Source organism: Squalius cephalus (assembly GCF_949319135.1).
Source record: "Squalius cephalus genome assembly, chromosome: 1".
Classification (NCBI taxonomy): Eukaryota; Metazoa; Chordata; class Actinopteri; order Cypriniformes; family Leuciscidae; genus Squalius; species Squalius cephalus.
Genome location: NC_137122.1, coordinates 19021693 through 19165871, shown reverse-complemented (window position 1 = coordinate 19165871; position 144179 = coordinate 19021693). Strand labels below are relative to the sequence as shown.

Here is a 144179-nt window from a genome sequence, read left to right as displayed (position 1 = left end):
TTGGTCCAAAAACAACTAGAATTCACAAACATCTCCATTTAGAGCTATACAGGCATCTAGTGGTAAACCCATGCAATATCATGTTTTATTTAATTTTATGATTAATAAATTGATGAATTTTTTTTTTATTTTATTTTTTTTCTGAAAGCCTAGTCTCTATTTTACCCGAAAATACTGCATAGAATTTTTTTTTTTTTTAAACCAAAAAAAAAAAAAAAAAACATTATTTTCAATGGCAAAAAATTGACTATAAATATTGCATAAATATTAATAAGTTCAATCAAATTGTCTCAAAATTCTAAATTAAAAAGAATAAATATTATAGAACAAAAATAAATTGCATTGGTTTTTACTGGGATGGAGGAAGTTTCATTTTTAGGTGTCCGGTCATTTATGACCGGGAAGGCCCCCAGTGTGACTGCTAAACGAAGACCATCAGAGGGTTAAAGGTATTAGACAAAGAGAACCGAAGTAAATTAGAAGTGGCAGATGAGCTAGAAGTGGCAGATGATTTAGAAGTGGCAGATGACTTTGAAGTGGCAGGTGACATGGAAGAGACCAAAGAAAGGGAGTCACCAAAATTAAGTCCACTGACACCTGCAGCGCAACGCGCAGGGCCAAAACCAATAGATCGTTGGCTTCGTATGAGTGAATTCCAAGATAAAACTATAATTCATTCAATCCATGAAAACAAACCTATAATTCCTGCAAAAACCACGGAGTGGATAAACTGTTATAATAGGCCCATGGCTACGCCGATGTGCAGTAAGCTGCTGAATTGTCCATGGATAGGGAAAATGATCTGGCCAAGTAATAAAGACAGATCAACAATTGATCACAAAAAGCAATGTGCTCACAGATTGAACAAAAATAAAAAAGTTTGGTATTGTATCATAAAAGCTGAATCCCCATGGAATCAGACCCTTATGGAAAAATATGAAAAAGACACTATTACTATATGGCACAAATGGATAAGAAAGAATTATAATTTCACACAAGGAACAGGTAGTGAAACAGATAGGACTACATGGACCATAAAAGCCACATTAGAAGGAAAGAAAAGGGCAAATGGAAATTATAAACATCCATATACCCTAGAATATTTTCCGAATTCAGGGATTCCAGAGAAACTTATAACTACCTCTGGACTAGCAAAATATCTAACAACAAAGGTAGTGGATCAACAGTACAGGAGTGCATTGTTGTTATACATGATGCAGGGAGGAGAAGCGTTAAAGCATTATACCATCACTAAAAGACCTAATGGTTACATAAGATACCACGGAAGACATCAAGATATAAAAGATGTACATACTGGAAGAAAAGAAGGTAACCTTATATGGCCGGTACACATGAAATATCTAGGTTCACACAAAATCTTAAACTCCTATAAATCCCAAAATATAGGACAATGGGAAACTGGCTATTATTTAAAAGTATCTGATCCAGATAGTTACTCGTGGGGAACTCAGAGTAAAATATATATCAGGCCCACTCGAGGAAACTTCAACAAAAGATGGAATGTTACGGATTGGTATGGGGAACCGTGCACAAGACGAGGCAATTTCGATATTGTAAAATCTTCAAAAGGAAAAAGGATAGCATATAACCTTAAATGTGTTAAAGAATTCGATTTAGGAACAGAAGTATTGATGGTAGGTGAAAGAATGGATAATAAAAAGATCGAATTTTGGAGTGACCGCATAGAGAATAAGTACTTGTGCACTGGAGAGCTATTTAATAATTGGCAGCATGCAACTTTTAGTGCCCCCATAATGCAATCTTACGCAGCTAAGAACACAAAGGGAAACATTGATAGGAATTATATGTCATGCAATTATGAGGCCATGGAAGGCGCCCTCTGGGCAGGAGAGAACTTAAAGATTACCCCACTGATTCTAAAGCAAATGGTAGGAGAAACGCAAATCAGGAAGATATGTGCTATTATACCTTATATTAAATATATAAGTGAGTGGAAAGACTTATTACACCCAGTCGATGATTTAACAGAATCGGAGAGCCTTGGAGCTCACTGGGCTCACCGTTTAGATTACTGGTCAAAAACCAGAAGCCCTTCAGATGTAACTTTGATTAAATTAATTGGAAGAATAGTGAAAACAGCATTCGAAGATATAGGCGAGAAAATTAAAGCAGTGGCCACAAATGTATGGAGTATAATGACAGACGCATGGGAGATAGTAAAAACTATTCTGTATTGTGTGGGAGTCACGATAGCAATCATGGTGATAATAGGTATTCTAATTAAATTAGTGAAAATATGCTTACATTGTAGGAAGCTAAAACAGTTAGCTGTCCAAGCCAAATATAGAAAGATTCGACTGTCAGCTGATCTTTCAGAGTCCGAGAATGAGAGTGAAGGAGAAGCCCCCACGGCTAATTAAAAAGATCGTAAAAAGTTAGTGGCTCGTAAAATCACTTCATTCGCCTGAAAACCAGCATATTGAACGGAGTTTACCAGCTAAAGAGTTTGGAGAAACCTGAAGAATGGCTTTGACAAAACCAAATTGGGGAAATAACTCAACTGCAACCTGTTCCGAATTGCCGGTAAATAAATTTCAAATTATAATCTACAATGTAATTTTGATCCTTTATTGGATATTTATGCTAATGGGTTTACAAGGGTTATGGCAAATTCCAATTGCAATATGTAACATAGCCTCATTTAATTTGGAGAAAAGGCTAAACCTGGCAAGACAAGTTGTGAAAAGCCCTAAGATAAAATCCATTTTTGGACTTAGAGGCATAATCGGATTGGCAACACTTAATATAATACTTTTTTCATGTGATTTATTGAAGTATTATCTTGAGATCCAATCTGTAAAGTACATAGTACTCTCTTCTACACTATTGGTGATTTTGTATCTTATAATACTTGCCACAAGAAGAGTAGAAATTGAAGGTACAAAAATGACTGTCTATGAAATAACTGTAATTGCAACTGCATTTATGATAATGATGATTGCAGAGTACTATGATGATTATGTGATGTGTGGTATAGCAATATTGATAGTTAGTAATGATTGGTTTTATGTAACAAAACTGATAAAAGCTGGGAAAGAATGTTGTTTAAATATTGAGCTGACAAACCCTTTTGTAACTTACCAATAGGATGCACCAGCTTCTGGATGGCAGAGGAAAATATACTTAGACTGCATCTCAAATGATATTTGTGGACCAAGAAATGTAGTTAAAAAACAGACGAACTGTGTTATATGTGGAAAGCTTCCAGGAGGTTTAAGAATAAGATGTTTTCTGATGAATCAGCGACAAGACCTCTGTTCAAATTGTACGGTAATACAAAATGTAAAGATGGATGAAATTGTACAAGTGACTGTAACTCAACGAGGAAGGAGAATGGACCGTAGTGGTCCTTGGGTGTCAAAGATTTATATAGAATGGTGCATGGCAATGAAGTTTAAATGCTGTAAGGCCAGTGAAATCCTAACCGTACAGGCTTGCTGTAGAAATAATTATACGGCTACCAAATATCACCTGGAACCACAGGTGTATCTAAAGAAAAAGAAAAATGGAAGTTTAAAAGAAATAATAGGAATTGTTTATAGGCATTGGGTTCTGGATAATTCAAGCCAACCCGGAAGTGCTAGACAAAAATTCAATTATAGCTGTGTTTATGTCCCCGCAGAGAGTCCTCATATTAAAGGCCCCTGGAGTCTGGACAATGGTACCGTTGACTCTGGATGTGGCCGAAAGAGGACTCATCTTCGCAGTCAACCAAGTGAACTTGGACAAGCTGCTGAAAGTCTGGCGGAACAAACACGAGTTTCAGTGGAAGTCAGCACTCAAACCGTGGTACAGGCAGAAGGTTATCCAGAGTCTGAGAACCTGGTGTCATCAAGCTGGGATGAGCCAGGATCAAGCCCACTCAAGTGATGATATGTAAAAATGATGGGATTAGTCATAGACTGTACGAGATAGAATTTGACGGCATTACCCCAAGCATCTACTGTACTGACTTTGTAAGCAGAATGGATAGATTTGGTGTAAGAGATTTTGTAGATAAACTGAAACCAAGAAAACCCAGAGTTAGATTGAACAAATTTAGAAGAATTAAAGAAGCTCATTTAATGCCGAGAGGGGGTGTGAAGTCAAGTCACGAGGCTCCACCTGAGAGCGGCATTTCATTCACTTCATCCATACCTCAAACTCGCTGACAACGCAGAAAGGGCCATAATAAAAAGCCTGTACCCAATAATGCTGCAGATGCAATTCTTGGTCGTTTTGAACACATGACTGTTCAATGATAATTGTTTTGTATGAAAAGTTTTTCTGTCCATCGCTGCTATTCTCAAAGTCACATGAGAGAGCAGTGACATGGGTCTTTGTCCACACATACAGAGAAGCTATTGTATCTCCTGGGGGATTTCCGTTGACTGGACAATCACGCAACTACTGATAAGAGTGTTAAGACATTTGCTGGGATCAGCATTTGTACATGTGATTTGCCTTACAGTAAATATGACGAAAGGTATTCGAATCTGGATTATAAAAGAAAGAAACTGGAGACGGATAAGCGGCTCATCCTTGCAATCTCCAGTTCAGGAAGCCAGCAGTGCCTGAATGCAAGAAGCTGTAAAAGCTTAGCTAATATTACTCTGTTAGTCTAAGTACTCTATTAGATTCTGTAACAAGTATTCTTTTCATTTTGATTCTTTTAATAAATATTGTTAAACATTTATTCTAAATCATCTGACTGGAACTTGGAATTTTTGAGTACGCTTCACCTTTTCTTTCCTGGATCAGGACGATCTCCACCCGGGGGGAAAACTAAGGAGGGTGAGCATGAATTCTGATATGTGAATAATCAGTATGCACTGTTTGATTGATTGATACGCCTGGCTAAAGAAACAACTTATAACAGGGTTATTGTTGTATAGCAAACACGGTTGAAGAGTACCTAAAAAGGTAGATTTATACTACGAAGGGGAGATTTATTATATTTATAATTCTTATTATCTTTATAATAAAATACGAATTTGTAGAGACTGTTCACCTAACTCTTAAAAGTACGACTAAAGGATAGGCTCTTTAGATACCGCGGGATTATTTATATGTCCTGATAGGATGTAAAATAATTTGGAACGGTATGTCATCGTATAAACTTTTACAAGCAGAATATTCAATTAGGAAAAGTAAATTACATAGACAATTCAGATCATAATTTATTCATACCGCAATGCATGATGGGAGCCATTAATGAGTTGTGATTGGTGGCAGCCACTGCAACATGCTTTATTATTGTCACCATTGTTGAGATTCACAAGTTGATTATTGATGTCTGTGTTTTAAATGAATTTATCTGAATGTCTATTGATCAGAAAAATGTTTATTAAATATTTTGAATTATAAGTAAAGTATTGATAATCATAGGCTGAAGAATCACTAAACTGCTGCTAAGTTAAACCAAACTATCTCAATAAGTTTCCTTTTTCAGATCACAGCATGATTATGTCAAAACATAACCAACACTATAACATAACATTTTACTTTGTTCATGTAACTGTTATAAATCAATAACAGCGGACAAACAACAGTAAATATTAAAGTAAACATATAATGGTCTAGAGCCCAACTAAAGCAAACACCCATCACCTTAATGGTAACTTACAATTTGTGATTTTCTTCTTCAGTGATTCTGCTTGTTAACATCAGGTGTCTTCAATAATGCTCAATCATCACTAAATTAATCACTTAATTATCTCCTCAGCCCTAAATGCCGCTTCATCTGAAAGCAGGTGATGGTGATTTACTACTAATCAAGGAACCGGCTTTACTGACGAGATGCGCATAACAATATCGCGATTTAAATCGCCCAGCCCTAGTGTCCATAATATGAGCACACAGTGAGTGCACAGTGCGGTTACACTTTTAGCTCACTGTGAACTCACATTGTGGTCATATGGAGAGATCACTGTGAGATAAACGTGTTGGGTGGGTAGGCTACTGTGATTGGTGGCTCGTTTGACCAGTTAAGTTTTTATCCACTCATAAATAAAAAGGAACGACTGATTTTGAAAATGTAGTAGAGTAAAAAGTAAGGTATTTGACTTTGAAATGTAGTGGAGTTAAAGTAAAAGTCTTCCCAAATTTAAATACTTCAGTAAAGTACAGATACGCAAAAAAGCTACTTAAGTAGGCCTACAGTAACGAATTACATTTACTTTAGGGCTGGGCGATTTAAATCGCGATATTGTTATGTGCATCTCATCAGTAAAGCCGGTTCCTTGATTAGTAGTAAATCGCCATCACCTGCTTTCAGATGGAGCGGCATTTACTACAAAGAGCCGTAGTTAACTGACAAGCTGAGCCATATCGCATTAATATCGCGGACGTATCGCCAGCGATATTTAATGCGATATGGCTCAGCTTGTCAGTTAACTACGCTGCCCTACAAAGGCAAAAGACCTTAAGTCGCTAGAGTGTGGAACTGAGAAAAATGACTTTAAAGATTTTTAGTTGTCCCGCCAAATTAATTATAGGTAGGACACTGGAAATCTGGCAAATATATGTTTTAGTAATGGAAATTATATACATAAAAAAATCTTGAGCTCAAACTTGACTTTTGACCACTATTTTACAGTTACTGTACTCTGCCTTTGTATTGTCAGCAAAAAGTGAGAAGTCATGCCAAGGCAAAAGGCAGTAACTTCCACATTATCAATATTTAGTTGCTGATCACCATTAACAAAATCATTATAGTACACACCTGTATAAAATCTAGTGATCATGGCATTTATTTTGTATGATTTACAATTATTTATAGCCATCTACTTATTGCTATCCTGTGCTTTGGTTGCATTCTGATGGCATTATTAATACATTTGACATGACAAAATACCTCCTATTAGTCCAGCGTTGACTCGACCGCGTTTAGGGCGGGGCTGAAGGCGAAGTTTTGGCACTCTGTCATCTAGTTTGCCGAGCTTAAATTCTTGGTTGTATTCATCTGATACGGCAATGTGTAACGTTTTTCTGTCAACTCTGCATAATCCTTCGCGATCGATATCGCACGTTTGTCGATGGAGCAGACCATACTAAATGTTCTGACCGCTCTGAGGACATCAGAAGTTAGAGCGACTGATGGCAGCTGTACAAAGTACACAGGCTACACCGTAAATTTAATTTTAATGGACATTAAAACAAAGGCAGATAACCGTACAGTCTGGTAGGTAGCATTATTTGATTGAACACCGGCACAGTAACTTCATATTGACGCGCGGCTAAACAAAGGCAGAACACCGTAACTCGTAATTTGAGCGTTCCAAAACAAAGCCAAAGAGCGGTAACTGATGTTACGGTGTTCTGCCTTGGTTTCTCATGGGCTTTTGGAAGTTACTGTTAAGACAAATCATTATTTTCTCGAGAAAAAAACGGAATTGATTCAAGATACTTATCCACATGATAAAGAAGGTCTTGAATGTGCCAAAAATATAAATAACTCATTTTCGACCAAATACGAAGTTACGGTCTTTTGCCTTTGCACGGCAGTACGGCTCTTTGTACACAGCAAAAACTCCAGTGTTAAATTAACACTCCTGGGAGTGTATGAGTCCACACTCAAGAGTGTTTAAGTTAATGAGATAATTAAGTGATTAATTTAGTGATGATTGAACATTATTGAAGACACCTGATGTTAACAAGCAGAATCACTGAAGGAGAAAATCTCAAATTGTAAGTTACCGTTATGACGATCAATGGTTGCTTTAGTTGGACTCTTGACCCATATATTATTAACTTTAGATTTTGTTTGTCTGAGGTATTTGAGTTATAACTGCCAGTTGAACGAAGAAAAAAAAGTGATCTGATGGTGTTGGTTATATTATGACAATCATCATTTGAACTTGATCACTGAACTCATTAAAATCCTTCTTTTCTGACTTTAATTTATGTTGTTGATTACAGCATAACTGTGAATCTGCATTAATGCCCAGAATTTTTTATATAATATAAAGGATTTCTTAAAAGTTGTTTAAAAAAAAAAAACATTCTTTTAGGCACACACAGATGTCAAGATTCAGTCTATGCATCTCAACAATGGTGACGAGCAGAATATTCAATTAGGAAAAGTAAATTACATAGACAATTCAGATCATAATTTATTCACACCGCAATGCATGATGGGAGCCATTAATGAGTTGTGATTGGTGGCAGCCACTGCAACATGCTTTATTATTGTCACCATAGTTGAGATTCACAGGCTGAATATTGATGTCTGTGTTTTAAATGAATTTATCTGACTGTCTTTTGATCAGAACAATGTTTATTACATTTTTGAATTATAAGTAAAGTACTGATAATCATAGGCTGAAGAATAACAAAACTGCTGCTAACAAGTTAAACCAAACTCTCTCAATAAGTTTCCTTTTTCAGATCACAGCATGATTATGTCAAAACATAACCAACACTTTCAGATCACATTTTACTTTGCTCATTTAACTGTTATAAATCAATAACAGCAGACAAACAACAGTAAATATTAAAGTAAACATATAATTGTCTAGAGCCCAACTAAAGCAAACACCCATCACCTTAATGGTAACTTACAATTTGTGATTTTCTCCTTCAGTGATTCTGCTTGTTAACATCAGGTGTCTCCAGTAATGCTCAATCATCACTAAATTAATCACTTAATTATCTCCTCAGCCCTAAATGCCGCTCCATCTGAAAGCAGGTGATGGCGATTTACTACTAATCAAGGAACCGGCTTTAATGACGAGATGCGCATAACAATATCGCGATTTAAATCGCCCAGCCCTAATTTACTTCGTTACTGTCCACCACTGCCCATGTCCTGGCTAGAGCTGCATTGAAACGGGTTTGTGGTCCAGGGTTTGGGTCAGGGAATGGCGTCATGAAGTACTGCCTGCAGGCATAGCCCCTGTCACCAAGCAGGATCCCGTCGTAAGCACCTGGAAAAATGCAGTTTTGTTAGGCTCAGAATAAATGTATGTAATACAGTGAGCTTGATATTAAATTTTCCCTTACCACGTTCAAATAATGTGCATAAATGTGACTCTCTGAAAATCCTGGAGTCATGCACAGAACCAGGCCATTTTGCTTCCACATTTGTGATGTAGGACATGGAGTCACACACCATCTAAGATATTTTTTAATCGGTCAACTGCATACTTTTTGATTACATTACTATTATTTGATATTACTAATCTGGAATACCTGCACATTTACACTGTGAAATCCCTTTCGGTTCACAAAATCCCCTTCATTGGGGCCTGGTGGTAGCCTGGTTCTAACAGACTCTCGTACATTTCATTTGTATAGAGAGTCTGGCCTCTCTCCATTGAGAAACATTTACTTCCTTGTAGGCGGGTTCTCTGTTAAAGTTCAAAACTATTGGATCGGCCCAGAGTCACTCATGATCTGCCATAGCCAATCGCTAACGTGTGGTTGTGACGTATGTCATGCGCCGAAACCGGCCGGAAACAAACAACAATTCCGAATGATCAGAGGATTATGTTTAGAATAAGATGTCTGTCAACGAGAGATGCTGGTTTTGTTCATCGAATTTAAGAGTTCAAGGAACAATTGTAAATTCTAAATGTATATTTGACACTAAGGCAGAGTTGTATAGTCCAGGGATCAGAAGTCCTGCCATAGTTTATTCCACCCATAAACTCAGTCAGCTGATTTCACTAATTAGTTCTGTCTCCTGTCTGAATTAGCAAATCCAGGTGATTGGAACAAAATACTGAGAAGGACTTTTACTTCCTGAACCTGGACTTTACACCTCTGGAGAGAACAGAAAAAGAGACGAGCAGAAACACAAGAACTACAACTGACTTCAGACACAGCCTCAGATGAAATCCACTGAAGAGAAAAGAAAACATTAAATCTGTGAAGATCTCAGCAGAGGAGGATTAAACAACTCCACAAACAGCATTACCAGCTTTACTTATTACTAACCAGACTGACTTTATTTCTGTTAGAACTGCTTATTGAGATGTGTTAAATTTGAAGTCACCATAACAGTAATTAGCGTTTCCATTAGTTGGGCTTCTTAACTCTTATTATGTTTTTTGTCTTTTATGGCTGACATTTACAACAGCAAAGAAAGCTAAATTTAATCAGGGCAGGTGATGATGGTTATCTGTTGATGTCATATTTTTAATCATAATGCTATTGCCTGAAACACTTATGTAATTTGTATAATGAAATTGACTTGTTCAATTAGTATCATAAACCCTGTGTTACTGCAGCATGAGATTAAGCCGTATTATACCTATCAGTTAAAATATTTTAACAAACATGAGAACAAAATTTTTTTCTGCAGTGTGACACAAACACTTAATCAGCGTATGTGTCTCAACAATGGTGACAATCAAAAATATTCAGATAAACTTATCAACTCTGAACATTACAAAAAAGCTACTAAATGTCACTACAATATATATATATATATATATATATATATATATATATATATATATATATATATATATATATATAGGGCTGGGCGATATATCGCACGATATTGTTAGGCGCATCTCGTCAGTAAAGCCGGTTCCCTTGATTAGTAGTAAATCGCCATCACCTGCTTTCAGATGGAGCGGTGTTAAATTAACACTCCTGGGGCTGGGAGTGTATATGAGTCCACATGTGACTGTAGTTGGTGTGTATTTGCCAGAGTTACTTCCTGTGTTTTTACAACTGAGTGTTTGGATGAAAACTGAAACGTATTGTTAACTTGTGTTTATGGAGTCCAGTGACGTTTAATAAAGAGTTTGTTTGAACATTTGGATGTTTTAGACATCATGAATCTACATAGACAAGCTCTTATTGAGAATTAACTGAGTTTTAGATGTTGATGTTTCATTAAATGTTTTATTTGAAGTCACCAGAATCGTGATTAATGGCTCTTTTATTTGAGCTCTTGACCCTTTACTCTTCTTTTAGTTTTTCTCTGGCTGCTTTAACTGTATTTTAATCAGTATCATAAACACAAGCTCTCCTCCACCCAGTGCTATTCTGTCCAGAGTGACATTTTAACACACATTGTGTGTTAAAAAATACACAAAATACCATCAACACATACTGTGTGTTGTTTTTTAACACATCTCTTTTTAGAGTGTGGATTTCTTGTTCTGCAGTGAGGACCATCTCTGAACACTTTGCATGTTTCACATCGAACCCGAGTTTTCCCAGAACACGAGTGTGTGTGTATGTATGTGTGTGTGTGTGTGTGCGAGAGCGCGCGATGAGATGGTCCTCACTGCAGAACACGAAATCCAGGAGGTTCCCACCTTACCTAAACCAACCCATCTCCACCCCTTAGATGTGGATCCAACCATAGATATCATATAAAGGCTAGATGTCTCGTCCGCGCTGCTTACATATGAATAATTATACAAATGGACTTCCATATGAAAGAATTATAGCCTTGTTAATGAAGTTTGTAAGAAACCAAACCATTTGTAAATCCGTCAAGATTTCAGCGAGATAAGAGGATTTGTGTGTGTGCTGATCACTCACCTTAATTCACAGAGCCCTGTGGTAAGATGGCCGCCGGTGATGCCGGAAGTGACTGCGGCTTAAGACATCTAGCCTTTATATGATATCTATGGATCCAACCCTGTCCCATGGATCTTGTGGACTGCATTGAGGTGCTACTGGGTGTTCTTGCTTGCAAGTTGAACGCAACTGTTACACAGTCTTTCACACCGGTTAAGTGTGATCCACTTTTCCCACAAATAAAAAGAACATTCCTAGTTTGGAGAAGTTGAAGTTTTGGAGTGTTACAAAAAAGAAACCAAATTTTCAAGTTTTTTTGGTTATGTTTTTTTATTTGGATATAAATTTTGTTTTTCCATATCAATGTTCAGAAGTTGCTCAGGCACAGTGCTCAGGCTGTAAATAAAAGAGATTTGCACTTTGTTACACAATGGTGTCTTGATTGTTTTCTGTGAATACAGACCCAGTGTCCACAAATGTGGACATAATTTTTTTCAGAAAGTGCTTCATGTTCAAAGATAATATCTGGTTATTATATGTATTGGTCCCTCCTAACCCCAAAAAGCTAGAAGAAATCTAAAATGCACACCAAACCAAAGCTCTGGTCTTTCTGGGTTCCACCAATCAAAACTCAATCATGACTCCCATCATAAATAATGAATTGTCTTAGTAATTTCCCATTTTCCTACTATTTTATTTCTGCTGTTTTTATGTGACTTTTTAGCAGAGTTGTATAGTCCAGGGGTCAGAAAGTAGAAGTCCTGCCATATGTTTATTCCACCCATGAACTCTGTCAGCTGATTTCTATCTCCTGGCTGAAAAACTGCTAATTAGCAAATCCAGGTGATTGGAACAAAAATCTGAGCAGGACTTTTACTTTCTGAACCTGGACTTTACACCTCTGGAGAGAACAGAAAAAGAGACGAGCAGAAACACAAGAACTACAACTGACTTCAGACACAGTCTTAGATGAAATCCACTGAAGAGAAAAGAAGACATTAAATCTGTGAAGATCTCAGCAGAGGAGGATTAAACAACTCCACAAACAGCATTACCAGCTTCACTTATTACTAACCAGACTGACTTTATTTCTGTTAGAACTCCTTATTGAGACGTGTTTAATTTGAAGTCACCATAACAGTGATTAGCATTTCCATTAGTTGGGCTCTTAACTCTTATTATGTTGCTTGTCTTTTATGGTTGCTGTGACAGTGTGTTTGTTAAACACATTAGCAGCAGCAAAGAAAGCTCAGTTTAATCAGGGCAGGTGATGTTGGTTACCTGTTGATGGCTTTTTAATCATGATGTTATTGCCTGAATCACTGATATAATTTGTGTAATACAATTGTTTTGCTCAATTAATATATCAATATCATAAGCCCTGTGTTACTGCAGCATGAGATCAAGCAGTATTATACCTATCAGTTAAAATATTTTAACAAACATGAGAACAAAAAATTTACCTTCAGTGTGACACACAATCAGCGTATGAATCTCAACAATGGTGACAATCAAAAATATTCAGATAAACTGATCAACTCTGAACATTACAAAAAAGCTACTAAATGTCACTTTGTGAAGTGAAAATATTAATGGAACACAATTGTTAGATTTGAAAAGCATCAGTGGAGCACGACACTTCATGATGATTATAAAACCATCAACAGGTAACCAACATCACCTGCCCTGATTAAACTGAGCTTTCTTTGCTGCTGCAAATGTGTTTAACAAACACACTGTCACAGCCACCAGAAAACACAAAAGATAAAATCAGAGTTTAGAGCCCAACTAATGGAAACCAGAGGTGGGAGACTCGAGTCATATGACTTGACTCGAGTCAGACTCGAGTCGCAATTTTCTGGACTTGAGACTTACTTGACTAGATCTCTGAAAAGACTCGACTTGACTTTAGACTTGCTCCTTGTGACTTTTGACTTGACTCGGACTTGTGCCTATTTACTTGAAATGACTTGTGGATTTTTTTTTTTTTTTTCAATTATTGTGATTTTTTTTTTTTTTAATTACGGAAACTCGTTTTCCCTCCTCTGCGGCTGTCAGTCACTCTCCATTCAGTATTCAAACAGCGCGCGCGCCTCTTCCGGTTGGATGCACGGTAAAACTCTCTCCAATATGATATATTCACATTATAATGCATGATCTGTATATAAAAGGCTGTGGATTTGCATAAAATGACTATTTTGTTGGAGTTTGTTGCTGTTTTTAAATGACTCACTACCGTGTGCTTGTTAGATCACACCATAGACTGTAAAAAAGATGGACGACGCCCCTTCGCTCTCTTCCATTGATGAGAACTGAAGCCGCCAGAGTCCTGATATGGCGCTGACATATTGGAACTTGAGTCTGTGCAGTAGCGATCTCGGGACCAGACCTGCGCAGTCGTGAGCAGGAAGTAAAGCCGCGAGATCAACGCTCCACCCTCACTCTCGCAGAATGCACCCAGGGAGAGTGGATTCTGCACACATTTTTAAAAATTGATTGCATTACGACAAGAGGCTTGTTAAAATAAAGTAAATACAATCTCCTCAGTCCTCCGAAGATCCCGAAAAAAATGTCCGTTGGTGCTTCAGTGACTACTTCGCTCGGAGAACCTGTCAATCACAGCTGTCAATCATGACGTTACACCACCGCATCACGTAACTAACTAAAAACCAACTTATTTTTGAAACAGACACTTGAACTTACATCAGCGTGATAAAAACAACAGCAAATGAAAGAAAGCACCTTTGGAAAAAAGATATTTGAAGTGTAATTTAATTGTTTAGTTGGTCTCACGTCCCGTTGAATAACACGGGGAGGCGGGGCTTATGACCTATACTAGGACCAGTCACCGGGGGGCGATCGAGACGTTTTGGCTTCACTTTTCAGGGCTTGTGCGGCACGCTTGGATCACACACATAAGGGCTATGAATCGGCATCAAACGCACAATAACTGGAATTTAAAACTGTGAAACAAATGATCAATAAACTGTTGGACAGATATACACTAGGATTTGTGCGCTCGACATTTCTTCGCTTTGTGCCGTGAACTTTTAAATGCGCACTTGTGCAGTGCAGCGCTGCACACTGTGACTCCATGTTGCTTTGAGCACATCATTCTGCGCCCGCGATGCGCATACGTGCATTGTGCGTTCTGTTTTGAAGCGTTTCATATTATCATGGTTTTCCGCACTGAAAGATTAAAAGCCTATATTTTTTTATACCTAGCCTGCTCAATACATTTAAAATAAGCATAATTTAATTGTATATTATTTCTGTGTAGTGTAGGCTATATAAATAATACACTTCTGAATTCTTGACATTAATATATAAATATAAAATTGTGAAATGTATGATTGCCTGATTGAATTTTATAAGAGTACTAATAGTAATTTGTTTTTATTAACATGTTTTGTTTTTATAAAATTACTGTGCAGATTTTTTCAAGAATTACTTTTTGCTGCTGATTTATACACTCATTAAGTTTAATAAAAATACATAATACATTTATGTAATATTTAAAGGTGTTAACTGTAATCTTACACTGCAAAATAATAACTTAAAAAGGATTAAATTCATCACAATTATATAAGTATCTGGAAATTTGCCGCGGGGCGAGGGCTTCGATAACCTCTCTCTTTTTTGACCACATGTGTTTGCATCCCTGGACACTTATAGGTATTATTACTATATGTTGAGATGGGGGCATGTGACAATGTTCACTCCATGTTTACACAGATACATCAGGGTATTCATAGATAGAAATGATCCAGTTTAACAGCTGTAGTTCTTACAATAATATGAAATTCCCAGATATATGTTCTTAGTTCTTTTAAAAAAAAAAAAAAGAACAGGTTGGTCTTCAGGTTGGCCTAATTGACCCTTCGCTAAGCCCCGCCCTCCTTAGTTACTGTTGCTACGCCTGTCAAGCTTTTGCGCCTGGCACGTCTATTACTGTATGTATGCACTGGTTTCAGACATTCCCAAGGAGATAATTAGTCATTTTTAGCAGACAGGTGAAAATTTGAGAGAACAAGACTGCAGTATGCATTCGAGGGCTATATCCACGACATAATATGCAAACGATTAGAGAAAAATTTCATCAAAATTGAAGCTAAAGTCTATAACGTTAGGACTCTCAGCGCAAGCAGCAGCCGCCTCATACGCTGACCATTCAAATGGGAAACACACAAATTGAGGAACAGTTTGTGCATGCACAGCAGGGTAAGTGAAATGTGAAAATATTCTAATATTTATAAATCAAACAGCTTATCCATATGTATCGTGGAATAAACACAAGACATTAGCCTGACCACTTTGCAATGATAACATTCTCCCGCTTATATTTTTAGCGCTAGGCTAACGTTACTGCTCACACGTCGGACTAACTTACTGTTATGAGCTGATTAAGTTTGCATACCAAATTTTTCCTTGGAGATCTCCGGCAAGCCCCCTGATGTTCCCTCCTTTTACTAACTACCTTTTACTTTTACTAGAACTAACACCGGGAGAGTCGAGATCGGATTGGGGTAACGTTACTAGTTTGGCCGTTTTTTTTGGTCAGTGAGCCTCCGTCTTGCCTTTAATCACACTGCTTGATCCACGAGCTGGACAATAACTTTATTCTAGAGCTGCTATAAAGCCAAAACACTTTACTTTTAATTTCCTATTATCAATGTAAAGCTGCTTTGGAACAATCTACATTGTTAAAAGCGCTATATAAATGAAGATGACGCCCGGCATTTCTCCCCTTGGGTTTTAGGTTTTGGGAAGGGAACAAAATCCACCACCCCGTCCAAAATTTTAGGATACCGGGTATCAGATTCGCACAATCCATACGCACAACGCGGCATGTTTCCCTCTCGCTCGAAAGCTTGCCAGACCTCCCGCGCCTAGTTACGGTTGCTAAGCCTCGATTGGCCTGTGGCGGTTTTCGGGCGTGGCTTAGCAAAGGGTCAATTGGATTCAATTGAAATTTTGAATGTTTTTGTTTAGTTTACACTTTCATAGGGGACATCACAGCAAAATAACTATATGTAGGGCTAGCACAAGATGGGAAAAGTTTGATTAATTCTTGTTTACTTGTGTTCATTTAATTTATTTTTATTTTAGAGCATTTAAAGTGCTTCTTAACGACAGAATGCAGAATGACTTGACTTGACTTTGACTTGCAATGTTAAGACTTGGACTTGACTTGAGACTTGCATTTAGTGACTTACTCCCACCTCTGATGGAAACACTAATCACTGTTATGGTAACTTCAATTTAAACACGTCTCAATAAGGAATTCTAACAGAAATAAAGTCAGTCTGGTTAGTAATAAGTGAAGCTGGTAATGCTGTTTGTGGAGTTGTTTAATCCTCCTCTGCTGAGATCTTCAGAGATTTACTTTACACCTCTGCTCTTTTCTCTTCAGTGGATTTCATCTAAGACTGTGTCTGAAGTCAGTTGTAGTTCTTGTGTTTCTGCTCGTCTCTTTTTCTGTTCTCTCCAGAGGTGTAAAGTCCAGGTTCAGAAAGTAAAAGTCCTGCTAAGAATTTTGTTCCAATCACCTGGATTTGCTAATTCAGACAGGAGAGAGAACTAATTAGTGAAATCAGCTGACTGAGTTCATGGGTGGAATAAACTATGGCAGGACTTCTACTTTCTGACCCCTGGACTATACAACTCTGCTTTTTAGTCGCTTGTTTTCAAATGTGCAGATTTGATCTGTTTACATGAATATGCTGTTAATCACCATTGCTGAGATTCATACGCTGGTTCTTGATTTCTGTGTGAGCCTAAATGAAAGCTTGTTCAGAGTGGGGTTTTGTTCCTTTTGATTATTATTTATTTATTTATTTATTTATTTATTTTTATGTATTTTAAGGTAATCATCATTGCCACAGGGTTTGGGTTGTTATTAGAATCTGGTAACATTAATTAATACACAAACAATTAAGAACAGGATTTTTTATTTATTTTTTTACTTTAGGTAAATGCAGCAAAAAAAAAGGTCATGCTTCATAGTTATTTCATGATAACTAATGTATTAACTAATGTTAACAAATGAGACATTATTGTAAAGTGTTACCAAAATATATATATATGCATTTATGGAAATGTAAACTAAAAGATTAATGTAATATTATTCTTATATATTAATCTCAATTTAAATTTCACTTTCGATAAGTTCCGCTTGCTAAAAAAATTTTAAACCAAAAGTATGATTTGAAAGTATCACTCTAAAAAGAGATGTGTCAAAATGATATCTACACAGTCACATGTGTTGTTTTTTGACACATCTCTTTTTGCAGTATATTCACACATTCTCGTAAGTGTTACATCCTGTTATTTCTCTGCATCATTTACTGGAAATCATGTCCTTTCTGGCTTAGCCAGTTAACCTCTTGTTGATTTCTATATCGTCATGTTCACAGTACAGTCTTGGCATCATACAGAAACAAACCACAAACAAATATACACAATATTTGTTATATTTAGGCTTTATTTTATAGCTAAAGGTGTCGCAATTGCCTGGGGCCCCGCATTTTAACCCTCTGGGGTCTAAGGTGTTTTTTGGGCCCTTGGGATGTTTGTGCTTCTTTCAGTTATTTATAAACATGATAATGGCAAAGGTGTAAATTCACTCTATATAGCACAAACAGGGCTACCATAATATGTGAGCAACATGAATGTAGATGTTTGTATTTTTAAGAGAATAATGTTTATGCGTGGTTATTGAAAAAAATACAAATGAAAGTTGCTGAAATAAGACCACAAAACTCATACTAAATATGTGTCCACAAGACTTTTGACTAATGGATGTTGTCGCTTCGAGTTCTGGCTTCAAAATTATGTGAAAATAGTCTTGCTTTATTGTTCACCTAAAACAATACATTGATTTAAATTGTGTAAGACAGGTTTTGCTTGGAAAGCCAATATGCGAGGGGGGCGTGAACGAGGAGTGGTTTACACCTGAGAATACAATGTCCCACCATTATGCGTAATGTCTTGCATAATGAGCCATTCATTCAGCTGTGACACTGACTGAGCCACAATGAATGCAAGGACAAAATATATATTTAGAAGAAGACTTATATTGATGACCATTTAAGATTTTGAAATCGCTACAATAGCTTACATCTATCTTGTAAATATGTTTTGCTATTTTATTAAAAAGGTTACAATTACAATAATTACAATTTCAACAATATTTCAAGTGTACTCTTTCTTTGTAAAAAAATGATTATAGGCCTACATTTTATCATATGTATTCATTAGTTTGAATATAGCCAACATTGGAACAGCTAACATCTTAGTTGATGACTTTATTTTTGACAAAAATAGTATTATATATATATACTAGGGCTGGGGGAATTAATTAATCCGCGTTAATTTTTTTGCGGTTAATTTGAAATGTTTAACGCGTTAAAACCCCCCCGCAATTAACGCAGCACTTCCCCCCTCCCCTATGGCGAATGATTTCCTGTTGCGGCGATCAGGTTTCATTCTCGCGCAGCTTTGATTAAGCGGGTCTTTTCCGCTCTGTGTGTGCGGCCCACTATCCGTTCCGTGTGTGTGTGTGTCGGCGCGCTCTGTCGTTATATATATATATATATATATATATATATATATAACATATGAGCAGAAATTGCTAAACAAAAGCTTATTTGATGTGGCAGTATATTCTACAGTAAAAACTGTACCCAAATCTAGTCAACAAAATGTTGTCTTTCATATTTCGCCTAACTGTAACGTTGATTTTATGAAATATTAGGGCATATAAATGTTAATTTGCAGTTTAATACGTTGCTTATACAAATAGCCTACATTTTATTTTAACATATTTCAGTTGATTTTTACTCATCTTAGTATAGCAATACAGTTTGCTAAAACATCATCATTCATTCACACACTGAAACGCGATTCAAATTTAAACTGTCTTTTTGCGAGCTGTGGTAAACAGCGCGCATCTCTGCCGTTCATTCATTCACAGAAACGCGATTCACTTGAGAAGGAAAAAAACTTACTACAGTATTCCTCAGCTCAGCGGCATCCGTTGCTCCTCGAAATACCCGCACTTCTGAGGTACATTTTCCATTATTATTATTACGATAGTATTATTCCTCACAGCGCTGCGAGACGGTTTAAACAAGTACAATGATCTGATTAAACTTGTGTTTTCTCGAGCTGATATGGGGGCGTTCACAGGTTTGCGTGGATTGCCTCAGTCATTTGCGTTTTGAATAGCGCGCTCTCCGTGGGCGGGGTCACATTAAAAATAATTAGATGAGATGAGAACGACTGACATCTCGCTCTTTTCTTACAGATTACATAAACAGAGAATATTTGTTTTTTATATAAATTACTTCATTTAAAAGAAGAGAATTCAAGCTTCATGCCTGTGTGTCTGTATGTCTGTTTGACTGAGTATTCGCTGAGTTATTTTTCATTTTCGGACGTGTTTCAGAATGGACTACACTGACAGAGAGAAAGCAGAACTCACATCATGTTTATTTTTCTTTATTTGGCAAAAAGCACAACACTTTGTTTTTATTGTGAGTATACACAAAAATAATACACACTTAACAGAATCGATTGATGTATGAAACTTGTTTGTAATATCAAAGTCAACAGAGCAAAATGAATCTCTTTTGAACTGATAAAAAAAAAGAGAGCTGGTATTGCCGGCGATACCGCCGACCCCAGGGGGTTAATGGGGCCCCAAAGGGCTGATCATTTAAACAATCAGAAATGTTAATATAAAGACGCAGTAACATCTCTGCATCCCCCTTATACATATATGGGGAGAACAAGTATTTGATACACTGCCGATTTTGCAGTTTTTCCCACTTACAAAGCATGTAGTGGTCTGTAATTTTTATCATAGGTACCCCACTAAGCAAAATGATGTCCGAAAGACGTCTTTTCAACGTCTTTGTCACAAAAATCGGACGTTGAAAAGACGTCCACTGAGGGTCTAGAATGAAAGTTGATATGACGTCTTTTTTCGACGTGTTCTCCACGTCCGATATAGACGTTCATCAAACCTTCGTACAAGGTTAAACACTAGTTCATATGTGGGCATTGTGGACATATTTCAACATCATTTATTTTCTTATTTAGACATTATTACTTTGACTATTGCTGTCAGATGATCTTAGTGAGAATAAACAGAGGTTTAGATGTTGATATTTGTTTAATTTGAAGTGTCACCATTGTGGTGATCAATGTTTGCTTTAGTTGGGCTCTTGGTCCCCTTTCTTTATACTTTAATTTTCCTTTGACTGCTGTAACAGTGTGTTTGTGTAACACAATTGTTGTGGCAGAGGATGCCTATAAAAAGTTTGAGTGTTATCAGCTCAATGTTGATGATGACATAATCATCACATAATGGGCATCTAATATTGTTTTAAAGTTTTGTGTTTATATTTGGGATTAATAACCACCATCCTTGTGGAACTGCAATATTGGTGCCAAAAGCATTAAAATTATCACTTATTTGAAGGTGGATAAAAATCATGTGCACATGATGTTTTGAGCAAATGTATCAAATAGTCACACACAGACATCAAGATTTTGGATATGAATCACAACAACGGTGACAAAAAAAAAAAAAAAAGCTTCATCCTGCAATGCATGATGGGTAGCTTTCATAGTACAAAACTCATTCTTGATTCTCAAGCTTTTTTGTTTTGATTGTCACCGTTGTTGTGATTCATATCCAAAATCTTGATGTCTGTGTGTGACTATATGATACTCTTGCTCAAAACATGTGCACATGATTTTTATCCACCAAAAAAGTTATAATTTTAATGCTTTTGGCACCAATATTGCAGTTCCACAAGGATGGTGGTTATTAATCCCAAATATAAATACAAAACTTTAAACAAAATTAGATGCCCATTTTGTGATGATTATGTCACCATCAACATTGAGCTGATAACACTCAAACTTTTTCTAGGCTTTCTCTGCCACAACAATTGTGTTACACAAACACACTGTTACAGCAGTCAAAGGAAAATTAAAGTATAAAGAAAGGGGACCAAGAGCCCAACTAAAGCAAACATTGATCACCACAATGGTGACACTTCAAATGAAATAAATATCAACATCTAAACCTCTGTTTATTCTCACTAAGATCATCTGACAGCAATAGTCAAAGTAATAATGTCTAAATAAGACAATAAAGGATGTTGAAATATGTCCACAATGCCCACATATGAACTAGTGTTTAACCTTGTACGAAGGTTCGATGAACGTCTATATCAGACGTGCAGAACACGTCGAAAAAAGACGTCATATCAACTTTCATTCTAGACCCTCAGTGGACGTCTTTTCAACGTCCGATTTTTGTGACAAAGACGTTGAAAAGACGTCTTTCGGACATAATTTTGCTTAGTGGGACACTTCAACTGTGAGTGACGGAATCTAAAACAAAAATCCAAAAAAAATTTAAATAAATTATTTGCATTTTATTGCATGACATAAGTATTTGATCACCTAACCAGTAAGAATTCCGGCTCTCACAGACCTGTTAGTTTTTCTTTAAGAAGCCCTCCTGTTCTCCACTCATTACCTGTATTAACTGCACCTGTTTGAACTCATTACCTGTATAAAAGACACCTGTCCACACACTCAATCAAACAGACTCCAACCTCTCCACAATGGCCAAGACCAGAGAGCTGTGTAAGGACATCAGGGATAAAACTGTAGACCTGCACAAGGCTGGGATGGGCTACAGGACAATAGGCAAGCAGCTTGGTGAGAAGGCAACAACTGTTGGCGCAATTATTAGAAAATGGAAGAAGTTCAAGATGACGGTCAATCTCCCTCGGGCACCATACAAGATCTCACCTCGTGGGGCATCAATGATCATGAGGAAGGTGAGGGATCAGCCCAGAACTACACGGCAGGACCTGGTCAATGACCTGAAGAGGGAAACGTATGATATCTGTAATTGCAAACAAAGGTTTCTGTACCAAATATTAAGTTCTGCTTTTATTATGTATCAAATACTTATGTCATGCAATAAAATGCAAATTAATTACTTAAAAATCATACCATGTGATTTTCTGGATTTTTGTTTTAGATTCCGTCACTCACAGTTGAAGAGTATGATAAAAATTACAGACTTCTACATGCTTTGTAAGTGGGAACACCTGCAAAATCTGCAGTGTATCAAATACTTGTTCTCCCCACTGTATATATATATATATATATATATACACACACACACTGTGAACCCAGATTTTGTTTCTAATTACTTATTATTTTATGTTTACTAAAAACCTGCTATCATTACTAAACAACATTAGTTGTTTGTACTATTTAACTGAAAGATTCATTGCACTAATCAGGTTTAGCAGAGATAACTTGGTATGTTTAGTTTCATAAGGAAGGGGAGAGCCAAATCAAAAACCTGCCTGGTCACGTGAAAAGACCCGCGTCTAACATGCTTCCAAGGGGCTTTACACCTGGCGGGACGAGTATTGAGAATTGTATTGAGTATTGAGAAGCAGACAGTATTGAGAATTAACAGAGGTTTAGATGTTGATGAATTATTGTTTAATTTGTAGTCACCATAATGGTGATAAGTGTTGGCTTTAGTTGGGCTCTTGCCCTTGACAAATGAATAATAGTTTTTTTCTGGCTGCTTTATCTGTGTGTTTAAAAGACACAATTGTTACAGCAAAAAAGCCAAGAAAGCTAAAGTGAAATGAGATCAGGTGATGATGATTACCTGTTGATGGATTTATAATCATCATGAAACAGACTGATTCACTAAAGTATTTTAATCTAACAATTATGTTGGCACATTAATATTTTTTTCACAACACAAACCCTGTGTTACTGCAGCATGAGATTTCCCACCTCTGCTCGTAGTTGTTATTCTGCAGAAGTGTTACATCCTGTTATTTCTCTGCATCGTTTACTGGAATTCATGTCCTTTCTGATTTAGCCAGTAAACTTCTTGTTGATTTCTATATCGTCATGTTCACAGTACAGTCTTGGCATCATACAGAAACAAACCGCAAACAAATATATAAAATATTTGTTATATTTAGGCTTTATTTTATAACCATTAAAACCAACTGCAATTTAAACGATTACTTTTAGATTTAAATTTAGAGGTTTAGATTCAGATTTAGATAAAAGGTGTGACAAAAAATTGATGTAGAAATAACTTTTCCCTCTGTAACTACTAGTAAATTTTACAAACAATTACAAAGAAACACATTGAATTTTAAGGGTTTAAAACTCAAACTTATTTACAAATTTGAAAAAAAGATATTTTACTATGTTTTACAGTAAATTCCCCGGTGTTAAATTAACACAGCTGTGTGTTCATATGGGAACCACAGGCAGAGTGTTAAAAGTAATACTGAAGCAGTGTTAGAGTTAATTAGATAATTAAGTCATTAACTGAGTGATGATTGTTCTATTATTGAAGACACCCGATATAACCGAAGGAAAGAGAATCACAAGAACTAAAACTGATTTCAGCCACAGCTTTGGATGAAATCTGAACTGTACTGATAGCAGCAGCAACGAGCACTCAGCAGCTTGATTTAAAAAACAATACATATCAGCGCTAGAATGCCTCTTGTTTAACAAACAAACAAAATGAATGCCCTGCTAGATAACTAGAGATGTTTTATTTATTTGTATTAGGTACATCCATGACACGAAGTGTTTCAAAAAGTGGTGGGGACAATATCATCTCTGGTAAAAAGTAGAGTGGACGCCTAAGGGTACGTTTACATGACAACGATATGCTTAAAACGGAGAAGTTTTTCCTTTGAGTTTTCCACGTACAGATGACAACATTGTCAAAACGATTCCCATTCACATGATCCGCGAAAATGACTAAAACCGTTGTATTCTGATGCCAGGCCACTAGATGGGAATGAAACACTATAGACTGAACACATGATATGCATGTGTATGACGCCATCATCTTCAGAGATTTGTGTCTTTGTTGTTTACACAGAGACCTATAAAGAGCATCTTGCAGGTTAGAAGACCCAACAAGTCAATGTATACAAAAATAATGTAGGAACTAGATTTTCTTTTAAAAAAAATTATAAATGCGCTACAGTGGCTTCTGGAGTCGTTTTTGTGAGAAAATTTTACTTCCGCATCTGAAAATGGGCGTGACGGGCGAGAGTCGTGACGTAGCACGAGGGAGAGCGGTCGATTCAAACAACAGGGAAAAGTGGATCGCAATGACATTTCGGACGCTGAGGAAATTGTTGACGGACCACAGCCATACAATTATGAGCCTGCTAGGCTGCCAAGAGAGCAGGGACAGGCCAGGATTAATGTTAGACAGAACATATTGGAACTTACAATAACAGAAACTAATCAGGCGTTTGTCATGCTCATTAATATCCGCCCAGACTAACCTTACGTGATATAACTTAGCTGTTTCTCATCGAGAGACAGAGAGATATTTATTCCTGATACATTTTTTGTTCCATAGGTGCTTGTGTGGGAAATGCGAGGCAATATTTACAGCTGAGGAAAGTCAGTGTTGCAGGGAAGTGGATGCATACTGGGCCTTAGTGGAAAATGCCAAACTTCCATGGTTGTAGTTAGTGTTACTACAGTAAAGACATGGTGAATGTTGCTGATCTGTGGACACTGGATAGTTCATTCATTGCATGTTCATGTTTATTCCTGGTTTCCACGTCAGCGCTGTTTGATCCATTAATAACGGAGAAATGTGAATATTTCTCACTAGATCTCGCAGCGATGTTAATGTGGTGAATTCAAATGCTTTATTTACTGGATCTCGCAGTTACAGTGTTGCTTGATCAGGCTCGCGCTGCACTGGTCCAAACTGATATTTAACGGTCCACACAAACACAATAACGAGTAGCTCAGTTTCGTTCCGCTTACATTGCGTTTGCCAGTTGATGTTGTGCTCGCGCCTACATCCGGCGGGAGAACCCGAAGATGCGTGCACTGAAGGAACCGCACCGCACCAGCTCTGAGTCTCACCTGGTTCTTACTTAGGTATCCCATGTTGAACTCCATCATATCGCCGGGACAATAATCCTCTGATCTGAAGTGAACGCTACACACGACCGCGTTTTCCGAAGCCGACGCGGAAGAGAAATCCCGTCTCTTCACCTGCACAAACCCAGGCACGAAAGATAGCACCGTCCTTTTTCTTGTTAGGAAACCGGTGGACTCGATGTCCTGACAGGCTGGAGTTTTTGCAAGCTCCACAAACACATAAATTTACCATGACGATGATAAATTGAAATACAAAAACTAGTGAAAACACACTGACTCACGACCGCTCTTACTGAATACCAACCTACTCTGCACTGAGCTGCGGCAGAGCACAGCACACATCTCCCTCGTGTGACGTAAAATGACGCGATGTTGAAAAAAAGCGGTTTGTACGAGCAGTCAAAGAACCGCTCACTTTATCTACTAAATTGGTGTCCTTATGTCGTTTTAAAACATTTTAAATCCTGCATTATCTTTTTATATGGTATTTTCATACACGGTTATATATTCATTTAGATTTTTTTTTTTACCTGCAAGATGCTCTTTAACAAAAACTTGCACTTTGAAACCTGTTTTCAAAACCTTGCTTTTTCAGGCACCCAAAACGCATAAAAAGTTTTACGTTTTTAGTTGAAAATGGTGTTGTGTAAATAGCCCCTAAGTCTCAAACCCATATTGCTCTGTGACGTGTCAACTGTCACTTTGGCCAGGTGTTATTTATAGCATATGATTGGACAGAAGATGTGATGAGAAGCTGAAGTCCACAGTGATGTCATAAAAATCCCTGATCCATTTTAGCGGAAGAGGGGGACTACGTTTAGAATGCTTATATCTCCTAAATGGAAATGTTGTCATTGTTTTGGAACACACCAACTTATTCATAACCTTAAGGCTTACTTATTCATACTAAAAGCTAAAAAATTTAGTGTGATTTCAGGATGCCTTAATTTCTATCAGACGTCTACACACAGCAAAATCCTGTGTTGAATTAACACTGTTAACACTGTCCCAGATAGAAACATTGTTTCGGCCCACATCTGGCACTTGTGGAATGCTGATCTGGCCCACATGCAGCGTGGAATGACGGCACTTGGGCGGACCGCTCCTGTTTGCCAGATCTGGGCCACAAGCAGGCAATAACAATGCCACATGTCAGCCAAGAGCAAAGAAATAAACCAGAACTGGACCTTATCTGAGCTACAAAGTCAGTGTATATTAAACATGGAGTCATCTCAGCCTTAATAAGCCTGTTAACAAGCAGATTCACTGAAGGAAAGAAGAGAACAGAAAAAGAGACAAACAGAAACACAAGAACTACAACTGACTTCAGACACAGTTTTAGATGAAATCAACTGAAGAGAAAAGAAGACATTAAATCTGTGAAGATCTCAGCAGAGGAGGATTAAACAACTCCACAAACAGCATTACCAGCTTCACTTATTATTAACCAGACTGACTTTATTTCACATTATCATCTGTCTCTTGACTTTTTCTTGCCATAACAAACGTGTTTTATAAACTCACAGTTACAGCAGCCAGAGAGAAACTTATAGAAAAAAGTCAAGAGCCCAACTAAAGCAAACACTGATCTACATCATGGTGACTACAAACTTTATTATATTCAATACTACATCAACAACTAAATATCTGTTAATTCTCAAAAATAACTTTTGTACATGTATGAAAGAAATAATGGTAAACTGGTTTGTAAATTGTTTTCACACTCAGTGTTGCTGGAAGTCAGTTGTAGTTCTTGTGTTTCTCTTTTTTCTGTTCTTGTTTCTCTGTCAGTGATTCTGCCTATCAGGTGTTCATCAGTGTCTCAATTCACTCACTTCTTTTCATTCACTCTGTCAAGTGGACTATATTAGTGAACTAATGTAGGGAATAGTGAATGAGGGTATAGGGTGTGATTGGGAAAACAGCCTCTGAGTGTCGATTTTAAGCACTGTTAATTCACAGTATATTCCTGTAGGCTATTTTTGTTTTCAGTGTTTTTGTTTGCTGTACAGGGTATTTCTATAAGGGGAGTGTGTGTGTGTGTGTGTGTGTGTGTGTGTGTGTGTGTGTGTGTGTGTGTGTGTGTGTGTGTGTGTGTGTGTGTGTGTGTGTGTGTGTGTGTGTGTGTGTGTGTGTGTGTGTGTAGATGTTACTGCGTCTTTATATTAACATTTCTGATTGTTTAAATGATCAGCCCTTTGGGGCCCCATTAAAATGCGGGGCCCCAGGAAATTGCCTGCCCTATTACGACGCCTTTAGTCTAAATAAAACAAAAACCAAAGTTTTTGTATCAGAACAACTTTTATGAAAACCTTTGGATTACATTGAAAATGCTAAATATATGCTGTACAAGGACAGTAGTGCTATAATCAATAATATCATTAGTGGAAACACTAATCACTGTTATGGTGACTTCAAATGAACCACATTAGAGTTAAACCTCTGTTAATTCTCAATAAAACTTTTGTAGACGTCTGACAGAAATAAAGTCAGTCTGGTTAGTAATAAGTGAAGCTGGTAATGCTGTTTGTGGAGTTGTTTAATCCTCCTCTGCTGAGATCTTCACAGATTTAATGTCTTCTTTTCTCTTCAGTGGATTTCATCTGAGGCTGTGGCTGAAATTGTGGCATTGCCATGCAGAGGTGTAAAGTCCAGGTTCAGAAAGTAAAAGTCCTCCTCAGTATTTTGTTCCAATCACCTGGATTTGCTAATTCAGACAGGAGAGAGAACTAATTAGTGAAATCAGATGACTGAGTTTATGGGTGGAATAAACATATGGCAGGACTTCTACTCTTTGACCCCTGGATTTCCCACCTCTGATCAATAGAGTAAACCACTTAGGCTCTAAATGAATTCAGTGATGCAGGTCTAATGATGATTATGTCCTAACACAACACCATCAGATCACTTTTTCTCTTTATTCATCTGGCTGTTATAACTTAATTACAGCAATCAAACAAAATCTAAAGTTAATAATTTAAGGGTCAAGAGCCAAACTAAAACAAACACTGATCAACACAATGGTGACTAAATTTGTGATTTTCTCCTTCAGTGATTCTGCTTGTTAATATCAGATGTCTTCAATAATGCTCAATCATCAGTCAATTAATCACTTAATTATCTCAATAACTTCTACACTGCTTCAGTGTTACTTAAAACACTCTGAGTGTGGACTTATATAAAACAGTGCGCCTGACTCACTGATCTCATGCAGTTTATTTCCATATAGAAAGTGTGTTATACTATTAATACAAATTACAGCAATCAGTTATGAATGATTTGAGTAATGGGTGATGCACCGAGGTCCGAACCAAAGTTCATGTTTTGATACATTGTATACATTCAGTTAGTTTTGGTTTGGTTTCACATTGCAATTATGCGAGCACACTAAAAAACTTTACATGACATACTTGCGTCCTGTCGTCATCATCTATATGGGCTGCATCTTAACATTGATTGGTTTGTAAATGGACATACGTCTGACGTCAGCGTGTTGTCAATTCGGCGGGTAACTTTGACAAGAATGAATGAACAGACGCATATCGTTACCACTATACTTTATTATTATGGCATTACTCCCTGCAGCACCAACTATACTCGAGGCTAGTCCAAATCAACATCCTTGTTGTACAAACATTTTACTGTCGCCGGCAGGACGCAGGACAAATGTGTGTGTGTCTGTGTCTGTGTGCGCACGTATCAGCTGGAAGAAACACCGTGGGCAGGACTGACAGATTTGCACATAAAAATTCTTATTCAGTTGTTTAGGCTACGCGGGAACCACCGGGACTCCCTTTAAATTTCTACTAGTCTTCTCCATTTCAACTCCATTACAACTTCCATTACAACACACCCATTACCATATAGTGACATCTAGTGGTTATCTCAGGGAACAACATAATCTAATATCATTACATCTCACAGACTGCTGCCATCAGGCCCTCCTTATTGACCATCCATCAGTTCCCTTACCAGAAGAGGCACCCAGTACTCCATCATGCTTGCTCCTCATTAAGGTTATGTGGAGGAAAAGGAGAGGGGAAGAGGACTCTGAGTTCCTAAGTCCAGTGGTCCCAGTGCTCCCTAGCCTGGTTTTACCAAGTCCAATGGTCCAACGGCCCGTTCTCACAAGTCCAGTTGTCTAGTTGTTCCAATTCCGGTCCAAGTCCAGTGGTACCATATCCAATGGACCCACGTTCAGTGGTCCAATGGACCCATGTCTGGTTGTCCAAAGTCCAGTGGCCTGGTTTTCCCAAGTCCTGTGGTCCCATGCTAAGTTGTCCCAGTGTTTCCAAGTCCAGTGGTCCAATGTTTGGATGTTCCGAGTCTAATGGTCCCAAGTCTGTTAGTCCCTGTGCTCTCTAGCCTTGCAGTCTCACCTTATTTTGATCAATGTATCATTTAACAAGATTTAACTACGAATGTAACTATAATGACAGAATAAACAAACAACAAAATGAAAGCAGCAGCCCCTCATGGACGACTGTGGCATATAAATATAATAAAACACAACGTAAATATTGTCATCACTCCTCCTTTCACCCTTCTGGTGTCGTCACACAAGTGTCGTTCATTAACATCGCTTCACCGGCCTCACTCCTAAAATAAATATATCTTGATTTATGAAAGTTTAGATATTTGTACTGGAATAAAAAAATCACTTTTTCCAGTGTATATTAAGTATAAAGTGTCTGTAGTTTATAGCTTATGATGAATGTGTGTGTGATTGTCCAGAACAAGACTGGAGCTCTGATGACAGACAGCGGGAACATCAGCTCATGTCACACCTGCTGTCAATCATCCAGCAGAGGAATGACATCATCAGCAGCCTGGATCTGGACAGACAGAGGTCAGAGGTCACCTGACCCCAGCAGTGTGAGGTCACATGATGATTATGTGATCAAGGTATTCAGGATTATAAGAAACTTCCTGGTAATTAAAGCTAAACTCTGCAGGATGATGGTCCTCCAGGAGCTGAGTTTCAGATGTGTGCTGTAGCAAAGCAACATTCAGACATTCTATGCAAAGCATTCAGACTCTATATCAAAACTGATATCGCTTTAGGATAATACTTTTGCTTTTTACATGCTCTTATTTTCCACTGGATTAATTGGAATGCTTATTTTTTTAATAAGTTAGCTCTTTGTGCTAACTAATTAAAGTTTGAATGTCAGATTTATAACTGGTGCATTTGTTTAACACTCATTGTAATGGCTTTTCTAATAAGAGTGTGCAAGTTTAGAATGCGTATAACCATGCAGACAGATGTAGATGCGAACAAATGTCTTTCTTTATTGTGCTCCATTAAACATTGTCTTAAAACTTATCATGGCTTTTCCTTGATCACAAACACGTACACACAAAGTCCATACCTTGTAGACACAGCATACGAGTCTCATCCATCTTGTGCTTGTGCTTCCCATTTAACAACTCACACACACTTGTTGCTCATGTGTAATTATACTGAGTCACACACACTTGTTGCTCATGTGTAATTATACTGAGTCACACACACTTGTTGCTCATGTGTAATTATACTGAGTCACACACACTTGTTGCTCATGTGTAATTATACTGAGTCACAGCGCCACTCAGTGAACAACAACAACTTTAAAATACAACAAATGGCTTATTCAGTTAATGTAGGTTCCCACGGTTCATGGAATTTATGGAATAAATGATGATTATGAAACCATCAACAGGTAACCATCATCTCCTGATCTTGTTTCACTTTAGCTTTCTTTGCTGCTGCAAATGTGTTTGACAAACACACTGTCAGAGCAGCCAAAACAGACAAAAGATATACTGAGAGTTAAGAGCCCAACTAATGGAAATACTAATCACCGTTATGCAGTGGCGGATCTAGAAAATTTTACATGGGGGGGCAAAGGGGTGGCAAGAGGTCTTGGCAGGGTGGCAGGGGTAGACGGTACATGGGAATCCCTATATATGAATTGCTTTAACAAAACAAACACAAAAACACTTTTTAACTACAGTAGTTATTGTTTAATCATGCCCTTACACACTACAACGGTTTTTAATTCACAACAGGAATAATTCACAAGCTGGTTTCATTGCTGTGATATCTGAGAGGAATTGGATTTAGGACTGCTTAGCTAATCAAATGATCGATCTCCTAACTGGCACTGTATTGTGAGTTGTAACGTAATGTCGGTGTAACGTAGATGGGCGGCGATGGAGCCACTGGAACACAACAGGGTCACGGCCGAGACGTCATCGGCACCCATCAGTAAAATTATGGATTAAGGGGTGGTTCTAAGGGCATTGGATATTCGGTGCTTCAGCCCAAACTAAAATTGGGTATTTTTATTTAAAGGAATTAATTAATCATAAAAGTGATTTAAGTGAAAAATAAAGAAAAAGAAAGTCTTGTTGTATTAGTGAAATAATTGTAACTATTTGCAACTTATTTATTATTTTTAATTAAACATGCATTCTCTCTAAATGAATCAAGGAAATTATAGCATATTTTCAATTCAAAACGGCAAAATTTAATAATAAAAAAAGAAAGAAAAAAAAGTTGAGTAATTTTCGTCACCGGATAGTGTCGGTAGTTGAACTTTTCCATTGTAAAACAGTCAAATATAAAAAAAAATGATCTACTTACATTTTACCAGGCATTCGTTAACTTCTTTAACGTTAATCATTTTGATATTGATGAGCTGGACTGCTGAACTTTTAGTCTTCCTAACAACAAACAGAGCGTTGCGTAATGTAGTGCATCAGAGCAGCATCCATAATAATATCAAGTGAAGCTCTTATTTGCATCTTAAGTTTATTGCCAATAATAATGACAGGTTTGGAGTCAAAAGCGAACGTGAACTCATGAGCTCACGCAAAACACATCTTCAGCACAGAGACTCATTTAAACGCCTCTGTTTGGCCGATGTGATCAACAGACATGTCTCTGATTGGCTACAACAATGCTCAACGCTGCAAAAGCACGTCAAAAGTACCTTTATGCAAAGGGAAAAATATAGCCTAAATAAAAATGTAATATGCACTGTTCATGATTAGGTAATCGCGGCCGCTGTAATCTTATTCACATTTGTTTTTCTGATTAATTGTTTTGCTCTATGAGAAAGACAATTTAACAAAATATTCGGGGCTTTAATAAAAACATTCTGTTTCTCTCTCTGGCTCTCCAGCCCTAGCGCCGCCCATCAATATTCTATATTTTTTTTATTAAGCTGTTCTTGTCTTTACTTAATATTTACTGTTGTTTGTTTGCTGTTATTGATTTATAACAGTTAAATGAACAAAGTAAAATGTTTTCTTATAGTGTTGGTTATGTTTTGACATAATCATGCTGTGATCTGAAAAAGAAAGCTTATTGAGATAGTTTGGATTAAACTGTTAGCTGCAGTTTAGTGATTCTTTAGCCTATGATTATCAATACTTTATTTATAATTAAAAATATTTAATAAACATTGTTCTGATCAAAAGGCATTCAAATACATTCATTTAAAACACAGACATCAATAATCAGCCTGTGAATCTCAACAATGGTGACAATAATAAAGCATGTTGCAGTGGCTGCCACCAATCACAACTCATTAATGGCTCCCATCATGCATTGCGGTATGAATAAATTATGATCTGAATTGTCAATTTACTTTTCCTAATTGAATATTCTGCTCCTCACCATTGTTGAGATGCATAGACTGAATCTTGACATCTGTGTGTGCCTAAAAGAATTTTTTTTTTTAACAACTTTTAAGAAATCCTTTATATTATATCAAAAATTCTGGGCATTTATGCAGATTCACTAACCAACAACATAAATCGAAGTCAGAAAGAAGGATTTTAATGAGTTCAGTGATCAAGTTCAAATGATGATTGTCATAATATAACCAACACCATCAGATCACTTTTTTCTTTGTTCAACTGGTGATTATAATTCAGAAACAACAGACAAACAAAATCTAAAGTTAATAATATATGGGTCTAGAGCCCAACTAAAGCAACCATTGATCGTCATAACGGTAACTTACAATTTGTGATTTTCTCCTTCAGTGATTCTGCTTGTTAACATCAGGTGACTTCAATAATGTTCAATCATCACTAAATTAATCACTTAATTATCTCATTAACTTAAACACTCTTGAGTGTGGACTCATATACACTCCCAGGAGTGTTAATTTAACACTGGAGTTTTTGCTGTGTACAAAGAGCCGTAGTTAACTGACAAGCTGAGCCATATCGCATTAATTATCACTGGCGATACGTCCGCAATATTAATGCGATATGGCTCAGCTTGTCAATTAACTACGGTTCTTTGTAGTAAATGCCGCTCCATCTGAAAGCAGGTGATGGTGATTTACTACTATTCAAGGAACCGGCTTTACTGACGAGATGCGCATAACAATATCGCGATTTAAATCGCCCAGTCCTAGTCAAGACCAAAGAGCCCAACTACAGCAAACACTGACCTCTACAATGGTGACCAAACCAAACTCATCAAACAAACTTCAACATGTAAACCTCTTAAACATAATTTCTAAACATTGAAACTTCCCGCTATAACTGTCTAAGAATGTTAGGGGGGATAATGTTCTATCAATGTCATCACTAAACATGTTTGAAATGTTTATAGAGAGTGTTATCCTACCTTTTAGCAGAACATTCTGGTGACAAAAATAAAATTAGCTACAGAAAATATTAAAAATTAAAAATAGAAAAACATAACATAATGCTCTCAAAACATTCATAGAACAATAACATTTCTAGCTGGGATGAGCTCATATTGTGGTCATAGTTTGAGCACACAGTGAGAGCGCTGTGAGGTTACACTTTTAGAACACTGTGAACTCACATTGCTGGCGTTGTGACCACATGGTGACATCACTGTGAGATCATAGTGTTGACTGGGGAGTCATATATACATTTCAGGAGTGTTAAATTTGACTCAAAGTTAAATGTACACTGGCTTTTTTGCTGTGTGATAAGATTTGTCATAAGAGAAAAAAAAAACAAAAAAAAAACACATTTTTAAAGCACAGTTGAAAGCTGGGCATAAGAGCCTTAATAAAGGAACAGAAATCTGACCAAAAACAAACTGAATGAGGACAACTCCAAAAGAAAGGATAAAATGCTTCATCATGTAGATCACAACATGTACAAGATGAATCAATATAACAATTAAATCTGTTCACGAGATACTAATTAAAAAGGAAATATTTATAAATGAGTTTAAGCGACATTTCTTTGATTTTGTTTGATTAAATATTTTTGAGGAAGATTCCAGATTTATTCCACATCAGACTATCAACACAACCATTTCAAAATGATATGATAGCAGGTCTGGAGACAATATCCCTTTGAAACAAAGCCTGTACACGACGATTATTATTTTTAATATAGGAAAGAAAGAAACAGATATGGCCTACTTCAGTATTAGCAGGATCCATCGAGTTTGGAGAGAGCGGAGGACAGGTATTTTTAAGAAGAATTTTTAGACCAGAGGGAACAGCATCCAGAACCACAGCAAAATATTTAAGAGTAACTGGAATATATATTTAGAAAGAAATTGAGAATAGATCGACATAAGTCCTTCATGGTTACATATATATACAGTTGTCTAACAAAAACTATATCATTACAAAATCAATTCATAAGAAATAAAAGACTTAGATTCATACATAATGTGCTTATTATTCCAGATAACGCACCCGTTTGGAGAGAAGTTTTGTTTATAGATTAAATTCCAATAACATCTGTTTGTGAAAAGTAGTGGGCAGTGGCTCAGTGGCTCAGTGGTTCATGTAGGTTGTCTACAAACCGGTGGTTCAATCCCCGGTTCCACTTGACCAAGTGTTGAGGTGTCCATGAGCAAGACACCTAACCCCAGCTGCTCCCAACAAGCTGGATGGTGCCTTGCGTGGCTGACACCGCCGTCGGTGTATGAATGGGTGAATGTGAGGCTATATGTTAAGTGCTTTGGTGGCTATAGGTCTGTGAAAGCGCTATATAAATGCAGTCCATTTACCATTTTAGGGCCAAATATATGAAATGATCAACAGTGTCGAAGGCATTATATGGCACTCTAAGAAAAGAATGGAACTCTCATCTTGGTATAAATGTGGGTAATCAACAAGGCCTATCCAACCGAATATTATTTGAATACCCTGAAGAAGGCTGTTTGTGCCGCTACGCGTGGGTTGTTTTTTCCCCCATGTCTTTTAAATTTTCTAACATGAAATAGCCAGTCAAATAAAGGCTTTTTATTAATTTCTAAAAGAAGAGTGCCTTGGATTTTCTTCTACCATATTATTTGAAATGTGTCTACGCATAAAACCTGACTGTGTATCATCATCAATAATAAAATAAAAAGTTTTCTTAAAGGGGTGGTAAAACAGCTTTCCTGAAATACACAATGGGCTCTGATTGGTCAGCTTGGCCCAGTGTGTTGTGATTCGCTAAGCGCCTAGCTTATGCTGTCCGGAAACCCTGTCCACACCCGTTACCATAACAGTAGTTGCATGAGCTCCGGTGTATAAACACAGGTGTCAGTATTCAATGTTATGCTTCTGCACAGCTGCAGATTCAGGAACCTAGATCTAGGACCCTAGTTTTTAGTGACAGTGCCACCTATCGAACTGGATGATATAGTGGTGGCTGCAGTTTCAGGACCCATGTCAAAAAAAAAAAAGAAAAAAAATGTTTGGGACCTTAAAAGGTTACTTCAGGATTTAGCATTAAGCTTTGTATTAGTAGAAAACCTGTAGTATTTTCGAATTACCATGCTTTCCCCCCTCATATCCCCCTGAGACAAGAGATTTATGTATTTTTTGTCTGGAAAAAATCCTCCGATGACGCAAATATCGTCATTTTGCGTCATCGGAGGATTTTCTGGACAGAGGCTAAAGACTACAGCCAGTAGATGGCGTTGTTCCGCATGTTTTCAGCCCGCCCATACAGGGTGGGATCTCACTCACAGAATGTACACAGTGTCAGCCGTCTTTCTTTGGAAGCTAAGCTAGCAGGCTCTTGTTCTGTGGAGAAAGCTGAATAGTAGGAGAAAGCTGAGTAAGTAACCATCCTCCTTTCCCCGGACTTGTCCGGCGGGCGAGATCGTTCAAAATGTACGGGATTCAGCTTTTGCTTTCTGCGGTCGCCATTCATTGTTTAACGTTACATGCACACCTTTCAATCTAACTGAATTCATTCCGATTGGTGAATTTGAATGTAGTGTTTACATGAACGCTAAACAAGTGATCGGTTGATGTGCGTTTTACCATTGTTAAGAAAAATTCCCGCTCCTCCGTGAGAGATGCGAGACCCGGCGCGTCTCAGAAATCATTGCACCGGCCTCGCGCTGTTCTCCCGCGGCCGTCAGCCTCGTCCTGCTCGCCACAGTAAGCATGAATGAATGGCGACTGTAGAACGCAAAAGCCGAATCCCGGACATTTTGGACGATCTCTAATCCCTCGCAAACTCATCACGTAGGCTAGCTATTGTTGTTGCTAGCCTACGCACTCTTACCGGTAGGCGTGGCCTCCTAAGGCAGCGAAGCAAGTGCATTCTGGGAGTTGTTGTCTTTCATCCACATAAGCCAAAAATACATTTTCTGGCTTTTCTCAGGCTAGAAAGCTCCAAATTCAAAAATTTCTTCACATTTCTTCTACTTAAATGACCTATTTTAAATACACATTCATCTTCCCAGAGGTGAAGTATCCCTTTAATTATTTTAACAAATAAGATTATGGAATAGAAAAGCTCCTGCATCAGGTGGATTAGTTTAACAAGTAGCTTCTACATGACACTTGCATTGTTTTCTACGGTATATTACTGTTTTAATGGAAATGGTATGATACTGTCAGAATTTGGCCTTTTTTTTACAGCAAGAGTTAACAGTGTGTCCATGTCATATTTAGCTTGTAACTCTTCTCTCTGAGCCTGAATTTCTATTTATCTCTCTCTCAGTATTTCCTCCATTCTCCTTTTTAATGGACATCTCTGCCTCCTCAAACATGCTGTTAGTGAAGTATCGACCCTGATTAGTTTTCTTGACTTCTTCTATCATGTTCAATAGTTGAGTTACTTGAGTTTTGTCTGTTTTTTCTGTTTTTCTGTTATTGAACACCAGGAATCTGTTTCCACAATCTCTGATCAGTTTCTTCAGTTCTGCAGACTTACTTCTCTTCACATAATCTTGTATGGACTCATTCTTCAGATCGTCTCCTCTAGTGAACAGAACAATGCTGAACTGAGCAGATTTATGACCAAAGATCTTCTTTATCATATCTACAGTTTCTGTTTCTTTCTTGGTGAATTTTCCCACACTCAACACAATGACAAACACATGAGGTCCAGGTGATGACAGTGAAACACATTTCATTATTTCCTCCATCACTTGATCATGTGCCAGTGTCGTGTCAAAGAGTCCTGGAGTATCAACAACAGCTACTGATCGACCATCAACTTCACCAACTCTCTTTTCACACACAGTCGTCACTGAATCTGTGCTTAATTCACTCACAAACTCATTTCTTCCCAGAATAGTGTTTCCTGTTGCACTCTTTCCACTTCCTGAACTCCCGATCAGCACAATCCTCAGACACTCCTGATCATCTGCTTCACATTCAGCACCTGAAAATAATGCATATATACATGTATTAAAGGGTTACTTCAGGATTTAGCATTAAGCTTTGTATTAGTAGAAAACCTGTAGTATTTTCGAATTACCATGCTTTCCCCCCTCATATCCCCCTGAGAGGAGAGATTTATGTATTTTTTGTCTGGAAAAAATCCTCCGATGACGCAAAAATCGTCATTTTGCGTCATCGGAGGATTTTCTGTCCAGAGGCTAAAGACTACAGCCAGTAGATGGCGTTGTTCCGCATGTTTACAACCCACCCATACAGGGTGGGATCTCACACAGAATGTACACAGTATCAGCCGTCTTTCTTTGGAAGCTAAGCTAGCATGCTCTTGTTCTGTGGAGAAAGCTGAATAATAGGAGAAAGCTGAGTAAGTAGGGGTTACCATCTTCCTTTTCCCGGACTTGTCCGGCGGGCGAGACTGTTAAAAATGTCCGGGATTCAGCTTTTGCGTTCTGCGGTCGCCATTCATTGTTTACATGCACACCTCTCGTTTCAATCTAACTGAATTAATTCCGATCGGTGAATCTGACTGTAGTGTTTACATGAACGCTAAACAAGTGATCGGTTGATGTGCGTTTTACCCTTGCTAAGAAAATTTCCGCTCCTCCGTGAGAGATGCGAGACCCGGCGCGTCTCAGTAATGAGGCACCGGCCTCGCGCCGTTCTCCCGCGGCCGTCAGCCTCGTCCTGCTCGCCACAGTAAACATGATGAATGGCGACTGTAGAACGCAAAAGCCGAATCCCGGACATTTTGGGTCTCTAAATCCCTGGCAAACTCATCACTTACTTAGGCTAGCCTTGTTGTTTTCAACTGTGCTCTCTAACCGGTAGGCGTGGCCTCCTAAGGCAGCGAAGCAAGTGCATTCTGGGAGTTGTTGTCTTTCATCCACATAAGCCAAAAATACATTTTCTGGCTTTTCTCAGTCTAGAAAGCTCCAAATTCAAAAATTTCTCCACATTTCTTCTACTTAAATGACCTATTTTAAATACACATTCATCTTCCCAGAGGTGAAGTATCCCTTTAATATCATGTGATTAGTGATAAACTTCACTGCAGGTGTTAAAATTGGAACCAAAAACTTAAAAAGCATGAACTTAAAGACTTTATTCATCACTCAATCAATCAATAAGACACTGAGTGTTTATGTAATTTATTCCAAGCAAACATAACATTTTCAATATTAAAGTATCATGTTCCCAGCTAACAGATTTGTGTTACAAGAACACTCTCAAAATATTCAGTCTTCTTAAAATGCACTAACCTTCTAACTGAATCTTCTGCTTTAACTCTTTATTTTCATTCTCCAGTCTCTTCAGTTCTTCTTTATATTTCTCCTCAGTTTCACGTCTGGCTCTGTTCTCTCGAGCTTTCACAAACATCTGTGCTGAATATGGTTCAGTCTTCATTTTCTTAATATATTTCAGTAGTTCTGAGATATGGCTTGAGTTTTCAGGTTCCTTTAGCTCCATCACTCTGTACTGATCACCACTGATTAACTGCTGAGATTCTGTGCTGGATTTAACAGACTCTTTCACTGGTCTAGCAGGGTCAGGCTTGGATGTGAAAAGTACCATAATATGCTCTCTGGAACACAATATCTTCTGGACCTTCTCTATTTCTGCTTTGTCTTCATTATTGAGTGGAGCATCAGGAACAATGATAAGGAAAACATGAACTCCAGGATCACACAGAGACACACCAAAGACAGTCTGACGCATCACTTTCTCCTCTGAGAGCTGATCGAGAGCTGGAAGCTCCACCAGATTGATCTCATGGCCATAAAGTTTAACTTTACTAGTCTCACGTACTTCACTGTTCGCTTTCTGACATGAAGATTTCCCTCGTAAAACTTTTGACATAGTGACCTTAACTGTTGTATCTCTTCCACACAGCACCAGATTCAGCTGATTTTTTCCAGATAAAGTCTCCATACCTGAAAACATATCAAGAAAGTAAAATTTTGGTAATGTACACAGGGCTGGAAATTAATGTGGGCTTTAACATGCCACCAATATAAATAAAAATGCCCCCAAATTCATGTTAAAGTGGCAAAAAATGCCCCAGAGTAATTAAACCTGTCATTTTAAGACAAAAAGGTCAAAAATTGCAACGGAAGCAAACTCAACTGATTTTGTATGACATGTTTTAATATAACTTCGATTGTGTTTGTCTGAAAGAAGAATGTCATATACAGCTAGGATGGCTTCAGGGCAGGCCCCTGGCCCCTGCTGAAATCTGATTGGCCCCTGATTGGACCCCGTTCCTAGGGGTGGGGGAAAAAATCGATTCTTAGATGCATCGCGATGCGGACGTGTACGATTCTGAATCGATTCACAAATGTCAAAAATCGATATTCTAAAAAAAATATGTATTTTTTCCTAATATTGACGAAACGCAAAAGGCGGAACTCTAAAGCGGACGTGCAGTGCGCGGACAGTCTGTGGTGTGCACAACAGAGACGCGCACATAACAGAGACGCATGATGGCTGAGCGCCAAATTCTAACGGCACCCTCTTCGTTAAAAGCTAACGTATGGAAAACTGGCAATTTCGTTGTTACCTATCTAGTATTTTTTGTATGAGAGCTGCTTTCTGTATTGTTTAGTTTTCACATCATGCTGTAAACCGATCTGTTATACGTACATTATACTGCCCTGCAATATGTGCAATGCCAGTCACAAAAAGTTATTTTGACTGTGCTCTCTGCAGATGTTCATTCACTTTTTTTGAATAAGCTGTTTTTGATTGTGGTATACAGCAAACATTTCAAGTCATAACTCTTTATTATTTAGTTGTGAATAAAAGTGGCTTTGTATGTTACTAATTATTCAGAATATGCGTAATTCCACAAGCATTATGTTTGTATGAGAGCTGCTGGTACATCATTCTATAATTTTGAACGAAAACTGTTTGTGAATTTGCTACAGCAAAATGTTGTTTTTTTTTTTGTCTGAAGGATTATATTGCTCAGTGGAAATAACAAGAGGATGTTGGTTAGAATTTTGAGAAAAAGGTCTGAGGCACTCAGGAGGATGAAGATTAAAAAGCCTTTATTAATCCATGGCTAGTATAAAAATAAAAACATGCCTACGCGTTTCAGCCAACAAGGCTTTCGTCAGGGCTTGAAGTGTTTTGACAAACAGCTCACTTCCTTATTAAGGCCAGTAATCAAGTAATAAATAACAGCTGCTTGGGTTGAGCAGGTAAGAAGTCACATGATTGGATGACTAGTGTCACAATAATTACTTACAATCATTAGTCCTGTTAAATTTTAACTACAGAGAAAAAGCATATATTTCTACTAAGAAAAAATACATTGAGAAGAAGAAAAAAAAAAAAAAAAAAACTTAAATGATTAAACTAGTAAATCTGACTACAAAGAAAATACATTTCTACAAAAAAAAAAACTAAAAAAAAAGAAAAGAAAAAACTTACTACTAAAGATATATAGCCACTCATCTTAAAAGAAGTGTTAAATTACAAAAAAGGAACAAAATCTAGTTCTCCATTTAGACCAGGGAAACATGTAGCTTTCAAAGTGTAAATCCAAAATGATTCTCTTTGCAAGAGTTTCTTTAGCCTATCACCTCCTCTAATAGAATTTTCAATATGCTCTATGATTTTAAGGGAGTTACAACTTCCATGGTTTGCATCTTTATAATGTACTGCCATAGGATATTGAGGATTTCCAGATCTTATTGCGTATTTATGCTCAGCAAGTCTTACCTTTAATTTACGCTTAGTTCTCCCGATGTAAAAGCAACCACATGGGCATACTAGTCTGTAAACCACATATGAAGTATTGCAATTAATGAACGAATTTATATAAAACTTACGTCCAGAGGAGATGTCAATGAAAAAATTAGCATTAGTCATATTATTGCAATGATTACAGTGTCCACACTTATAGTTACCTTTTCTGTTAAAGAGCCATGTTTTTTGTTGTATGGGGGAAAGATGACTTTGAACCAGTTTATCATTTAAGGTTGGTGCTCTTCTAAAGCTGATGGTTGGAGCATCTGGAAGGGCTTCCCTATGAACACTATCACTTTTCAATAAATCCCAATTTCTTTCAATAATTCGTTTAATTTTGTTCGCATAAATGATTTGTTGACACAACTTGACTTGGTCAAGTCATCTTATTGCATTGACTCAGTTAAGTTTAGCCAACATTAGGAGTTAAGTTCACTCAACTTATATGTATTTGTTGAAATAACTTGCAGTAAATTGGGCCAACGTACTGTATCAATTAATAAGCATTTAGATTTTTTTGTTAAGTCAACTTAAAAACATATTGGTTGAACTTAATTTTGCATGTTTTCACAACCATTAACCAAGTCTAATTGACATAAAATAGTAATTTTTCATCAACATCACAACTTAACTTTTTGAGTTTACTAGACTTCATTGCTTGCTTTGACAAGAAGTTCTAGATATCTACCTGCAACCAGATTTTTAAATGAAATCAACACAGCTGCAAAATTGAAACTCTCAGCATTTATTTTTTAAACAGATGCACTGCACCCAAAAACTATTAGCTTGCAAAGATATGAAAACATCACAAGAAAAACCCTCACATATATTCAGCTCACACAAGCATGTGCAAACTTCTTTATGCACAGACCCATCTTAGAGAATAGTACAAATAACTCTCCTTGTCACTATCAGATATTTTCATTGCAGGAAAAGGTGTACATGAAGAATTCACTATAAGCTGTTTAACAACTTCAAATAAAATAGTGTCTTCAATTCCCAATCAAACGTCAAACATGACAAGGAAAGAGAAGCAGGACAAGGGAACAAGAAAACAGTCTGTTTGAAATTCTTTTTAGAATAACAATGTTAAAATATACAGCTCACAGAAACACGTGCAAACTTCTCTATGCCCATTTTAGTACAAATAACTCTCCTTGTCATTATCAGATATTTTCCTTACAGGAACAAGTGTACATGAAGAATTCACAATAAAAGCTGTGTTGAAAAAATTCACATTAAACTGTCTAAAAACAGTGTCTTCAATTGTAATTCGTAGAAACATGACAAGGAAAGAGAAGCAGGACAAGGTAACAAGAAAACAGTCTGTTTGAAAAAAAAAAAAAAACACAGACCCATTTTAGAGCCAAAATAGTACAAATAACTCTCCTTGTCATTATCAGATACTTTCCTTACAGGAACAAGAGTACAAGAAGAATTCACTATAAAGCTGTGTTTAACAACTTAAAATAAAATAGTGTCTTCAATTCCCAATCAAACATCAAACATGACAAGGAAAGAGAAGCAGGACAAGGTAACAAGAAAACAGTCTGTTTGAAAAACAATTCAAGAATACCAATGTTACACTTAAAACAATGAAATCTAAAATAACAATGGTCTTAATCTTTAAAACAGTGTAACAGTTTAAGTGCTAATAGTAGCAAGAAGGAGAAAATAGTTTCTTATCTCAGCAACTTGCTCTTCAAAGAGTGAACTCTTGCGGTGCATGAGTCTGATCCAACTCCAATGAACAGGCGCTGTATCACTTCAAAAGTGAATTTTAATTCCTTTGGGTAGTCAAGGTTTAATGCATACACCAGGCCCATCAGGTTCAGAAAAGCATTAGGTATGTCACTCAGGTGACGCATCACCACTTCTTCCTCAATCACCAGGGCAACGTCATTGTAGAATTCTGGGAGAGGCTCCATCACATTTTCCACAACCACTAGGATTCCGATCACCACACCCTTGATCACATCCTCTTCACGGTCACTGGGCTTTGTAGAATGAAAACAAAATTAAGGTACTATTACTTAAAACCAATTTCACAAACAATTTAAAGTCCCCACACCCCTGCAAATTAAGAGATCTAATGTTCAATTTTCCCTTGTTTAGCCTTAAAGGAGAACTCCGGTCAATTTTAACATTGAGCTCATTTTATTGTACATTTGGAGTGCTGTCAATACAGAGAACAACTACAAAAATCGGTGTTGCCTACACCGAGTTATTCTATTTTTAAAATTTGCACCCTGTTGACTTCAATGGGGCAAGTACCAAAGTAGTCGATTGCCGAGTTCACGCGCGTGATCATAGGTAACTAAACCTATGCGCGTGAACTCGGCAATCGACTACTTTGGACTTCAACCGAAAAACAGGATGTAAACAGGTATTTGCGCTGGCTTAAATAACATCATTTTTATACATATCTTTCACATCTACTGCAGTCAGATCCACTCGTGTTCACTCAGAAGGAATCACTCACATTTTCTGTGCACTTGTAATGACACATCAAGGATGTTAAGAGCCTAAAAGCAGGTTTAGTACTTGCCCCATTGAAGTCAACAGGGTGCAAATTTTAAAAATAGAATAACTCGGTGTAGGCAACACCGATTTTTGTCGTTGTTCTATGTATTGACAGCACTCCAAATGTACAAAAAAATGAGCTCAATGTTAAAATTGACCGGAGTTCTCCTTTAAAGGTTTCAGCTTACCTCGCATATCTTCATGAATTTAGAAGGAGTCTCTCGCATGTACCACGGCAGGCCAAGCAATGCTGCAGTCCTCATTCTTTGGTTTGTTGTCTGTAAAATATAGAATGGTTAAAGTACCTGCTTTATTGGTTCAATCATTTGTTTTTCTTTTCATTTATCCTTTCACCCCCTCCCTGTCTTGAAAAATAAAAACATTAATTTCAAATATGTATACTTGTATACTTTTGTTGTAAATAAATTACCAGTGATGTGGTACAACAACTGTTGTTTGTTACCTTTTTGTTCAGCACCAAAATAAGATTTAATAGTGGATGTAACCAGCTCATGTCACTTAACCAGGAGTGTCTAAGGCTGCTTTCACACTGGGCTCGTTTGTTGCGGTCTTATGGACTCCGAGCGCGATTGTTCCCGGCGACCCCCGCAGCGTTGCTCTGGTTTCACACTCAACTGGATTCTATCGAACCCTGGTGCGTTATTACGTCATCACAAACGTGCATGACGCATGATAGAAAACAGAACGTGGGTCAATATATAGTTTTTTTTTTATTAATTCAGTGCTATTATGCGCAGCTGAGTGAACAACACAGGTTTACTGTGTGTGTGATGCATAAGGTGGTTTTCCGCTGCTTGCAAACAAACTCTTTTGAGGAGACAGTGGATTTCCAAATTTGTTGTCCTGATTCCACACGCTATGCACGAACACACTGAAGGCTAACTCTCGCTCGTATCCAAGGTAAATCATCAACACTATCATCCCTTACATGTATTATATGCAACTAAATACATCATAATAAGCTTTAAACGCATGCGCAGGTCACATTACTTCCTGAACAAGTGTGCACCCGAGTCCGTGTTGCTTTCCTCCAGGTAGTCTTGGCTTCGGTACCCCAGTGCACACCCGAGTCCACATAACAAAATCATAATGTGAACGCTGTCATGTGGACTCTGGTGTGCACTGGGGTACCGAAGCCAAGACTACCTGGAGGAAGTGGTCTTTGTTCGGTTGCACTCGAACCGTGCCGCGGTTCGGGTGAATGTGAAAGCAACACGGACTCGGGTGCGCACTTGTTCAGGAAGTAATGTGACCTGCGCATGCGTTTAAAGCTTATTATGATGTATTTAGTTGCATATAATACATGTAAGGGATGATAGTGTTGATGATTTACCTTGGATACGAGCGAGAGTTAGCCTTCAGTGTGTTCGTGCATAGCGTGTGGAATCAGGACAACAAATTTGGAAATCCACTGTCTCCTCAAAAGAGTTTGTTTGCAAGCAGCGGAAAACCACCTTATGCATCACACACACAGTAAACCTGTGTTGTTCACTCAGCTGCGCATAATAGCACTGAATTAATAAAAAAAAAAATATATATATATTGACCCACGTTCTGTTTTCTATCATGCGTCATGCACGTTTGTGATGACGTAATAACGCACCAGGGTTTGATAGAATCCAGTTGAGTGTGAAACCAGACCAACGCTGCGGGGGTCGCCGGGAACAATCGCGCTCGGGCTCGGACCGCAGCAAACAAGCCCAGTGTGAAAGCAGCCTAATTCTGCTCCTGGAGGGTTAGATGGTTGGTTTAACTCCAACCTGATTCAACACACCTGCCTGGAGGTTTGTAGTGATCCTGCTAAACAACTTGATTAGCTGGTTCAGGTGTGTTTAATTTGGGTTGAAGCTAAACTCTGCAGGATGTTAACTCCCCAGGAGCAGGATTGGACACCCCTGCCTTAAATTCATTGGGGTTGTAACAACACTTTAAATTATTTTAAAGGTTAGGTTACCAAAGATGATTAAAGTAATTTACTCACCAACATGCCAGTCCAAACGCATGCAAACATATTCATAACAATGAAAATGAACAATGGCTAGGCTGTTAAGATCTATAAAGGACAACTTATGTTGCCTATTTTAAAAGTTTTAAAAGTTTGTGTAATGAACTGATCATATCATTTTTGATGTTACTACAGCATACAACAACAAAATCAAACCTCATTAGTTCTTCTGTCATGCCATTTGATCAAAAGACTGGCAAGAACCAATGAGGCTTGATATTTATGTAGTAGCTAATACAATAAAACATCATTGTAAACAAAGACTGACATTTTTATGTTTTCATCATACAAAGACATTGTATGATTTCAGAAGACTTTGAATATGACATAGAAATTATATATGTTACTTTTTAGATGCTTACTCTGAAGTCATTGTATGAAAAGATGTCACTATCAATTATGATGTGAGTAGTGAGTAAGTGAGTAAATGATCACAGAATTGTCATTTTGTGGAGAGAAAGACTGCTTTAAAATAAATTGACTCACATTCTTATCAAGGCTCTCCAGTATTGAAGTCATTTCTGGAATGTCCTCATAACGCTTTGATCGGAATAACTGTATCAGCTTTGAGAGATGACCATCTAGGCCTTCCAAAAAGGACTTGCTCAGATCCTTTGACACAAGCCTGGTGAATTCTTTGCTGATCTATAAAAACATAAATACATTTACAAATTGAACAAAGATCTCAGGGACAGTCTTAAAACATTAACAAGAAAAAAAAAAAAATCACTCAACATAATCTTAGGATATTAAGTTTGCCCATATCTTTCTAATAGAACATCACAACTTTCACAGCCCAAGATTTTCTGATTAATTCAAAGCACACAGAAACAAATAAACACAATTTACCTGTCTCTCAGTGAAAATTGCTGGCCATCGGATTTTCATTTGTGACACTGGTGGCTCCTCATCAACGACTTCTTGTCTTCTCAAAGAATACGTGCTGCTCATAGCAGCATCAACAAATGTAATGTCTGGAGTCCTCTTCATCATCTCCACAGCCATTTGCTCTCTTTCCTTTTCTAGACTTTCCCGGTCTTTGCCCTGAGGTAGATCTGGTAGAAAATTAGTTTCACAGCGTCTTGGTTTCTTGACTTTGTTTCGCTTTCCTCTTGTCTCCCCAAGACCTCTCCTTTCAGAATTCACTTTCAGTTCCTGACAACCAGCATCTCTCAGCTTTTGTCTGTAGTTGCCCATTTTAAACTTCAAACTAATTTTCCACCCATACCACCCAGATGTGGAGCTTGGCTCTTTGAGACAGGGGTGTTTTTCAATTAAGGCAGCCGCTACACTCTCAATCTCTTCATTCCCAGGATAGGCTTTGTATGAGTATATATTTTCTGCGAGTTTCTCAAGAATTTCAATCTTAATGTCTCTGGGAATTGACAGAAGTGTTCCATCCTTTCGAAATGCCTCATTACCTTGTCTTAGCCTCAGCTCCACATCATAAGTAAAAACAGGGATGGGAAAGGTGGTTGGCCATGGCTGAGAACGGGCGGCAGATAACTCTGAATGGATGCTGGGTGAAGAAGTTGATGGAGATGACGATTCACCTAAAATTGTAGTGTCTAAACTGGAGTCTGACAATGTATCTGGAAAGGTGAAAAGGACCTTCAGTGTCACCTTGTCTTTGGGCAGATCAGCTACGCAGGTAAGGTTACAGAAATCATGGAAGTCTTCATCTTCATATTGAAGGTCAAAAGAATCTTTCAGCTGGAGCTTGCTTTTGAGTTCAAGCTTGAGGCCATCAACAGAATCTGGAACAGGATCAAGTCTAACTTTTTGAATGTTCTGTGGGGAGATGATCACGCGGAACAGCATTTTGAAATAGGAATAGAAAATTCCAGGGTTTCTCTCCAACTGGGTAAAAAGTAAAAAGATGTTATTAATTTGATTGATGATTACATATTTTAATGTGAACACCTAAAAAAATCAAATGTACCTTAGTGAAGCAAGAAGGTTTTTGGTGTGATATTTAACTTGCCAGCTCTGACATAAGGATAAAGTGGATGGTATCCATTAAGCTCCTGGTGTTCCACAACCTGCAGTTCAGAAGTGCAGTAACTCGTTAGCTCATAACTTCGCAAATGCTCTATGTACCAGGCTTTGAAGGGTTTGAGGATGAATGACACTTTGTTGTTCACAATTATCATTTTAACAATCTCGCCAAAGTCGGGCAGTCCACTGGTGTGCCCTACAGACAAAAACATTCCCTCCGAGTACTTGGTACCATAGATGCATGCATGGGTTGAAAGAAGTACAGTGTTTATGTTTCCATATTTATGCTCAATGGCCTGCCTCACTGAACGTTCAAGTGTGTCAGGTGAAACGACAGCAACGCGTCCTACTTCTAGATCAGGTTTGAAAACACTTGGCAAATCCAAGAAGTAAGCCAAAGCAAGCTGATGCTTTTTGGCCTGAGTGAGCAAGACATTCTTGAAGTTTTTACTATCATGTACAACTCTCTTAAAGAATTTGTGCTTCGCCTCAAAGCGAATAGTCCAAAAATCTGTCAGAGGCCCAAATCGACGAATCATCTCAGGATAGTGTTCCAAGAAGTGATGTTTGGGGAGAATATGGAAATCTGGGAAACACTCTTTGAGCAAGCACCTGTGTTCTGAGATTTTGGACTCCAAGTAGCACAATGTCTCATCAGAAAATTGTCCAGTAGCTAGGAGCTCAACAATATCTTTCAGATCTAGTAAGATTTGCCAAGTTTTGTCTCCTTCTGGTACTCTGTGACCCATCATCAATGGCAGTAGCCTTAACAGAGTCCAGTTTTCATGGCAGTTTCCACCAATTGAATGTTTTGACACAAAAGTCTTTGAAATTTGTTGTGGTTTGTTTGTTTTGTCAGTAAACTTGAAAGGAAAAGATTTGATGACAGCATTAAGGTCATCTAATGTGAAGTACCTTTTGGAAATAAAGGACTTTATGCAAAGACTTAACTCTGTTGGTACTATACCTTCAAACAGGTCGTGCATAAAATCGGGAGGAAACCCTTGAACTGTCTGAAAATAATTCAGTTTCTCAAGAACACAGTTTCTCTTTACTCCATTCAGGGAAACCAGTGAATTCATCTTCAATTCATCAAGGGTGTGTTTGTGAGTTTCAATCGTCCTGAGTGGAAACACCCCCTCTCTGACTTCATGCAAGTCAATATCCTTGCGACTAGCTAGGCAAAATCTGCAGAATTTATCTACATTAAAATTTTCTTGGAAGCCAGCTAGCGAGTGGGCCCCCAAGTTGTCCGCTGACACATACAACACAGAACCCTTGACACTTGTTCCCAATTTTTGAACATACAATCCTTCCTCTTCAAGGACTTGAATGTCCTTAATGAGTGGTTGAAAAATGGCATCATAGCCATAAATCTTTACATCACTGCTATTACACAGACAAGCCAGATAAATTGATTGTACCGAAGACCTATACTGTGCTGGCAAGTTTGATATTAACCAATACACTGCACAGACCTTATGCTTTTTTTTGGATGTGCCCAGTGGGTTACATACCTCATAGTCATCTATATACATCCCAAGTGCAATGTTTAGACTCTCTGAGGAGAGCAAAGGATTCCCTTTGCAGCACAGTCCATCTCTGTATGTTTTAATCTGACCGGACTGGTCAGCAGTTTCCTGCAGGATTTTATCCAAAATGTCATCACGGTTCAACAACTCAGTCAAAACTTCCAAAATTGGAATATAAACAAACTTTCTTTGGGAGGACGATTCTAACAAATATTCAATTGGCTCAATTACTTTGAAGTTGTCCTTGTAATAAGTGGTTCTTTTGTATTCGGTTGCAAAAGGGCCACTCTTTGAAATGGAAGTTAGGGGATTTGTTTTTTCAACTATCTCAGCTAAGGCAGCAGTCAATTCATTGGTTAATAAACAATTGTGCTTAACCAATACACTTTCAATTATTCTTGGAGTGAACTCTTGCACAATTGAATAAACACTGCAAAGCTCATTTACAATTTCCTGTGTGGTGGCCTTTGAGACGTGTAAAGTTGTTTGCATGCGAAGTAACAGTGATGCTACTTTGTGTTTTATCAAATCCTGTAGGTCTTCAACATCTATGTCACTATCTACTGTTGAGCAATCCGGGCTGAATGAATGGGTTTCGGAGTCTGCACTTTCAGGGTTTGAATCATCAGGAATGCAAGTTTGATACAAGTCTGTTCGAAAATCTTGAAAAGTGCTGTGGCGATGATTCCTACTTTTGTGAGCACGGAAAGTGCTGCACACACTGCTCTGGAAACTACAGTTTTGAAAGGGGCACGTCACTGACTCTTTCTTTTTAATGTGTGTTGTAAGATGAGCAAAATACTGTGAAATACTGCAAGCCTCTGAAAAATTACACAGATCACAGTTCACATTTGATGTTGCTTTAAGCAATTTTGAGGAGGCTTGAAGACATTGACTATGTTCGCAGGTTAAATGCTTCTTCAGAGACAGTTCACTCCTAAATGTGCATACACAATCTTTATAGATGCATGGGAGTGGACAGTGACTTGCCTGATGACAGTGTTTAAGCTTGTAGTGTGTGATTAGGGCACGCTGGTTGGGCGAGGAAAATCTGCAAATCTTGCAACACCACCTCATTGATTTCTGCTTCCACTCTGCTTGCACTATACTGATCCTGCAAATAAAAAAATAAAAAAGTAAAACTCCATCCAAGTACACATATACATGTTACATACAGAAATATTCAATGAACATAGGGCTGCACATCTATTCAAATATCTAATTGTGATTACGGATGCCACGATAACGTAATTGTTCAAACAAGAACGCAGCACAATAGGAACTACCAGTGACCAGTGACGTAAGTGTACTCTGAAATAAAAAGTCTCTCACCTGTCAGCCGTTATACTGCGCTAGTAGCGCACACTCTTTAATTGCACCCTGTGTATTACTTCACTACATAAGAAACTATGAGCATGCAACGTCGATACATTGTAAATTAGAAAGTCACAAAATAAAAAGTAAAATACCACGTTACTACTAGTACGCCGTGTTAGCTGAGAAGGATTTGCATGCAAGTATGATGTTCATTCTATTAATCAGGAGCAGTTTCCATGTTGTATTAACAGTTTTTGTAAGTATAGTGTATTTACCATGGTAAGTGTTGTTTCCATAACCCAAAAATGCCAATTTATGTTCACTTTGTCTTATTTTGTATATAGCCTGATATTAACTTTGTATTTTAAAAGACTGTGGTAAATCCAACATTGTATTAACAAAACTAGTTTGGGACTGCTATTAAATAGCTTAACCTTGTTAAGTGTTTATTTATCAGTATTAGTCATATTCTTACAATTTATGTTTATGTTAAGTAAAGGGGGACAGTACTTGTTTGAGTCTACAATTTTTGTGTAAACAAATGTATTATAATAGGCATAAAAAATTACCATGGGAAAATGTGGGTGCCATGGGCAAACGAGTTGAGAACCACTGTGATAAAGCTAGGCTATCCAAAGCATCATTCAATAATTTGTAATTTAATAATCACCCATTACAATTTTAAGGGAATAATCGACAATTAGGCTATGATTTTTGTCACAATCGTGCAGCCCTAAAACATCTTACTTCCCAAATACAATTATGAGGAAAAAAAATTAAAACTTCTTATTTCTATTTCTGGTGATACATTTAATGTTACACTAATGATGTTGCTGGCAAAATAAAATTGAGCAGTGCTGTAAATATAGCTTTTATTAGGCTATGTGAAAATGTTTTATATAAATACCGTAATCCTGAAATTCATGATTCTTCAGGGCTTCACAGATAACACAATTGGCATAAAAGTTTAATCATGTGATTATGAACTACAAAAAGTTGACATTATATTAATACAAAATCATGGCAAGTTACCAAGGCCTATAACGTTAGGCCTACAGAAGACGCACCATTTGCACGTGCTCAAAAACATTATGCTATGTCATTTGAAAAAAAATAACAACTGGGCATTAAACAGAAGTAAATCAAGCATTTTTATTCGTAATGGTAAACACAAATATGGACTGGCGGCGGAGCTTCAGATATTAACGTTACTGGTCATTCTGTGTTTCTAACGATAATGAGATCCGATCAAGAACACGCTAAAAAGTAACTTATATGTACACTTTTTTATCTATTTACCAACATTAACTTATACTAGTCAAAGACGACTTCTCTTTCTGCTCACGTCTCGACAGCAGCTCGGTGTCTAACACATTGTATATCTAGCAAAAATGTGCGTGCTAGCTCCTGATTAACGTTACTAATCAAGTTGTCTTAGTTTGTCAAATGTGATAGCCTGAAATCAATACGCGGTCGGTGAGCGCAAACGAAACAAGCCTAATTTTTACATGAAAGAAAGAACAAATCAGGGTATACTTACTATAAAAATCCATCTGTAGTCATTCAAATAAGAGCTCCTTCGTCTTTTTCCTTGCATCAGCAACTCGTGTCGTGATCTCGTCTTCTCGTGTAGAAAATGGCGATGGCGCGTCTGGCTCAAATTCGTTAAAATAGTACGTCATCATGACGTAGAATTTCTGGCACATGCGCAGAAAATTGAAAATTGAAAGAACCTATGTTTTGTTGTTATATGAACACGTTATTTTAAGTTTTCCATTTCCCTTCAAGTTGAGGTTGTTATAACTCATCCTATTGTGTAGTGAGACACTGCAAGTTGACAGGACATGATTTTACTTGTCCACCTGACTAAAACTCAGAATCACTTTTTACAGTTGCAGCTGTATTGTGTCACAAAGTATAGTTTGTCTGATCTTTGTTGATTTTTCTCTTTCGAAACTAGCAGTTGTTCTCTTGAGAGGCATTTTGCCTTGTTGTACGCTCTGAGTATAGTACTTTTTTGATATCCTCTTGTTTTAAATCTCTGACACATATCTTGAGCATTTTTTTCAAATTCTTCTTCTGTATCACAGATACGTTTAAGTCTTTGAAATTGGCCAAAAGGGATATTATTTTTTAGCCATGATGGATGGAAGCTATCTGCTCTAAGAATTGTATTGCGATCGGTTGTTTTTCGAAAAATAGAAGTATGTAAATCTCCATTAGCTTCTTTAGTGATTTTAAGATCTAAGAAGTTAATTTCAGATGAAGAAAAGTCAAGGCTCAATTTCAAACTTCTGTTAGTGTTGTTCAGATATGAATGGAATTGAAGCAGTTCGGTTTCTGAACCAGACCAGAACAGAATAATGTCATCGATATATCTACCCCACCATATCATCTTATCAACAAAAATATTACGATCAGAATATACAAATTTTTCTTCCCAAGTTCCCATAAAGAGATTTGAACAGTTAGGTGAAAAACACGCTCACATTGCTGTACCCTTTTTTTGTTTAAAGAATTGATTTTGAAACAAAAAGACATTATTAAATAAAGTCCATTTTGCCAACTTAAGGATGAAGGAAGAAGGGGGCATTTGTTCTGAATGTCTCTTTTCCAAGTAATGGGATAGCGCATCTAGTCCTTCTGTATGATCAATGTTCGTATACAGTGCTTCCACGTCCATGGTAACCAGAAGTGCGGATCCAATGTTCTGTATATCCTTAATTTTGTTCAGTACATGCGTGGTGTCTTGAATGAAGGAAGGCAGTTCTGATACAAATGGTTTAATAAAGAAGTCTACAAATTGAGAGGCTGGTTCGGTGATTGATTCATTTCCACTAATTATTGGTCTACCTGGTGGATTCTCCAAATTCTTATGTATTTTTGGGAGCATGTAGAATGAAGGAATTCTTGGATGGTCATTCAACAGAAAATCATGTTCTTTTTGTGAAATCCATTGTTCATTTTTAGCATGTAGGAGTATTTCCATAAGTTCAATCTTCATTTGCTCTATTGGATTAAACTGGAGGTGTTCATAATACTCTCTATTATCCAACTGTTTATTGGCTTCTGTGACATATTGATCTCGGCCAAACAAGAGGATATCAAAAAAGTACTATACTCAGAGCGTACAACAAGGCAAAATGCCTCTCAAGAGAACAACTGCTAGTTTCGAAAGAGAAAAATCAACAAAGATCAGACAAACTATACTTTGTGACACAATACAGTAATCATGCGAACAAAATTAAACGAATTATTGAAAGAAATTGGGATTTATTGAAAAGTGATAGTGTTCATAGGGAAGCCCTTCCAGATGCTCCAACCATCAGCTTTAGAAGAGCACCAACCTTAAATGATAAACTGGTTCAAAGTCATCTTTCCCCCATACAACAAAAAACATGGCTCTTTAACAGAAAAGGTAACTATAAGTGTGGACACTGTAATCATTGCAATAATATGACTAATGCTAATTTTTTCATTGACATCTCCTCTGGACGTAAGTTTTATATAAATTCGTTCATTAATTGCAATACTTCATATGTGGTTTACAGACTAGTATGCCCATGTGGTTGCTTTTACATCGGGAGAACTAAGCGTAAATTAAAGGTAAGACTTGCTGAGCATAAATACGCAATAAGATCTGGAAATCCTCAATATCCTATGGCAGTACATTATAAAGATGCAAACCATGGAAGTTGTAACTCCCTTAAAATCATAGGCATAGAGCATATTGAAAATTCTATTAGAGGAGGTGATAGGCTAAAGAAACTCTTGCAAAGAGAATCATTTTGGATTTACACTTTGAAAGCTACATGTTTCCCTGGTCTAAATGGAGAACTAGATTTTGTTCCTTTTTTGTCATTTAACACTTCTTTTAAGATGAGTGGCTATATATCTTTAGTAGTAAGTTTTTTTTTTTTTTTTTTTTTTTTTTTGTAGAAATGTATTTTCTTTGGAGTCAGATTTACTAGTTTAATCATTTAAGTTTTTTTTTTTTTTTTTTTCTTCTCAATGTATTTTTTCTTAGTAGAAATATATGCTTTTTCTCTGTAGTTAAAATTTAACAGGACTAATGATTGTAAGTAATTATTGTGACACTAGTCATCCAATCATGTGACTTCTTACCTGCTCAACCCAAGCAGCTGTTATTTATTACTTGATTACTGGCCTTAATAAGGAAGTGAGCTGTTTGTCAAAACACTTCAAGCCCTGACGAAAGCCTTTTTGGCTGAAACGCGTAGGCATGTTTTTATTTTTATACTAGCCATGGATTAATAAAGGCTTTTTAATCTTCATCCTCCTGAGTGCCTCAGACCTTTTTCTCAAAATATACGTGGATCCCTTGACTGAAGAGCACCGGAGGTATATATATATATATATATATATATATATATATATATATATATATATATATATATATATATATATATATATATATATATTTAAACCCAAGAAGCACTCTCAGCATTCTCCTGTCTTTTGTATCAAGATGTTGGTTAGAAGTCTATTATTAAATGCTAGAGATTCAGAATATGCTGAAGTTTGTATTAATTTACTACAAGTAGCTTAGTACAGGCACACATTTATTTTCCTGTTGGTTCTTTGCAATGTTGGGACATATGCTGGCAAATATAACCTTACAGTTGACTTGCCAAATCACTTCCATTTGTTTTATTAATAAAATTAATATAGGAAGTATTGGAAGTAAGTTTGTTATGGGTCATCATAAATACTTTAAAAGTACCAAGTAGTAAAAAAAAATAATAAAAAAAATCATTAATAATCGATAATCGTTACCCTCTGAATCATAATCGGATCGAATCGTGAGGTGCCTAGATTAGAGATTCTCACCCATCAATCGTCGACGAGAAGAGCAACCGGAGAATTCTTCACAACGATCACAGATGCAATTCCACCCCCAAACAATTAACAATAATTTACTGTTTATAAGCAATGACATGATTATGAAACTTAAAAGGTGGAATTCAGAAAGAAGTGCATTGTGTCCTTTATGCACAGTACAAATAAATAAAAAATAAAAATCATTAAGAACTTTACTGGCTCATATTTTTTTATTAGAGCGTTTGAAAAGAAATGACTGTCGAAATGTATTTGCACCGTGCTGAATAAATTATTTTGTGTGCTTGAATGTACCCATTTGGCCCCTGAATGTAACATGTGGCCCCTTAATGGCCCCTGTTACAGAAAAATCCTAGAACCGCCACTGCTTCAGGGTGAGTAAATCATGGGCTAATTTTCATTTTTGGGTGAACGATCCCTTTAATGAACTTAAAGAACATAAGTTCTTTTGAAATAATGCAGTGCTTTGAGAGTGCGAACACTATGGGGTTAAGCTTCAAATATTTTATAACTGTAATTTAAGACATATGAAAGTATATTTTTAATGAACTGTAAAGAAATACCTTAAATGTACTTAAAGTGGTTCCAATTTAGCACAATTTAATATATTAAAAAATATTTGTAAATAGCTTAAAATTGATCTTAAGCATATCTTGAAATACACTTAATATACACAAAGTTGTTTCAAAAAAATACTTTTAATAAGCACTTAGTATAATACAGTTTAAATATATTAAGTATGTTCTAAAAAGCACAATTTAAATAGATTTCCTTTTCACCTGGTATTTCATCTCTTAACACAATATTTAGATTTTAAATCCACAGGCCTTGTGTTCGCACTCTTAAAACACTGCATTATTTATTCAAATAAGTTAATGAACAGAAATGAACGGACTCACCAGGTTGTGTGAATAATCCGCTCGATTCGGCCATCTTCACTTAAATGTCAATTTAGTACAGTGTAGCACTTCAGACATTAAGAAACAAGCTGTTACAGCGACCTTTGCCTTACTGTGCGTGTGTTTTAAATCAAACAGACAACTCCCTAACATACACTCTCAAAAAAAAAAAAACAAGAAAGAAAGAGAGAGAGAGAGAGAGAGAGAGAGAGAGAGAGTTTTAAATACACCTTTATTATAACAATTTAATCATAAATTATTCACTTCATCCAACGTTTTTTTTTTTTTTTCTTCTTCTTTCCTACATGTATATTTAAAAAGTCAACACCAATTCATTTCTCTCACATAAAGTACACAATACCTCATTAACACACCAGATTTCTACAAACTTTGGTAAACAGTCCACCAACTTATAGTAAGCAAACTCTACTTTTAGTCTAGCTGCCACAAGACCCAAAAACATAGGAACCACACTTATGGCATCCTGCCCTAGAAGTTTGTTTTTCCTTGATTTCCAGATTACTAATTTTGCAGTGCCTGATAAAAAACTTATTAAAACCAAAGTTATTTTCCTTTGAACAGAATACCTAGGACCATAAACAAACAATTTGAAAGAAAAGCCCTCACCCAAACATAAAAACCAATTGCTTAAAAGGGAAAAAAGATCCCCTAAACGTGAGCACTGCACAAATAAATTGAACACTGATTCTGCCTCTAAACAAAAAGGACAACCCACCCCAACGCTAGGATTAAGATGTGCCACATGTCTGTTCGCAGCTACTGCTCCATGTACAATTCTCCACTGGAGATCACCTGTCCGCTTATTAATGGGACATTTGTACAGAGCACGCCAGCAGCCTTTAGGGGAAGAGTCAAGTCCAAGAAAATCCAACCATTTTGTAGAAGGAACGCCAGTCAACAGTCTGGCATTTGACACTTTTAAACAAGTCAAGTACAAGGCCTTCTTCCCAGTTAACTCAAAACAATCCAAAACGGGGGTTTTAAATGTCAACAAAAAGTTATCATCCCCTTCCCAATTCTCCACGGCAGCACTAACTGTGAGTGAAGGAAATACATAGTCATGCCCTTCTGTCCATTCTTGGATCATCGTTGTGTTCTCCAGAAAGTCTCTATACTCCTCTCCTAATGCCCCACGTACTTCTGCAACGAACTGCTGTATCACTCTTGCGGATTTCACTTCAGTCCTTTGGCTTATAGCTTCCACACTGCTACTCAATATATGGCCCAACTTCACATATCCAGCAGCCAGCAACCGTGAGCGTAAGCATGTACCCAGCCAGCACAGCCATGTGGGGCCCAAATGGGTTTGACCTGGGCTATCTAACTGGGACCCAGCCAGTTTTGTCCTCGGTTTCCATGTTGGCCCCACATGGGTTTGCCCAGATGAAATGAACACTGCTTAGTATGCACAGTACAGGCTGTTTAATGTAACACTTAATCAGTGTTGGAGGTAATGAGATAATTAAGTGATTGAATAATGATTGTGCATTAATGATGAACACCTGCTGTTAACAAGCATAATCACTGAAGGAAAGAGAAACACAAGAACTACTTCCAGCCACAGCCTTGGATGAAATCAACTGAAGATAAAATACATTACATCTCTCAAGATCTGATTAAACAACTCCACAAACAGCATTACCAGCTTCACTTATTACTAACCAGACTGACTTTATTTCTGTCAGACGTCTACAGAAAAGAATTAAGAAGAGGTTTAGATGTTGATTACTTATTTGAAAGTAATAGTTTGATTTGATGTTACCATTGTGGCGATCCGTGTGTGCTTTAGTCAGGCTCTTGACTTTTTAACATTAGTTGTTCTCTGGCAGCTGTGTCTGCTTGTTATGGCGAGAACAGCAAGAGAAAATATAATCAGATGCTGTAAGCTGATTGATGATATGAATATGATCGTCATAATGTACTCACCATGCAGCATGCAGCGATGAACATCGGAAATGAAAACATGTTAGAATCATGTCATGACTTCACGCCACTAACCAATGAGAAGAGATGTTGGCGGGAAGAGACGTGCAGCCCCGCCCTAGGTGCGGCCCCGCCGCGATCGACGTCATCACTTGCCACTGGTGCACCCCCCCAAATCTGCAGGCTGTAGCCAGGTGCTTCTCCATCATTTTGCTTAGTGGGTACAGCAGCCCCGCCCCAGGTGCACCCCCGCCCAAATCTGCAGGCTGCAGCCAGGTGCTTCTCCATCAGTTTGCTTAGTGGGTACAGTCATCAGATGATTGAAGATGCTGAGAGATTCAGACAAGAGGAAGAAGAGAGAAAACTACAAGAGAAACAAACACAAGCAGAGATTGTGAGAATGACAAAGAAATTTGGAGCAGAGTTAGAGGCTCAAAGGAGGTCAGAAATAGAAAGACATAAAGCAAAGATACACAGTGAAGAAGAAGGAGCAATGGTGAATTTCATCCACTTTTGTCCAAGCATCAGAATCAATTTATATGGCAGCAGGTGTTGTGTTTGGTGGAGCTGGAATTAGTTATATATTGTGGTGGTGGTGGTGTTTATAAAACTGTAATAAAGAACATAAAAAAAATCAGCACAAAATGTAATATGATTATTTTCTGCTATGAAAGCATAGTTTTAGTTGCTCTATAGACATTGATTCATGTTGTGATACATTGTTGATGTTGAGAGTCTTTGAAAATCCTCCTGTGTGTTTACAGTTTTTCTCGATTGCTTAAACACATTTCTTGAAACTATGCCTCGTATTCTCAAAACTGTAAACACAAATCCATAACTTCTCACCCAATTCCACAAACATCCTATTTTCAGGTCAAAATGAAGCTCTACACTCAAAACAATTCACTCTTGCTGAAAAACCCAACTTTGCCCTCAGACTAGACACACAAGTCCTCAAAATCACACACACTACAACATAGTCTAACACACTGGTGCAATAAATTCAAAACAACATTTCCAAAACCGGTAAGTTATGTTGCTTGTGGTTCCCCCAAAACTGGTAAGTTATGTTGCTTGTGGACCCCCCACCCCCCACAAACCGTTTCACATGATGAACACAAAAGACACAACCAATGGATACATTGGCACATTTTTATTCATTCATGTACTACACAGTACAACACACACACACACAGACAGAAAAATATATATATATTTTTTTACTCTCTCCTTTATTTTTTTTTACTGTATTTACTTACAGTAAGATGTGTGTGACCATCATATGACAGTAAAAGATCACACACAAACTTTATTCTATTATGGTATTGTAAAGAAGATTAAAGAAGATTAAAGAAAGATTTTCTTAAAGAAGATTAAAGAAAATAGTCCAACACCGTGGTACAACGAGCACACTCGGGCCCTTAAGAGAGCAGCCAGAAAAATGGAGCGCAACTGGAAGAAAACAAAACTAGAGGTATTTCACATTTCATGGAAGGAGAGCTCAATTACTTACAGAGAGGCTTTAAAAGCTGCTAGATCTGCTTATTTTTCAACCCTATTAGAAGAAAATAAACATAATCCTAGGTATTTCTTTGAAACGGTGGCTAAACTAACGAAAAATAAAGCTTCAAGCCCAGAAGTATCGCATCAGGCAGTGCATTGTAGTCTCCCTGAGGAAAAATTTGATTCATTCGTTGCTATAGAAGAGGAAGAATTTACTAAACTCGTTAAATCATCTAAATCTATAACATGTATGTTAGACCCTATACCAACTAAGCTACACTGTAAAAAATGTTCGTAATTTTAACAGTAAAAAACTGTAAAAAAGCAACTGAAAAAAAATGTTAATTCCTTAACGGTATGTACCCTTACTACCCACCCAACACGTTTATCTCACAGTGATCTCTCCATATGACCACAATGTGAGTTCACAGTGAGCTAAAAGTGTAACCGCACTGTGCACTCACTGTGTGCTCATATTATGGACACTAGGGCTGGGCGATTTAAATCGCGATATTGTTATGCGCATCTCGTCAGTAAAGCCGGTTCCTTGATTAGTAGTAAATCACCATCACCTGCTTTCAGATGGAGCGGCATTTAGGGCTGAGGAGATAATTAAGTGATTAATTTAGTGATGATTGAGCATTATTGAAGACACCTGATGTTAACAAGCAGAATCACTGAAGAAGAAAATCACAAATTGTAAGTTACCATTAAGGTGATGGGTGTTTGCTTTAGTTGGGCTCTAGACCATTATATGTTTACTTTAATATTTACTGTTGTTTGTCTGCTGTTATTGATTTATAACAGTTAAATGAACAAAGTAAAATGTTATCTTATAGTGTTGGTTATGTTTTGACATAATCATGCTGTGATCTGAAAAAGGAAACTTATTGAGATAGTTTGGTTTAACTTAGCAGCAGTTTAGTGATTCTTCAGCCTATGATTATCAATACTTTACTTATAATTCAAAATATTTAATAAACATTTTTCTGATCAATAGACATTCAGATAAATTCATTTAAAACACAGACATCAATAATCAGCCTGTGAATCTCAACAATGGTGACAATAATAAAGCATGTTGCAGTGGCTGCCACCAATCACAACTCATTAATGGCTCCCATCATGCATTGCGGTATGAATAAATTATGATCTGAATTGTCTATGTAATTTACTTTTCCTAATTGAATATTCTGCTCCTCACCATTGTTGAGATGCATAGTCTGAATCTTGACATCTGTGTGTGCCTAAAAGAATGAGTTTTTTTTTTTTTTTTTTTTTACAACTTTTAAGAAATCCTTTATATTATATAAAAAAATTCTGGGCATTTATGCAGATTCACTAACCAACAACATAAATCGAAGTCAGAGAGAAGGATTTTAATGAGTTCAGTGATCAAGTTCAAATGATGATTGTCATAACATAATCAGATCACTTTATTCTTTGTTCAACTGGTGATTATAATTCAGAAACAACAGCCAAACAAAATCTAAAGTTAATAATATATGGGCCTAGAGCCCAACTAAAGCAGCCATTGATCGTCATAACGGTAACTTACAATTTGAGATTTTCTCCTTCAGTGATTCTGCTTGTTAACATCAGGTGACTTCAATAATGTTCAATCATCACAAAATTAATCACTTAATTATATCTCATTAACTTCAACACTCTTAAGTGTGGACTCATATACACTCCCAGGAGTGTTAATTTAACACTGGAGTTTTTGCTGTGTACAAAGAGCCGTAGTTACTGACAAGCTGAGCCATATCGCATTAATTATCGCTGGCGATACGTCCGCGATATTAGTGCGATATGGCTCAGCTTGTCAGTTAACTACGGCTCTTTGTAGTCAATGCCGCTCCATCTGAAAGCAGGTGATGGTGATTTATTACTAATCAAGGAACCGGCTTTACTGACGAGATGCGCATAACAATATCGCGATTTAAAGCGCCCAGCCCTAAGACCAAAGAGCCCAACTACAGCAAACACTGACCTCTACAATGGTGACCAAACTCTTCAAACAAACTTCAACATGTAAACCTCTTAAACATAATTTCTAAACATCGATACTTCCCGCTATAACTGTCTAAGAATGTTAAGGGGGATAATGTTCTATCAATGTCATCACTATACATGTTTGAAATGTTTATAGAGAGTGTTATCCTACCTTTTAGGAGAACATTCTGGTTACAAAAATAAAATTAACTACAGAAAATATTACAAGAACATAACATAATGCTCTCAAAACATTCATAGAACAATAACATTTCTAGCTGGGATGAGCTCATATTGTGGTCATAGTTTGAGCACACAGTGAGAGCGCTGTGAGGTTACACTTTTAGAACACTGTGAACTCAGATTGCTGGCGCTGTGACCACATGGTGACATCACTGTGAGATCATAGTGTTGACTGGGTATATACAGTGAAAAACTGTAATAGCTCTCACGGGACATTTCATGTAATTTTACATAAATATACTGTTAAATGTACGGATTTTGGAAGTGCACTGTAAAAAAAAACTTACCGTTGCATTTACTGTACCTTACCGTAAAAAATACGGTAGCAAATGTTTACTAATTTTACAAAGTTTTACATCATCGAACTAAAAATTACGGTGAAAAACTGCCAGCTGGTTGCCAGTACTTTACCGTAAAAAATACGGTAGAATTTTTTTTGCTTTTACGGCACTGAACTAAAGTTTACGGTAAAAAACTAGCAGCTTGCAAGTGCTATTTTAGGTTTTATGGCATTGAACATTGAACTGAACTTTTATATAAAAAACAAAAACCTGCCAGCTGTGGTTTCCTGTAATCTAATTATTTAGAATTACCAGAGGTTTAGACGTTGATGTTTTATTGAAAATAATAAAGTTTGAAGTTACCATTATGGAGATGAGTGTTTGCTTTAGTTGGGCTCTTGACCCTTAACTCTCTAACTTTAGATTTACTCTGACTGCCTTAACTGTGTGGTTATATAACACAAATGTTATGGCATGAAAATCAGAGAGAAAATGTGACCAGGTGATGATGGCAGGTTAATGATGAGATTATCGTCATATTGTGGCCTGATTCACTGATCTCATAAAGTGTCTTGTCTCTCACTTTATGAGCAAAGTGATAATATTAATTATAATATTAAAAATATATATTTCATATTACTGAGTATAATATCGCTGTAAATGAGCAACAGATAATCTGAAGAACTTTAAAAATACATGGTGTAGAAAATAGGTTTTGAACTACTGCGTGATTTAAACCAACACAGACATCAAGATTCAGCGTATGAATCTCAACAACGGTGACAATCAACACAATAATCAGATAAAACTCTGAACATCACAAAACAAGCTACTAAAAAGCTGCAACAAAAACAACATCAAAAATAAAAGCAGATATAATAATAAAAGAAAATACTAAGGCAATTCAGCATAATGTATTCCTGCTGCAATGCATGCTGGGAGATACTGATGAGTTTTGATTGGAGGCTCCATCAAGTGCACTGCACTTTTATCATCACCATTGTTGAGATTCTTATGCTGACTCTTGATGTCTGTGTGTGTCTGAAAGATAATGCAGTTCAATCCTTTATTGTACACAATGTTTTAAAAATTCTTCTGATTATCACAGCAATGATGGATCACATGAATCATAGAGCTACTACAATCAATAATGTAAAATTAATAACACATATAATCAAAGGTAAGACTCTATAAGAGCTCAGTGAATCAAACATGATGTTTGCCATCACTGATACACAACCAACATCACATGATTCATTTTCTCTCTGATTTCCTAGCCATAATCAGCATGTCTTATAAACACAGAGTTACAGCAGGCAGAGACAAACTAATGTCAGAAAGTCAAGAGCCCAACTAAAGCAGTCACTGATCTCCATCATGGTGACTTCAAATGAAACAATAAATCATCAACATCTAAACCTCTGTTAATTCTCAAACAGAACTGTAGACGTCTGACAGAAATAAAGTCAGTCTGGTTAGTAATAAGTGAAGCTGGTAATGCTGTTTGTGGAGTTGTTTAATCCTCCTCTGCTGAGATCTTCACAGATTTGATGTTTTTTATCTTCAGTTGATTTCATCTGAGGCTGTGGCTGAAGTCAGTTGTAGTTCTTGTGTTTCTGCTCATCTCTTTTTTCTGTTCCTGTTGTTTCTCTAAATGGACATTCCCAGAATTCCCTGTGTGACACTTCACATTTGATGCTATTTCATTTAAATAATTATGTTTCTTCTTGGTTTTTGTTATCAGTTTTATACATTTGGGGTTAATATTACATCATATATTGTTTAATGAATGTTTATGGCATTATTTGGAGTCATGTGTGTCACCATGATGGTGTTTTGTGTTTGTGTGTATGACACTGTGCACCTTCTAAATATTAACATGTGCCTCAGTTTGTGGAAAACTAATGGTATACTTAAATCATCCTGTGCTTTTCTTTTTTACCACTTGTGTTATTATGATGGTTATCAGTATATTACAAAGATATAAAGCAGACTTTAATACTTTAGTGAAATTTAATGATAACATTTATGTAATATAACGGTTGTCCCGTGAAAACTAAAAGGTTCCTACTGTATTTTTTATGGTAAAGTACTGGGAACCACAGCTGATGTTTTTTTTTTTTACCACACATTTAAATCCTGCTGAAGGGTTTTTTGTTTTTTTTCAAAGTAAGGTTGCTACCATATTTTTTACGGTAAAATACTGGCAACCAAGCTGACGTTTTTTACCGTAAATTTCACAGGGTTTTTTTTACATTGTGTTTTTTTGCCCGTAAATTTAAATCCCGTAAAACATAAAAGGTTGCTACCTTATTTTTTACGGCAATACTGGCAACCACAGCTGCCGGTTTTTTACCGTAAATTTCACAGGTATTTTTGCAGCTTCACTTATTACTAACCACTTTGACTTTATTACTGCCATTCATCTACAGAAGTTTTATTGAGAATTAACAGGGATTTAACTCTAATGCGCTTCATTTACGCACTGTATTTAAATACTAATGTACAGATAATGCAACATTGCTAATCTCGTGCTGTAGAACCACAAGAATAAAATAAAAAATAAAAACCTTCAAGTCAAGGAAAGTCAGAAATCAGATGAAATATTAACATCTAAACCTGTTAATTCTCAACAAGAGCTTATATAGTCTGTCAGAAATAAAGTCAGTCTGGTTAGTAATAACAAGTGAAAAGTGCAGTGAATTTGATATTGAAAGTGATTGGCTGCCCCAAAACACCTGTTTTTTTAATACATTTAGATTTTATTTAGTTATTTTAATTTATTGTTTAATTTATTTTAGTTTTAGTAATGTGATACCATAAAAAAAAAACATACCTATTTTTTTTATAAACACAAACTGCTATTCCATCCAGAGTTACATTTTAACACACATTGTGTTACAGTTTTTCTGAATTGCTAAAACACATTTCTTGAAACTATCACTCACTTTCTCAAAACCTTAAACACAAAACCAAATTTTCACACCACATTCAGAGAACCTCTGGATCTTCTGGCAAAATCAAACAATTGCCTCAAAACCATTTTATCTGTGCTCAAAATCAAACAATGCTTTCAGATCATGCACACAACGAGTCAATATTATAAACACTACAGATCATTCATTAGACACTACATCAAAAAATGGAGAACACAGAATCCAAAGCATGCAGTTAAAGAAAAAAAGTATATTGTAACAAAAGTAAACAAAATTTGCAATTACGTAAAAAAGTATAGTAATGATTACTAACATTAGTAAGGTGAATAAATTACTGTATGCACTGCAAGTATAGTATTGTACTGAATATTGTATAATATTGAATGTCTGGATATTCAGCACTTGCATACTGTAAAAATACAGTGACCCAACTGCAGAAGCCATAAAGGTTACAGTAAAAAACTCTAAATGAAAAGCATGTTACAGTCACTCAAAAGAGTTGTGCAACTGCAAAATCAAGGTCAGTGAGAGAGATTTTACATGTATTCTGCTTCAGCATCGCGTCTTCATGTTCTGGTGGAGGAGTTTGTCCACATCACAGACACACTGTCATCTCTGGAGGCAAAGAGAAAAACCCTAAAGCCAGATCCAGCCTTGACAGTGTTCTCCACACATGCTCTTCATCATCATCATCCTCATCCTCTTCCTCCTTGTTCACCACCTCTTACACGCACTCTTCCTCCTCTCTCTATCTTTTCAATCCATATAGGTATCAACTTTCAGTGCAACATTTTGAGTCAATTTTGGCACTCTAAACGGACTTGTATTATGTACAGTTGGTTTGGTCACATCATTAGAAATAAGTGTGAACAATTTTGAGTCGTTGTGTGTAAATGATGACAAGAGTGTTGTAGTTGTGTTTAACTTTTGCCTGTCTGTGTTTAGAGTTTTGAAACACACGTGCATCACAGTGTGAAATGTGTTTTAGTGAGCGAGAATGTGTTTAGAGTTTTGCAAAAAGGGTGCATGAGATTTGCAAACAGTGTTTTAACTGCCTGAACTTGTTTAATGTTTTACAGAAAGAGTGATTTAATTGACAACTTGGTTTAGGCTATTGAGAATTTGGTTCAGAGAATGGGATTTAGTGTTTTAGCAATTCAGAAAAACTGTAAAAATCTACACAACATGTGTCCATATACCATCAACACACTCTGTGTGTTTTATTATATTACAGAATATCACGTTACAAATAGTGCATTAAAATGTACAAAACATCTGGACACACAAGACCATGCTGAAATACTACAGAATTAATTTACATATTACAATTTCTTATATACAATTCAAGTTACTTTTAAGTTATTTCAATCATCTGATGACTGTAGTGTCCTCCTCCATTCTGCTCTATCATTGTGTCAATCTTCTTTAGTAGATCATTCACCTACTCTCTGTTATTCACGTCTATTGACTTTATTGTGTGCCTTAATCTAGTGTTAAACTCAATGATGTTTTCTATGATATCCATGAGCTGAAATTTACTCCGAAAACACTGAGGAAAAATAAAGGATAAATACACACTTCTCGCTATCTCTGTCACTAACTCTTCAGGCTTCATCTGTGAAAGAATCCAGGAGTATCAACTACAGACACAGATCTGCCATTGTCTACGTCTCTTAGCATCTTCATACATCTCATTACTGTAGTGTCCTCCTCCATTCTGCTCTATCATTGTTTCAATCTTCTTCAGTAGATCATTCACTTGCTCTCTGTTATTCTCATCTCTGTTGTTGAAGACGTGAAATCTGCCTCCACATTGACCAACTACATCTCTTAATGCACTTTTCTCCTCAATGAGTTCATCTATGGCCTCTCCTCTCAGCAGATCTCCATGAGTGAAGAGAATGATGGAGTATTTTAACACCTCCTGACCAAACATCATCTCAATCTGCTGAAGAATCTGCTTCTGATCAGTGAATCTGACATCTGCTCTTGACACAATGAGAAAAGCGTGCGGTCCAGGACTGGATATATAAACACTTCTCGCTATCTCCATCATTAACTCTTCATGTCTCATCTGTGTGTGCAAGAATCCAGGAGTATCAACTACAGACACAGATCTGCCTGAAACAGTGGCGTGTTTCTCTGAGGATTCACGGGTTACAGAGCATGGGCTACAGTTAGATCTGAACTCTCTCTGTCCCAGTATTGTGTTTCCAGATGCACTCTTCCCAAAACCACTTATACCCAGGAGAACAATCCGTCTGGATGAGAGACTGGAGACAGGAATGTCCTTGATGTTGATGGGGATTCTTTGTATTTTTGACACTATAAAAAAAGAAAAGAGATCACAGCATCACTTATTTTACTACAACGTGTACTTTACTGCACTAATAAAATACAGTTACAGTAACATATAGTAAATACCAATTCAGTGTCCATAATAATCAGACAGATGTTTAAGCTTCTATTTTTATTAATATCAACGTTTCTTTTTTTTCCTCCTTTTTTTTCTAAAGGTATTTTTCACTGCTAATGTGGACAAAATTAATGAAATATTTCATATTTTCAAAGAATGAAGCCTAACTCCTTAATGGCTCATTAATGTTCACATTTACAGTTCCTCTGTAAAACTTTCAGAAGTGTCACTTGATCATGAGGTCCTATTGTTGAACACATCTCTAATCATATTTCTGAACGAGTTTCATCAGTGATTCAGTTTCATCATTACATTTATTAATTTGCTCAAGCTTGTTTTCTTCTTCAGCTGTGTTCAGTGATGGGAAGATCAGATTGTTTTATTGACTTGATGTTTGAATTTTGTCCAGCAAAATTTATTCAACCAAGTTAAAATGTTATATTTTCCATAGTTAAATTATCTGAACATGTCCACATATACAATCTTTGATCATATTCTGATATAGGAAATTATTAAAATGCTAGCAAAAAAAAGCTTAAAAAAATCACATATTCAGCACATAATACAGAGATATTAAAATATTTGATTTCAGTAATTTCCACATAGTGAGAAATAATGAATCTATGCAAATGTCCTGTTTTTCTTATATTACATGTTTGTTTTTAATAGACATTTTATCTTATAAACTACATGAAACAATCGACATACTTTGTAAAGAGTGCGAAGCTATCAGAGAAAAGATGTATCAGGCTACAACATAACATGTCAAAACTAAACCTGACCAAAACCCTAACCTTTTTAAAACAAAATTGACTGAAGAATCATGATTTGTTCATGCACATTTGTTAGTGAATGAGACCCAGTGTTACAGATCATCATAAATTAATTTTTGAATGTTGATTTTTGTCTGTCTCTTTAAGTTTAAGTGGCAGATTTTATTTTAGTTTTTTACCAGTGTGTGTCAAGCTTACAGACGCAGAAAAGTGCATCACACTATAATGATGATTGTACAGTCAGAATCAGAGCAGAAATATTTAAACACTGAAAACAAACACAGTGAATGCAAATATCATCTTGCACTGTAATATTTATATTTACATTGAGTTCTGAAGTTCAACTTACTCTCTGTGTGATCAGTAACTGGACTTTGTTTCTGGTGATGTTTAGATTTCTGTTTTTCTTCTTCTCTTTTCTGTCTCTCATCTTGTTTTTCTTTTTCCCACTGCAGTCGTTCCAGTTTCATCTGCTCAAGCATTTCACTCTCCTTTTCTTCTCTCTCTTTTATCAGTGTTTTATATCGATCTTCTCTCTCTCTGAATTTGTTTTCTTCTGCTTCATGTTTAGATTGAAGATCTTCTTTCCCTCTTTCCATTCTCTCTCTCTCTTCTTTCGGTCTCTGATTAAATTCATCACAAGCTCTCTGTTCTTTCTCTCTTCTTTTCTCATCCTCTTCTTCTCTCCTCATCTTTTCCTCTAGTTTATGTTTCTTCCATTCCTCTCTTTCTCTCTTCATCTCCTCACGCATCGTCTCCTCACTCTCTTCTTTCTCTTTAAGTTCTCTTTTATATTGCTTTTCTCTCTCATTAAACTCTACTTCTCTTCTCTTTCTCTCTTCATCATTGCTCTCTTTCTCTTCTTCTCGTTTCTTCATCAGCCCTTCTTTCTCTTTTATTTGTGTTTTATATTGTTCTTCTCTCTCATTAAATTCCTCTTCTCTTTTCTTCTTCTCATTCTCTATTGTTTTCATAATTCTGTCTATTTCTGTGTCATTTCTGATCTGTAGATTTTCTTTTTCTTTCTTCACATTCTCTTTTTCTTGTCTTGTTTCCTCTTTTTCATGTTTAAATGTCTCTCGTTCTTTTCTCATCTCGTCTCGTATCTCTCTCTGATGTTTCTCTTGTTCTCTTATTTCTCTTTTGAGTTCCTTTTCTCTCCTCTTTCTCTCTTTGTCTTGATTCTGTCATTCTTCCTCCATCATCATTCTCATTCTCTCTTTCTCTTCTTCTAGTTTGTCCACCAGTTCTTCTCTTTCTCTGACTCTGTCCATCAGGATCTTCATCTGTTGTTCTTGTTTTTCTCTCTCCATCTGTCTGAACATCTTACATGAGTAGAAACTCCCTCCGTTTGCTTTCACCATGTGGTCTATCTTCTCCAGTAGATCAGACACCTGTGTTCGGTCTCCAGTCTGATTATTATTGAACACATGATATCTGTTTCCACACGCTTCAATCAGGTTCATCAGAGGAGATCCAGGTTTTCCCAAACACTGTTCAATGGTTTTGTCCTTCAGATCATCTCCTCTGGTGAAGACCACCATGGTAAACATTAAAGATTTCTCGCCAAACGTCTCTTGGATGATCTTCACTGATGTTGCTTCTTCTCGAGTGAATCGTTGTCCTAAATTGAGCACAATGATGAACACATGCGGTCCAGGCAGGATCATGGAGATGCAGTGTCTGATTTCTCTCTGGATCTCTTCATTAGTGAGTTCAGTATCAAACAGTCCTGGAGTGTCGATCACAGTAACGCGTCGGCCGTTGATGTCAGATGATTCTCTCTGACTCTCTTTAGTCACTGACTCTTGAGATGTTTCTGCTGTAAATGCATTTCTTCCTAAGATTGTGTTTCCTGTTGCACTTTTCCCAACTCCAGTTTTTCCCAGCAACACAATCCTCAGTTCATCTTTGTTTTCACATGAACCTGAAAATTAAAAACAGAACAAATCATACTGAAATTTAAGAAACCGTCTTCATTCATTCAAGTGAAAAAGATTATCAGAGGATTGGGGTAAGATGAGTCACTTTTCACCTGTATCGTTATTTTGATGAGTCAAAAATATTATTTGTTAAATTGATACCAAATCAAACTCTAAAATGTTGTGCCTTTTCATGTTCCATAACTAAAAACGTTTAATAAGCTTTGGCACAACTTACCCCATGCCTGTTGTTGATATAATATGACACAAAGAGAGGTAATCAACTCAACAGGTGTGTGAAACTAAGGATGCTTTCACAGTGGCAGTTTAGTTCGAAACGGGGGACGGTTCTCACAAAAAAACGCTAATGTGAACGCTGTCATGTGGACCCGGGTGAGCACTGGGGTATCGAACCCGAGACTACCTGGAGGAAGTGGTCTGAGTTCGGTTACTCCCGAACCGTGCCGCGGATCGCGTGAATGGTGAAAGCAACACAGACTCGGGTGCGCACTTGTTCAGGAAGTAATGTGACCTGTGCATGCATTTTAGATGATTATTATGATGTATTTAGTTAAATAAAATACATGTAAAAGATGATAGTGTTGATGATTTACCTTTGATACGAGCGAGAGTGAGCCTGCAGTGTATTTGCACATAGCGTGTGGAATCAGGGCAACAAATTAATGGAAATCCACTTTCTCCTCAAAAGAGTCCATTTGCAAGCAGCAGAAGGCAACCTATGCGACACACGCACAGTAAACCTATGTTTTTCACTCAGCTGCGCATAATAGCACCCATTAATCAGAACGCAGAATTATAAATGCTCACGACTGTGTCGGTTATGTGCGTAGTCTACAACGTGGGTTTTGGCATACACTCGATGCAGAAGTATAAAGTCTTGCATTTACATTGCATGTTTGGTTAGTGGTTATCATTAAAATTATATTAATTAAATTCTCTGTAATCGCGGTTTCCAGCATAGCGTAAGAAAAAAGGCGTTTTTTAGGCGATGGGGTTTCTATGTTCCACTGTGTTGAGTTTGGGCTACTACAAACAATGGCGGCTGAAACTGAGTGGATCATGTTGGAGTTGGAGCTGATCAGTGTTAAAAACAGTTACTTTTAGTGAAATTACTCAAACCAAAATGCAGAAACGAGAGAAGTCGTCAGAGAAGATGGTAAGTACAACCCGTGAAATGTGTAGGAGGAAATGGGGGGGGGGGTTACGTGTCAGGGTACAGCGAAGGGTACACAACTATACATAGGCTACGCTGTACCTACTGCATACACTCGAAACACGAAGTATTGGGCTTAAAGGAATACTTCAGGATTTAGCATTAAGCTTTGTCTTAGTAGAAAACCTGTAGTATTTTCGAATTACCATGCTTTCCACCCTCATATCCCCCTGAGACGAGAGATTTATGTATTTTTTGTCTGGAAAAAATCCTCCGATGACGCAAAAATCGCCATTTTGCGTCATCGGAGGATTTTCTGTCCAGAGGCTAAAGACTACAGCCAGTAGGAGGAGCTGTCCCGCATGTTTTCAGCCCGCCCATAGAGGGTGGGATCTCACTCACAGAATGTACACACAGTGTCAGCTTTGGAAGCTAAGCTAGCAGGCTCTTGTTCTGTGGAGAAAGCTGAGTAGTAGGAGAAAGCTGAGTAGTAGGGGTTACCATCCTCCTTTTCCCTGACTTGTCCGGCGGGCGAGATCTTTCAAAATGTCCGGGATTCAGCTTTTGCGTTCTGCGGTCGCCATTCATTGTTTACATGCACACCTTTTGTTTCAATCTAACTGAATTCATTCCGATCGGTGAATCTGAATGTAGTGTTTACATGAACGCTAAACAAGTGATCAGTTGATGTGCGTTTTAACATTGCTAAGAAAATTCCCGCTCCTCCGTGAGAGATGCGAGACCGGCGCGTCTCAGTAATGACACCACCGGCCTCGCGCCGTTCTCCCGTGGCCCTCAGCCTCGTCCTGCTCGCCACAGTAAACATAATGAATGGCGACTGTAGAACGCAAAAGCCGAATCCCGGACATTTTGGGCTATCTGAAATCACGGGCAAACTCGTCACAGAGACTCACTAAGTTAGTAGCCTAACCTTCTTATTGTTTTCAACTGCGCTCTCTAACCGGTAGGCGTGGCCTCCTAGGGCAGCGAAGCAAGTGCATTCTGGGAGTTGTTGTCTTTCATCCACATAAGCCAAAAATACATTTTCTGGCTTTTCTCAGGCTAGAAAGCTCTGAATTCAAAAATTTCTTCACATTTCTTCTACATAAATGACCTATTTTAAATACACATTCATCTTTCCAGAGGTGAAGTATCCCTTTAAGGGTTTAAATATACAAGGAGAGGTAATCAACTGAACAGAAACAGGTGTGTGAAACTAATTAACAACCAGGGAAACTAACTAACACAGAATACAGACAAAACTGGAACATAGTACTGACTAAAGACTAAATTAAACCGAAACTAAACAGAACTAAACATAACCCTGACAGTAGTAAGATTAGCAGTAGTAGTAAGGCAGTAGTAAGTGGGATCGGCCAGACATCAGATATATTTATTTTTTTATATATTATCATATTATTGATTAATTAATTATAATATTCATCTTAACTGAACATTTAGAATTTTTAAAAATGCAGTAGATCTGTAATAAAATTATCAATTTGTGTAATTGAATAACAACCGTAATGTTTAAGTTTTAATTTTGAGAAGAATTATTCTTTGCAATGTTAAATGCTGCAGTTCTGCCGTTTACAAATGCAAATGTCTAAAACACTATATAATAAATCTCTACTGCAGAATTTAAATTTAAAAAACAATTATTTTCTAGTTCTATAGTTTTAGAATTTAACTGATTTTCTGGTCATTACCTTGTGGCAGTACAAGTGTCTCTAGTGACTGAATTTTCTTCTTCATCTCTTCATATTTCATCAGTTTTTTCATCTGTGCCTCCAGAAATGTCTCTGTGGAAAAAAACTCTCCTCTGTTTTCTTCCAGCATCTTCTCAATATTCTCCATCAATGTGGACACTTGTGTGGTGGGACCAAAGAAATGATGTCGTCCTCCAAAACTCTCAATGACAGACTGTGTTTCTTCACTGAGTTCTGCTGTCTGATGCTCTGAATTCTGCATTATGGGGATCATGATGTGTTTGTTGATTCTTGAGCTGAAGATCCTCTGGATCTTCTCCATTTCTGCTTTGTCTTCATCAGTCAGTGGAGCATCAGGAATAATGAGGAGGAAAACATGAACTCCAGGATCACAGAGAGACACACAGCGGAGAGTCTGACGCATCACTTCCTCCTCTGAGAGTCGATTGAGAGCTGGAAGTCCTTGAAGCTCCAGGTCTGATCTTCTGTCTTTCTGCTGCAGGATCAGCTCTGATATGGAGGATTTTAATGTGCCGTCGCTCCCGCACACAACCAGATTCAGCTTCAAACCCTCTGAAACTGATAGAAGAACATTTAAAAACTGTTCATTTATCACTAGAAACATCAAATATCATCACACTTACGTCTTTTGGCCTGTTGCTTCATTGTGAAATACTGTGAACCTTCAGCACAAACCAGGTGTCGTCCATCATTCATTTTCACAATGTCCTCAAACATCTGCAGAAGATCATCAGGAGATCTTCTTCTCTGAAGACTTCTCTGAAGACTTGAAGCATTTCTGAATGATTTTCTGTAGGATGTCATTGGTCTCAGTCGGCTCTTGTGTGGTGAGTATCATGGTGTGTTGATAAATCTCCTCAGAGAAAGAGTCCAGCACCTTCTCCACACACTCTTGATCTTCTGTTGAACACTGATCATGTTTGAGGAGCAGAATGATCACATGAGGTCCTGGATCAGACAGATACACACACTCTCTCACTGTCTGTGTGATCTGACGGAGTGACAGATGTGTCTGGAGCAGTTGAGGACTGTTGATGATGGTCACATGTCTGTCCTTCAATCTTCCTCTGACTCTCTCTACAACACCTGGAGGAGCTTCACTGTCAAACGCTGCTCGCCCTAATATGAAGTTTCCCACTCCACTGTTTTCTGACACACTCTTCCCCAGCAGAACAATCCTCAGATCGCTCACTGAAACACATACATGAATAACATGTTATGACATCAAGATCTTTACCAAACTGGAAAACTTCAGCAGAAGCTGCTTTCAAGGTCTGAATTTCACTTTTTTTTTTTTGGAGGGGCTAAAACTGACCATATTAATCACATATGTTCATGAAAGTTAATCAGTGTTCATCTATATAAAGACTTACTGAAAGGTGGGTCTCTCGATTTGCTGCTTCTTCTCCTGCGAGCAGAACCGCGAACAACAGCTGCAGAAATAAAAACACTTGCATTTGGATCTTGATTATGACTCAATAATTCCACATTTCAGCTTCAGCAGGTCCTCGTTTTATTTTTTCATGTTTTTCAAAAAGCAACAAATGTAAAGCCAAGTACTTCAACTTACTTCTAAATGCTTAAATGGGACAATCTGATCTTTTCCGTGTTTAAGTGCTATAATCAGTTCCCTGGTTCATCTACCGAGCCAGAAAACGTGAAAAGTGACCCAGTAACTTTGTTTTGGTAAGCCTTTCTCTGCAAGCATGTCAAAAAGTAAGCCGACCAGATTTCACTCCCCTTCTGACGTAGGAAGGGGATCTTATTATAATATTACCGCCCCTTAATCTGCACGTTTCACCCACGGCGCCGCCATTTAGTTTTCACAAGCGACAACAGTGTAACCAGTTCTAATGCAATGACAAAAGTTCAAGCAAAGCATGTAAACTGTTCTGTCGTTGAGCACAGATGAGCACTGAACACTATTAGACCAAAACATGTCACAGCTGTCTTAATAAGACCTCAGGGACTGTGTACACTTGTGTAAAAGTTAAACATGATGGATAACTCCACAACATCTACATAATGTATCCACTAACCACAGAAACGTCCATGTGCGTCTAAAAGTTGAATCTCTTCCTGAGTCTTAAGGCTGCACTTGCTACTGGTTATTTCTGAGATTCGGGATATGTGAAATTATTTGCATGTTTTGTTATTACCGGAGTATCCGAAGCTTGTGTAAAGGATTGGCCTCTTCTGGAGGCGGGGAGCAGCAGCTCATTTGCATTTAAAGGGAAACACACAAAAAGCGGCAAATTTGACAAGCTATAATAAATGATCTGGAAGGTATTTTGCGCTGAAGTTTCACAGACACATTCTGGGGAAACCATAAAATAATAATATGTAATATGTCACTTTTAAGTACAATAAAGTATAGGTATTTTTTCTACTGTAAGTAAGTTAGACAGTAAGTAAGTTCCCAGTTAACTTTTTTCCTGCCATTGAAGGAATTATCCGGCTTTCAGTGTTTTCACTCTTATACAGAAGGGGAAGCTATTACACATCTTCTCAAAGAGTACAGAATCTCCTGATCAAAACACATGCAAAGAAGAAGCAGAAACGCAAGGAAGAAGCGATTCTTCGTCTGTCTTTGAGGTCAAGTCATATACGTGAAAAGGTTGCCGTGTCCAAGGAAAGCGAAATATTTTTCGTATCATCCTTTTAACCTTCAAGGGACCATTCACATATCACGTTTTTTGCGTGCTCGAGTTCGTTATTTGAAATGTAGGCCCACGGCAGGCGCGCTCATACTAGAAGCGATGAGAAGCAGAGCTACAGCACGCGTTTTTCTGTGGTGGAAATCCATTACAGAAACTTCCTCGTCGTTGTGAAGAGCGCAGTTCATGGTTGCACAGCATCGACAGATGCCACGGGAGCGCAATCGCTTTGGAAAGGAGACAGTGGCCCTCCTTCCATGCGCTGAATGGCGGCGGCGGCAGCGGCAGCGCTGGTCAATGCATTGAATTAATGCCATTGGTCTCTATTAAATGAAGCATCAACTTCAGCGTTACCAATGCAACACAAAGTGAAGCTCAAAGTTAAAAATAATTAACACATTGTTTCAATACATCTATCTTTTAAAGGGCACCTATTATGACTCTTTTCACAAGATGTAAAATAAGTCTCTGATGTCCCCAGAGTGTGTATGTGAAGTTTTAGCTCAAAATGCCCAAAAGATCATTTTTTACAGCATGTTTCAATTGTCATTTTTTGGGGCTCAGAAAAACGCGCTGTTTTAGTGTGTCTCCTTTAAATGATAATGAGATGTGGTTCTACGCACAGGGGGCTCATCATGACAATCTCATCTGATAATATCAGAACAGAAACTCTCAGTAGCAGTGTTCATTTCGACTCGGAATCGGACAATAATGCCCACAGAGCCAGAGAATATATGCTGTATGGAGATTGAACAGGTATAGTTTAGTTTAATTATGGTTATAACTTATTTGTCATCTGCTTTTATCCACTATTAATACAAGCCTGCTGTAGCAGACCCTGTCCGAATGATGACCAAAATATACTGATGAGTTCAGTTAAAGGAGAACTCCGGTCAATTTTAACATTGAGCTCATTTTTTGTACATTTGGAGTGCTGTCAATACAGAGAACAACGACAAAAATCGGTGTTGCCTACACCGAGTTATTCTATTTTTAAAATTTGCACCCTGTTGACTTCAATGGGGCAAGTTTTAAACCTGCTTTTAGCCTCTTAACATCATTGATGTGTCATTACAAGTGCACAGAAAATGTGAGTGATTCCTTCTGAGTGAACACGAGTGAGTCTGACTGCAGTAGATGTGAAAGAAATGTATAAAAATTATGTTATTTAAGCCAGCGCAAATACCTTTGTTTACATCCTGTTTTTCGGTTGAAGTCCAAAGTAGTCGATTTCACACGCATAGGTTTAATACCTATGATCACGCGCGTGAACTCGGCAATCGACTACTTTGGACTTCAACCGAAAAACAGGATGTAAACAAAGGTATTTGCGCTGGCTTAAATAACATCATTTTTATACACATCTTTCACATCTACTGCAGTCAGACTCACTCGTGTTCACTCAGAAGGAATCACTCACATTTTCTGTGCACTTGTAATGACACATCAAGGATGTTAAGAGGCTAAAAGCAGGTTTAGTACTTGCCCCATTGAAGTCAACAGGGTGCAAATTTTAAAAATAGAATAACTCGGTGTAGGCAACACCGATTTTTGTCGTTGTTCTCTGTATTGACAGCACTCCAAATGTACAAAAAAATGAGCTCAATGTTAAAATTGACCGGAGTTCTCCTTTAAGTTTATTGTACATCACACAAAAGATGAAGCAACAGTTTTACTCCAGGGAATCACAGTAAGAGCTGAATAAACACAGTATAAGAAGTGCACATTAAAGTCTTATCCATAAACTCTCTCTCTCTCCCTTTCATTATCATCAACATACACAGCGAAGTACACAAAACACTCGTTACAACTAACAGTAAACAAATATATACACACCTTTTCAGTCTGTGCTAAATAAACTGGCAAACCGTATATCCGTAAAATGACTCGATGAGCTGTGATAAAGTGCGCACTCTCACTTTCATTTCTGCCATGGTCAGTAACGTTAGGCCTGTCGCTCCAGAGACCGTAAGCTTGATCACAAACAGTTGGTGAGATCCATCCTCGAGTAACAACAAGAGTAAATGAAGACTGCTATGTTCATTCTTACATCCAACAACAACACACCTCAATCGCTTAGGAGACATTCTTGTCTACAGCTGCTCAAGCGTCGAAACAATGGCGGACTCTGTGTCCAGCTCACTCAGGGCGGGTCTAGGCTCAAACTGAAGTGTCACTCAACAGTTGGGGGCGGGGCCTGCTCAATTCTACGTCACATTGCACCGAATCTGAGAACAGCTCATTCTGAGACAGTGGTTATGATTTATTGAGATTGTAAAAAAAAAAACACTGGGTGGATTTTTATCATTCTAGGGTAGTTTTGCTCACACACTGCCAACACACATTTATGTTCAAACACCATGTAAAAGTGAATTTTGCATAATAGGTGCCCTTTAATGAATCAGCATTTTGAATGTGTTCACTGAATGAACGTTTTAATGACTAACTCAAAGACACTACCTTGCCACCACCTGTCAAATGATTGTAAAATAATGATTGTTAAAACACAACAAACACCATCAGATCATCTTTTCTCTTTGTTGATCTAGCTGTTATAACTCAGTTACATCAGCCAAACTAGATATAAAGTTAATAATTTAAAGGTCAAGAGACCAACTAAAGCAAACACTGATCACCAGAATGGTGACTCGTACATTAAAATTTTCTCCTTCAGTGATTCTGCTTGTTAACATCAGGTGTCTTCAATAATGCTCAATCATCACTTAATTATCTAATTAACTTTAACACTGCTTCAGTTTTACTTATAACACTCTGAATGTGGACTTATATAAACACTGAGCAGTGATAATTTAACACTGGGGATTTCGCTGTGTATCGCACTTTTGAGCCACTGTTTTTAAACGATAGGGTATATCGCAGCCACCACACTTGGCAGGAGTTATGTCCTGCTCCTTATGTGGGTGGCTAGCATAGAAGTCGCTCCCCTCAGACGTCTTCAACTGAGGGCAGAGCTGCATGGTTCAGACCTGTTGGCTTCACTGGGTTTTCAAGTGGGCACCCCACTTCACCCGTGTTTCATCAACAAGCCCACGACACCTCAATGGGGTGTCCTGGAACTGCTCCCTCGGTCATTCAGGACTTCACCACTCAGCTCTGACCCCCGTCCTCTCTGCCAGCCTGGTTTAGCTACCGCTCGCTCCTCTTCAACCACAGCCATCTGGATGCTGTCTCTGCCTGCTTTGATATATTGTTCACCAGGTTCTTGCGGGTTGCCCCTCTAACCCCAAGAGTCCCCAATGCTCTCCAGAGTGACTGTCCCGGTAACCCTCTGCAACCCAATAATCGCAAGGGAAATTCCTTCACAGTGACAGCCCTTATACGCACATTGTAGATTTTGACAAAAACAAGATTTTCTCAGTTTTTTGCTCAAAATGTTGCTTTTTTATTAAACTTACCCATATTCAAATGTTGATAAAAATGCATTAATGCATGAAGCTAGAGTAAAATGTTTTGGTAACACTTTATTTTATTTTACTTTATTTTAGCTTCATGCACCTATATCAACTAACTCTCATTAGAGTATTAGTAGAGTGTCTCCTTAATATTTGCTACCTCTTTATTCTGATGCTCCTCAGACAGAGATTATATTGACTACAAGAAACTTTGCAACTACATGTCAGCTTATTCTGACCCTAGCCCTACCAGTCTACTAATACTCTAATGAGTATGCATAAAGGTGCAACATAACAAATGTGTCAAAAAAGTGACTATCAAAACAACGTGAAACCAATATTTATGAGGGGACAACTAATATATATATATATATATATATATATATATATATATATATATATATATATAGCCTAGGCTATAGCAGCCTAGGACATAGCTCGGCGATTATTATCTTTTACATGAAGTACGAGGGCGATTATAAAAAGTGTCAATGATGTCATCTTACTCAGCAAATAAGAGTTTGGTTCCAAAACGCGATAAACGTTAAATATATATATACATATATATATATATATATATTTATATAATATTTTAGTTCCCGCAAAAATCTGTATTGTATTCTGGTCGGTGTTGAAAAGTCCATTTTTAATTTTACGTAAAATGCGATATCCACGCAGTCAGCGCGCCATTCCACGCTCTGTAAACCGTAACGGCGGCGCTTTGAATAAACCCGCCATCCTAGTTTTCCTCCTTCTTTGTGATCCACAAAAAATAATAATAATAATTTTGACGGCATTGGTGACCCTGTGGTGGTTTCTGCGGTGGGGAAGAAACGTAAGCCATCGAAATCTAATAATTTAGGCTACTTGAGGAGATTAAGAAGATGAGGCACGCCGGAGGAGGAAAAATCTCGACTGTTGCTTGTTCTCACACGACAGCATCAAACTTCTGTCACGCTGACACTTTGACCCAGGGGATCTTTTGAAAAACTTTCAATTGTTTTACTCAAAGTCAACGAAAACCGAGCAGGACCAAGCCATTTTACAGCTGATCGCCGTAAAAAAAAGTTCAGGAGGTAGGCTATTTCTTAGCGATGGTGATTTAATGTCGGCTATTTTTAGTCCAGTGCCTGTAGGGCTATATAAGATTAGTATTGACCGAGTTCAGAGGCTGTCATATGTGGATCAACTTACTTTGTTGTGTATTTCAACAGTTAAAATATGAAAAACTTTTATATTGATTCAATGGATTAATTGCATTTTGGAAAAAAAGGTGTCATGAATTTATTGCATTTTGGGGGGGAAACAATCAGGGTATCTTCCGTCCATTTCATTTCCTATTTGAAATGAAATAAGCAGAAAAACGGCGCCTTTATTCGTTTTTTCCAAAAAACGAAAAAACGAGATTTCGGCTTGATTTTACGTTTTTTAGTTCACAGGCAAAAAACGAATAAATGACTTCAAAATTCGTTTTGCACATGTGGACGGTCATGAGGCGCCCCTGTCAGCCGATTGGTCAAGAAAATCTGAGCATGTGACGTCATCGGTAGTTCCCCAGGTTTATTCAACAAAATAATAGTCCTATGGCTCTGCGTACCACATATTAAACTGTTCAGGGCAGGTCCTGGGCTTACTTATGTGCAACTTAACGCGTTTCAGAGAAATATTTATATATCAGAAATATTAAATATTAATCTGCACCCAGACGGTTTTATTAGCTGTGCGGAGTTAAATCTGTGTGGTGAAGCACAATGTTCAGTCAAGTGTAGCATATCAGCAGTCATAACTCTTCTTTTAGGCAATACGCTCAGTTTTGGACAAGGGGTGGTTAATGCAAATACTGTAATGCAAAACTGCTGATGGTGGTGGGTACCGCGATGATGGTAAATAAAATTGTACTGTAGCTAATCATAGCCGCGAGGGTGAGACAGCGAGATGATTGACAGGACGATAGCGGAGGAAAAAGCGCAAGATTTTGTTAGTTGAACTACCGATGACGTCACATGCTCAGATTTTCTTGACCAATCAGCTGACAGGGGTGCCTCATGACCGTCCACATGTGCAAAACGAATTTTGAAGTCATTAGGCTTGTTTGAGATGCGCCTTGCCTTGCCTGAAATGTATGCGAGAGTAGGCGCTGCAGTGAGAGGAGGAGTGAAAAAAGCGCAGGTAAGCCGGACAGTTCTCTCTTCTCGCAGTGGATCTGACACCTGCGAGATCAAAGACGGATATCGCGGGATTTACCGGATTCACGCTCATGCACAGTGTTGCTAATAAACTGAATGGAATTTAAGTTCTGTTGCTTTTATATGAAAATAAATATAATGAACAAGACACCCAAAGTAGCATACTTATTTAATTCCATTCCAAATACATGTTTATCAGTCTTTTTTCTTGTGTTTTTTTTCTTTTCTTTTTTTAATAAAAATTACATTGCATAACCCATAGAGATCGCACTGAGGTAGTTTGGGAATATTACCACATAACGTACACATAAAACATGATATCAGAGTTTTAAAATCAAACATTTTAAATAAGAGCAATACATCACGGTTGTTTAAACCAATGAACATCAAGCTGTGTCGTCAGCAAGTCGTTTCCCATCATGCTTTTGATCAGCGCAGTCAGTGGAGAGCAACTGCGCTCGACTGCAGAATCCGACACATCCGCCTTGCGCTCGCGAGAGATTTTTGACATACGTCAGCATGACATCAGAGCAAGGCGGACCGCACTCGGACACATTTCTAACCGGCGCTGATCACCGGTGATCAATTCTGCGCAGATTTTGCTCATCTCAAACAAGCCTATTTATTCGTTTTTTGCCTGTGAACTAAAAAACGTAAAATCAAGCCGAAATCTCGTTTTTTCGTTTTTTGGAAAAAACGAATAAAGGCGCCGTTTCTCGTTTCTGCTTATTTCATTTCAAATAGGAAATGAAATGGACGGAAGATACCCTGATTGGAAACGAATCCTTTTTTATAATAAATATTTGAAAATCAAAATATGGATTTGAAATTATGTTATTATAACCTAAAATATGCTATGTGAAAGTTTGAAACAAAAAATAGTGGTTTTAATCTTTCCCCTCTCTTGGTAAAGAAAACACATTATTACTCAAAATTAATCATAATGAATTTATCACGTTTTGAAACCAAACTCTTCATATACAACAGATATAGGCTATACAGTAAATGTGGTCATCACTGGTTGTGAAGGCGGTTCATCAATTGCAAACAAGTCATTGCGCATTGTGCCGATCTGAGTCGAAGTCTCACCGCTATTCCTGTGATGAAATATGTGCGTTTCTGTCTCCTAGCCGCTTCACTCACTGTCGTCTTGTAGTAAGCTGCACTGTAAAAAATGTTCGTAATTTTAACAGTAGAAAACTGTAAAAAAGCAACGGAAAAGAAATGTTAATTCCTTAACAGTATGTACCCTTACTATATACAGTGAAAAACTGTAATAGCTCTCACGGGACATTTCATGTAATTTTACATTAATATACTGTTAAATGTACGGATTTTGGAAGTACACTGTAAAAAAAAAAAATTACCGTTGCATTTACCGTACCTTACCGTAAAAAATACGGTAGCAAATGTTTACTAATTTTACAAAGTTTTACATCATCGAACTAAAAATTACGGTGAAAAACTGCCAGCTGGTTGCCAGTACTTTACCGTAAAAAATACGGTATAAATATTTATGTTTTACGGCATTGAACTAAAGTTTACGGTAAAAAACTGGCAGCTGGTTGAAAGCGATTTACCGTAAAAAATACGGTAGTAATATTTTAGGTTTTACGGCAGTGATCTAAATATTACGGAAAAAAACTGGCAGCTGTGGTTGCCAGTACTTTACCGTAAAAAATACGGTAGAATTTTTTTTGCTTTTACGGCACTGAACTAAAGTTTACGGTAAAAAATACGGTAGTAATATTTTAGGTTTTTTGAACATTGAACTGAACTTTTATATAAAAAATTAAAAATAAAAACCTGCCAGCTGTGGTTTCCTGTAATCTAATTATTGAGAATTACCAGAGGTTTAGACGTTGATGTTTTATTGAAAATAATAAAGTTTGAAGTTACCATTATGGAGATGAGTGTTTGCTTTAGTTGGGCTCTCTGACTTTTTAACTTTAGATTTACTCTGACTGCATTAGCTGTGTGGTTATATAACACAAATGTTATGGCATGAAAATCAGAGAGAAAATGTGACCAGGTGATGATGAGATAATAGTCATATTGTGGCCTGATTCACTGATCTCATAAAGAGTCTTATCTCTCACTTTGAGCAAAGTGATAATATTAATTATAATATTAAAAATAAATATTTCATATTATTGAGTATAATATTTCTGTAAGTGAGTAACAGATAATCTGAAGAACTTTAAAAATACATGGTCTAGAAAATAGGTTTTGAACTACTGCTTGATTTAAACCAGCACAGACATCAAGATTCAGCGTATGAATCTCAACAACGGTGACAATCAACACAATAATCAGATAAAACTCTGAACATCACAAAACAAGCTACTAGGGCTGGGCGATTTAAATCGCGATATTGTTATGCGCATCTCGTCAGTAAAGCCGGTTCCTTGATTAGTAGTAAATCGCCATCACCTGCTTTCAGATGGAGCGGCATTTACTACAAAGAGCCGTAGTTAACTGGACGTATCGCCAGCGATAATTAACGCGATATGGCTCAGCTTGTCAGTTAACTACGGCTCTTTGAAGCAAACTCAGATGTAGATGGTTTATTTTCTCCTTCTCGCTCATCTTTTCGTGCGTAATATTGTACTTTGCACAACGCTGCCATTCACCGCATGAACTCTCACGCGAAGATGACAGCGTAGGTTACGCACAACACGTCAAATCAAGTTTGAAAACAGCCGCATTTTACCGCGCAGTATTTTGATTGATCAATCTATCAATTAGACTAACACATCAATAATTTCTTATTTTTATTATTTTATTTTAAGCCATCAGAAATCTGAGGGGGCCGGACATATAAATGAGGGGGCCTAGGCCAACCCAGGCCCCCTTGTGGCTACGCCACTGATATTAACATATGTAAAGCTGCCATCCAATATACAAATGGACCTAGACTCATTGAGACAAGGTTTGAATAGATCAAAGATAAAGAACTTGTGCAAAGCAAAGAGACCAACTACCCCAGACAGCATCATACTGTCGGCCCAGATCCGGCCTACATCTGGTACCGGAGGATTCCACACAGTCCAGATGTGGGCCGGATCTGGGCCGACAGTATGTTGCTGTCTGGGACAGAATGAATGAGTGCTATCAGACTTCCAGTTCTTCAAGGAAACAGTGACAAACATCTGGATGGTTCTCAGTGTTAAATGAACTGATCAATGACCAGCTGTTCACAGGAGATCACAATATTACACTACACACTCCTTCACTGAAGGAGAATACTTATAACTTATTTGTATTCTTGAACTTTCGTCGTTCACACATTTTGCAAGTGATTATTTTTAATGTAACCGTTGGCTCTGTTTCTATATGATTATCCTGTTTGAGTTGAGCCCAGCTGCTTATAGTTTGAGATAATCAGTTATTATCTGAACCAGAGATGACTGACTGATATGACTGATGTTCATTCAATTATTGATATCATTCATAGATTCATAATCTCTGACCTCTGCTTTCTCTGCTGGACATGTTGATATTCTGTTCTTTCTTCAGACTTCAGTGGATCATCTTCTCTGACTCCTGACGTCTGTCTCTTCATCATCCTGTGAGAGTGTGTGTGTTATAGTGATTTTATTTCATTAACACACACTAATGAGGTCATGTTACCACACCAAAACATTTATTTTAATATGACAATACTTTAATATGCCATTGTTTAAAACTATTCTGTATGGGAGTTGGTTTTCTCCAGAACACACACATTACATAAATTGCTATTCTGATAAAAACTGAATGATTGTTTTGGGGTGTTTCTGTGTATAAGAGCATCTGATTACACTGATTTGCTCAAAGACATAAAAATAACTTGGCATATTTGATTTAATCACAAAAAAGAGCCATTTGAGAAATTTGTTTAGCAACATGGACAATTTGTAAAACTTGTATGCAACAATAATAAACGCTGTACCTTTACACCTCATAACAACTAAATACAATTGCACATTTTGCACTTAAAATATACAGATTATAGACGCACCATCTTAGATTGTGTTTTGGATCCAAATGAAAGTGAAACCAACCATTTCTGCAGCTCATACAGTTACAATTACACTCCTAATCAATCTAAAATGGTCATTTTGTTCTGTAAATCATATTTACATATTGAATTACGCTCCACAAACAGTGTCTTTACAGTAATAGTGATACCTGGCTGAATCATGTCGAGGTTTGTCATTTCCTTCAACAAAGCAGGAAGAAATCTGTGTGGGCGGGGTTAGTGACGTCACGTCACAGTCATCCAGACCAATCCTAGCATGGCAAGACATTTTAGCTTAAAATGTTCCCAGTGTTACTCGTCATAATTGTATTTTTACTTGTAAGAATTAGAGAGCAAAACAATGTAATTCTTACTAGTAAAAATTGCAATCAGAGAGCTCTACAAATGAATTTTACTAGTCATATGTTTCCATTGACTTCCATTATTTTTTTTAATTACAGGGCTCTACAATTTAATTTTTACATGTAAAAGATATTTTTAATACCTGATAATATTTCTCGTAATTTATTCAGAGGGTATGAACGATTGTTTTTCAATTTCGGTTAAGCTGCAGTCACATTTTAAAATGTATTCAAATAGAGAAACTTTACGCTATTTAAAATGTAATCATATTTCACAATATTACTGTTTTTGACTATCAAATAAATGCAGCCTTTATAAGAATGTTATTTCAAAAACATTAAAAAACAACCCTTCTAGAATCTAGATCCTAGATAAATTGTGAATGATGGTGTAGGCTATATCATTTTATAAATACATAATATACCTACCTATATCCTATCATATAAACTAAAAATATACATCAGTTATTCCAATATATCAAGTTCCATTGAAAATTATTTTTGGCACCACAGCTTGACTTTATATAAGACGCAAGGTTTGAAAAACATTTTACTTTCACGAAGTGCTCGAGACTCCGCGCACTGACGCCTTCTTCTGGTTAAAGATGTAAATGAAAGAGAACACAGAACAGTAGGCCTAATCAGTATCATTAAATATTATTTTCTCTTCAAATCTGTGTAAACAGATTTGTATTAAAACACGTATAGACAGAATGTTAAAAACTTTATAGTAAATTACAACTTTAGTGATTGCTGAAATCACGTGACTTCAGTTTGACATGCTCTTCGAAGCACTGAAATCGAAATAAAAGGTTGCGAAACTTCGTGAAGCTTGAGTTGTGCATCAGTGTTCTATCAAACAAGGTTTCTAAATGTGTCATATAAACAAAGTTTGGCTTCTGTTGCTTTTCCCCCTCTGAAGGGGAGTTTTCGCTACGTGTGTTTGGGGAAGGTCAGTGTTGTGGCGCTGGTGTTTCTGCACGGACTGTGAAAGCTGCAGCACCGCCGCTTTCCACGCTTCGACTCGTACAGCGGTCAGGCGCGAGACGCAACAACACACTGAAAATACAGGAGAAATTAACTATTAAATCGTCTTTACGACACACAGGACACTAATAATGTCTGACAACGAAGACAAGTGAGTTCTGAACGCGTCCGCCACAGTGGTTTCTAGATGTTTACTGTAATTTAAAGTGTGTGAGTGTGAAAACAACACGATGAGATCATATTTCTCTAACATTACTATCCTTATATCTATTCTAAAACTTAAACATTATTATAACTGTGAACGATATTATAACACGAGTAACTCTGTAACTCTCTACATCGTGCTTTAGTAAATCTCTAGTTAAGGGTTTAGTTCACATCGTGAGATCTGTTGTCTGTTTGTTTATTGACTTCAGTTTGTGTTTGTTTGTTGTTGATCAGTTTTGATGACGGAGATTTTGATGATGTTGAAGATGAAGAGCCTCTGGATGATCTGGAGAATGTGGAAGATGTAAGATCTGTTTTATTATCATTATATTCTCACTAGTGTTTCCTGACAAATATAACTCTTAATGTATTATAATGTCATAATGTCAAGATTTCCGGCTGATATTTCACTTAGGTAAAGTTGGTTTTATATTCGCATATTCGCACATTCGCGGACTTCCGCGTTCAATAACTCGTGAACTAAACGTTGTTGCTACACAAAACACCTATCACATATAACTACAGATTAAACACCAGAAGCTACAACATAATTTTCCTCAAAACGATCTTTCCTTCGCACTGGACAAAATACATTGATCTCTATGCGCAGGCTGCTAAGAAGGGACCATCTGCAAAGTGCAAACCCGAAGGAAAGCTCGTTTTGAGGAAGATTTAAATATTAAAACAATGATTTGTGTAGTAACAATATTCAGCTCACGAGATATTGAACGCGGAACTCCGCGAATATGCGAATATAAAATCAACTTTACCCAAGTTGCAGACTTGATCATGTAGGACCTTCAGGACCACATACGTGGACAGCACCATGAACATAGTCAAGTAAAAAAATAAATAAATAAAGTTGCCAACCAGGGTAGAAATAGTTTCAGGTTTGATATTTGCTGCATATTGCTTTAGTGTACTTGTTGACTTGTAGACTGCTTTTGTGTAGGCTACTGTACACAGTACGCAAATGTTTTATGTAAAAGTTACAGTAATTCACCAAAGGGATTTTTTTCATGTTCCAAAGGTTGTAGTATGGTCCTACTGACCAGACTGACTTACTACATGTGAAATTTTGACAATACCTCCCTTACTGTACGTTCAGTATACAAATATTAATAAAAAAAAAATACAGCAATTCACCTAAAGTATTTTTTCCTGTTCCAAAGGCTGTAGTGCTTTCCTAGTGACCACACTGACTTACTACAGGTGGAATTTTGACAATACCTCCCTTACTGTACGTACAATAATCAAATATGTTTAAGAAAAAATTACAGTAATTCCCTTAAAGTATTTTTTCATGTTCCAAAGGCTGTAGTGCTTTCCTAGTGACCACACTGACTTACTACAGGTGGAATTTTGACAATACCTCCCTTACTGTACGTTCAATAAACAAATAAGTTTAAGAAAAAATTGCAGTAATTCACCTAAAGTATTTTTCCCTGTTCCAAAGGAAGTAGGCTAGTGCTTTCCTAGTGACCACACTGACTTACTACAGGTGGAATTTTGACAATACCTCATTTACTGTACGTACAATAAACAAATAAGTTTGAGAAAAAATTACAGTAATTCACCTAAAGTATTTTTCCGTGTTCCAAAGGCTGTGGTGCTTTCCTAGTGACCACACTGACTTACTACAGGTGGAATTTTGACAATACCTCTCTTACTGTACGTACAATAAACAAATAAGTTTAAGAAAAAATTACAGTAATTCACCTATAGTATTTTTTCATGTTCCAAAGGCTGTAGTGCTTTCCTAGTGATCAGACTGACTTACTACAGGTGGAATTTTGACAATACCTCCTTTATAAACAAATAAGTTTAAGAATAAATTACAGTAATTCCCCTAAAGTATTTTTTCCTGTTCCAAAGGCTGTAGTGCTTTCCTAGTGACCACACTGACTTACTACAGGTGGAATTTTGACAATACCTCCCTTACTGTACGTTCAGTATACAAATATTAATTTAAAAAAATTACAGTAATTCACCTATAATATTTTTTATATATTCCAAAGGTTGTAGTACTTTCATAGTGATCAGACTGACTTACTACATGTTAAATACTGCCAATACCTACCTTACTGTAAGTATAGTACAAACATATTATTATTAAAAAGTTATTGTAATTTCTCCTTTTTTCATGTTCCAATGGTTATAGTATGTTCCCAGTGATCACTCTACTCAATTAACTTTGATAAATGTATTAGGTAAAAGTATGTATTAGAACTGCTGTTCCTTGTACAACACAATTCTTTCATTGATTAAAAAAAGCTGATATTTTAGGTTAATCATATTTTCAACATTATAAATAAGCAACACCCTTATTGTAATTATTCAAGTTAAGTTTTTGTTATGAAGTCCTGAAGAAGTGGATTCTGGAACACACTGCTGCTTCAATGTATATCTAATGAGTGATTATAATCAAGGTATTAATCAATAGTTTTTCTTCTAAATATCAAATGAGTTGAATGACTTCTCTAGGCTTATGAGATTTTACTTTGTTATAGAAATTATCAGTTTGATTATTGAAAATGTTATTTCATGCATTCTTTAAATGTCTGTATTTGATATCTGAGGTGTAACGTAAGGGTCTGGCCCATGCCAGGAATGCAGTAACAGTGCTTGCTCATTTAGCCTGGCTTCCAGAGATGAAATATGGACTTCTTTAACAGGTGTCACTACATCCATCTGCTTTTCTAGGCTACCCTGATAGCAATGGTCTCAGGAGTCATTGAAACCTATAGTTGAGAGACCATTTCTTAGTTAAATTCTTTACTTTACAGTTAGATTTAAAGTATCCTCTCCTTGAGAGAAATAACATGTTATATTAATGTTTTGAGAAGACTCTCCTCCTCACCAAATCCAATCTTGAAGAAACTGTGTCTGTGTGTGTGTTAGTATTCTTGGTTACATGTTAAGGAACAAGTGGAAATATAGCTGCAAGCAGTGATACGGGGCCAAGCCCCTGAAGCAGCAGCAAGAGCAAGAATAGTAAAAACAGCAGAAATTGAAGAAAAAAGAGCTGGTTTAGAAGTACAGGTGAAAATGAACTCAAAATGAACAGAAGTTCAGATGAGAATGAACATATGAACAAGACATACATTAATCCAAGAGGAAGAAAGATTAGTGCAACGTTGAATAATAAAGGAATCGACATGACACAACATTACACACAATTTTTTTAAATCATCCCATGCGGGGCTCGAACCCATTATCTCTGGGTCAGATACCTGTCACTCATATCATTGCGCCACTGGGAAGTTGTGTTTTTGGTAAGATGAAGAAGGTCCAATAGTTGAAGTGAGAAGCAATTCAAAATGAATAATTTTTGTATAAATTCGCTGCATGTTGTATTTATCAAGTTCGTTCACATATAGACAACATGTCTGGAACAGAAGCTACTTTTCCACCACTTAAGGCCACAATACCTCTTGCGGTCTGGGAATGTGCCACACAGGATTCAAACCCACAACCGGAATGGTTCAGGGTTTGCGGCATGTGGTTTAGCAGCTTGCGCCACTCAGATGACGCTGGCTTACCAAGCTGCCGAGGAGAGGCTTAACTGTAAGAATGAGCACACAAAGGCATGTTAACCAGATTAGTTAAGTTAGCAAGATAAGTTAGCTTAATGCTAATGTAGTTTATGGTTAGCCTGATAGCTGAAGAGCCACATTAGAAAGAATGGCATCAGGTTAGCATGCTAACCAATTAGCATGCTAAGCTAACTACCATAAGACAACAAATACAGGTCAAATTTGGAGAAAAGTATATCAGGAACGGTAGCAAAAATAAAAAATCTGTTCAGTCACTTCTGTGTGGCTCGGTCCAAAGATCATCTGAGCCAATTTTTGTAAAAATTGAACAAAATTTGAATGAGGAGTAGCACAAAAAATTGAACACTGTACTTTTCAAAATGGCCACTACTGTAATGGGCAGAGTCTTAATGTAAGATATTGATTGTGATCACCATGAGTGGAATCAGGTGTACTAAGTTTAATTTTACATCTATTTACATTCACATCTACACTCACCTAAAGGATTATTAGGAACACCATACTAATACTGTGTTTGACCCCCTTTCGCCTTTAGAACTGCCTTAATTCTACGTGGCATTGATTCAACAAGGTGCTGAAAGCATTCTTTAGAAATGTTGGCCCATATTGATAGGATAGCATCTTGCAGTTGATGGAGATTTGTGGGATGCACATCCAGGGCACGAAGCTCCCATTCCACCACATCCCAAAGATGCTCTATTGGGTTGAGATCTGGTGACTGTGGGGGCCATTTTAGTACAGTGAACTCATTGTCATGTTCAAGAAACCAATTCGAAATGATTCGAGCTTTGTGACATGGTGCATTATCCTGCTGGAAGTAGCCATCAGAGGATGGGTACATGGTGGTCATAAAGGGATGGACATGATCAGAAACAATGCTCAGGTAGGCCGTGGCATTTAAACGATGCCCAATTGGCACTAAGGGGCCTAAAGTGTGCCAAGAAAACATCCCCCACACCATTACACCACCACCACCAGCCTGCACAGTGGTAACAAGGCATGATGGATCCATGTTCTCATTCTGTTTACGCCAAATTCTGACTCTACCATCTGAATGTCTCAACAGAAATCGAGACTCATCAGACCAGGCAACATTTTTCCAGTCTTCAACTGTCCAATTTTGGTGAGCTCGTGCAAATTGTAGCCTCTTTTTCCTATTTGTAGTGGAGATGAGTGGTACCCGGTGGGGTCTTCTGCTGTTGTAGCCCATCCGCCTCAAGGTTGTGCGTGTTGTGGCTTCACAAATGCTTTGCTGCATACCTCGGTTGTAACGAGTGGTTATTTCAGTCAAAGTTGCTCTTCTATCAGCTTGAATCAGTCGGCCCATTCTCCTCTGACCTCTAGCATCAACAAGGCATTTTCGCCCACAGGACTGCCGCATACTGGATGTTTTTCCCTTTTCACACCATTCTTTGTAAACCCTAGAAATGGTTGTGTGTGAAAATCCCAGTAACTGAGCAGATTGTGAAATACTCAGACCGGCCCGTCTGGCACCAACAACCATGCCACGCTCAAAATTGCTTAAATCACCTTTCTTTCCCATTCTGACATTCAGTGTGGAGTTCAGGAGATTGTCTTGACCAGGACCACACCCCTAAATGCATTGAAGCAACTGCCATGTGATTGGTTGATTAGATAATTGCATTAATGAGAAATTGAACAGATGTTCCTACACTGTAAAAAATGTTCGTAATTTTAACAGTAAAAAACTGTAAAAAAGCAACGGAAAAAAATGTTAATTCCTTAACGGTATGCACCCTTACTATATACAGTGAAAAACTGTAATAGCTCTCACGGGACATTTCATGTAATTTTACATTAATATACTGTTAAATGTACGGATTTTGGAAGTACACTGTAAAAAAAAAAAACTTACCGTTGCATTTACCGTACCTTACCGTAAAAAATACGGTAGCAAATGTTTACTAATTTTACTAAGTTTTACATCATCGAACTAAAAATTACGGTGAAAAACTGCCAGCTGGTTGCCAGTACTTTACGGCATTGAACTAAAGTTTACGGTAAAAAACTGGCAGCTGGTTGAAAGCGATTTACCGTAAAAAAGATGGTAGTAATATTTTAGGTTTTATGGCATTGAACATTGAACTGAACTTTTATATAAAAAATAAAAAATAAAAACATGCCAGCTGTGGTTTCCTGTAATCTAATTATTGAGAATTACCAGAGGTTTAGACGTTGATGTTCTATTGAAAATAATAAAGTTTTAAGTTACCATCATGGAGATGAGTGTTTGCTTTAGTTGGGCTCTTGACCCTTGACTTTTTAACTTTAGATTTTCTCTGCCTGCTGTAACTCTGTGTTTATAAGACATGTTGATTATGGCTAGGAAATCAGAGAGAAAATGAATCATGTGATGGCGGTTGTGTATCAGTGATGGCAATCACCATGTTTGATTCTCTGATCTCTTATCTGTAATTATATGTGTTATTAATTTTACATTATTGATTGTAGTAGCCCTATGATTCTACAGCATGTGATCCATCATTGCTGTGATAATCAGAATTTTTTTTAAAACATTGTGTACAATAGCAGTTTGAACTGCTGTATCTTTCGGACACACACACAGACATCAATAATCAGCATATGAATCTCAACAATGGTGATGATAAAAGTGCAGCGCACTTGATGGAGCCTCCAATCAAAACTCATCAGTATCTCCCAGCATGCATTGCAGCAGGAATACATTATGCTGAATTGCCTTAGTATTTTCTTTTATTATTATATCTGCTTTTATTTTTGATGTTGTTTTTGTTGCAGCTTTTTAGTAGCTTGTTTTGTGATGTTCAGAGTTTTATCTGATTATTGTGTTGATTGTCACCGTTGTTGAGATTCATATGCTGATTCTTGATGTCTGTGTTGGTTTAAATTGAGCAGTAGTTTAAAACTTTTTTTCTACACCATGTATTTTTAAAGTTCTTCAGATTATCTGTTGCTCACTTACAGAGATATTATACTCAATAATATGAAATATTTATTTTTAATATTATAATTAATATTATCACTTCGCTCATAAAGTGAGAAATAAGACTCTTTATGAGATCAGTGATTCAGGCCACAATATGACGATTATCTCATCATTAACCTGCCATCATTACCTGGTCACATTTTCTCTCTGATTTTCATGCCATGACGTTTGTGTTATATAACCACACAGTTAAGGCAGTCAGAGTAAATCTAAAGTTAAAAAGTCAAGGGTCAAGAGCCCAACTAAAGCAAACACTCATCTCCATGATGGTAACTTCAAACTTTATTATTTTCAATAAAACATCAACGTCTAAACCTCTGGTAATTCTCAATAATTAGATTACAGGAAACCACAGCTGGCAGGTTTTTATTTTTTATATAAAAGTTCAGTTCAATGTTCAATGCCATAAAACCTAAAATATTACTACCGTATTTTTTACGGTAAAGCACTTGCAAGCTGCTAGTTTTTTACCGTAAACTTTAGTTCAGTGCCGTAAAAGCAAAAAAAAATTCTACCGTATTTTTTACGGTAAAGTACTGGCAACCACAGCTGCCAGTTTTTTTCCGTAATATTTAGATCACTGCCGTAAAACCTAAAATATTACTACCATATTTTTTACGGTAAATCGCTTTCAACCAGCTGCCAGTTTTTTACCGTAAACTTTAGTTCAATGCCGTAAAACATAAATATTTATACCGTATTTTTTATGGTAAAGTACTGGCAACCAGCTGACAGTTTTTTCACCGTAATTTTTAGTTCGATGATGTAAAATTTTGTAAAATTAGTAAACATTTGCTACCATATTTTTTACGGTAAATGCAACGGTAAGTTTTTTTTTTTTACAGTGTACTTCCAAAATCCGTACATTTAACAGTATATTAATGTAAAATTACATGAAATGTCCTGTGAGAGCTATTACAGTTTTTCACTCTATATAGAAAGGGTACATACCGTTAAGGAATTAACTCTTTTTTTTCGTTGCTTTTTTACAGTTTTTTACTGTTAAAATTACGAACATTTTTTACAGTGTAGCTTGTCTGGTGATAGTCCAATGCAGCATACATTGGGTACCATCTTTGGCACTGTTCACATTGGTAAACATGACAAGGATTAATTATGTAACAAACCACTAACAGTTATAGTTATGTGTGTTAACCAATTACATAATGCAATGAATAAATATTAAATAACATGTTCAATTGCTTAAATATTTTTGTTTACCCAAAGTAGTCCTGACTGAAAACATTTGAAAAAATTGTATTCAAACACACACATTTGTTTTACTTAAACTTTTACGTCACTTCACTAAAAGAAAATATAGTAAAGTAAAAAGTACTTGACAAAACAATCAGTTAAAGGGTTTATGATAATATAAGAACAACTTAAACCAACACTGTAAAATGTAATATGTTGACTCTACTTAGAAAAGGTGAGGAAACCGATTGCCTTAAAATTTCCAAGTAAAGTAGTGTATTAATGTTGTTAATCTAGTATACTCAAGCACTCTTGAATCAAAATCATTAGTTGTGTTAACTTCTCATTAGAGTTCACGTTACTAGGAAAATATCAGGAAACCAATTGCTCTAAAAAAAGCAAGTAAAGTGAAATAGGAATAGTATGTGGTACTGACAAATGCTTAGTTAGTAAAGTTCACTTACACAAGAGTTCTAGTAACTAAAAAATAACTGTAGAGAGTACTTGATAATTTACTTTAAATGAAATGTATTTGTCACCATGGTTGTGTTTTGCATGCTGAATGATGAAGTCTGTGTGAGTCAAGCATGATCAATTACAAGATTTTCACAAATATAGAGGGATTATATAAACCCAATTAACTGTTTCAGAAGGTGTTTAGGCATAAACAGTAGCAACAAAATTATAAAAGATCACTAATTGACACGAGTTACATTATACACCATTCATATTTTCTCACACACACACACACACACACACACACACACACACATATATATATATATATATGTGTGTGTGTGTGTGTGTAGTATTACTTCTCTTTCTTTGACACTAAACAACTGATTTATTGTTGCATCACTGCATCTATAGAAAGAGAATCATAATAAAGAAAATATAGTTCCAAGTGCCCAACCAAAGGGATCACTAATCGCCATAATGGTGACTAAAAATATTTTAAGAAAATCTAAATCAATTTATGAAGTCAACTTATGTTACGTTCTTACAAATTTTTCAGTTGTACACTCTCAGAAAATAAAGTACATAATTGTACCTTTAGGGGTACAATGGCTTGTCACTGGGGCTGTACCCTCAAGGGTACAATATTGTACCCTTGGCATAGGGTACATATTTGTACCCTTGTGATTTGTACCTTAAGAGACCAGTCTTGTACCTGTGGTGACAATTTTGTACCTTTATTTAACAGTACAAAATTGGCTTTGACAGGGTACAATCGTTGACTATAATGAGATATATATTACACACACGCAGCAGTAAAATAAAAATGTATTAAATACTTTTCATTTTCACATTTTCCAACATTTCATTTTAAACTTAATGTCTAGCTGTGACATATAAATTATTATCATCTGAGTAAGTGTTATTTGCCTGAAAGTCCATTTCATGTCCTTTCATCTCGACGCCGGTTACTTCTATGCCTGCTTCTGATATTTTCTGAAGGACCTCCTCGGTTGAAAGCCCTGTAAGAACCATGAGTAACCGTGCTATGACTTCTTCTCCACCGATGGCCAAAAGAAAGAAAGGCCGCGAACTGGACGTTCTTTAAAATTGAGATTCAAGCAGCCAATCAGGGCTGGCTCTACATACACTCTCAGAAAATAAAGTACATAATTGTACCTTTAGGGGTACAATGGCTTGTCACTGGGGCTGTACCCTCAAGGGTACAATATTGTACCTTAACCTTTAAAGGAAACGGTACATATATGTAACTTTTAATGCTTTTTGATCCTCAAAAAGTTACATATGATCAAGGAGATACATACCTTGAGGTCCAACAGCAAACACTCCAGTGTTAATTGAACTCTCCTGGGAGTTTATATGACTCCAGACTCAAGAGTGTTAAAGTTAATGATATAATTAAGTGATTCATTGAGTGATGATTGAGCATTATTGAAGACACCTGATGTTAACAAGCAGAATCACTGAAGAAGAAAATATATTTTTTTAAGACACCGTTATGGTGATTAGTGTTTGCTTTAGTTGGGCTCTTGGCCCTTAAGTCATTAACTTTAGATTTTGTTTGGCTGTTGTATCTGAGTTATAACTGCCATGAACAAAGAGAAAATTTGATCAGGTGGTGCTGGTTATGTTTTGACATAATCATAATTTGACCTGAATCACTGAACTCATTTAAAGTCTAATCTCTGACTTAAATGTTTATTGTTGATTACGGCAGCACTGTGATTCTACAGCAAAAGATTTTCAGAAATTTCAATATAATCTAAATATTCGTAAAAGTTGTTCTGATCAAAAGACTTTGAAAAGTCCTTTATGTAGACACACTGACATCAATAATCAGCCTGTGAATCTCAATAATGGTGACAATAATAAAGCATGTTGCAGTGGCGGCCACCAATCAAAACTCATTCATGGCTCCCATCATGCATTGCGGTATGAATAAATTACGATCTGAATTGTCTATGTTATTTCCTTTCCCTAATTGAATATTCTTTTTGTCACCATTGTTGAGATTCATACACTGATTCTTGATGTATGTGTGTGCCTAAAAGAAAGATTTGTTTTATCAGAACAACTTTTAAGAAATCCTTTAGATTATTTCAAAACTTCTGGATCTTATGCTATAGTATCACAGTGATGCTGTGATCAACAATAAACATTTAAGTCTGAAATTAGACTTTAAATGAGTTCAGTGATTCAGGCAATTTATGATTATGTCAAAACATAACCAACACCACCTGATCAACTTTTCTCTTTGTTCATCTGAGAGTTATAACTCAGATACAACAACCAAGCAAAATCTAATGTTAACAGTTTAAGGGTCAAGAGCCCAACTCAAGCAAACACTGATCACTATAACGGTGTCTTAAAAAATGATATTTTCTCCTTCTGTGATTCTGCTTGTTAACATCAGGTGTCTTCAATAATGGTCAATCATCACTCAATTAATCACTTAATTAGATCATTAACTTTAACAATCTTGATTGTTAATTTAACATTCATATTTTAACACTTTAACACTCTTGTGTCTAGAGCCAAATAAACTCCCAGAGAGTTCATTTAACACTGGAGTTTTTGCTGTGTTTAATATTTATCAGTATTTAATATCAGTAAATTGACTTACAAAATGTGTATTTCCTTTATTTCAAGGCTACTCAAATATAGTGATGTTAAAATATACCTTAAATGATTAAGGTATCATTAAAACCTTAAAAAAAAAAAAAAAAAAAAAAAAAATTACTTAGCAGAGGCTGTCTTTTGATATTGTACCGTAACCTTTAAAAGAAACGGTATATATTTGTACCTTTTAATGCTTGGGGACATATATGTACCTTTTTGACCCTCAAAAAGGTACATATATGTACCTTGGGGGACAGAAATGGACTCCTGCTGTACCCCTATTTCTGACAGTGTATTGACAATTCAACATTCAAGATTACTTTGGGAAATGAGTGAATGCAAACAAAGACAAATAACTGCAGAAGTGGAGGAAATTAGTGAAAAGTCCATTAAGAATTTCTCTGCCTCAAAAACTACACTCAAACCAATCAATTAATCTTAACTTGGGTTTTCTGAGTAAATAAAACATAGTATGTGAATAGTACAGATTACTAGATTTTTACAATTAAGTTAAGACATTAAGTAAAGTTAACTAAAAAGTTTTAGTAAGAACCACTGTTGGATTTTACAGTGAAGAGAGGATCAACAACAGCAAAATTTTGAAGAGGTGATATTGAAATATTACTCTAATCACAAGGAATTAATTACAACTTTTATGTATAATCCCAGTGGAAAAATTAGAAAGATAATAGAAACAATAAAGATAATAAAAAAGTGCACTGTCTTGAATGCCTCCATGATCTTGCTGTTCATTATCTGTCAGATTTGCTGCACCAATGCGTACAGGTTCAGTCACTACTGTTAATAATAATGTAGCCCCTATTAATGTACTACAACCTTAAACAAACAAAACCCCTTTTAGTGAATTACAGTTATTATATATATTATTATGTAAAACAGTATTATTAGATATTGTCAAAATTTCACCTGTAGTAAGTCTGTGTGGTCACTAGGAAAGCACTACAATCTTTGGAATATATAAAAAAAACACTAAAGGTGAATTACAGTTTATTACATAAACATATGTAATAAACACATGTAATAATGTTTATTACATAAAAATATTTGATAATTGTACATTAAAGGAGGTATTGTCAAAATTTCACCTGTAGTAAGTCAGTGTGGTCACTAGGAAAACACTACAGCCTTTGGAACATGAAAAAATACTTTAGGGGAATTACTGTAATTTTTTCTTAAACTTATTTGTTTATTGTACGTACAGTAAAGGAGATATTGTCAAAATTTCACCTGTAGTAAGTCAGTCTGGTCACTAGGAAAGTACTACACCCTTTGGAACGCGGAAAAATAGTTATGGTCAATTACAGTAAATTTTCCATAAACCTATTTGATAATAGTATATACAGTAAGAGAGTTATTGTCAAAATTTCACCTGTAGTACTTCAGTCAGGTCACTAGGAAAGTACTACACCCTTTGAAACATGAAAAGAATACTTTAGGGGAATTACAGTAATTTTTTCATAAACATAATTGACAATAGTACGTACAGTATGCGAGTTATTGTGGAAATTTCACCTGTAGTAAGTCAGTCAGGTCACTAGGAAAGTACTACACCCTTTGGAATGCAGAAAAATACTTTAGGTGAATTACAGTAATTTTTTCATAAACATAATTGACAATAGTACGTACAGTATGCAAGTTATTGTGGAAATTTCACCTGTAGTAAGTCAGTCAGGTCACTAGGAAAGTACTACACCCTTTGAAACATGAAAAGAATACTTTAGGGGAATTACAGTAATTTTTTCATAAACATAATTGACAATAGTACGTACAGTATGCGAGTTATTGTGGAAATTTCACCTGTAGTAAGTCAGTCAGGTCACTAGGAAAGTACTACACCCTTTGGAATGCGGAAAAATAGTTACGGTCATTTACAGTTAATTTTTCATAAACATATTTGACAATGGCACGTACAGTATGCGAGTTATTGTGGAAATTTCACCTGTAGTACTTCAGTCAGGTCACTAGGAAAGTACTACACCCTTTGAAACATGAAAAGAATACTTTAGGGGAATTACAGTAATTTTTTCATAAACATAATTGACAATGGTACGTACAGTATGCGAGTTATTGTGGAAATTTCACCTGTAGTAAGTCAGTCAGGTCACTAGGAAAGTACTACACCCTTTGGAACGCGGAAAAATAGTTACAGTCATTTACAGTTAATTTTTCATAAACATAATTGACAATAGTACGTACAGTATGCGAGTTATTGTGGAAATTTCACCTGTAGTAAGTCAGTCAGGTCACTAGGAAAGTACTACACCCTTTGGAACGCGGAAAAATAGTTACAGTCATTTAGAGTTAATTTTTCATAAACATATTTGACAATGGCATGTACAGTATGCGAGTTATTGTGGAAATTTCACCTGTAGTACTTCAGTCAGGTCACTAGGAAAGTACTACACCCTTTGAAACATGAAAAGAATACTTTAGGGGAATTACAGTAATTTTTTCATAAACATAATTGACAATAGTACGTACAGTATGCGAGTTATTGTGGAAATTTCACCTGTAGTGAGTCAGTCAGGTCACTAGGAAAGTACTACACCCTTTGGAATGCAGAAAAATAGTTACAGTCATTTACAGTTAATTTTTCATAAACATATTTGACAATGGCACGTACAGTATGCGAGTTATTGTGGAAATTTCACCTGTAGTAAGTCAGTCAGGTCACTAGGAAAGTACTACACACTTTGGAACGCGGAAAAATAGTTACAGTCATTTACAGTTAATTTTTCATAAACATAATTGACAATAGTACGTACAGTATGCGAGTTATTGTGGACATTTCACCTGTAGTAAGTCAGTCAGGTCACTAGGAAAGTACTACACCCTTTGGAACGCGGAAAAATAGTTACAGTCATTTACAGTTAATTTTTCATAAACATAATTGACAATAGTACATACAGTATGCGAGTTATTGTGGAAATTTCACCTGTAGTAAGTCAGTCAGGTCACTAGGAAAGTACTACACCCTTTGGAACGCGGAAAAATAGTTACAGTCATTTACAGTTAATTTTTCATAAACATATTTGACAATGGCACGTACAGTATGCGAGTTATTGTGGAAATTTCACCTGTAGTAAGTCAGTCAGGTCACTAGGAAAGTACTACACACTTTGGAACGCGGAAAAATAGTTACAGTCATTTACAGTTAATTTTTCATAAACATATTTGACAATGGCACGTACAGTATGCGAGTTATTGTGGAAATTTCACCTGTAGTACTTCAGTCAGGTCACTAGGAAAGTACTACACCCTTTGAAACATGAAAAGAATACTTTAGGGGAATTACAGTAATTTTTTCATAAACATAATTGACAATAGTACGTACAGTATGCGAGTTATTGTGGAAATTTCACCTGTAGTAAGTCAGTCAGGTCACTAGGAAAGTACTACACCCTTTGGAACGCGGAAAAATAGTTAGTCATTTACAGTTAATTTTTCATAAACATATTTGACAATGGCACGTACAGTATGCGAGTTATTGTGGAAATTTCACCTGTAGTAAGTCAGTCAGGTCACTAGGAAAGTACTACACACTTTGGAACGCGGAAAAATAGTTACAGTCATTTACAGTTAATTTTTCATAAACATAATTGACAATAGTACGTACAGTATGCGAGTTATTGTGGACATTTCACCTGTAGTAAGTCAGTCAGGTCACTAGGAAAGTACTACACCCTTTGGAACGCGGAAAAATAGTTACAGTCATTTACAGTTAATTTTTCATAAACATATTTGACAATGGCACGTACAGTATGCGAGTTATTGTGGAAATTTCACCTGTAGTACTTCAGTCAGGTCACTAGGAAAGTACTACACCCTTTGGAACGCGGAAAAATAGTTACAGTCATTTACAGTTAATTTTTCATAAACATAATTGACAATAGTACGTACAGTATGCAAGTTATTGTGGAAATTTCACCTGTAGTAAGTCAGTCAGGTCACTAGGAAAGTACTACACCCTTTGGAACGCGGAAAAATAGTTACAGTCATTTACAGTTAATTTTTCATAAACATATTTGACAATGGCACGTACAGTATGCGAGTTATTGTGGAAATTTCACCTGTAGTACTTCAGTCAGGTCACTAGGAAAGTACTACACCCTTTGAAACATGAAAAGAATACTTTAGGGGAATTACAGTAATTTTTTCATAAACATAATTGACAATAGTACGTACAGTATGCGAGTTATTGTGGAAATTTCACCTGTAGTAAGTCAGTCAGGTCACTAGGAAAGTACTACACCCTTTGGAACGCGGAAAAATAGTTACAGTCATTTACAGTTAATTTTTCATAAACATATTTGACAATGGCACGTACAGTATGCGAGTTATGGTGGAAATTTCACCTGTAGTACTTCAGTCAGGTCACTAGGAAAGTACTACACCCTTTGAAACATGAAAAGAATACTTTAGGGGAATTACAGTAATTTTTTCATAAACATAATTGACAATAGTACGTACAGTATGCGAGTTATTGTGGAAATTTCACCTGTAGTAAGTCAGTCAGGTCACTAGGAAAGTACTACACCCTTTGGAACGCGGAAAAATAGTTACAGTCATTTACAGTTAATTTTTCATAAACATATTTGACAATGGCACGTACAGTATGCGAGTTATTGTGGAAATTTCACCTGTAGTAAGTCAGTCAGGTCACTAGGAAAGTACTACACACTTTGGAACGCGGAAAAATAGTTAGTCATTTACAGTTAATTTTTCATAAACATAATTGACAATAGTACGTACAGTATGCGAGTTATTGTGGACATTTCACCTGTAGTAAGTCAGTCAGGTCACTAGGAAAGTACTACACCCTTTGGAACGCGGAAAAATAGTTACAGTCATTTACAGTTAATTTTTCATAAACATATTTGACAATGGCACGTACAGTATGCGAGTTATTGTGGAAATTTCACCTGTAGTACTTCAGTCAGGTCACTAGGAAAGTACTACACCCTTTGGAACGCGGAAAAATAGTTACAGTCATTTACAGTTAATTTTTCATAAACATAATTGACAATAGTACGTACAGTATGCGAGTTATTGTGGAAATTTCACCTGTAGTAAGTCAGTCAGGTCACTAGGAAAGTACTACACCCTTTGGAACGCGGAAAAATAGTTACAGTCATTTACAGTTAATTTTTCATAAACATATTTGACAATGGCACGTACAGTATGCGAGTTATTGTGGAAATTTCACCTGTAGTACTTCAGTCAGGTCACTAGGAAAGTACTACACCCTTTGAAACATGAAAAGAATACTTTAGGGGAATTACAGTAATTTTTTCATAAACATAATTGACAATAGTACGTACAGTATGCGAGTTATTGTGGAAATTTCACCTGTAGTAAGTCAGTCAGGTCACTAGGAAAGTACTACACCCTTTGGAACGTGGAAAAATAGTTACAGTCATTTACAGTTAATTTTTCATAAACATATTTGACAATGGCACGTACAGTATGCGAGTTATGGTGGAAATTTAACCTGGAGCAAGTCAGCCCGGTCATTAGGAAAGCACTACACTCTTTGGATAATAAAAAAAATCCCTTTGGTGAATTAATGTAGTTTCATTCTAAAATAGTTGTGTACTGTATGTACAGTCAGGCAGGTATTGGCAAAATCTCACATGTAGTAAGTCAATGTCTTTGCTTTAATGAGGTTGTAATTTGAGGTAGTGTATTTCTTTGTAGGGTGTGCTATGTAACTTAAAAATTATTCAATAACCATTACAGACACTTTGAAGGTATACGGTGAAACTGTACTTTGTTTATAATGGTTGCAATGTTTTTTTAAAGCAAATCATTCCTCTATAAATACATCCATGAAGTAAAGAAGTTACTGTTTTCAGCCATTACAGTAATAAATAAATGTAGATAATGTAATATTGTTTGATGGAAGGTGTGCCATAGAACCCCATAGGAGTTTTGCAAGTTTTTTAAATATTCACCTGTTAGGGGCGCACAGTCAAAGACCCAGAACCAGATATGATGAATGAAGACCAGGAGTCAGCATTATAATAAATTAAAGAAAAGATACTGAAGAGTTTTCAGTTTCATCAGCAGATGTCAGCTTCAAGACTGACTCACACAGGAGTTCGTAGGCTGCCCTGCTTAGTTACAAAGATCACAGCAGATTTACCATTTCCAAGGGCATTGATTACATCATTGCTTACAGGTTAGCTACTTTTGATTGGCTAAGTACACATAAAATCTAAACAATTTTCCACACATATACAGATAAACTGAAGCATTTCTCCATCGATTATGCAGCTGAAACTCGGACCCTGAAGTTAGGCACGTCGTGATCTTCCAGGTCTCAGATTTGGGTTGCTGGGCGCCAGCATGACCCGAACAACACTCTGCCAGTGGTTTCTTAACCTGTAATCAAGAAGACTAACACACACACTGACACACAGCTTTTTCAAGGTTGGATTTGGCCAGGCTCTAACTATAAACAGGAGAGTATTCTCAAAACATCAGGATTATGCGTTCTTTCTCCAAGAAGAACTACACTTTAGTCTAACTAGAAAGTAAGGCTTTAACTGAGAAAAGTTCCCTTAAACGATAGACTTCAATGACCCCTGTGACTCCCAGATGTATGTATTGACACATGTTGAAGGCCTTTCTTAACAAATCTTTCCATATTTCATTTCTGGAAGCCGGGCTAAATGAGCAAGCACTGTTACTGCATTCAAATATCAAATACAGACATTAGAGAATTCATGAATAGAATATTTCAGTAATCTTCACTGGTAACTTCTAAAACAAAGTAAAATCTCAGAAGTATTAACTCATGTAATATTTAGAAAGAAAACCTTGATTATAATCACTCATTACATATACATTGAAGCAGCAGTTTATTCCAAAATCCACACCCTTCACACCCAAAATAAACATCATGTTTGCTGTCATGCTTTCTGAGTACTTGTCAATAATCTGATGGATTCAGTACCACAGTGATATTTCTGCAGGACTGTAAACATCAATCAATGCACATGAATTGTGTTATTGTGACGTGAGAGTTTAATGTTAAACGAAGATGCTATACAAAAGGAAAACATAAAAGATAGTTTCGCCATTCTTTTTATTCAATACCTGGAGAACACTGTTACACTGTAAAGTCTTTATTGCACTTAAAAACAGAAAAACAGAGGTGCATAAAACAGCGAGACATGGGCTGTAGTATGTTCTGTAGGGTCCAGATAAGACGACCCAACTTGCTTTGGAACAGTCGGCCCATGCTTGCAAAACCTATTGAAATAAATCATATGTCATTATTAAAACCAACACCAACACGGTTCTTGTTCATTTTGATTTCAAATAAATTAATATAAACAGTTGTAAAATGAAGCGATTAACTATGTTCAGGAGATTACACATGATTTTGTACTTTCTACAGTCTGGATTGTTACCAAATTACAGTTCATGTACATGTTCATTCTTTCTTATTTCCTAAACACCTTTTTAAACACCATCATTATAATGCAGTTTTTATTGTTGCTAAAGGACATTCTATAGCATTAGAACTCATAATGTTAGAGATATTTGCTGGTACATCTGTAGTTGGCTAAAATGTAGTTGTCTGTTTGCACGCAATGAAAAAAAATTACAACTTTTTAGACGGTCCCTATCTTGTTCACCACACTACATTGGACATTCAGTGGACATTCGCAAGTAAGTGTGCCATTAAAACAATACTTGCCCATTTTTATCGATTGTGGAAAATGTAGTAGTTGACCATCTTTGTTGTCAACATCATGTAGCTGCTTAGAATTTGCAAAAAGTAGCTTTATTGCACATACTATTGAAAAAGTGTTTAAACGCGGAAGTCCGAATGAGCGAATATAAGACCAACTTTACCTAAGTGGCAATAAGGGCTAATGAGATCACATAGATACTCTGGTGCAGTCCCATGTAGTGCCTTATATGTTAAAATAAGAGTTTTAAAATCAATTCTCGCATTTATGGGAAGCCAGTGCGACTGAAAGCACCGGTGTGATGTGTTCACGAGGAGAATGTTGAATATACTGTAGCCGGCTCAGAGATTTAGCTGGAGGGACAGAGAGCAAGGCATTACAGTAATCTAACCTAGTTGTAATGAAGGCATGTATGAGCCTTTCTGTGTCTGCAGAAGAGAGGAAAGGTCTGAGTCGAGCAACGGTTCTCAGATGGTAAAAAGCAGTTTTAGAGATGTTTTATATGTGCTTCAAATTTTAACTGTAATGTAATTTTTTAAGATTTAAGTAATTTAAGAAAATATTAGTTTCTGTTGCTTTTTAGCTCATAATCTCAGTCCCAGTAAAGGTTAATAAGTGCATGTTTTAAGACTATTACGATTTTTTTTATTGTGACATTTTCACTTTTCAGTGAAGTACAATATTTAATGTTAAAATAAACAGGCTACTATTTATTGTTCAGATAATTGTATGTTGTTTCTCGACTCATAATTTCACTCTCAGTTCATTAGTTTCAGTCTCTTCTGACAGTCTTGTGTGTGTTTCTCATCCGACGTGTTGTGTGTGTGTGTGTGTGTGTGTGTAGGAGGACCAGGAGAACGTCCAGATCCTGCCGGCGGGTGAAGGTCAGCAGGCCAATCAGAAGAGAATCACCACACCGTACATGACCAAATACGAGCGCGCACGAGTCCTGGGGACACGAGCACTGCAGATCGCGTGAGTGACCCCTGACCCCTGACCCCTGCACAAACATACCTCAGTTTACAGCTGGACTATAGAGCTGAGGTTTGCAGACCTGCCAACCTGTACGCAACCTGTTTTGACCTAAGTACGCTGGTGCGATTTCACTATAAACTCAAGGTTTACTCAAACTCTAAACGCAAAAACCTGTGCACGCGCCGTACTTAAATCAAGCAACAGTGGAAGAAGAAGAGTTCGACCAATCAAAGCGCTGGGATCATTCCCCAAATAGCATGCGGCCTATCATTAAAAAGAGACTGAAAATCGACAGCTAAAACTCTTCCACTCCTGCCGTCTGACTGATCTCTTCAGTGAGGACAGTAACGTTACAGTATCAATCAATCAACTTTTATTTATATAGCACAATAAAAGCAACAGTAGTTGTTGACCATTGTGCTGTACAACAGGATTAATATCTAAAAAAACAAGAAAAAAAACCCTGCAAAACAAATGATAAAGGGATTTTTCAAAAATTTAATTCAACATTAAAATCAAGGGCAGCTGTAAGCCTGTAAAAAGAGGGAGGTTTTTAACTTAGATTTAAAAACAGACTCTGTGGATAGTAGTCTTAGGGATAGAGGAAGACTATTCCACAATTTTGGACCAACAACAGAAAATGCACAGCCACCTCTCGTCTCAAAGGTCCTGTTCTTCGTGATCCCATTTTTTAAACTTTAGTTAGTGTGTAATGTTGCTGTTAGAGCATAAATAATACCTGTAAAATTGTAAAGCTCAACGTTCAATGCCAAGCGAGATATTGTATTTAACAGAAGTCCCCTTTCAAAGCATACAACGAACGGCCGGTTTGGACTACATCCCTCTACTTCCTGCTTTAATGACGTCACTAGAACAGTTTTTTGACTAACCTCTGCCCACAGGAATACACAAAAAAGGGGGCGTGGTCTTGTTGCGCTCCCACGGAGAAGAGGAAGAGTTGAGTTTGTAGAGTGGCAACGATTTCTTTTACACAACATGGCAGCTTTTAAAGGTGCATTGCGCAAGTCTCTGAGTTTTTGCAGAACTATGCCCATGGCTTTAAAAGCAAAAAGCAGAATTTTAAAATCAATTCTGTAATAAACCAGCAGGCAGTGCAACGAGCGCAGTATTGGCCCAGTTAGTGACAATCAATAGTCCATCCATCTGAAGACGACTAATATTGGATTGACTCATTCCACTATAAAGAGAATTACAATAGTCAAGTCTAGATGAAATGAACGAATGGATCACTCTCTCAAACTCTGCAAACGTTAAAAAACTTTTAGCCTTAGATAATAATCTCAATTGGAAAAAAACTAGATTTAACGTCAGCATTTATCTGTTTATCAATTTTAAGAGCAGAGTCAAAAATGTTTTACATTGGGGACCAAATCTCCCAAATCACCATCAGGAGTAACAGAAACACCTGAGGTCCCAAAAACAATGACCTCAGCTGGAAAACCAGTACTTAATATCAGACAAGCATGCTGACAGTGAGCTTAGGCCCTTTTCGTCATTTTTCTTTAGTGGCAAATAAATTTGGGTGTCATCACCCATGTTTAGAAAAGATAGTCCCCAAAGGGAGCATATACCAGTGATTCCCAACCCCCGGTCCCCGGACCGGTGCCGGTCCGTGGACCCGTTAGTACCGGGCCTTGAAATATTCCCAGACTAATGTTTCTTTTTTTCTTTTTTCTTTTTTTATAATAATAATAATTTTCTTTTTTATATGCTTTTTTAAGTGCTATGACGTCATGTTATTTAATCCAAAACCTAAACAATAAATAGATTAAAATGTGTTTCTTTGAGCGCCTTGCGATTGCTTAGCAACGCGTCATATCTGAACGGACTGCAAAAAAGCGCGCTGCACCTGAAGTGACAGGGAAGTGGAGAGATGAGCGGGCCGCGATATTTTTTTCAATGGCTAATTTCATTGCGGACAGTTCTGGTAAAAGGAAAGGCGATGACCAACTCGAAAATAGCAAGAGAGAAAAAGTCACGCTTCATAAATACGATACCTCATACATTAGGTATGGATTTATGACAACAGGCGATTCCGTGGCGCCAAATCCGTTGTGTATTATTTGTGGTGAAAAACTGTAAGCTGGTTTTCGTTCATATTTGTGAAGCAGACCTTTTTAAATTTCGTTTTATTGTATCCTGGAATTTGTGTGCATTGTTTTGGATGCATGTTTTTTATGGATGCTCAGGAAGAAAAGCTTGTCTCGTGCACAGCTACATATAGTAATATCAATAAGCAGTTCATGCTCACATTAAAATAGTTTTGTTCTCATTGGTCTGATTTGGTATTTTTTGTTAAAGGTTAAAGTTTAATCTCTAATTTTATACTTTAAAAATGATTGGCTGAAATCACTAAGTTATGTGTTTGCTATTGTATTCTGAAACTGTCTGATTGTTGAAACTGGCACTTATTTTCATACAATTAGCCTTTGTTGTCACCTGTTGGTGTGTGAAAACACTAAGTTGCTGTTGAAGTGATTGTCTTTAGTGGTTCTGGAGAGATTTGACAGGTGAAATGGACTGGTATTTTCATACAATTTGCCATTACTGCCACCTGCTAGTGAGTGAGTGCTGTGGGAGTTGCTTTTGAAGTAGACCTAATTGTATGGCAGTAAAGGGAAATATTTTGTGAACCGGTCTGAAAGTTTAAAAAATTTGGTATACAAGTAGCCTTTGTTGCCATCTAGTTCATTATGCAAATAAATTATAGGCTGTTACTGTTTTACACAGTGATATGTTCCAAACGATGCATCTTAAAATTGACAACTGGTCCCTGGAATTTTTTTTATGAATATGCTGGTCCCTGGCACAAAAAAGGTTGGGAACCCCTGGCATATACCACGAGAACAGAGCAGGGCCCAGAATGGAGCCCTGAGGGACTCCATAATCCAAAACAGAGACAGAAGAAGAAAACCCGTCTAGACAAACAGAAAACGTTCTTGCATTCAGACAGGACTTAAATCTAGAGTGCAACCTTCAATACTCACACTTGTTCAAGTCGTGAGATAAGAATTTTGTGGTCCACAGTATCAAAGGCAGCACTTAAATCTAAGAGTAAGAGTATCACAGAATCCCCTGAGTCAACAGACAATAAAATATCATTAGAAACTTTTAATAAAGCTGACTCAGTACTGTGATATTTTCTAAACCCAGATTGGAATTCTTCAAAAACACTATTTAACTCCAAATGACTCTGCAGCTGATGCATTAAAGCAGACAGCACTCACAGGACTCACAACCCGAATTAAAAATAGTAGAAAGCATTTTAGGTTTATGGGAGTTTTTTGCTATAATGTTAAAAAAAAAAATACTGAGATTTTGCAGCTTTGACTGACTTTTGGTATCTAATGAGTGACTCACATAATATTTCATAAGACACTTGTAATTTGTCTTTTTTCCACTTTCATTCAACTCTACGATAAGCCCGTCTTTTGTTCAAGTTCAAGTGTGGTGCTGGTTACCCAAGGTTCAGCTTTAGAATTTTGCCGTTTTCCTCTTAGTGGAGCCACAGAATTCATTATGTCATTACTAATGGAATTGAACAACATAAGACGTTCGTCAACATTAAGCAAATTTGAAAGGGAATCAAGACAAAAATCATCACTAGAAGAAGGACTAAAGGTACTAATCTTCTGTGAAACCCTCAATGTTTTTGAAACTTCATTTGGAAAGGAGAAAGTAAATGCAACAGGCATATGGTCAGAAAAACTCAAATCAAGGATTTCGAGTTCACAGATCGAAATACCATGCAACAACAACACAAGGTCTAATGTGTGGCCCTGTTTATGAGTTGGACCATTTAGCACTTGAGTGAAAGCGAAAGAATCAATCAGATTTTAGTAAAATCCTTGGCCAAGGAATTTGACTCGCAACAAATGTGGATATTAAAATCCCCCGCAATCAAAAGACGATCATAATGAAGAACAGCGTCTCCTAAAAAGTTTGCAAAACTTATTTGGTTTTGGAGGCCACATAACATAGCGACCGGATCCAGGCCCGAGCCGAAGGCGATCTAAGCCATGACGCGATTTCAGCTGACGCATTAAACTTAACTTCAGTTTAGCCGCAGTGCCCCCTCGCTTTCCTCTTCTCTTTCTTTCCATGAAAATCCCACGGCAACCGGCTTTCACAGGCCGGGACGGTTTTCAAAAATAGAGGGAAGTAGTTTGAGTGAAAGAATTTTACAATTTACAGAAGTTACTGTATTAAAGGGGTCATCGGATGCCCATTCTCCACAAGTTGGTATGATTCTTTAGGGTCTCCATGTAAAGTTTGTAACACACTTTGGTTAAAATTCCTCAATGGTTGTGTAAAACAACTCCCTTTACCTCCTCAAAAACAGCTCTGCTCACAGCGACCCGTTTCATGTCTCTTTAAGTCCGCGGTTCCACCAAAGCATTTTCAGCCATCTGAAACGCTAGGCGCTCTGCAGAAAACGCCTAGCTGTGAGCGCCCGAGAGTGTTTTGGCAGCGCAGCGGCTTTTTCAGTTGAGACACTTTGCCTGCTATGATACGTATGTGCTAGCTTTAAATTTTGTTCTTGCTTGTTTTTTATGTCAAAGCATTGAGTATTATTCATCCATTTTTTAACATTTTTTTATTCATTAAATGATGGACGCTTTTATACTTGATATTCTTTTTGAATATAAGGGACTCGTTTTGCTATTATTGGTCCTGTTTATTCAATGTGAACTCAATGTTTTCTAAAAATATGTTTGTATTGGCTAACGTTTATTCAGCTAATGAGTGTCCTGTTTATAATGTGCAATGATCAAATGCAAATCTGTACGTTACAAATATAAACCCTTCTTTCTGTGGGATTTAGGATCATATTTGGATATTGGAGTAATAAGTCAAGTAGCCTATTTTAAATGAATCCCATGTGCACACAACAATGCTCCTGTGTGTTTTTGTTTTTACTGTTTTCTAGGGGTTTCCTAATTTTAGACTAGTTGACCAACTCACATTATGCAATGCAATATTAATCATGAAAAATAATGTGAAAAAAGTGACTTTCACTGGATCTCATAATGTAGTCAGCGCAGTGAAATATTTGATTTGGGTCAAATTAAAAACTTTAGAAGAAAGCTAGAATTATGAAGACGGGTGTGTGTCTGTGTGTGTCCCGTCTCACACTGATGGTGCTCAAGCTTGGCAGGACTGGGTTTGCTGTGCTAGTGCTGCAGTGTTGCTCAGTGACATCACTTCCTGTGTGACAGGATGTGCGCGCCGGTGATGGTGGAGCTGGAAGGAGAGACGGATCCACTGCAGATCGCCATGAAGGAGCTCAAGTACGACACACACACACATCAGAGATGCATGACTGTTATTGACTGGATCTGTTAGATGAAGCGCTCGTTGTAGAAAAGCGTCTGATAAATGAATACATGTAAATGTGAAAGTTATATAATATACAAACACAAAACTGCTGTGTGTGTGTCTGTGTTTCTCATCTGTTGTGTGTGTGTGTGTGTGTTTGTGTGTGTGTGTGTGTGTGTGTGTGTGTGTGTGTGTGTGTGTGTGTGTGTGTGTGTGTGTGTGTTTCTTGTTTGTGTGTGTTTCTCATCTGTCGTGTGTGTGTGTTTAGTCATATTGAGAACATTGGACTCCATTGACTTTCATTGTATGGACAGAAACACACTGATAAAGTGTGTTATTGATGTGTGTGTTTTACTGTCCCTCAGGAGCAGGAAGATCCCGATCATCATCCGCCGCTATCTTCCTGACGGCAGTTATGAGGACTGGGGCTGCGACGAGCTCATCATCACCGACTGACCTACACACACACTCAGATCACGTGATCATCTGAGTGTCACATCAGTGTTCACAGCGCAGGTCTCCTCGTGTGTGTGTGTTCTGCTCTGGTTTATAGTGGAGGTTTGGTTTCATCCTGCAGGTCTGGTGTTCGTCCACATGAGGGCAGCACACGCACACCATAAACACACACACTTCTCTCTGAATCTCCTTATTTAATGTGTATTTGTGTTTTATTCATGCCAGATTAAAACTTTTTGTAGTAAATGACGCCCTTTGTTTCTATCTTTGTTGTTGTGAAAATACTGTAATGTCAGTAGATCTTTCTGCTCCTGATGGACACACAGAAACATAGAAACACAATGTGAGAATGAAGTTCAGCACACTGACGACTGTGATACATGAGTATAGAAAGTTCTCATACTGTACACTGTATACGCATACTTATGCAAGACACTGAAAAATGACTAGGTAATTTACTTGCTAAATTTAAGGCGATCTGTTTTCAGAGGAATTCTAAGTACACTCACTAATTTTACAGTGAATTTTAACATGGCAATCCACACTAGGAGGAAATCTTAATCAGAAATCAGGCTCGTTTGTATTATGGTTTTGGGTCAAAATAGAGTGAAGCAGAAGACCAAATTCATAGTCAACAGTTCTTCATTTTATTATAAAATTTTTATTATAGTCAGGATCAGCCTGAATGTCATTCAAACATTTCATAAAACACTACAATGCTGTACGCACACAGTTTACGGCATTAAGAAAGCAAACATAAATCTACATCTTCCTTACATGTTGCTGATTCAGAAGCTTTGCAGAAATGATAATCATGAATAGACATCTGTGAATCAATAACAGGTTTACGCTATTTAACCAGGAAAGTAAAGATCAGCAATTCCTTTACACACAAGTTTGGTGTTCATCAACATGAGTGGATTTTATTTATAATGGTAACAATATACTCCATATGGCAGCTGAATTCGGTTACCGATTCACCTTTTAGTGCTTAATCCGGTTCTGTTCAACTGGATTAATGACTGACATGCCTTAAAGATCTGTTACACACTCTCATGTGGCAAACTCGACTGAAAGCTTTACCATAGTAAATACCTGCCGTATTAAAGTAAGCACATTGGTTTGTCTTTACATTTCCTCTTTTCTGATATTTCATGAGAGACTGAAATCTCTCTGAGTTCCTCTATGAGTAAGACACAGATGAGACATTAAACCTCTTAACAGGTTTGAGTCATGTTACTATTTTTCTTTTAATTCACTGACTGATTTGGTGTCTGAATTAGAAGAATTCCAACTGTTACATTTTGTTGGAAGTGCAGTAGTAGCGTTAGTGTGCGTTAGCCATTTATTAGCTATTTTTAAGCTGAGATCATTTTAAAATCGATAAATAAACCATTGGTGCATTTTGCTTAGGTAACGTTACCTGCCAATAACAATTTAGCATATTTAAATTGCATGTTTATTTGACCGCAGTTCAGCTGAAAGCCTCAAGACAGCCACAAACCACAATATCTATCTATCTATATATATATATATAAGCGAATATTTAGTTTATTTTTAAGTAGGCCTACGCTGTAGAATCTGTCGATGTGTTTTAAAAGCCTCCACAAGGGGCCGCATTGGCATTCATGTGTGTTCCACAGACGGTATGGTGTGTTCCTCATAACTTTCGACTTAGAAAATATCACCAACACTTTGACAAAATGGCTTATAGTTCTGGTAAGGTTTGAATAAAGTATGTTAGCATGTTAAAACTGTCTTTAATGACCCATCATAATAAGCGTCTCACTTTAATCATTAAACGCTGCGACTTAAGTTTAGCTATTCTAAAGGTAGGCTATTAATAGCAAGCAAGGCCAAAACAAAACACGGTTTACGCATATTAACACAGAGATATAGGCCTTCAATTGTACTTTATAGTTGTGTTTGCATTTATTAGTGGTTATTTCGTGCTGTTTTTTGGTCTTTTCCAGACATACGATGGATTTCGACTATTAGTGGAGAGAAGAAACGTGAGTTTTGGAATAACAGCGTATTCTGAATCATTTCAGTCATGTAGCGCATCTTACCTAGATTCACAAACAGTTTGTTTTCTTTTGTTTTGTAGTGGGAAGTAGTAGTCCAGATTTCGATCGCCCAAACTGTAAGTAATTAAATGATTTGACAGCAATAGAAAAGTAATATTTTTGAAGTCCTGAGTGCTGTGACTGTTACTGTGACATATTTATTAGTGATATTTTATTGATAGATATGTTAAGCTATACCGCAGCAAGTTAATTGTTGCCAGTAGCGGAGCCAGGATTTTTTTCATAGGGGTGGCCTGGCCAGGCAAGGGGTGGCACAGAAATCTTAATTATTTTATCATAAAAAATTATTTGACTATAATGTTGGACTGTTTTAGTGCCTATACAACTGAATAAAGTTAATTTGTGCTTAATGTAATTGAGATAGTAGTGAATTAGGAATCATGTGTGAATTTGAGTGATTAGGAATTAGGAATACTGAGTGAATTTTATATTTTTTTTTTATTATTACCCACCACCTCAAATTAAAAATAATTAAATAGTAATAAAAGGGCACACACTACTAACAGCTAAAGTTCAACTTGCTCAGTTAGCTTGGTTCTGGTTCTCAAAATCTCCAATAGCTTGTTCTACATTGTTGCATCTTCATGGATGAGATAACATGCAGATAACTACTGTAGTCCAAAGATTATTCAACCCTCAATGCATTTTATATAGTCAATGAACTCTTCAACCAATTCTGAGTTAGTCAAAAAAAAATGTAACTTTATATATTAGTTGTCAAAATAAACAATTGCAACAGTTCTATCATACCTAAATTAAAAAGGAAAACAAAAGTTCTCTTTTGAATCCTCATGTGCAAGAATGTGAACAAGGCGGAAGTCAACAGCACATAATGTAAAATGTTATGTTTTTCATAATGTATTGTTGCCAGAATGTAAAATTTGTTATTTTATGGATTTAAAAATTATCCATGCCTATCGTCGAGTACAAATGCACAGTGCTCACATTTATTTGGACATTAAAACAATACATCCCAGCTAGCAGTGAACGTTCTCAGAATGTTGGCTAACATTCCCTACAAGTTTGGTTAATGTTTTAAAGAAAACATTTGAATGTAATGTTCAAAGAATGTTTTGAGGATGTTTTCTCATTCCAAATAATGTTTCTATAAGGTTAAATGTAAACTAAGATATAACGTTTTAACTGTAACATTTTGAGGATGTTTTTAGAGAATGTTATCCTACACAGCAAAAACTCCAGTGTTAAATTAACTCTCCTGGGAGTTTATCTGATCCACACTCAAAGAGTTAAAGTGTTAAAATATGAGTGTTAAATGAACACTGAAGAGTGTTCAAATTAATGAGATAATTAAGTTATTAATTGTCTGATGATTAAGTATTATTGAAGACACCTGATGTTAACAAGCAGAATCACCAAAGGAGAAAATCTAATTTTAAGTTACCATTATGGTGATCAGTGTTTGCTTGAGTTGGGCTCTTGACCCTTAAACTATTAACTTTAGATTTTGTTTGGCTGATGTATCTGAGTTATAACTGTCAGATGAACAAAGAGAAAAGGTGATCAGGTAGTGTTGGTTATGTTTTGTCATAATCATCATTTGACATGAAAGACTAAACACATTCACAATTAGTCATTTAACAGATGCTTTTATCCAAAGCGAATTACAACAGAGGACTAAAGTTTAAAGAGTGTTGATTGCAGCAGCCTGGTGGTTTTATAACATATGATTTGTGGCATTTTCTATAGAATCCAAAAATATTTCTTAAAAGTACTGTTCAAAATATCTTATTTAGACACACAGTCATCAAGATTCAGCCCGTGAATCTCAACAATGGTGACAATAATAAAGCATGTTGCAGTGGCTGCCACCAATCACAACTCATTCATGGCTCCCATCATGCATTGCGTTATGAATAAATTATGATCTGAATTGTCTATGTAATTTACTTTTCCCAATTAAATATTTAGTTTGTCACCATTGATGAGATTCATACACTCATTCTTGATGTCTGTTTGTGCCTAAACAGTTTTTTTTTTTTTTATCAAAACAACTTTTAAGAAATCCTTTGAAATAAACAGAAAATTCTGGATCTTATGTTGTAAAATCACTTGATGATGTAATCAACAATATAAATTTAAGTCAGAGATTAGGCTCGAAATGAGTTTTGTGATTCAGATCAAATGATGATTATGTCAAAACATAATCAACAACGTCTGATCATCTTTTCTCTTTGTTCATCTGGCAGTTATAACTCAGATACAACAGCCAAACAAAATTTAAAGCAAACACTGATCACCATAACGGTAAACATAATATAATAAAACATAATAAAATAGTGATTTTTCTCCTTCAGTGATTCTGCTTGTTAACATCAGGTGTCTTCAATAATGGTCACTCATCGCTCAATTAATCACTTAAAGGGTTAGTTCACCCAAAAATGAAAATTCTGTCAGTAATTACTCACCCTCATGTTGTTCCAACCGCGTAAGACTTTCGTTCATCTTCGGAACACAAATTAAGATATTTTTGATTAAATCTGAGAGCTGATCACTCCTCCTGCAGGCTTATGGACACTATAACTTGCTGGCCCAGAAAATGTATTAAAGACATTGTTAATATAGTCCAAGTGACTCCAGTGGCTCAATCTTAAATTTATAAAGTGACGAGAATACTTTTTGTGCGCAAAAACAAAAATAATAGACTTTATTCCACTTTTCATTTCCTTCTCTCTGGACCTCAAGTTTTTTTTTATGTAGTGTAATAGCGCAGCGCGTCTGTTTCACGTCACCACGTATCACACATGACCAGAGACGCCCAATAGTGAGCCTACGTGGTGACGTGCAACACAGACGCGCGACGCTTTGTTTTTGCGCACAAAAAGTATTCTCGTCGCTTTATAAACTTAAGATTGAGCCACTGGAGTCACTTGGACTATATTAACAATGTCTTTAATACATTTTCTGGCCAGCAAGTTATAGTGTCCATAAGCCTGCAGGAGTGATCCAGCATTCAGATTTCATCAAAAATATCTTAATTTGTGTTCCGAAGATGAACGAAGGTCTTACGGGGTTGGAACAACATGAGGGTGAGTAATTACTGACAGAATTTTCATTTTTGGGTGAACTAACCCTTTAATTATCTCATTAACTTTTATCACTGGAGTGTTTGCTGTGTACCTTTTAAGAGAACATTCTGTGAACCAAAATAAAACTACCCGCTGAAAACATTATTAACCCTAACACTAACTTCATGGTAATGTTCTCAGAACGTTTTTAGAACAAAACATTTCTAGCTGGGATATCAGTTTGTGCCTTATACTGTGATCTCAAATAGCAGATTATTTTAATCCAGACACATGTGACGCATATATAACAAATACACGCATGCAGTTTTGACAGCTTTAATAGCCTTTTTGATTCGTACAATTGACGACAACTACGACTACAGCACGCCGCATTTGCGCGTGATGTGCTTACCGCAAGCACAGTACAACGGCTGTCAGCCGTATCCCGTATGACAGAAAAGTTAGTTAGTTTTACTGACATTTGGCCTGACAACATCTCATCTTACCGAAGATAGCCAACTGAATAAGGACAACGCGCTTTTCTCAGCATCTGACAGAAGTGTCACAAGCTTTCACACACTCACACATCTTCTAAAATAAAAGTAGCATCAGAAAAAAAGAGAATTACGTTTGTTGTTGACTGCACACTATTCGACTTACTCAAAACGGTTTTGCAACCCACCAGTTGAGAAAGAATGACTCTATATTTACTATGTGCATATCACTGTCTGATGTTCTGCTGAAGCTCATTCGGCACTTGTACATTTTCGCACTCGTTTGACTTGCGCCTGGCGCTGAGGTGAAGTTGGAGTGTGCGTCTGAAAAGTCTCACGTTTTTTGTGGTCTTAAAGAGACGGTTCAGCGTTAAAAAAAAAACACTATTTTTGTCCAAAAAAAAAAAGAGACAGAAACAGCAGTTGTGAGAGGGGTGGCCAAGCTTAGACCTGGCCACCCCTAGCTCCGCCAGTGATTGCTGCTAAATGAGACATTATGTTTATGCTTGTTTTGTCATGAAAGCATCAGGTATAATAGCAGTGAAACTGTCTGAACACTGTTCAATGTTTGATAAGATTTCTCTTTATGGAATGTGCTGTGTTAGGAGTGTGTGATGTGAGAATTAAGCATAGTAAAATGTATGGTTATACTCTTTGCAGTGAGGATTGTTCTGCTGGGGAAGAGCGTGTCAGAAAACAGTCGAGTGGGAAACTTCATATTAGGACGAGAGGCATTTGACAGTGATGCTCCTCCAGATGTTGTAGAGAGAGTAGGAGGAAGACTGAAGAACAGACGTGTGATGGTCATCAACAGTCCTCAACTGCTCCAGACAAACATCTCAGATCATCAGATCACACAGACAGTGACAGAGTGTGTGTCTCTGTCTGATCCAGGACCTCATGCCTTCATACTCGTGCTGCAATATAATGATTTCACTGAGGGGGACATGAGACTAGTCAAACGAGTGCTAGAAGAATTCAGTGAAGAGGCGATTAAACGCACCATTGTGATCACGACTGATGAAGAGAGACACAACACTAAAGGTGCATCTGTGAAAGCTAATGAATTCATTCAACAGTTTAATGCTGACTGTGGAGGAGGACATCTGCAGCTTGAACATGAAACAGAAGAATGGCGCTCTGAAATATCTCAACAGTTAGAGAAGATACTCAGAGAAAACAATGAAGAATTTCTCACATGTGATCTATATGATTATGCAAAAGAACCAAAAGGGGGTAATACAAGTGCAAAGCAAAATCAGCCTACGGGTACGTTTATAAACTGAGTATATGCAAGTTTCCATTTGATCATCCTACATATAATAAATCTGAATAATAAAATGTCAATCTTAAAAAGAGCAATTAAAATACTTTGTTGTTGTTGAAGGAGGTGTAAGTGTCACCAGACAACAGAAGCTGAACTTGGTGCTGTGTGGAAGTGATGAAACACTGAAGGCCACTGTATCAAAATATATAAGAGGAAACAAGAAAAATCGTGTGATCGGTCTGGTGGAGCTTCCAGCTCTTATTCAGCTCTCAGAGGAGGAAGTGATGTGTGAGACTCACCGCTGTGTGTCTCTCTGTCATCCTGGAGTTCATCTTTTCCTTCTCATTATTCCTGATGGTCCACTGACTGATGAACACAAAAGAGAAATGGAGGAGATCCAGAAGATATTCAGCTCAAGAAACAAAAACCACCTCATGGTTGTTATAATCCAAGAGAAGAGCATGATTAGCAATCTGAATATATTACACACTTCAGTTACTAAGACTTCTATCCAGACATTTGGAGGTCATCGTTTTGTTCTGGAGAACAGCTCACAGGTTCCAGCTCTACTTCAGGATGTGGAGAACATGGTACAAGAGAACAAAGGAAGTTTCTACACCACCTTCATGTACCTTCAGGCTCGAGTAGAACTGGAGAAAAACAAACTCACAGCTGAAATAGAGGAACTGAGAAAAAGTTCATCAACAGCAGGTACGAGTTCATGAAAGTCTATGAAATGTTAACATTACAATTTAAAATAATTTCACAGTTTCATTTTGTTTTTAATGTAACATTTCAAACAAGGCAAGGCATGTTTTTTTATATATTCCACTTCATACACAATGGTAATTCAAAGTGGTTTACAAAGAAAAGAAATTAAAAAAAATCCTAAAATAATCACAACAGAAGAAACAAAGATTACAATAGAATCAGAGTATACAAATGATTAACATGATTCCTGAATCACTATGTTCGGGGTACCCATACCCGGAGTGGAACAAAATTAAGTCAGGGTCGCGATGTTACACTAAACCACTCTCTTCTATTGTCTCTTCAACTCTCGTGAGCCAATATGGCTTAAGTGCCCCCATAGCGTAAAACGTCTCGGTTACTAATGTAACCCTCGTTCCCTGAAGGAGGGAACGGGAGACGTAACGTCGGCGTGACGGCATAATTGGGATCACTTCAGGGAGCCCTATCAACTTTGAGTGTCTACAGAACGAGCCAATGAACGTTGGCGTGCGTTTTTTCGCGCCCCGCAGCGCACGCACACATTGTTTTATGATGAGGAGCCGAGATTGTGATGGCTATGCAGCGATGGTCAGCAATGGTGGCGATGGGACGTTACGTCTCCCCTTCCCTCCTTCAGGGAACGAGGGTTACATTAGTAACCGAGACGTTCCCTTTCAGTCGCTCACGTTCGACGTGATGACGTAATTGGGATCCCTTTGAAAACGCTACGGTTGCTGCCACATCCAGCGCCCTACGCAAGGCTCTCAGACCCCCAACTGGCTGGGGTGGAAGACCTGCGTAGAGGGAGTTCAACTGCTGTTCCATTATACCCCACACAGTGAAACTCTTGGATAACACTGGGAAAGCGTGCCTTTCTAGGGGAAAGGACGCTGGGTAGCCACCCGAAGCTCTCGACCGCATCGCCGAACAACCCAACCTGGGAAAGAGGGGCATCCAGGAACCGATATTTATCGGTGTCCCTCATATCCGCCAGGTTGAGCCAAAGGTGGCGCTCCTGGACCACCAAGATGGACATCGCCTTACCGACTGAAGGTGCGGTTTCCTTCGTCGCCCGGAGGGCAAGGTCGGTTGCCACATGGAGCTCCCGGAGGAGCTCTGGGTCAGAACCACCCTTGTTCATGTCCATAAGCGCCGGGGCCTGGTGGACCTGCAAGAGCGCCATAGCATGGAGGGCGGAAGCAGCCTGTCCACTGGCCTTGTAAGCTTTCGCCGTTAGACTGGATGAAAACTTACAGGCCTTGGACGGGAGGCGTGGATTACCCTGCAAAGAGGAGGCAGACCCCGGACACAGCTGCATCGCGACGGCCCCGCTCCACCGGGAGGATATCCACATACCCCTTAGCTGCCCCACTGTCGAAAGTGGCAAGGGGGGAGGAGCCACTAGAACGGCTTTGGGCATGTCCTAGAAAGCTAGGGGGGGTAACGCAGTCGAGTCGTCATTTCCAGAGGACTGAAGCTCCCCCTCCTGTGCTGTGATTGACATCTGATCGTCAGCTGGAGCCCCAAAGGAAACGGTTGGTCGTTCCGGAGAAGGACCAAGACGTTCAATAAGGGACTCCAATGGCAACAGCGCTTGTGAGGCGTGATGAGCCCGCGGAGGTTGTCTCAATGGGGAAGCCCTCACAGTAATCCTCAGATCACCCTGGTCATGCGCCAAAGTAGGTCTATTCTGCGGGGCAGAATAAACACTAGATCGGGGCATAGGCGAGGGGACTGCACCTCCCTTGAGGTAAGCGAGTCTCAATCTAAGTGCCGCAATGGGAACATGAACTATCCACAAAAGTTACCTCAGCGTGTTGAATGCCCAAACACGTTTATACCTGTTTACACGTTTATACCTGCGCAGGTATAAACAGGAGCTCAGTCCCATCGCGGATTTTTCAACTGTAGTCGAAAGACTAACTGCAGCAACCTATTTCTTGGTATTTGCTTGTCGAAATTGCTAACCAATTTTCATAATACATTTCACACAATTATACATTCGTACCTTTATTATATTATTACTTATTATAATTTTTTATATTATTATTAGTAAAAAAAATAATTTAAAAAATAATAATAATTTTAAAAATATTATTATTAGTAGTAGTATTTCACATTATTATATTATTATTTATACCTTTATTATATTATTACATTTATACATTTATACCTAACTCTGCTGGCCATTGATAGGACACTGGTCAAGTCACTGGAAAAGACGCCTAGTTGCTACGACAGGATCACAGACCATTTCCTTGAAAAGCAACGTAGAAATTATGTATATATAAATAAATGGACGATTTTTATGATGTAGGCTGAAAGTGAGCTTCCCCTCTTTGAAAGACCAGCAGCCGCCAGTCCGAAGAAGTCAGTGTGGGAGAAAGTCATTTTGTTCAGTTCCAAAAATAACAGAAATAAATCCACTCGGGTGCTCAGCTTCGCACATACAAATACAAATTCAAAAATACAGTCCAAATATATGAAGTCTCTCTCTTCCTCTCCCAGGTTTGCAGGCCACTAATATCCTGTCTCTCTGTCCGTTACTGGAAATAGAGACAGTTTTAATCATCATGCACTTTTTGACCTACTCATTACAGCTTGTCTTCGCACTCATTCCCCTGCTGCAGACTTTATCACACCCCACTTCGCCATATAGCACATGTGCTGTGTTTCTGTTCTTATATTTTATATCTTAGATAACAGGTGTCTCTAAAGGTGATGATACACAGGGCAACTTTTGACCAATCTTGCTGGGCAATGTTGCCGAGCAATTGTTGCTTGGGAACTTTTACACTGAGAATGGGCAACAAATTTCTATCTGGATAATTTAGATCGGTCGTGGGCCCTGTGTCTCACCTGGTTGCCCGTTGACTTTATCGTTGCCTAGAAAAATTGCTCAAAAAGTTGCCCCATGTATCATCACCTTAAAAGTGAGATCCCTCCGATTTGGTCACTGGGCACAATGGGGCACAGTGATTCAACCTGTCATGGAACAATAATGTATAGATAGAAAATCAGAGGATAAGCATTTAGTGTGTGTGTTTCTAGAGAATTTCATTGTAATGACAGTTCCTCTTGTGGTTAGGAGGTGTAACACATGATGATCTAAGGATTGTGCTGCTGGGAAAGACGGGTGTTGGGAAGAGTGCAACGGGAAACACCATCCTGAGAAGAGACACATTTGAATCAATACTTGATCCATCGTCAGTGACCCGAGAGTGTCAGAAAGAAACGGCTGAGTTCAAAAGAAGACAGATCACTGTGATCGACACTCCAGGCCTGTTTGATACTGGAGTTGATAATGTTGAGACCTGGAAGGAGATTGTTAAGTGCATCTCAATGGCGGCCCCTGGTCCACATGTGTTTCTGCTGGTGATTCAACTGGGACGATTCACCAAAGAGGAAAACGATGCAGTGAAGATGATCCAGGACATCTTTGGAGAGAAATCCAGAATGTACACCATGGTGCTTTTCACCAGAGGAGATGATCTTGGAAAAACAAAGATTGAAGATTATGTTGAACGAAATGGTAGTTTAAAGAACCTCATCCAGCAGTGTGGTAAGAGATACCATGTGTTCAATAACAAAGAGTCTAAAGATCAGACACAGGTTTCTGAGCTGCTGGATAAGATTGACTGGATGTTGACAGTAAATGGAGGGAGTTTCTATACCTGTGAGATGTTCCAGCAGGTGGAGAAGAACATCAAAGAGGAACACGAGAGAATACTGAAAGAGAAAGAAGAAGAGATCATGAGAAAAGAAGAGGAGCTGAAAACCAAATATGAAGCTGAAATTGAACAAATGAAGAAAGAAAATGAGAGAGATATACAAGGTATTCAGAATGAACTAAGAAGAACTGAAGAGGAATTTGAAAAGAGAGCAGAAGAGATCAAGAAAGAGACCAATGAGAACCTTAGAAAAGAGATGCAGAGTAAACTGGAGGAGCAGAAGAAACTATTTGAAGAGGAGAATGAAAGAAAGGAACAATATTTAGGAAAACAACTAGATAAGTTCATTAAATTCCTGGAAGAAAAACACAAGAAGGACAAACAAAAGCTTCAGAAGAAAATTCAAAATGAAACTAGAAAACAAGCAGAACTTGAATTTAGTGAAAAATTAACAAAAGAAGTGGCTAAAGCTTTAGAAGAAGCTGAAGCAAAACTACCAAACAGTGCAAAACGAGCTCGTGACTGGGGTTCTTGTGCTCCTGTTCTTGGAGGAGCTGTTGGAGGACTTGTTGGTGGTGTTGAAGATTGTTTTTATGCTCTCATTAAGCGATGCTCGATTCACAAATGAATCACTGTTTTGAGTCTATTCTGTTCAAAGACTTCATCAAATAAGTTGATAAATCTGTTTAAATCGGTTCACGAATAATTTTGAATGATTTGTTCAGTTACCTTCACACACTGAATCGTCTGAAGTGCTTTCACACTCTGAGTCGTAACAGGAAGGTTTAAGAACATCAAGAGCGTTATATGAAGTGGCCGTGGACCCACAGTACAGTCAAGTGAAAGCAAATCTGCAAATGCATCATATTGTTTGTCAGTGATGGAAGATCTTTATTAGTTAAACATCTTCGTAAGCTGTCTGTGAATGAATGAATCATTCCTGAGGACCATAAATTTGATTTCATTTCATTCAGGTATTTTACAACCAAACAGATTAGTAGCCTATGCCATGGCTATTAATTTATACTAGGGGTGCACGATATTGACAAAAAGTGATATTGCGATATCGATAATGAATATTGCGATATCGATATGAATTTCGATATTTTTAAACATATGTAAAACTACAAAAGTTAGGGGAAAACGCATCAAAATAGATTCATAACAAATAAAACAAGTTTCCTTACAACATAGGGTTTATTGAGCGCATTCGAGACGGATTTGAATCTGATCGCTGAAACCACTTCAGGAGGAGATCTGGGCCGCATTCCAGACGAAACTGGACGAAGTGTAAATGCATCTGGTTGTTGAAACCACATAATTATGTAAAATGTACTCCTCCCAAAAACACAAAAAAAATAAACGTGTGAGAACGTGCTATAGGCTACATGTCATGTTATGGCCAGATATGACGACGCTACGTCTGCAACACGCATCACCGCATGAGCAGCTGAGCATCTACCGGTATCAAGCCAACGCGCAAACTATCGCAAATCAAAGTGAAAGTAAGTTGCAGACGCTTTACACACAAGTATCTTCATTAAAAGTAAAGAAGTGAAATGATCTTACCAGGGCTGTTGCCGTTCTCTATTAGTGCGGTATTTGATTTTGACATTTTAGCTGATGATATATATAATGCAGCTCATAACTGTGTTCGGTGACGTGAACTCCATTAAATCTGCATATAGCGCGGGAATTGAAGATCGAATTTATATCCGTTTTGCAAAAAACACATTTATGTGAACAGGTGTAAAAGGAATCGTTTTGATAAATTAGATAGCTATCCGATCTGTGATAACGCATGAACTGGCCAGGTGGCCTGATGTTTATACTTGCGCGCTGGTGTGTGCGTCAAGCTGGCAAGTGTGTGTTTTGTGGGGACTGTGTGGTAGAGCAAGGGAGAAGTGAAACAAATTGTCTCCCCTGTTCTTTCTGAACACTGTTGGAAATCTGTAGCATGAAAAGTTAAACCCTCTCCTTGATAGAACCAGGAAAAGTAGATAAGTAGAACCAGGAAATCAGTCGGGGGAAATGCAACGGTGCATGTCGGACAGGACGCATCATAAACAAAATATCGCATAAATATCGCGAGACTTTCGATATGATATCGAGCAACGTGATATCGCGATAACGATATTGATTCGATATATCGTGCACCCCTAATTTATACATTAAATAAGCCATTGTTCACAGTTTATGAAACAGTTTAAATGAACACCCGCCATCCCCCTGTAATTTGTGTGTATTGCGCAGTGACGTGCAAACTCGTCTTGAAAAAACAGCTAATACCTTTGCATGCCTTAGACACAGTTAACCAGTTTGAACACGCCTGCAGAAATTTGATTGCATTTGGGAGAACAGACAGAAGATCTTTCGCGAGCACATGTGAAGAGTTTTAACTCTTTCTTCTCCTTTACACGCTTTGAATGCAAATCTCTGCTGATTCACTTTATTTCAACATTGATTTATAAACCAAATGTAGTTGTATAAGTTACTATTATAAAAACCAGAGGACAGGCAATGATTTTTGGGCTACAGATGGCAGAAATAATGCTTGTCTCTTCTGTTTCTGTGGTAAAGATAATCTAATTATGATAATAATAGATTTTTAAATTAAATATATCTAAATAATAACGTGTGTGTGTGTGTGTGTCATAATTATTCATGAGACTGAGTTTTCTTATCCAATGAGAAGACGCTGTCTCTTAATTTTTCATGACACCATGTGGTGCTTTCCAATGACAGACATGTCAAACTGTGAGATCGCGTAATAGGTGAGAGAGGCGTTCAAGGGTCAGGTGTTCTGAAATATTGAGATGTCTGAGATTTTTGGTGTCAGTGGGCGGAACTTACATGAATAATCACGAGTTTCCTGTTTCGTGTTAAAGCGTCACTGAAAATATTCGCTATTACATAATATAAGAATCACAGAAACTGTTTTCGGTAACGTAATTGCATGTCAGTGTTGAACAAAGTAAACCTTTTTTTAATAACCGTCAATGTATGCTCAATGGTTTGTACATTGTACACTGTTTTATAATGTCATGATATTATGTGAGATTTGAGGCGTTCAAGGGTCAGGTGCTCTGAAATATTCTAAGAACTAAGAATTTTATCTATGTATCATCTTTTTACTCTTTTAATTCCTTTTATACCTGTTTTAAATTTCCTTGCTTTTATTTTGTGATTATTTTAATTCCTTTTTGTGTAAAGTACCATAGTGTATGAAATGTGCTTTATAAATAAACTTGCCATGCCTGTGTCATGTGATGATTTAATTACAGCCACTGATTTGCCAGTGGCTTATCATTAGGAAATAAATGAGCAACAGCCATTCAGTTTTTTGTTTTAATTACATGGGCTATTTCTGTTTTCCTTGGTCTTTTAAAATAGTTTTGTTTTTATATGTAGCAGTAGGGGATTCCCCCTTTCCTTTTCGTTGCGTCATTACCCTTATATGGGAGTGGGAGGATGAGGTAATCAGTGCCGGTGTATTTAAGTGTAGACTGGAAGCCCTAGAATGTAGGCTTTGTCATACCCGCCCCCTCTTCCGGTTACCGGTGTCATGTTAGTTGAGGTAAGTTATGGAGTTAGAATCATGCCAAAACCTCACACACACACAAAACGTGTTTTACTCACACCCAACGATTCACAAACAAACTCAGTGTGGTTTGCAAATATAAAACATCACTCACAAACTAATGCATTTTGTTCTGCAAATAAAAAACATACAGGTATATACCTGATATGTTTTACATATACAAAGAAACGTATTTCTTCAATGACAAAAATATCCTCCAAGTACAAACTCAAATCTTTCAAGTACAAAAAAAAAATCCTTCAAGTAAAAAAAAAACCTTCAAGTACAAAACAAAATTCTACAAGTACAAAACAAAATTCTTCAAGTACAAAACAAAATCCTTCAAGTACAAAACAAAATCCTTCAAGTACAAAACAAAATCCTTCAAGTACAAAACAAAATCCTTCAAGTACAAAACAAAAATCTACAAGTACAAAACAAAATTCTACAAGTACGAAAAACTGTCACGTGACTTTTGGCACTAATTTTCTGCCTTGCTGATCCACACACAAATGCCTTCAGATCCACACGCATGCTAGTAAACGGTCATGTAATTCGCACTCCACAACAGCAGGTGGCGCTGTTACCGACTTGCTTTAGCGCCGCCACGGACATGAAAAGAGAAGAGAAGAAGAAACGCTAGCGTGGGGGACGTTTTGAACATGATAGCTGTGTTCCAACGTGAAGGCAAGGCTGCATTCTTCGAAGGACTGAAGACTTCAAGGATGCAGCCTATAGACCTTATGCACCAGAGAAACAAGGGCGCCGCCATCTTTGGAAAATTGTCTTTTAACTTCCGTTTTGCGGTCGCTCTGTATATTTATATGGCATTTCTGTCCAGGAGTAATTAGCTTTTTAAGTGGATTTACTTAATGTAAAGTTAACGAAAGTTATCATGAGGACTGTAATGTTTAAAGCAGATGACTTAACAAATGTAAATCGACCGGGAAGATTTTAAAACGAGCCGTTCATTAATAAACACGCAAAACGCTGTGAAAATACAGACCGGAAGTCAAAAGACAATGAGCGCAGCGCTGAAAAGGGGCGGAGCTACATAAGGTCTATATGCGTCCTTCGAAGGACGCACCATGTAGCCTTCGTAGGATTTCCTAATTGCGCAACCAAGTGTTTCTGATCACCGCTCCAGGTGCCAAGCAGCGGTGCGAGAGGACAGCTGCCATCCTGATAATTCATTTGATAGCCTAATTGAGTAAACAGCTATGGAGCCAGAATTGGCTTTTGTATTTTTTATGTTTTATATTTTACTGGAGGACATGGTGAGGATGTTTCAGCCCCGGCGCAGCCAGGTCATGTATTTTCGGTTTAGCCCGGTTTGAATATAAAACCCAACTGAATATAAAAAAGTCCAGTATTTCTCGCGCTCGTCACCGGCAGCTGTCACAGTTGCCAGGAGACAAGAACAATCCTCCGCAGGCTAGACGGGTCCGAGCGCGTCAGATGCGCCCTTGTATAGACCTTATGCGCCAGAGAAACAAGGGCGCCGCCATCTTTGGAAAATTGTCTTTTAACTTCCGTTTTGCGGTCGCTCTGTATATTTATATGGCATTTCTGTCCAGGAGTAATTAGCTTTTTAAGTGGATTTACTTAATGTAAAGTTAACGAAAGTTATCATGAGGACTGTAATGTTTAAAGCAGATGACTAAACAAATGTAAATCGACCGGGAAGATTTTAAAACGAGCCGTTCATTAATAAACACGCAAAACGCTGTGAAAATACAGACCGGAAGTCAAAAGACAATGAGCGCAGCGCTGAAAAGGGGCGGAGCTACATAAGGTCTATAGGACGCTGTAGTTAGCAACAATTTGTTAATATTGTGATAATAGACCTACATTTGTTTCTTTAATTTTCGGAACTGCATATTTCGTTTCAGTATTCACGTACAAATGTGAAGTAACCTACTGAAGTACTTTTTTCCCCACACACGATTAAACAATAATGTAACAACCTTGAAAATATTCAGAAGAAAAATGCAGTAGTAGCATAATATAAATACACAACTATAATAAAAACCCTGACAAGGAGTTTTTTCCCCTGCAGAATACATACCTCTAGTTTTACTCTTGATACTTTAAGTACATTAGAGTATGCAATATAATTTTGCTTAACTAAGGTTTTAGTAGGTTTCCCCCAATGCAGTATTAGTAGTTATTACAAGTACTTTTTTCAGAAATATACTCTTTGAAAAAAGAAAAGAAAAAAAAACCTCAGTGACATGGGAGCCGTCGATTGAATCAGCCCTGCAAACCTGTTGGTAGACAACTTAGTGGATAGTGGAAATATGCACTCAACCACTCTGGAGACCATCCCAGATGATGTCCCACCAGCAGAGCGGCCTTACCAGGGGCAGCCCATCCCGGTCCAGCAGCTCCAGGGTCTCCCTGCTCAGCTCAATACAAGTCTACATCATTTTTTTCTTATTTTATGTATTGTAAATGTTTATGTTGATTTTGATATGTTTAACGTATGTTGTACATAGTTGGAAAAAGTACTTTAATGTAGCCTGTGGAACAAATGATTTTCATTTACCAATTGTATTTGAAAAAAAAAAAGTATAGAAGAATTTGTTTCATGTAGAAATTATTACTGTCATTACAAAAACAAACAATGACCAGAACAATTCATTCTCTTTTATTTACACATTTAAAGTTGCATAAAAACACGGAATTTTTCTTTCCTTTTAAAAAATAAAAGTGAAAAAAGTTAAACAAGAATAAAAAAAATATATTTCTCAATCATTCTCTCAAGAAGAGAAAACAGCCTGTCCATCCTCTCCCTACTCTCCAGTGCTCTCCTCGCCTCTGCCTCCCTTTGTAGTTGGCCTCTCTGTCTCGCCGTCTTCATGCTGCTGCTACTGGTGGTGCTGGTGCCGCTGACCATGGGCACCCACTGCTGAATTCGGCCCTGGTGTGTCCTCAGGGATTGAGGCAATGAGGATGGTGGTTGGTGCAATGCCTCTGTCCCAACACCTCATCCATGAGGACAAACCAGGGCCAAGTTTCAGCAGTGGGTTTCCCACCCACTCCCTCTCCTGTCCCAGGACACGTGCAATCCTAAGAGCAGAGCAAATGAACCATGGCTTGTTAACAACAACAGCACAATACATTTCAGCAAAGACGTGTATTAACTTTCTTACTTTGTATTTTTTTTTCCTGAATTGCTCTAAAAAAGCAAAAAGGGTACTTAACACAGGGGTGCAATCTTAAATGCATTGTTAACACTGCAAAATATGACACATCAAGACATGCATACAAAATACTTAAGAAATCATATTTCTATATACTCAAATTTGGTTAAAACCACATAGATTTCATGACAGCACTACAAAAACACATAAAAGTGAAACCCCATTCCCTTATCAACTACTTTTCCTATTGTTGTGGGCTTTATAGGGTGAAAAAAAAATGTTATTTGGATACTATGAATTTGCAGTTTGTAATTAACTAGCTAAACTACATGATCCAAAGTACTTAACTACTGAAAAAGCTACAGAGATTTAAATGCACTGCAGTATAACGACAACCAACTACTGTAAACTGTAGATTAACTGGTAATTGAACTATATGCATCATAAACAAATAAAATGACCAGACATATATTTACCAGTCTTTCTATTGTTATCATCATCTCACAACTTCGCCACTTCACATTAACTTGGAAAGGTAATAAAAAATAAATAAAAAAAAACTTCCTAAAGTGTCACAATAAATGGGAAAAACGAGTCCAAAAAGACGTATAATAGGTGGATCTGGCAACACGGAGGTTTCACCCGCGCCCTCACTCACAAGTCACAACACGCTCTCAAGCCCCGTTCACTGTTTTAACTTTACCTTCTCGCAGCGACATGAATTGCAAACACTCATATGAAGTGCTTTAAAGGCTAATTAATCATTCAGAGAGCTTGACATTTTATTTTTGAATTATCTTTTTACCGAGGTCCGGACCTCGGTGACCTCATAGCTGGCTACGGCCATTCACCCCTACCCACGACAGACATTTCATGAGTTTTATATTTACTAACTAAATATACTAACATTTCTAACATTTGATTTTTCACCAGCAACGACTGCAAACTCACCTGTTGGCCGCTCATCTTGTTCAAAAAACGTCCCCCACGCTAGCGTTTCTTCTTCTCTTCTCTTTCCATGTCGCAAGTCGGTAAAGCAAGTCGGTAACAGCGCCACCTGCTGTTGTGGAGTGCGAATTACATGACCGTTTAGTAGCATGCGTGTGGATCTGAAGGCATTTGTGTGTGGATCAGCAAGGCAGAAAATAAGTGCCAAAAGTCACGTGACAGTTTTTCGTACTTGTAGAATTTTGTTTTGTACTTGAAGGATTTTGTTTTGTACTTGTAGAATTTTGTTTTGTACTTGAAGGTTTTTTTTTTTTACTTGAAGGATTTTTTTTTTGTACTTGAAAGATTTGAGTTTGTACTTGGAGGATATTTTTGTCATTGAAGAAATACGTTTCTTTGTATATGTAAAACATATCAGGTATATTCCTGTATGTTTTTTATTTGCAGAACAAAATGCATTAGTTTGTGAGTGATGTTTTATATTTGCAAACCACACTGAGTTTGTTTGTGAATCGTTGCGTGTGAGTAAAACACGTTTTGTGTGTGTGTGAGGTTTTGGCATGATTCTAACTCCATAGTAAGTGACTAAGATTATGTACAACTTTGTGTGGTTTTAAAAGTGTCTAGAGTATGTGTTTTTACCTCTTGAAGTGATGGCTGTTGCCGTCTCGGCGGCGTTCCCTGAGAGTTGCGTCAAGCTGAGGGCTTTAAGGTATGTCGACTATCGCTATGTGATGAGGGTTAAATGGGGTCAAGTTAATGGGGTTTATTGTGTGTTTTAGCTGGACATTCGTGAGTGCATCCTGACTTCGTGATAACGTTATGTGTGGTTCGTGAGATGTGTGTGATTCTCGTGTGGTACGTATGATTTAGTGAACGTTTTGTATTTTTTTGAAGTAACGTTAAACTCTGATTTGACTGTTACGTTTTGTTTTGCAGTCTCCCGCATACCACGTGATTAACTCAGGTCGTGCTGCTGTTTTTCATGATTAGGTTATTTCCTTTGTTTTTCGTGACTAGATATCAGTTTCTGTGTGTTTTGTTTTTATTTTTATTGTTTGGATTATTTTGTTATTTCTTTAATGACGTTGGTTTGCCCAGTGTGATTTGGGCCATAGTGGCCGTGTGGTGTAATTGTATATCAGCGTGTAGTGTCTATCTAACACCTGTTGAGTATTTCGGGGTCCTCGACGAGGTAGGACGGATTATTATCCGTGCACCAACTGATCTGGTCCATCATATTTGTGTCTGAGATTGTGATATTTGTATCGCACCCACTAATTTGTCTTTTCTTTTTGGTTTGAGTCAAGGCTGAGCATACCGAGGGGGAGGCTAGGCACCTGGGTGAACACATTTGTTGTGAGGTTGGAGCACCAGGGTTCGAGCACCTCGACTTATTTGGTTTGCCGTGCACACATAAATGGTTGAGAGCACAATTGTTTACAGCTAGCTTGCCACCCCTAAAGTAAACTTTAGCCTTGTCGTTTATATTCTTTTTGTATTCATAATTTTCTTGTTTTATTTTGTGGGAACGCTATATTAATTTCTTTTGTGATGTTTTGTTTAATGTTATTCAGTGTTTGAGTCAGCCATGTGGAGAGGAACGCTCTTTTAACAATTGATATATCCTATTCTTATAATAAACTTGTCAGTGATTTACACTATGAATAAATGATGCCAGTAGAATATTGTACTTCCAAATAAAATTATTTATTTGTTTATTTGATGACACGACTCGGTCTTTTCTCTGCACCACCGAACCTGGGTTCCTTTTTTTTTTATATTTCCTTGGGTGTAATTCCCAAGGTGGCGTAGTCAGGCTATCTGTATAGAGTTGCATCACCAAAGATACCGCTCCGGTCACAAACAATTAACTTATATGAATCTGTGACGGCATAATAAGTAAGTTGTGATTATTTGTGATTGAATGTGACATTCTATTGTTTTCTCAGTTGATAGCCTGCATGACTTAATTTTTCTTTTTCTTTTTTTTTTTTTGGCATGCATGTGAACAATCTTCTTTTTCCACAAAACACACAATGCTCCATATATGGTGAGATGGTAAAAAGGCAGCAGGCCTACCTTCACAATGCTTTAGTCCTATTCTACGAGCTTACCACAAACATTTAAATATTAAAATTGAAATACAAGGCTTAAATGATCAAGCACAGTAACAAATTGCATATTTAGCCTACTGTAAACCTCAAAGCCAAAAGTTAATCATGGGGGTATTTTGCATTTGAGAACAGAATAAATAGAGAACAATGATGTGATGTTACATTATTCACAAACGAGAAGACTATAATTGGCATGTATAACTATATATTTGGCTAAAGTATGGGCATTTAATTACAGATAATTAAAGCAGCCGTCTGCAACATTTTTTTATCAAATTCAGTGAAATTGACACTATAATCCAGTAGCACCTCAATGCAGTACGCAAGATCCGGGGGGAGGAGTCGGATCTTGTATAAGGGGTGGAGTTTGGTAGGTTTAGGGGTGGAGATGGGTAGGTTTAGGGGTGGGTTTAGGGATCAGGGGGTGGAGATTGGTAGGTTTAGGTATGTAAGGTGGGAGGAGTTGGATCTGGATACGACTCCTCCCCATGGATTTCATGTTCTGCATTGAGGACCATCTCCTATAATCTGACAGAACAACATAAATAAAGTGGTTTTAGAAAAAAACCTGAGCTTCTAACTCCACCTGGGGCCCGTTCTTCGTACGTTGCTTATTACATCCGAGATCAAATGACACATCCAAGATGATATCATCGTGCGAATCATGATCTTGCTAACTCGGTTCTTCTAACACACTTGCCGGAAATGATTAGTATCGCTGGATTGAGTTATCTGAGATAATTGCGCGTTCATGCGCTGGTTTAAAAGGGGATATGTATCGATAGTAGAAACATTGATCAGCAACGCTGCTATTGGCTGCTCAGCGTGGCCCAATTTTCTCCACAGCAGAGCAAGAACTAATAGTCGAAGTTTATTCGTAATTTTAATGTTTAATCAAAACGCCAGGGAACACCTCAAAGTCTGCAAAAGCCAGGAGAGAGGGCTGGCAAAAAGTAGCAGACAATTTAAATCCGTTAGAAGTGGCCATGTTAGATGTTTAACTTATGTTAAAATAAACTTATGTTAATGTAAAAATATTTTGCCATGAGTTATTGAGCACATTTTTCCCGAGTGTAGTTCATTGTAATGACATTGTGTTTTCCTCTTTTGTGCACTTTTACATAATACACCAACACTTGTATCTGTTCCCAAGAAAGTGGTGGCTGAAATATGTGCAGTAAGTGGACATTTTCTAACTTTCCAAAGGAAAGAAAGTATAAGACTTTGTAATGTCCATTTGTTTCCATTGCACTGGACAGTGAATAAACCCTCTCAGATAACTGTCATATGGAGGAACTAGCCTACCTGCAAGTTCATAAATAACTTTACTTAATTTATACTTGTATGCTTTATGGCTGCAATATAAGTTGCAGGATTCCACATCTACAGAAAGGCCTACAGAAGAGTCTGCACACACAGAGGAGACATTGGCCTACAGGTGGACAGTGTATAGACAACTTTTCCTTTTTATTTGTTGCATGAGGCATGTGTCTAATGTCTAGTGTCTTGTTGCAGGCACTTGACCACTGGCTTTTCTTTACAAAGAACAATTGAAATAAAACTCAAGGAACTAAGCATATTTGTCTTTTATTAAACATTTAATGAAAAGTGTTTTATTTATTTTTTTGCCAATGTTGTGTAATATGGCACATGCAACAATGTCACAGGCCCTGTCAGGTGTGCAACCCTCAGACTTTTCAGACACTGACATCTTCCCTTTAGTTAGCTGAAGTTCATTTCATTGTGTGCCCTTGTCCTGGCTAGAGCTGCATTGTAACTGGTTTGGGTCAGGGAATGGGGTCATAAAACACCTGTCTGCAGGAACATGTCATAATCACCTATGAAAAAATGCAGTTCTGTTAGGATCAATAAGTGTATGTAATACCGTGAGCTTGATATTTAATTGTGGGACTTTTCTTACCACTTTCAAATAATGTGCATAAATGTGAATCTCTAAAAATTCCTAAGTCATGCACAGATCCTGGCCGTTTTGCTTTCACATTTGTGATATGGAAGATTTTAGTCAACTGCCTTTTTTTAATTTGATATAATATTACTAATCTGGAATATTAAGAATCACAATAGTAACTGGGCTGCACATTTACATTGTGAACCCCCTTTCTGTTCACATAATCCCCTTCATTGAGGCCTTGATGGCAGTCTATGGAGCCTATAGTCTATGGTACCAATCACGTTAGTGAAGCCTGAGTGACATATCTGTAATCGGCATGGTCATGATTGTATGATCTTCATAAAAAATTATGATAGCCTAAAACAAAAAAAACAAAAACTGCTTTACAACATCGGGTCTTAAGTGGCTTGGAAATGCCCAAAAAAAAAAAACTAAAACTGTTTTTTAAACATAATCTCACGAATCACGAGAAAAAATATATATGTCAGAAAGAAAGTGCACTATCGCGCTGCGCTGGACTTCCCGTATCAGCTCCGCTTATGATACGCTAATCCTGTTTACATGAAATAAGCCTGCTCTCGAGCAGGTTTAAGTTTGCGCACCTGTTGCTATGACAACAAGTCCAGGAAGAGCGTTGAAGAACCAAACAATCCAAGATCATGCCAAATCGCCAACAATCAAATCCAGCCTAAGTGAGTTAGCGACGTACGAAGAACGGACCCCTGGAGCGTGTTATTTGTTTTGCAAAAATCCACCGCTCCCGGATCATCAGGTCCAATCAGCGCAGGGGGGTGTGAGATCTCACTGTCAATCACAGGTCATGCACAGGCCACAGATCCCCTCTCCCTCGCGCACGTTACAATATCACATGCACACGACACGCCTGAAGTTCGCCTGAGATTGTACGAAGCGTGATGGCGGAGAGAAAATCTACTAACAAGCTTCCAATAGGGCTTGGGCGTCGTGACGTCATACTTGGCGTGGCGGCCATGTTGATGGCCTCGCGAATGTAAACATAACGTTACAGCAGGTGGAACGAGTAGAAGAAGCAGAGTTGGAAGAAAGAAAAAAGATGTTAAAATCCCGAAAAGGATGCGGAATTTACCGTGATACACTAAATAAGGAAGCCAGGGACCGGTATGTGGACAAAATCGACACTATTAACGGTTTGGATCCATATGAAATTGGAAACAGAGTGGAGCACCGACGACGACTTGCTGCCGCCGGTTTGCATAACCGATATCTTCGGCTACCTAGTTTGTTTTGTGAGCACCTACACCTCAGAACAGTTCCGAAGCTACAAATCATTGGAGTCACATGTACAGTTCACAAATGGGTGGGTTCAGGAGCTGCAGATCATAAAGCCGGCAAACAGTGGGAACACAAGTAATCCGGACAAAGGTAAGCTGTGCTCCACCGAAGTTAACTGCTAACGTTAGTTTAGTAACAACCATTCACACATGTAGCTGCTACGTTTAACTATGTGTTTCAAAAGTGTAATTAGTAGCTGTCAACCCTCCCGGTCTTTCCTGGTTTCTCACGTATTTGAGCTCTTTTCCCGCTGTCTTCCCGTTTTAGTATTTTCCTGTAAAATATCCCGTGTTTTAATAACGTTACAGTTTTGTAGTACAAATTTTTGTTTTGTCAGCAGAGGGATAGCAACAGAAAGATGAGTGTTGAAATTTTCCCGTATTTTGGATGAGTAACTTGGGAAATTTCCCTTATTTTCAATGTTCAATGTTGACTTAAGTTATATAAATTAATATTCAGATGTTATACTTTACTGTCGTATATAAATGTCATTTATATGTCATGTATACACATTACTGCAGGGTTGAGGTTAATGTTTGGTTTCCTGCATAGAATGAAACATAATGAAGTGTCGTCCTTATCTTTAATGTAAAATGTTACTTTATTATTACTGCTGTTTTTTCCAGTTTTAAGACAAATTAACAAATGCGTAATGTATGTTCATTTATGTCTCCTCAGGTCTTGCACTCTCAACGCATTGCACTCTCAACGCGACTTTACTTCTGCTAAAGCTCAGAGGATTGCTCTGACAACAGTCCCATGCCTGGTCTACGGACGCGAGCCAGCAGACACACGCCCCAAGCCACATTGGACGACTTGTCTTCACTGCTCCCTGTTCTCCATAAACATAGGGCAGTTTGTATGTCGACAATGGACACCTACTATCACGACTACGCTGACCCTGTCCAGCCAGCTGTGATGCCAAAACCCCTGCAAGACCGTCTGCGTGACCCACAGTTTGATCATGCTCCACTATCTGTCCTTCTCCAGCACTGTGAGACAGTGAAAGACATTGCAGCTGTGACAAAGGAACAAACCGACATCATCAGCACACACACAAAGCAGCAGCATAAGTCATCTGCCTGGTATGGAGTACGGGCAGGGAGAGTAACCGCCTCAGCTATGCATGCAGTTGTTGTTTGCAACATTGAGAAGCCGGCTGTGTCCACGGTGAGAAAATTGTGCTACCCAACATCACTGTTGACTACACAAGACACAAGATGGGGAATTGAGCATGAGGAGACTGCAAGGAGTGCTTATCAGGCCAAAGAAGCACCACACCACACTGACCTGAAAATTGAGCTGTCTGGATTCTGCATCAACCCTGGGTTTCCACAAGTAGGCGCTTCACCCGATGGATTGCTTCACTGTATCTGCTGTGGGAAAGGCTGCCTGGAAATAAAGTGTCCATCAAAGCACAAGAATACCACTGTCCAGGAGGCTTGTGATGGTGACAGGGACTTCTGTCTCCAACTTGTGGACAACACATTTCAACTTAAACGAGGCCACAGATACTACACACAGGTGCAGACACAGATCTTTGTGACTGAGTCCAAATACTGTGACTTTGTAGTGTGGACACAGAAAGATCTCGTTGTTGTCCGAGTCATGCCAGATGTCAGGTTCTGGGAGTCATGTCTGCAGAAGGCACAGGAATTTTTCCTGAAGGTTTCCCTCCCTGAGCTCATTTGCCACCACTACACACAAGATGCCTCCACACCGCAGCCCTCAAGAGTTACGGCTGTAAAATCTCGTAACACTTCAACAGTCCCACAAGTAAGAGGGCAAAAGAGAGCAAGGAAGAGGACCACAGAAAATAAAGAGAATATGTGGTGCGTGTGCCACGGGCCTGAGGAACTGGATGACATGGTTGCGTGTGACAACAAGAACTGTGCAACGCAGTGGTTCCACCTTTCCTGTGTTGGACTTGATGCAACCGCTGCAGCAGGTGACTCCTGGTTTTGTGATGCATGTCTGTAGTCACACAGCTGTCCAAAGACATATATTGTATATTATATATACATATAATATATATTGTATAGATACCTATTTATTTATAGCATGGAAAGAAATTATAAGAAACGTGTATTTATTATTATTATTATTATTACATAAGAAATTGCACTACATTTTTATTTGTATCCGTTATTGCATTATTATTACTATATTTATAATTTGCACTACCTCCATTTTCTATGTGTCCATTGTTGTTATTTTATAGATACCTATATAAGAAATTGCACTCCATTTTCAATGTGTCCCTTGTTGTTATTTTATAGATACCTATTTATTTATAGTATTGAAAGAATTTATAAAAATTGTGTATTTATTGTTATATAAGAAATTGCACTCCATTTTCTGTGTCCATTTTTTATTTGTAACCTTTTGCCTTGAAGCATTCCTACTGCACTGCAGCGTTCTGTGTTCTCAGGTTGCACTACTTGCAAATAAACACTGAAAAACATCTGATTGTGTGACATTTCTTGCTTTTGCACATCATACTGTTATTGCTTCTTGTTTATAAGACACATGCATTTAAGTGTTTATTGTGAAGATTGTGGGTATGGATGCAACAGACACTTATGGCTGTATTTAATGCACATTTATTTCAGCACAACACTAGGGCTCATGTTTGTCAGAGCACAACATACAGACACAATCTTATCAAGGAATGTCATGTCTTCATCCTTGCATGGCAACACCATGTGGATTGGTACTTTACCCGACAAAATAGTGTACTTGTTGCGGACGGTTCCAATCACCCTTTCCACATGAATTCGGAGGTGGGCAATTTTTCTTGTGCTCTCCACATCTCTTGCATCAAACTGACAGCGTCCTTTTGTGAAAGCAGGGATCTTTACCTCGGCACACATAAGTCCCACACTGTCCTGTATGTCAAAGCCGCGATCAGCCAACACCAAATCCCCAGGTAACAGTTTGTCCAGAATCCCACAGGTTATCAGTTATGTGCTTATCACTGACGCGCCCCCCCCCCCCCCCATCCCTTTGAAATGAATGAAATTGAGCCCTGTGGTGTAATACCAATAAGGTACTTCATAGTGGTGTTGTGTTTGTAGTGGGAATATGACTGAGCTTGAGCTTTAAGATTTGATGGTCTCTGTATGAATATTTCGAAACAGTCCAGAATAACGGCAACACCCTTCCCAAAGGCCTCCACAAACTGATCGGGCATAGTTGCATGCAACGCATCTCGCCCTGGCCAGTTAATCAAAGGGCTGGTGCGCGCATGCAAAACATTTATGATGTTACTGAAGGTTTTGGACAGTTTTTCTGTCTACACAAAAGATGTGGGCAATGTGTTGTATTGGTAAATTTAGTCTAAGGCGCATGAGAGTCAGGAAAAGCATCTGAAAAGGTGACAGTACTTTACTACTCTCTGTCACGTACGGTCCAACACAGGCTAGAAGACCCATGACAACTTCGAGGTGTGGAAGTCCAGTGTAGTACGTCACTTTGACATTGTCATCCTTCAGGAAATGTTCATCCATTTTTCTCTGGCCAAGCTCACATTTCAGGGCCCTGTTCTCTTCCAGCAGCCGGTCGATTTCATCGCGCCGATGCTGACAGAAGTCACATTCTGTCAGCAGTCTCTGGTCAGCTCCATCCTCTACTGGTGCTGGTGTCTCCACTGTGGATCAGATAAGGATTTTTTTTAGCTAAATGTTCCACATGCAGCTGCAACAAAAACAATATAAGGTTGTGTATCTACTGGCTCTGTAAGGCTTACCTGGTGGAACAAGGTCATCAATAACTGTCTCATCCATCGCAGGTGTACTGTCAGTCCTTTGCCGTTTTCTCGTTTCCTGTCTCTCATAGCGTGCAGTCTTTGTGGCCTTCATCTCAGAGTGGCCCAGGTTTAGAGATGGTGCCCAATCCGGATTCGAGTTATACATTTCATTTGCTGGTTTTCCTGGTAACACAATCAAAATTATCATCCCATAGCAGAAGTGTTGAAAACATATAACGTTAGAACCATAATGTTGTGTTATGTTTGTGTGCGCGTGCATTCATGTGTATGTATGTGGTGTCGCGGTTGAAGGAAAGAAACAATGTATAAAAAGAAAATCGTACAGCATCTTTAACTTACCAGAATGAAAATGCAGGGAACACCCTCTCATCGACATCGGGATACTGGGGAAGGTTATGTTTGGTCGTCTTACAGCCGCGATCCAAGCGAGCAGACGACTCTTTGTAATCTCTGATACTTGGTCTCCGTGGTTGCGCCTCCAAGCAGGAAAACGGTGGAAAGTTAATCCATTTTCAGTTTTTACCCCATGGCGATTGTGTGTTGCGCTGTTACACCCCACAATACAGCAACGGTTTACCATGGTTGAATATATTTTTAATTAATCAAATTAAGACACACGAGACACGACTATAGTGTACGTCTATACTGCGCAGTAGTCCGAGTAGCAAGGAGGCCATCAACATGGCTGCCACGCCAAGTATGACGTCACGACGCCCAAGCCCTATTCCTCGGTTATTGCTATCTATGGATAGATTAGCCAGGGCAGCCTACTTCCGAGTCCATGGTGTTGATCGATGCTGAAGAGACGGCCGCGTTCACAGAAAATCAGGTACACACGCACTGACGATGGGCGGGTGCTCGTTGGTAGAGGGGGAGGGGCATGAGAGTTGTAAACATTCAAAATGCAGACTCGGAGCCTGCAGCTACAGTCCCGCACCCAGAGTCCCGCATTCTCAGACCCCTCGTTTTTCGAGACAGCGCCTCCTGCTGTTCGGAAGATCGTATAACACCCTTATCCAAATGCCATTGAAAACAATAGGACGCAATATTACGGTTGCGTTTTATTTAAAGTTATCCAAATAAATATTTGCGTTCCCTGCTTAATGCATGTGCCAAAAAAAATAAAATCATTGTGTTCTCTGACTAACAAATTACCCAGTAGGCCTAGTTATTTTTTGAGCGTGGATGTGAAAGAAAATTACTGATGGAAGGGATACAATTACAGATTGAACTATCTTCTGAAAAATATTGTGTGATATTATATTGCTACAATGTTTTTTTTTTATTCAAATTCCAATTTTTCTTTCAGTTCAACCTATAAAGGTCTAATTAACATTATACCATGCTAACATTACAAAACCTGTTTTTTGATATTTTGAATGCGAAGTAAAACTCAAATAAGAATAGACGAAACACCAATAATAAACAATTCTGTACTTTATTTAACGATCACCTAAACATCATCTTGCTGTAAACAGGACAAAGCAAAGAAAAAAGGAAGAAAGAATTGTGTTAGTGACTTTACTTTTCGTCTTCAATTGCATTAAAAAAAACTCCTCATTTATAAGTCGCTGTAGGAGCCATTTTAATGCAATTATATATTTGTCCATTGGGGGTGCTCTGACATTGGCATATTAGGAGCACATGTCTAATTAGACAACAGGTGTATTGGTAGTGGGGAAGCACACAGTTTTTGACCGTGTCAAGCCATGTACTACGTGGACTATTATGCTGACCGTGCGTCAAAGATTGTGTTGGATTGAATTTAATGGTGCTTAACCATGCTTCACTGGTAAAGAGTGATGTTCAAGGACATGGAATAAGGACAATGTTCGTGCGCTGTATTACGCAAGGTATGGACTTTGATTCTCTGAACAACAAAGAATGAGACACTACCAGAAGCTAACTGGAAGCAACGTTAATCAATTAGAGCACAATAAATAAAAGACATTGGTTGCATCTTACATCTGTGTTCATGGAGTTTATACGCGTTGATTACTTGCTCACTCCTATTACCAGTACAACAGCAGCTTAAAGAAAAGCTGTTACATTAAGTCAAAAACTGCTTCCAATGGACTGTGAGCATAAGCCAGGACGCCACTTCAGAGACGGAGGCTTCGTTTAGTATGAGTTCTTCAGCATCAAGGATTCATTTCATGGATATCGGATTTCGTCGTGGAAATGTGATTCATTGTTCCTGTTGGATTCGTAGTGGATTTATTTCACTTTTCCGGTTGGATTCATACTGGATTCACTGTTCCTGTTGGATTGTTTGTTGCTGGGACAACGCTTGATTTGGCAGCAGATTAAAAGGTACTGTTGCAACAACAAGTGTTTAATGGACATTGACTCTGTGTGCACACTTTCCAAAGGTTACACATTTATTCTTTGTACTGCATGGGTTTTTGAGTACTGTGTGTAATATGGACAAGCAGTGTTTGGCCGCGGAGGAATCCGCTGTGACAAAGGTTTGTAATGAAAATGAACCTGAAATACAAAAAAGGACAATTAAACTCACAGCAAAGGCTTTGGTGGAAAGACTTGATTCATTGCAAAAACTGAGAAAGGCAAAGCTTAACAAAGCACACAAAATGATTGAGACTATTAAAAGCTTGATGCAAAGTAACAAAGAATATGAGTCTGAAGTACGAAACATGTATGAAAACTTCAATGATTTGTGTTTAGGGGCTAAGGAAACGCATGATACATTGTTGACTGTATTGCCTGACAATGAAATTGAGAAACATGATATATGGTTCAAGGCAAAACTGATTCCGATTAATGAGTTTACTGAACATGTGAATGTATGGCTGTCTGCACCTGTAATATCTGAAGGGGTTGATGTAAATATTAATGATGATGAGGACAGTGTTTCAAATGCATCAAAGGTTACCACTGTACTTAGTAACTGTAGTTCAAGCAGCAGAATTTCTTCCACTTTATCAGTATGCATACAGGCAGAGGCAGAAAAAGCCGCACTTGTGGCACGTGCCACTGCATTAAAAACTAAACATGC

The 144179-nt window shown here is 37.5% G+C and overlaps 5 protein-coding genes across 6 annotated transcripts; 2 read left to right on the top strand and 3 right to left on the bottom strand.

Annotated features, from left to right (window-relative positions):
* Nucleotides 1-37440: 37440 nt before the first annotated feature.
* On the bottom strand, nt 37441-39548 carry LOC307171204 (GTPase IMAP family member 7-like; the record flags this gene model as incomplete). Its single annotated transcript, XM_079892692.1, is given in 3 exon segments — nt 37441-37476; nt 37478-38121; nt 39398-39548. Coding segments are annotated over 3 exon segments (825 nt in total). The 5' UTR covers nt 39543-39548.
* Nucleotides 39549-67140: 27592 nt separating this feature from the next.
* On the bottom strand, nt 67141-70505 carry LOC307164442 (uncharacterized protein). Its single transcript, XM_079881294.1, has 2 exons — nt 69484-70505; nt 67141-68270 (listed from the first exon to the last, which is right to left on the bottom strand). The coding sequence occupies exons 1-2, from the start codon at nt 70226-70228 to the stop codon at nt 67582-67584; spliced, it is 1434 nt and encodes a 477-aa protein (XP_079737420.1). The 5' UTR covers nt 70229-70505; the 3' UTR covers nt 67141-67581.
* LOC307164414 (GTPase IMAP family member 8) lies at nt 68462-86452 on the bottom strand. The gene is made up of 6 exons (XM_079881247.1): nt 86390-86452; nt 85690-85785; nt 75334-75393; nt 74584-75151; nt 73940-74518; nt 68462-71061 (listed from the first exon to the last, which is right to left on the bottom strand). Exons 4-6 carry the CDS (start codon nt 74762-74764, stop codon nt 70322-70324), a joined length of 1500 nt encoding a protein of 499 aa, XP_079737373.1. The 5' UTR covers nt 74765-75151; nt 75334-75393; nt 85690-85785; nt 86390-86452; the 3' UTR covers nt 68462-70321.
* A 681-nt stretch (nt 86453-87133) lies between these two features.
* polr2f (RNA polymerase II, I and III subunit F) lies at nt 87134-113673 on the top strand. The gene is made up of 5 exons (XM_079882080.1): nt 87134-87719; nt 88010-88079; nt 107177-107307; nt 112548-112619; nt 113013-113673. The coding sequence occupies exons 1-5, from the start codon at nt 87700-87702 to the stop codon at nt 113101-113103; spliced, it is 384 nt and encodes a 127-aa protein (XP_079738206.1). The 5' UTR covers nt 87134-87699; the 3' UTR covers nt 113104-113673.
* Nucleotides 113674-114727: 1054 nt separating this feature from the next.
* On the top strand, nt 114728-128015 carry LOC307164275 (GTPase IMAP family member 8-like). Of its 2 annotated transcripts, none has more exons than XM_079880891.1 (6): nt 114728-114822; nt 115077-115115; nt 115211-115246; nt 119371-119979; nt 120098-120688; nt 123798-128015. In XM_079880891.1, exons 1-6 carry the CDS (start codon nt 114732-114734, stop codon nt 125006-125008), a joined length of 2577 nt encoding a protein of 858 aa, XP_079737017.1. In that variant the 5' UTR covers nt 114728-114731; the 3' UTR covers nt 125009-128015. The 2 variants fall into 2 exon arrangements, with proteins under 2 accessions (XP_079737017.1, XP_079737018.1); XM_079880892.1 differs by having other exon boundaries at nt 114731-114749.
* The last annotated feature ends 16164 nt before the right edge of the window (nt 128016-144179 follow it).

What these genes read in the sequence shown, in the direction of transcription:
- LOC307164442 (XM_079881294.1), bottom strand. Translation starts at nt 70,228, where the DNA reads ATGAGAAAAGAACGAGAGACATTTAAACATGAAAAAGAGGAAACAAGA. An exon ending in AGTTACTGATCACACAGAGA is followed by an intron (nt 68,271 to 69,483) that starts GTAAGTTGAACT and finishes CTTTTTTTATAG; the next exon opens with TGTCAAAAATACAAAGAATC.
- LOC307164414 (XM_079881247.1), bottom strand. Translation starts at nt 74,764, where the DNA reads ATGACATCCTACAGAAAATCATTCAGAAATGCTTCAAGTCTTCAGAGA. An exon ending in GAAGCAACAGGCCAAAAGAC is followed by an intron (nt 74,519 to 74,583) that starts GTAAGTGTGATG and finishes TTCTTCTATCAG; the next exon opens with TTTCAGAGGGTTTGAAGCTG. An exon ending in GACACTTGTACTGCCACAAG is followed by an intron (nt 71,062 to 73,939) that starts GTAATGACCAGA and finishes TTTAATTTTCAG; the next exon opens with GTTCATGTGAAAACAAAGAT.
- polr2f (XM_079882080.1), top strand. Translation starts at nt 87,700, where the DNA reads ATGTCTGACAACGAAGACAA. An exon ending in ATCTGGAGAATGTGGAAGAT is followed by an intron (nt 88,080 to 107,176) that starts GTAAGATCTGTT and finishes GTGTGTGTGTAG; the next exon opens with GAGGACCAGGAGAACGTCCA. An exon ending in ACACGAGCACTGCAGATCGC is followed by an intron (nt 107,308 to 112,547) that starts GTGAGTGACCCC and finishes CCTGTGTGACAG; the next exon opens with GATGTGCGCGCCGGTGATGG.
- LOC307164275 (XM_079880891.1), top strand. Translation starts at nt 114,732, where the DNA reads ATGTGTGTTCCACAGACGGTATGGTGTGTTCCTCATAACTTTCGACTT. An exon ending in TATTAGTGGAGAGAAGAAAC is followed by an intron (nt 115,116 to 115,210) that starts GTGAGTTTTGGA and finishes TTTGTTTTGTAG; the next exon opens with TGGGAAGTAGTAGTCCAGAT. An exon ending in AAAAAGTTCATCAACAGCAG is followed by an intron (nt 120,689 to 123,797) that starts GTACGAGTTCAT and finishes TCTTGTGGTTAG; the next exon opens with GAGGTGTAACACATGATGAT.